A 144179-nucleotide genomic window follows, 5' to 3' on the forward strand; every position below is an offset into this window, starting at 1 on the left:
GGCTGTTGTCCGCCCCTTGGTTGGTTATGCTCTGCCTGATGGCACATGGCGAAGGATGGGGAGGGCATTGTATGGATGATGGGGTTTTTGAAGCTAGTGGTGGGTCCTTCAATTGTACCTGTTAGAGGGATTTATGGAACTGAAAGGCCTTGGCATTGGATATGATCCCTGGTATTGGAGGGATTTATGGAATTGAAAGGCCTTGGCGTTGGATATGATCCTTGGTATTGGAGGGAGGTTGAGGGGTGGGTCCATCTTTGAAATTGAAAATGATGCTAGATGGATCCATCATTTGATTCTCTGTGACTGAGTTCACCTGCATTGTTCACAATGAGCTTCTTCATTCACTCGCCTCTACAGCTGTGGGCTTAGGCCTTCAAAAATTGAGCTACTTGCTCTATCATTGTCATCTTCAAGGCATATTTTAAGAGGGTAACAAAGTGAGAATAGTGATCTTCCACCATTAACCCTTGTTGCTTTAAGCTAAAGAACTCTTCCATCTTCTAGATTTGGGAAGACAAGGATAAGTATCTTCCTTGGACTATCCCCTTGATTTGTTCCTAGGTTCAGGAGGTCTCAATGATGACCTTATCAAACAATTGCTTCTGCCAATGAGGAGCTTCTCTGCTTATAATAGACACTCAAGCAAGGACATCCCCTAGTTTCATGAAGTCTCTAGAAGATTCTAAAATAGACAAAGTTATCTGCATCATCGATTATGTCATCACTAATGTCAGCATCCTATCTGCTGATATGCATGTCATGCCATGTGGCATTCTTTTGTGACAACATGTGTCCCCCTTAACCTCCCTGGGCTATAGTATAAATAGAGGTAATCAACTACAAGCCCTTTAGTCTTACCAACACTAGTTGTTAGGCTCCTGCAAGGTAAGTCCTCTTCAAGTTCTTGTCTTGTTCCAATCTTGTCTTACATCAAGTCTTGTCTTGTAAACAAGCCACACTCTTGTGATCATTCTCTTCTAATCGAGTTATCCCACAATCAAGTTCTAGTTCAATTTCTCTTTCAAGTTCTTCTCTTCTAAGTTGTGGGAGTAATCTCCTCACTCTCAAATAGCACTTGTCATGCCCATAATAATTTGGTAAGACTCTCCTACCACAATCTTGTCTAGTCATGATGGAGTCCACGATGAAAGATATTGTTGATTCTATAGAAAGCATCTAGCAACAAATCCAAGAGCTTCAAGAAACTAATGCAAGGCTACAAGTAGAGGAATCACAAGCTATGGGCTTAGTTGTGCAAGATCTAAAGCGACAATTTCAAGAAATTCAAGAGACAAACCTACATCAAGCCAGAGGCCCATCAAGCATTGGCAACCTTCATAATCAACATAAGAAAGAACCAAAGGTGATTCTTCTAGAGAAATTTGATGGTGCAATCCTCTATTAGGTATGATTGTTTATACATATGCAACCAGATCATTATCCAAATGATGCTTCTCGGGTTAGCCTTATAAGGACTCTCCTCTCAAAGGTACAACTCTCTCTTGGTTTCTCCCCTTGCTTGAGAAGGAATCCCCATTGCTACATAATTTTGAGGCCTTCATACAAGAGTTCTTTGCCACATTTGGAGAAGTAGACAGAGCAAGAATAGCTAAAATAAAGATTAGAAAAATCTACGCCAAGGGTCGAGACCCACCTCAATATATGCATCAGAATTTTGAAAACTGACGTGATTTAGCATGGTATGAGGATTATTTTATTAGTCGATTCCATTGGGGATTGAAAGACGATGTTAAAGATCTTTTGCTCACTATGCCATAGGTGCACACACTTATCAAATTTATCTCTCAAGTAATTGAATGTGGCAACTACCTGTTTGAGAGAAGACAAGAAATATGTTAGGCCGCCACCATGAATTCAAGACGAACGAAGACTTTTGAAGATCCAACCAACCAATAAGACCAAGTACCTGAGGCAAAGCCTAAGCAAACTGAGATGATGCGGTTCAAGCCATTGACAGTTCAAGAAAAACAAAGGCAGTGCATTAATGGATTATGGATATATTATAGCTAATAATCTAGACACATAGCTAAATATTTCCCTAATAAAGAAAGGATGAGAATTCATGGTGTCACTACTCCTTTACTATCGAGAAATGTCAACATCCACAGCCTCATAGAGACCATGTGGCTAGGAGAGGCTTCAAGGAACCCAAAAGAATGTCTCTTTCTATTTGCAGATCCAACGTCTAGCTTTATGTTACCAATAAAGACTCACTTGGAGGAAAGATGGATTGCCAAGCTTTGTTAGACTCTAGAGCCACAATATGCTTTATGGATGAGAAATTCAAAAAGCAACATGGTATACAACTTTCAAGGAAAGCAAAGTAGGTATGTGCAGAAGTAATTGATGGTTGAGCTCTTTCTTCAAGAGACGTTAGGTATGAGACTCAACCTATAAAAGTTATCGTAAGAAGTCTTGTATCATATATAGCCTTCAACATCAACCATTGCCGAAATAGTCCCATTGTTATTGGGCTACCTTGCCTAGATTTACAAAACCCTAATATCAATTGGAGGTCTAAAAATGTTAAACCAAGGTCAATGCAAAATAATAAAAGAAAGAATTGTCGACCAATATACATTGGGACATGTATTCATGCATCAAGCAAAGAAGAATCCATTCTTTTTTATTTATGCAATTCCAATGGAAAAGCCAAAGGACGAAAGAAGAGACACACTCCCAACTCAACATGCAAAGTTCAAATATGTGTTTGAAAAGAAAAATGTGAATATTCTACTCGACTCCTGACCTTATGATTGGCAATAGATTTACAAGGAGCTTAACCTCCTTTTGACCCCATCTATAAGCTATTTCAAGGTGAATTAGAAGAGCTCAAGAAATATATTGATGAGAATCTTACCAAGGGATTCATACATTATTCAAAATCTCCAACGAGTGCTCTAATTCTATTCATCAAGAAAAAGATGGATTTATCCATATGTTTATGGATTATAGAGGGCTCAATAACATTACTATCAAGAATGGCTACCCTCTTCCCTTGAGTCTAGAACTCCTTGAACGACTTGGGAAAGCCAAAATCTTCACCAAGATAGATCTTCGTGGCACTTACAATCTTGTCAAGATAAAGGAAGGTGATGAATGGAAGATGGTTTTTTGCACAAGATATGGGCATTTTGAATATGTTATCATGTCATTCGGCCTCATGAATACTCCAATAGTTTTCCAACATATATGATGAATTATATCTTTCAAGAGCACCTGGACAACTTTTCTATGATCTATTTGGATGACATCTTGATCTTTTCCGAGAACCAAGCTTCAACCATTACATATTCCAAGTAAGCCATAGTCATCCTTATCCATGGACTTCATTGTTGAACTACCTTTTTCCAAAGGGTATGATTCTATCTTAATGATGGTTGATCGATTCATGAAAATGGCACAGTAACCCAACAACCAAGAGTATCAATGAAGGAGAGATAGCAAGGCTCTTCTTGAAACATGTCAGCACCATACGTCACGTGATGATAATTATATGTAATTACAACCCCTAGTTTATATCTAGGTTTTGGAGAAGACTCTTTAAACTTCTAGGAGTATAAGTGAATCTTTTTTCAACCAATCACCCATAAAGTGATTGACAAACAAAAAGAGTCAATCAAGTCTTGGAGCAATATCTTAGATGCATAATCAACTAGCATCAAGACAATTGGATAGATCTACTAACCCTTACTGAGCTTGCATACAATAATTCCTCCCATACCTTCACTCAATCCACACCATTCTTTCCTAATTATAGTCACCACCCAAGGATAGACAATCATGTAAGATCGCATAGGAAGAATCATGTTGCTATAGAGAAAATTAGATAACAAGTTTAGCTTCTTCAACGTGATCCATGTTCTTCTCACCCACCAAGAGCAAGCTTCTCACTCTCAAAGAGCACTTACCATGCCCATAACCCCCATAAGGTGATGTCATGCAATGATAACCTAGTTGGCTATGCTCATCCGAACAAACACAAATATAATCATTTATTTACTTGACCCAAGTCTCAACATTGACTTTGATTCTAAGACTCACCGTTGAACTAAAGAGTGTTTCTTAAGCAAAAATGTATTTCCCTGTTGGTTGGTTATATCAATTGGAGCTAAGGGTACCTGATAACTGCCTATAGAATTTGTACGTGATTATTAACACCATAGAAAGCTTAAGTTTTATTGCATCAAATATCTACATTGCTCGTCACTTGAGAAGAGATTTTAAATATTGATTTAAAAATTAGTAATAAAAACTCGCAACAGAGTGTTCTTTGCATACTAGATGATTCTTGTGCACTTTGAGGATACAATATTGACTAGGCTATCTTAGGAATCTCCTAATTTGCTTGAGTCTACCCAAATATGTTATCCTATCAAAGAGAGAGAGAGAGAGAGAGAGAGAGAGAGAGAGAGAGAGAGAGAGAGAGAGAGAAAGCTTCATTAAGCACACTAAAAGTACATACCCAACCGAAAACTACATTACAATGAAACTAATCAAACCATTACAAAAGAGACCCTCTTCTTAGGGGAACCCCTAAAACTCTTGGAAGAAAGTAGAAAGAGAAAGCTTTATTAAGCATGTTAAAAGCACCAAACAGAGCTAAAATTATATCACGATGAAACTAGAAAATTTGTGGCAAAAGAGAAAGCTTTATTAAGCAAGTAAAAAGCACAAGAGAGACCTAAAATTATATTACAATGAAACTAAAAATATTGTAGCAAAAGAGACCTTACTTGCCTACAAAATATATCGCCAACTTGCCTTCCTTTCAATGCTCCTTCATTTTGGCAATCTCTTTTGGCTTCTCCTTGATCTCATTTGATGCTCGCTCATCTGCAACCCATGGCTTAGGGCCCTTTGAGTTTCTTACCTTCTTTCAAAAGACTGATTTTACCATCGACCCCGCTTAAACAAGGATGGTTGGATGCTCCCTCATTAACGGATCTTCTATGGCTTCGACATGCATGAGGCCATACTTCTCGAAGGCATTGTCGATCTTCCTGGAGGTAGCAAGGGCCGTTGCAAATGCCATCTTTCTCTTGGGAACGAGGGTAAATAGATTGCTAGAATTAGTCCATATGACCACACAGACAGTAGTTCATAGTAGTTAATACAATTACCCCTTATGGAGAGAGAGAGAGAGAGAGAGAGAGAGAGATGCTACATGTGCAGAGAGAGAGAGAGAGAGAGAGAGAGAGAGAAGCATAGAGTAATGTCCACTAAAGGCAAATTGCCTCATAAGATAATTCAAAAATATACAACTCCCATGTCCCTAGTATCTAAAAACTGAAGAGAAACACGAAGACACATGTAATAAATTCATTTCCTACATTTGTAGGATCATTTAATAATTAGGAATAGGAAAGGCAGTATGTAAACCCGGTCCAGTGGGTTGATGTATTCCATGCCTTACCACTACGGGATAGAAGAAGAGGTTGATTTTGTCAGCAACATATGCATTGAAGAAAGAGACAAAATCTTCAATACAAATACAAAACTCCCATTTCCCAGCACTCAGCTTTACAGAAAGTATGAGACGACCATTTCCCATCAGCAAGGTTAGCTTTAGCATGTTCACTTACCCTCATCACCCAAAGGGAAGTCTCCAGTGTATATGCTGACTTCAAGTTGTGTGCTCCATTATAATCCTGACAATGACTGAGAGCGCAAGTCATCCATGAAGCTTTGGAACAAGAAGAATAGAGTGAGCACCCTCGGTTGCAGGTTTCGCGTTTATCACAGGGCCTTCAAGATTCTTGTCATGGGGATTTCCAAGAATTCTTATTTGTTTGCCTTCCCATGTGAATGCAAGAAGACTGCAATAGAGACAACCCTGAAAGAAAACCAAACCCAATAACACAGTGACCATGTTGCCATGACTAGTCTCTCTAATCCCAGTTATGATTTACTATCAGCATGTAGATTCCATTTACTGTTTCTTTATCTTAAAGATGGCTGTAACTTTATGCTCTCATAACACAGTGGTCATTTTGTCATCTCTCTCTCTCTCTCTCTCTCTCTCTCTCTCTCTCTCCTAGTTAGGGTTTACTGTCAGCATTTAGATTTCAATTACTCTTTCTTTACCAGACAGTAATATCATCATAAGATGGTGGTAACTTATGGCCACTTAGGTCATTTTGGCCTTTTGCAGACATCAATAAAACTCTCTCTCTCTCTCTCTCTCTCTCTCTCTCTCTCTCTCTCTCTCTCTTTTTTCGTAAAAGGTAATTGTATTAATTACGAAAAAAAGTACAAGATTACATTGTTACATGAGTACAAGAGACACGAGGGCCCTAGGCCAACATGTGGGAAATCCCCGGACTAGTATACTAAAAAGGTTACACCAATCATGGCAAGGACCCAGAGGCAATTGCCAAATGCCAGGAATGCAAATCCTCCCGAGGGAGCAAGTCAGAGTGCCTGATGAGATCTAGTTGCCAATGCAAGAGCCCTTTAAGCCTTGCAATATGTCGCGGTACATTAGAGGCCGAATCAAAGAGAAAAGCATTTCGGGTGGTCCAAATGTGCCAGCATCCCCAGTATCTGAAAAAGTGAAATAAGATCTTCATATGTAACGGTGGCGGTGTGGGATAGTTTGGGCGCACAAAAACCCAATCGAAAGGAGTCAGTGAGGACCCCACCATTGCACGCCAGATTTGCGACAAGAGTGACCAGATATTCTTGGCGAGCGGGCAAGAAAGAAAACGATGTCGGGCCGATTCCGCCGTAGTGGTGCAGAAGAAACAATTACCATTCGACATTCGACGCTTGGAAAGGGCCGAGGCAAGAGGAAGACCACCAATCATTACCCGCCACAGAAAGACCTTGCATTTGAAAGGTGCCTTATTCTGCCATCCCGCCATCAACGTTGCCTGCCACCATGACAGTGATTTCCGCAGGCCCCAAACAGTATTAGCTTTCACACCCAGCCATTGGTGATCTTTAATGAGAAGATGATACACCTGATTAGTAGAGGCCTTTTCCAGACTCAACCGGCCTGCAAGGTCCCAGTCCTGCCAAGGGCGATCCATAGCCAGGGCAGGAAAGGGTTGCCTACCCTGAAGTTCCGACGAAAGCTTCCCCCATAAATCACGGTATCCGCGCGGGATCGTGAAAAGTCTCCTAGCAGTCCGAAACGATGCGAGGACATTGCGAGTAGCAAGGGTAGCATCCGCAATCGAAGTCACACCCAAACGGGCCATGCGGTTAAATCTTGGTCTGAGCTGATGTTTATCTTCCCATGAAAGTAATCTGGATACTGCCAACAATTCCAGCTGAAAAGAATTAGTCTGCAAGCGGTCCCCTACAGGATGCCAACGGGCCTTTTGGAGCACCACTTTCCAAGAGCCGACCAAGTGCAGTAACAAAGAGGAAGAGGGACTGGAAAATCGAGAGTCAGCATTAAGGACATGCCACCATGAGGCCCGAAGCCGTGTGTTACCCTGGCGGAGCCCGCTGTCCTCAAGAAAATAACGGGCTATGATGGTCCACGGGTGATGATCCACACACATGGCACGAAAAAGAGACCAACGAAGAGCCAGCATATGAGTTTCTGCATCCAAAATAGCTCCACCACCCATGCGCTTAGGGGTACATGCATGTGACCATGAAATCCAGGAAATGCCTGCCTGCAGTGAATCTTTCTTCCATAGCATGAAACGAATGGGATGAGTGAGAGCCTTCAAAGTAGTGGGCGTCCATGGCAGTAATGGCAGGAAATACGTCAACATTGGTAGCATAATTGTCTGAGCCACTTTGAGGCGGACATGGAACGGCCAGGGTTGCGACTTCCAATACATAAACTTCGCGGCCAGTTTTTGCGAAATCCACTCCAGCAGGTCCTTTGGCCGTACATCCACCCCCAATGGGTATCCAAGATGCCTGACAATGGAGCCACGGGAAACCACCTAGCCCTGCCAGCCTAATGACTGTAAATCAGGCTCCGTGCAACTGAGAATGGCTGACTTAAAGGCATTGATGCGAAGACCAGAGGCTTGACCAAAGAGCGTCCAAACATCTAATGCCTTGCGAATGTTATCCCTGTCCGCCTGCAAAATCATAAAGGAGTCATCAGCCAAAGATTGGCTAATGAAGTGCTGCCCCAAAGGAAGAGATAACCCTGCCAGCTGGGCAGAAGCCGCCATGGAGGATAACATTGAAAGGACCGGGTGAGTCGCCAAGGCAAAGAAGAGAGGACTCAAAGGGCAGCCCTGTCTGACCGAGCGTGCAAGGAGAAATGGCTCTGTGACCCCACCATTAAGCATAACGCTTGAAGAAGCCTCAGTACTAATGGTGTAGATCAATCGGGACATGCGGATACCAAAGCCCATAGCAGACATAAGATCTGCAAGGAAAGACCAGTCCACACAGTCAAACGCCTTTTCCAGGTCCAATTGAATCAAGACCACTTGCTGATTGGAGTGCCGCGCATAATCAATAGCCATTTGCACATTTAAGATATTATGCAAAATGTTGCGTCCCTTAATGAAACCATATTGGAGAGGGTGCACAATAGATGGAAGGTGCTTGTGAAGCCGATTTGCCAGCACTTTGGAAAAGATTTTATACATCACGCCCATCAACGAAATTGGTCTCCAGTGTTGCAGCTTTGACGGCGAAGGGACCTTGGGAATCAGTTTGATAAGGCCTTCTTTCCATGAAGAAGGCATGACCCCTGTTTCCCAAACCTGCTGAAACATGACCACCAATGGCTTTACCAACTGCGTGGCCGAGTGCTCAAAAAATTCATTAGTGAGACCATCCCAACCAGGACTTTTATCCTTAGGCAGGTGCAACAAAACATCCATAACCTCCTTTTCGCAAATATCCGCCTCCAAAGTGGCTTGCATATCAAATGGAACCTGCTGGCGGACCAGATGATAGAAGACCGAGCGGGCATGCGTAACCTGGCTAGAAGGCAAGGGAGAAGAACCAAAAAGATCCATAAAATAATTTCTGCACATATTGATAATGGTCTGCGGATCAGTGACCATGCGACCTTCCGAATCCTGGAGTCGAGTCATATTTTCGCGAGCCGGAGAAGCATGCAAGGCGCGAAAGAACTTATGAGACTGGCAGGCGCTATCTTGCAATGTGTCAGTCAAGGTATGCAGCTTGGCCTGCTGGTAAGATTTCAAGCTAAATACTTCAATAAGATGGGCCAAACGCCGCTCCAGTGACAGCAGAAAATCATCATCTGGGGAGTCCAGGAGCAAGGAACGGACCAAGGCCAATAAGTCCTCTGCTGCATGTCGACGTCGGCGACAAAGAGAGGCATTATGAATCCCATACTGCCGAGCAACCCGCTGCACATTAGAGAGCAGGCGTGCAAACGAAGCCAAGCCCTCAGAGGCGAAGTCCAACAGGAACCTCTCAAGCAATTGCTGCATATAACCCTGAAAAATTGGATGCTTCAAATAAGAGGAGTTGAAGCGTAAAGGGAGCTTATCCAGCAACTGCATAAAAGGTGCAATAGATTGTGTCCGCATCTCAAGCTGGAGGGGGAAATGATCCGACAACGCATATTGCTGCAAGACCTTCATCTCCAACATCTCGGGAAGAAAATCATCCCCCTGCATGATATACATTCTGTCCAACCGCAACCAAGTAGTTGCATATTGTGCTGAATGAAAAGTAAAACCAGAAACAGAAGGGTGAAGCCACGACCAAAGATCTTGCTTAAGTACGTGCAAAGCAAAGGAGTTCCACACCCGGCTTTCCGGCATATCCATTACCGAATGCTCTGAGGTGGACTGAGAAGAGTCAACACACATATTGAAATCTCCCATCAAGAACCCCCTGCGGCCAAGTGACATGGAGCCCTGCAAAGTCGACCATAGATCCCGTCGGGATGCTGGATCATTCGGAGCATAGAGTCCCAGCAACCATAAAATCTCTCCTTCAAATAAGACTTCGATTGCCAGAAAGCGGCCCTGCACATCATTTTTAACAAGAACAGGCTGGTATTTCTCATGGACAATCATCAGCACGCCCGAATAGTGCTTAGCATGTGTCCCTGCATAAAACAGACGGAATCCATGACAATCCACAACTTTTCCTGCCTCACCGTGACTTTTGTGCTCCACTGCACACAATACATCCCACTGGTTCTCATGCAAGACAGTCCACATGGTATGTTGCTTATGGCGAGAGCAAATGCCTCGCACATTCCACGTGGCAATCTTCATATATTTTCAAAAAAGGAAGTCAGGAACGAGGCGCCTGTTGCCTCGATTGCACCTTTTCCGCGAGAGCATCCAGGACACCCTCATCCAGAAAGTCAGCCAATACTGCAAACGAATTCGGGCGACCTGCTTTGGAGGTAGAAGGGAAATCCACTGCCTTGGGAGTAGGGCGGGGATAACGCCTATCCCAAGGTGTAATCACATTACCTTTTGCATCAAACGCCAGCTTAGCAGGTGGGCCCTTGGGGCCCTCTGAATAGACTTTCCTTGAAGACGGATTACGGGGGGCGGACGGAGCCATAGTACGCGCAGCCTGCTGTGGGCTGACCATGTCTTTCCTACGCGTGTACGTGCGCACGGAATCCGGGGAAGCATTAGGCCCAGGATCTGCCAGGCATGCATTCAACTTTTTACCTTTTTTTGTCGTGCCTCAATCCAGTCAGTGCTAGGGGAATCCAAACCCCGGACCTGTTGTTTGCCTTTATCCATGACAGTAGGTGGCTGGAGGGTCTCCTGTGTCGGGGCATCAAGCACCATGTCATCCTTGGGCTGCACAACCTGGGCCTCCTCCGAAGACGGTTGCCGTTCCGGGCATTCGGCCATAAAATGCCCTAATTTACCACATGAAAAGCAGTGTCCGGCAAAATTGCCCCATTTCAGGCGAAAATACAAAGGATGCATGCCAGAACAATTGAGGCGAAGCCACGCAGGCCTTTTCCTGGCCGTATCCCATAACATGCATAAACGGTTTCGGTTCATAGCCCTGAGGCTGGGGGGAACCAGCACTGTGCCCACAACCGCCATCGCGTCCTTCAACAATGGCCAATATACCGCTGGACAATTTTCCACTTCCACCCACACCGGGCATTCGCGTTGAAGCAGACGCTGGAAGTCAGCCATAGGGCGCCATGGTACCACATGGACCAAGCGGCGATCAAAGAATAGTGGCAACCTGGACAGGAGCTCAGCTCGATGCGATTCCAATTTCAACAGCACCTCATAAAAGCCGCGAGGTCCAAGGAAGATCTCCTCAACACACTCCCCTTGCAATAAATGGTGCATCCACTGTCGAATATGTGAGAGCACTGGGATCCTGCCGGTGAAAAAAAGTATAACTGCACGGTCATAAAACACCGAGAAGGACCGCAAGACTGATTTTGGGTCCACCGTGGCTTCCAGCACATCATCCGCAGCCGCAGCAGAGAAAGTTTCATTATTATGCTGGACATAATCGCCAAGCAGAGTATTGGCAAAGTCCAGCAAATGCTCCAAGTCAATTTCCTGCGAATCCACAGGTTCAGAGGCAACCTGCGCATAGGAACGTTCCTGAGGACCCATTGGCTCGTCTGAAGTATGCTTGGAGCGTTTGCCTGCAGGCGGCAGTTCAGAACCCGGAGGCGGCTCCTCCGTGCATGGCACCATATCCTCCGGCTCCTCTGTATAGGAATCAGGGCCAAGGGCTGCCACCGTCCAGTCTAGAAAATCCATATCCAGGCCGGCCATACTGTTGTCTTCTCGCTTGCGCTCGCTCCCTCACTCTCTCTCTTTCTCTCTCTGTGCAAGTCCCGCAGACCTGCAAAATCAGGGGACCACCCGGCTGCAGCAACAGGACTGCAACGGGGCTCCTGTGGAGAGCAGGACAGATACACGCAGATGAACCGAGGCGCACGGGAACGGGGCAGACACCAGTGAGGCTTCAAGGCGGCTGCAACCGGCTTCCACGCTGACGCAGAGCAGCCGACCAGCGGCGGATCTGACGCAGATCAGGGCGACGGCAGGGGGCACGATACACAGGCTGGCGCTGATCAGGGCAACGGCAGAGGGCGCGATACACAGGCTGTTGCTGCAAACGCCGAGGCCTGTCAGACTGTTGTGTGAACCCCGTCCGCTCTGTCGACGGGACAATTCGTCGCTCCCTGCGCTGTGCCCCACTGCTCGTGAAAGACAGGCGGAAAGGAACGGGACAACAGGCGGCGCCTGCAGACGGGGCAGCAGGTCAAAAGATGACGGGCACGATGTGGACGACGAAGCAGACTGAATCGCGCGCAGGTCAGAAGTCTCCCACAACACCGGAATCGCGTCGCGTGATCAGGGGGACACCAGATCCGCCATCGCCCGCTCTCGCCTTCTCTCTCTCTCTCTCTCTCTTTTTTTCGTAAATCTCTCTCTCTCTCTCTCTCTCTCTCTCTCTCTCTCTCTCTCTCTCCCCTACGGATTCAGACTCCACAGACTGGTTGAGTTCACCAACAGCTAAGCAGTGGACCTTACTTCAAATACCTTGGCTTCGAGGTGGGAGTTGATATCAGGGCAGCCGCAGCAGTTCATCCCTGTGATTGACTCCAGGCGGCTCTTGATAGCATAGTGGTTTCTGTAATTGGCTCCATTTGTAGTGATGGGTTAGGCACGAATATCGAGACAGTAGGTGTTCCTTAGTCGTGGAGAGACAGAGAGAGTGAGAGAGAGCAGAGCAGAGAGTGTGCACGTTTTTAGGTACAATGACAAGTCAGTCCCTTTAGGTTTTTTACATAGATATATATGTGTAAGTAGGGTGTGTTCACACCCGAGCACATTTAAAGGCACAAGGCCTTTATTCCCAACACCATTCATTCGAAACTGACCTACTGCAGCATTGTCCATTTCTAATTGGCAGGAAAGGCAACGGCAGTCAACCACCTCCTCTAGGTCTCATCAGCCATGACTTGATGCATTGCTTCTTGCTGCTGTTTCCGGGTATCCTGCACAGCACAACTGCACCACTGGGTTCGGAATCCCATTTGGTGCAGTGGCGTCTGAAACATGTTTCAGCACGAGTAAGAGGGAGTCTTGGGCAGCATTATTTCACAGTATCACAATCAGACCTCATTTAGCAAAGCTTGTCATCAGAGAGCTCACTCACAAGCATAAGAAACTTCTCCTATACGAGGGCTGTGAAGAGTGTTGGCCCCCACTTGGAGATGACTTGAGGCCTGGATTTTCACCATTGTCCTACTCCCACACGATATTCACTAGAGTCCTACCACCATTCGATTTAGCAGGTTTAAATCCATCCACCTTGCCCGATTATTCATTCCACCTCGGGGGCAACAGGGAGTCAAACAGCAGGGCCCTCACAAGACTTATCTCGGCGACACAAGTGCAAAGGGTGTCTTGAGATGGGGAAGGATCAAGAGACACCGGGGGCACTGGGGCCTCCTTTGCTTTGGACAGCTCTCTCTCTCTCTCTCTCTCTCTCTCTCTCTCTCTCTCTCTCTTTTCGTAAATCTCTCTCTCTCTCTCTCTCTCTCTCTCTCTTTTTTCGTAAATCTCTCTCTCTCTCTCTCTCTCTCTCTCTCTCTCTCTCTCTCTCTCTCTCTCTCATATGCTGCAATCAGAGCCATGGAGAGCCAGTGGCCTCACATATCATTCCAAAGGGCCAGGCAGAGGAATGAGTCTACAGCACAGCAGGCAGAGTCAGGAAGAGGAGTTTTATGATGGATAGGGACCGATGTAGACATCATGGTGACAATGATTTCCTACATGCTAGCAGTCAACTCCTGATTGTAAGCTCCGTCAGAGTCTGAAGGAGATACAGGAGCTCTGACATTGCGTCAGTCGATGCATTCATTAGGTGCTGTCATTTACTGCATTTCCAGTCTGTTTTCCCATCATTCTTGAGGCACATTATCACATGGCAGTCAGTCATGATGGAAAGCCTTCAGGTCATCCATATTTGATGAGTGTGATGGCATTTCCAGCGGGCACTCCACCAGTTTGCATAGGTGGCAGCAGGTTTGCCCTCTTGGACAGCAGATCGGCATATTCTTACTCCCTTGCCTTTTACTAGGCTCCCACACTCCTGTGTTTCTTCTCTCAATTGGATCTGTTCATCATTCTTGTGTTTCTTCTCTCACACTTTTTCACTCTCTTCATGTTTGTCACTTCCGTAGTTCATGGCCTTACTAGACTCGGTACGGGGTTGTTTTCACCAAGCAGGTCATCTTTATTGAGGTTTCTTCTACAAAAGCCACTTTGACAACAGGTTGGCATGAGGGGAGCTTTAAAGGCTACATTCCCTTTTCATTGTACAAGGTCCTCCAAGACCCTCCAAGACAATCTTCCATGGCTGCATCTATTCCAGATTGTGCTTTTCCCGATTGTGCACCGCCTATCCCACAGGTTCCATCCCATCTTCCACCATCTCCTCTAATGGTTCTGGAACGTCATACCTTCTATCCCTTTCAGAGGGAGATGCGATGATGCGGCCATGGTTTCCTTGGACCCTTGTGTTTCAAAGGACGATTTCCAAGATTGTGAGGAGCTTCTTCATCAATGAACTACCTCGACAGACTTAATCAGCATTGGCAATTCTTCTTCCACCCTTGGATCCAGTCTTCTTTGGCCTTTGCCACATCCAAGATCTAAGAGGGTTTGTTACCAGTCATGTGGCTTGCACAGTCATCTCCTACCTGTGAGCCTCAGTCTAAGTCAACACTTGATCTGTCATGTGTTTTGATGAAGGAGGCAGCTCTATTTAGAGCATGCATTTCTTTTTTAGTTAGTTTTGGGTCTACTCACACTAGGCTAGTTATATTCCAGCTTATGCATTTCTTTTCCAATGGTTTGGACTGCATTCACACTGACCAATATGAGACAATCAGCATTTTTTACCGCCATTGTATTTCTTGCATTATTTAATGCAGGAATTGCATTGCAAACTTTATCATCCCTTCTCTCTCTGTGTTTGTGTTCCTCTTCCGTTGTGCACTCTCACAAGTTTGGCCCCTTGTCCAAAGTGATGGACTTCTTAGACCTGCACTGCCTTGGGCTTTTCCTCATTGAGCTACATAGACATTGAGATCATATGCTAGGATCAAGACAAGGGGAAGTCCCAAGATACAAATCAACACACTCTCACCAACTGTTCAGAGCAGCAATGACTCCACACAGATATGATAAGCAAGTAGTTGGACTAGTCATTCAGCCACCCTGGGGAGTCACCAAAGATAGAGCAAGAGAGCTATGTAGAGCATGGCGTCCACGACTTGCTCAACGAAGACCTAGATCAAGACACCACCACAAGATCTGAGCAATCTTGGCATAGCATTGCGCAACATTATCCCCGCAATTTAGTCTGTCTACACTAAATAGATCTGATGCCCAAATGCCTCCCATTGTAGTGTTTTCTAGTTCCACACCAACACCACATTTATTCTCTCTCACAATTGTATTTGCCATTATCACATTTTGGCCACATGAGATAGTTTCTCTCGTTTTTTCTTTCTTTTTAATTCATGCTATATTTTATACTCTTAGTTGGATGTATCAATACTTTGGTCTCATAGGCCATTTTGATCTCTAGTAGACATTAACACACAAACAAGAGAAGATATACTTGGATGAAGACCTCACTTTGACCTAAGTGGCACATACAAAACAGCACATGCCTTGGACTCACAAAGCTTGCAAAGAGGGGAAATATGCAATGCACTGTGATGGATGGGTGATTATCACCAATTATCGGTCCAAATGACAATGCACAGCCCATGAGATATTGAAATTTACAATATGGAACTATAATAGAGCTCTTCAAATGGCTTCTAATTATTTTGAGGACACTTTGAGGAATGTAGATATTGCTATGTAGATTGAGACGCATCAATGCAGTGATGAGCATTTACCAAAGGTACGAGGATATACATGGTAGTCAGTTTTTCACCCTTCATTACACACAGCAGTGGGAGCCAAAGGATTTGGAGGAGTAGATCTGCTATTCGAGGAGCTCCATGATTGAGTACATGTCATACATAGGGATATTGAGGTACAATACCTATGGATCAGAACATGCAGAGATGGATTTCAAGAGTTATACATAGTAATCTACTACTTTCCACAAACTAGTTCCAAGTATGTACCATTAGGAGATGCAGCAAAGGAATCCCCTCACATGCCACTATACAAAGACATTTTATGATTCGCTAGTGACAACTACTAGTTGGAGATTTTAATGCATGCACAAATTCAACCCACATAGTGCTATACAACACACATGATGCCATGTATCAATACATTGCCCTAAAGGATACGAACATGCAAAGATCATCATGTGACGCTAGTGAGATAATAGAGTATGGCAAATATTTCATCAGATTGGGGAGTGCACACAAGATGGTTGTCTTTAACGGCATGTCACCATGGCCAAGTTCAAGAGGGCTCACATGTTGGAATCCCAAGGGGGGATCAAGTACAATAGACTATTTGATGGGATCACACTCTTTGTCACCAAATATCATTGTCTTTACCCTTTCAAGCAAACCTATTGGTTTAGCAACGGATCATACATATTTGAGTTTTGAATGACACGAGGTTGCACCAAGAGCTCACTTGCCACTCCAATTTCTAGATACCCTAGGGTATCAGTTTTCTGTAGGAGATAGCTCATGTATATAGAACTAGAATATATGATGGAGTGCTTACTATGGATCCATATTGCTCTTTGAATGAGATCACAAGGTTGGAAGAAGTTTTGCATGCACCAAGGACACATGTCTTCTCTCATATTGTGGGTACAAATAAAGTTAAAGCATACGATAGCTACCGAGGATACAACACATAGGCAAGCTCGATTGATCTTTCAACACGCAATGCAACGAAACAAACGAGCGTATTTGGCTAAACTAGAGGTGGAGACATGCCAGTTGTTTTTAGGATGAGACATCAAGAGGGCATGGGAGATATTTATAGAAAGGCAACCAGGCACCCCATCATAGCACTAGAGGCACGTTATAGCTATGCAAAGAACCTATACGATGTACAAGGCCAACCCCCTTTGCCTCCCCCATAGTAACCCGAAATGGCATTTCGGGAACATTTCCAAAACTTTGAAACACATTTCTTTCTTTGGGGGAGAGGGGGGGTTTTGGTGTGTGAGAAAGGGTTTTTGTTTAGGGGGAGAGGCCTTGGAATTTTACCCACCTATGTTTTTGTTTTTGGCTGATTGGCAATGTGTCTTAGTTCTCAGCTTTCAATGCTAGCCTTCAGATTACAATATTTATTATTATCGCATGTGTCTGCATGCCTATTTCTCTTCAATAAAGCCATCTATAGAGGATGAAAGCAATCACAAAGATTTGTGTTACTAAGAAGGCCTCACGCGCAGTAGAGCCAAAGCTCAAGGCAAAGCATGAATCAAAGACTGAGGTTGAGGCTACGTCATCACCCTCTCAGTCAAGGAGGGAGTCCTTGGATGAGGAGATGGAACACAAATCCTCAAATGATGCTTAGAGTATAGCATGTGTGATGTGTCACAGTGCCATAATCCATCATCTAGATTCTATGTTCCATCATTCTATGATGGCACGCAATGCAAACACACATGTGACATTGCCATAGACTATAGCTTTTTGATTACATGATCATTGATGTTGACACTTGGTACTAGAGTTTATGTATCTTGATTTTACTTAGTACTACTATGTGTCTTGGTTCTTGATGTTAGTCTTCAAATGATTCATGAGTCATGACTCATAGTTCATCTTGTTGTTTTAAAAATTGAGTCTTCAATTGAGACTTGACTTGTAAGTGGTAAGTCAGTAATAAGTATTTTATGTTCTTCAATCGTGTAGTCATCATGTTTGATATAAGTTGTAGCATGTTAAACTTCAAACGTCATGAATTCAATCATGTGACATGAAGACTTGAAGTTTTGTGTGAAATTTGGGTAGATATTGTTGTAGGCATTGATATATTTAGATTACTATGTGTTTATTTTAGGGTAAAATCCGAAACTCCTCCCCCGTTTCCAAAGCTCGCCAAAACTCCAATTTTTGTCGTTTCCGTTTCCCCTATTTCCGAAACTCCCCCGTACTTCGCCTTCCCCATCCATCTTGCAATTCATACTTTACTATAGGGATGGTGATAGAGGTGATTCATAGATGGGTGAGGATAAATTTCTTGGGGTATAGCTTGTCGTATTCGCAAGGCCACGAGGAGGCGCTGGTCAACATCATCGGTCAGTCTTAGAGGGAAAATTTTTCCAAAAGTTAAAATGTCATACATAAACTATAACCCAAATACGAAATGAATGAACCCATCCGAGGGAGGAATTGAACCCGCAACCTATTCTTAATGAGAACACGATGCAACTACTATGGTAGGCCATAAATCGACGAAAGCCTTGACAATCAGTTTGTATTAAACAAAAAACTATTGTACTCCATTTTGATTTTTGTAATTATACGCGCCCCGCCCCCTCTCCCCCCCCCCCCCCCCCCCCCGGAAACCGGCTACTACCAGTTTTCCAACATAAACGACAAACTGGACCCCAAGAAATTTATCCACATCGTTCATAGATTGCAATCTAGAAAAGCACAAGATCGTGATAGCATGGTTGGGAAACATTTTATACATACCTATGCAACTCTTGCTCCTTTTTTGAGACACATTTTTTAATCAAGTCATGGGTGAGAACTTTCTAGCAACTTGGATGGCGCATATGATTATACCACTCTTTGAGAGTGGGGACTCTATGGTACCAAAGAACTACAAGAACAATCATGATAAGTTATTACTTGGCCAAGATATATGGCTGCATTTTAGAGCATGAGCACAGTACATGGGCAGAGAGACATGGGTATAGAGAATGGGGGCACACAGACTTTAGGAGGGGGTTATATATTGGCCCTCAAAGCTATTATAGAGGAGGGTAGGGCACAAGGGAAGTGGATTTATTGTTGCTTTGTGGATTTTTGCAAAGCATTTGACACTATGCCCCAAGCTAGCTTCATGTAGCAACTACAAGATATTGGCGCTCCAGAGGATCTACAGTGGAGGATTTATGCCTTGTGTGAGTCAATGACAAGGAGAGTACATGCTCCAAGAGGATTTTCTAATATGATGGATAGTATTATTGAGGTGAAGCAAGGATGCCCACTTTCACCTACTCTCTTCGGTGTTTAGGCGGAAGCAAGTGCAAGCTTGGTCGGCATATTGATACCCATCTTATTGTATGTGGATGATGGGGGATTGATAGCGAACTTTCCTGAGGCTTTGCAAAGACACATGGATACATGGCACGTGTTTTGTATGGATAGGATTGGCAATGAATGTTCCGAAGACCAAGGTGATGGTGTCTCAGAGGGGATGTGGTTGAGTATGCTAGATCCTATGCGTATCTAGGGGCCAAATTTACAAGACCTACATTTTCATTGTGAGATGCAGCAACTGCAAAGTTGGATAAAGGTTATGCATCACTTGGAGCACTTGAGGTCAAATGTGCATATGCTCAATTCCAAAAATCGCAGACTACATTGTGGCTTTTTGGTACATTGATTAGCCTAGCCTTGTATATGCATCCCTAATGTGAGGCCCATGTCTTTGCAAAAAAGACCTAGAAGAGTATTGAGAGGCCATTTGTGATGATGATTGCTTGCATGATACAAAGCAAACCATCGAGCCCCATGAGATTATTAGAGTAAAGATTGGAGCTTTGTGATTGGCATTGTCTTCCTCCAGACAAATAGCAAAGAGTGGGGATCCACATTGGTGGTTGCAAAGCTGCAATCAGGGTTCAGGACACATGGATTAAAGTGATGTTTGACGCACTCCCACCACTACAGTCAATTTGGATTGCCCATACTTAGATCTAACTCGTATAGAGCGAAACTAACTTATCAAGTTAGATACTAAGAAGATTGATACAAATCATACATGGGTACACCCCCTAGAGCCCCTTGGTATGAAGCTAGCATAGTATCAGCATCATTTCTCATACATGTTAGAGGGATTCATTGTCGAGCCAATATACATGGACATCCATCTCTTTCATGGGATACGAAGTGCTATGGAAGAAATATGGACATCATCACACCAGCTCAAAATTTAGACAAGATAGAATACTTACATGTCTAAGGATGCACACATTTGCTAGTTATACCACCAAGAGGTTGATTCTGAGGAGTACTTTGATTGCAAATGTACTATATTTTATACATTAGAGACAGATTTCATTGCATTTTTCAAGAGGGATTTGAGACTCTTTGCAAGGTGATGAAGCATGAGGATTAGAGATGCCTACGACTGTTCTTTATTGGAGCTCCGAACGCATAAGGAGAAGCTTCTAAGAAGTAGGACAAAGACTAAGGTAGAGACAATGAGCCAATGGATTCTTATAGTTTTTTTTCAACTAGATGCTACCACTAAAGCAACACCACGACATCATCCACAAGTCAAAGGGGTCACAACAAACCAAGCAACCACACTTCATAGAGCATGGCACCCACCACCCCGTTGTCTGTTGGATCTAGAGGGGCGCAGATGAGAGAGATGGAGAACGAGCAGAAGTGAGAGTATGAGTGTGACGGCTAGATAGAGTGTGAGCAGAGTGAAAGTACGAGACGATTAGAGTGTACCAACAATGTGTTGGTACACAAAGAATAAAATGTATTTATACTTAGGACACGTAAAGGGTGCGTTCATATGTACAATGTGCGTGTACTATACACGGAGGTTACCGAGCCTTTATATCGCAACAACCTCCCACTTAAAGGTCTGATATGAACCTCTAGCTAAGCAACTCCCACTAGTTGAATGCAATGCTCGTGCTGAGCTTTGCTTAGACTTTTAGTGAGAACATCTGCAAGGTTATCTTGTGTTTTAATCTTGGTCAATGTGATTTGACCATCTTCCAGAATCTGTCTGATGAAGTGATATCGCACATCTATATGCTTTGTGCGTGAATGATACATGGCATTCTTAGCCAGATACACAGCACTCTGGCTATCGCATCCCAAAACTGCAGTACCCATAGACAGGCCAAGATCATCTGCAAGTCTACTCAACCATATAGCTTCCTTAGAAGCCTCAGTAGCTGATATGTATTCAGCTTCAGTGGTACTCAGTGCAACAATATTCTGCAACCTGGAAAACCAAAAAACAGCCCCACCAGCAACTGTAAAGACATACCCACTGGTGGACCTATGAGAGTCCAAGTCACCTACCATGTCTGCATCACAATAACCCTGCAAACTAACTGCACCCTGCCCATAGCAAATACTTTTCCTTTGTGTACCCTTAAGGTATCAAAGAATACACTTGGCAGCTTCCTAATGTGCTTTGCCAGGATTTGACATAAACCTACTAACAACTCCCACTGCACATTTCGATAGTTGCATGCATTGAACATAGCAAAACACTCCAAGCAAGGAGTTACATGGAAAGAGACACCAGAGTCTACAATCCAAGTCTAAGTGACACCATCATCAATTGACAAGAGTGCATCAATCACATCAGCCTTGGTAATCTGCATATCCTGCATGTGACATACAAGGGCATCATAATCAACTGCACATAATACATCAGCCTCTGTATCTGAAAGCTCTTCTATGACCACACTAGAGGCTACATTGGCCTTCTCTTTGCCTTGGGTTGTCTCCAATGTATGTGTCTTTTCTTCCTTCTTTTTATCTCCTGGATTCTTCTTTCTCTCTTGTTCCTTCTTGTAATACCTGCAATCAGGTTTCTTGTGGCCCTTCCGACCACAGTGATAGAAAGTAATGTCACTCTTTTCCTTTCCTTTGCCCTTGCTCCTGTTTCTCTGCCCTGCATTTGCATTTTTCTTTTCGGCCCTACCTCTTACATTATAAGCTGAGTTGTTGCCTTCTCCACTAGACATACATCTAATTTCTTCATTCAAGATAGAACCCCTCATCCCATCATATGAGAGATTGGGGTTATTGCTGAGTGAAACCACCAAGGTCTCCCAAGAGTCAGAAAGTGTCATGATCAAAAAGATTGCCCTCAACTTATCATCAAAGTCCAAATTTGCATCTTTGAGCTAATTTAGAATCCCTGTAAATGCACTCAAGTGCTCAACTACAGGCTTTGACTCATCCAGTCACATATTCACCAACTTGCGCATTAAATGCACCTGATTAACAGGTGTGGTGATCTCATAAGTAGTTTTCAACTTCTCCCATATTGCATAACCTCTATCTAAACCTTTAATGTCTGTCATAATGTCATCAGTGACACCCATCTTTATGTAAGCCACAGCCTTTTTATTCACTCTGGCCCAATCTGCATCAGACATTAGTGCGGGTTTATCTTCCTGCAAAGCATGCTCACAATCCTTTAGGAACAAAATGCCCTGCATACGGTCTTTCCAAAGGTCAAATCCATGGCCATCAAGCACTTGATGTCTGAGCTGGAAGAAGTTGTAGCCATTTTATCACGAACACAAGAGTAAATGCACTAATCTGCAAAAGTTCAAGCTGAACCAGCAAAATGCACTGCTGTTTTTTCTCAACCAGAAGTAAATTTTTGCTGTTGACCTTGCCCCATCATGTCCCGTCGCCCGTCTGTCCAATCGCGCATCATCTGCAAAGGTCACTTGGCTGTCGCCTAGTTCCCCGTTCGCGCACCGCCCGTAGAGATCGCCTGACTGTCGCCTGCGTGCCCTACAACTGGCGCCTCGTCGTCGCTAGTCTGCAACGTGGTCTCTCCACACACCTGTCTGGTCACCTCGAGCAATATTCTGCTCGTCTTCTACAGAGCTGCTCAGCTGCTCCTCTTCTTCACGGGAAGCGTGCACAAAAGTCAACTCTAATACCAGTTGTTGGATCTGGAGGGGTACATCTGAGAGAGATGGAGATCGAGCAGAAGTGAGTGTATGAGTGTGACGGCTGGAGAGAGTGAGCAGAGTGAAAGTACGAGACGATTAGAGTGTACCAACAATGTGTTGGTGCACAAAGAATAAAATGTATTTATACTTGGGGCATGTAAAGGGTACGTTCACATGTACATGTGCATGTACTATACATGGAGGTTACCGGGCCTTTATATCCCAACATTATCATGTTTGACATCCTTACTTCGATAGATTCAAGCCATCATTGCTCATCAACAAAGACGAGTATCTTCCCTTAGTGGACTCGATGTCTTGGACCACTACATAGAGCACTAGATGCTACCATTGCAGCAATACCACCACATCATCCACGAGTCAAAGCGGTCACAACAAACCAAGCAACCAGACTTCATAGAGCACAGCACCCATCACCTTGTCGTTGTGCTTGACATCCTTGCTTTGACATATTCGAGCCATCATTACTCACCACCAAAGACGAGTATCTTCCCTTAGTGGACTCCATGTCTTGGACCATTCCATGACAAATATTCTTGCCTCAAGGAGGGTACCTTGTTTCTGGAGAGTCATATTGATCAAGGTGGAATCCTACAATTCAACTAAAGGATCATCAAGAGATCCTTTTATACATGGTGGTAGCCCATGATTATTCTCGTCATAATCAGTTGTTTTTCATTTTCATTGTTGTTTGCTAGTCAAGGTGACTTAGTCTTTTGGCTTTTTGGCTAGCAAAGGAAAATCACAACAATCATAAGTGAAGCCAAAAGGCTATCAAAACACAGCACATAAATATCATATGGGGAGCACAACAGGAGTGGAGTGAACAATATGCAACCATGGACCAGCCACTTCAACAAGGACCACGCCAGCCGAAACAATGGAAGAAATCTACCATAACAATAATCCTCGAACACGAGCCACATGACCATACCTGACACCGTCAAAAATAAAGGCATTACAAGTACACCAAATGTGCCAAAGAGCGCACACACACACACACACACACTCTCTCTCTCTCTCTCTCTCTCTCTCTCTCTCTCTCTCTCTCTTTTTTTCGTAAAAGGTAATTGTATTAATTACGAAAAAAGTACAAGATTACATGATTACATGAGTACAAGAGACACGAGGGCCCTAGGCCAACGTGTGGGAAATCCCCGGACTAGTATACTAAAAAGGTTACACCAATCATGGCAAGGACCCAGAGGCAATTGCCAAATGCCAGGAATGCAAATCCTCCCGAGGGAGCAAGTCAGAGTGCCTGATGAGATCTAGCTGCCAATGCAAGAGCCCTTTAAGCCTTGCAATATGTCGCGGTACATTAGAGGCCGAATCAAAGAGAAAAGCATTTCGGGTGGTCCAAATGTGCCAGCATCCCCAGTATCTGAAAAAGTGAAATAAGATCTTCATATGTAACGGTGGCGGTGTGGGATACTTTGGGCGCACAAAAACCCAATCGAAAGGAGTCAGTGAGGACCCCACCACTGCGCGCCAGATTTGCGACAAGAGTGACCAGATATTCTTGGCGAGCGGGCAAGAAAGAAAACGATGTCGGGCCGATTCCGTCGTAGTGGTGCAGAAGAAACAATTGCCGTTCGAGATTCGACGCTTGGAAAGGGCCGAGGCAAGAGGAAGACCACCAATCAGTACCCGCCACAGAAAGACCTTGCATTTGAAAGGTGCCTTATTCTGCCATCCCTCCATCAGCGTTGCCTGCCACCAGGACAGTGATTTCCGCAGGCCCCAAACAGTATTAGCTTTCACACCCAGCCATTGGTGATCTTTAATGAGAAGATGATACACCTGATTAGTAGCGGCCTTTTCCAGACTCAACCGGCCTGCAAGGTCCCAGTCCTGCCAAGGGCGATCCATAGCCAGGGCAGGAAAGGGTTGCCTATCCTGAAGTTCCGACGAAAGCTTCCCCCATAAATCACGGTATCCGCGCGGGATCCGGAAAAGTCTCCTAGCAGTCCGAAACGATGCGAGGACATTGCGAGTAGAAAGGGTAGCATCCGCAATCGAAGTCACACCCAAACGGGCCATACGGTTAAATCTTGGTCTGAGCTGTTGTTTATCTTCCCATGAAAGCAATCTGGATACTGCCAACAATTCCATCTGAAAAGAATTAGTCTGCAAGCGGTCCCCTACAGGATGCCAGCGGGCCTTTTGGAGCACCACTTTCCAAGAGCCGACCAAATGCAGTAACAAAGAGGAAGAGGGACTGGAAAATCGAGAGTCAGCATTAAGGACATGCCACCATGAGGCCCGAAGCCGTGTGTTACCCTGGCGGAGCCCGCTGTCCTCAAGAAAATAACGGGCTATGATGGTCCACGGGTGGTGATCCACACACATGGCACGAAAAAGAGACCAACGAAGAGCCAGCATATGAGTTTCCGCATCCAAAAGAGCTCCACCACCCATGCGCTTAGGGGTACATGCATGTGACCATGAAATCCAGGAAATGCCTGCCTTCAGTGAATCCTTCTTCCATAGCATGAAACGAATGGGATGAGTGAGAGCCTTCAAAGTAGTGGGCGTCCATGGCAGTAATGGCAGGAAATACGTCAGCATTGGTAGCATAATTGTCTGAGCCACTTTGAGGCGGACATGGAACGGCCAGGCTTGCGACTTCCAATACATAAACTTCGCGGCCAGTTTTTGTGAAATCCACTGCAACAGGTCCTTTGGCCGCACATCCACCCCCAATGGGTATCCAAGATGCCTGACAATGGAGCCACGGGAAACCACCTGACCCTGCCAGCCTAATGACTGTAAATCAGGCTCCGTGCAACTGAGCATGGCTGACTTAAAGGCATTGATGCGAAGACCAGAGGCTTGACCAAAGAGCGTCCAAACATCTAATGCCTTGCGAATGTTATCCCTGTCCGCCTGCAAAATCATGAAGGAGTCATCAGCCAAAGATTGGCTAATGAAGTGCTGCCCCAAAGGAAGAGATAACCCTGCCAGCTGGGCAAAAGCCGCCATGGAGGATAACATTGAAAGGACCGGGTGAGTCGCCAAGGCAAAGAAGAGAGGACTCAAAGAGCAACCTTGTCGGACCGAGCGTGCAAGGAGAAATGGCTCTGTAACTCCACCATTAAGCATAACTCTTGAAGAAGCCTCAGTACTAATGGTGTAGATCAATCTGGACATCCGGATACCAAAGCCCATAGCAGACATAAGATCTGCAAGGAAAGACCAGTCCACACAGTCAAACGCCTTTTCCAGGTCCAATTGAATCAAGACCACTTGCTGATTGGAGTGCCGCGCATAGTCAATAGCCATTTGCACATTTAAGATATTATGCAAAATGTTGCGGCCCTTAATGAAACCCCATATTGGAGAGGGTGCACAATAGCTGGAAGGTGCTTGTGAAGCCGATTTGCCAGCACTTTGGAAAAGATTTTATACATCGTGCCCATCAACGAAATCGGTCTCCAGTGTTGCAGCTTTGACGGCGAAGGCACCTTGGGAATCAGTTTGATAAGGCCTTCTTTCCATGAAGAAGGCATGACCCCTGTTTCCCAAACCTGCTGAAACATGACCACCAATGGCTTTACCAACTGCGTGGCCGAGTGCTCAAAAAATTCATTAGTGAGACCATCCCAACCAGGACTTTTATCCTTAGGCAGGTGCAACAAAACATCCATAACCTCCTCTTCGCAAATATCCGCCTCCAAAGTGGCTTGCATATCAAATGGAACCTGCTGCTGGACCAGATGATAGAAGACCGAGTGGGCATGCGTAACCTGGCGAGAAGGCAAGGGAGAAGAACCAAAAAGATCCATAAAATAATTTCTGCACATATTGATAATGGTCTGCGGATCAGTGACCATGCGACCTTCCGAATCCTGGAGTCGAGTCATATTTTCGCGAGCCGGAGAAGCATGCAAGGCGCGAAAGAACTTATGAGACTGACAGGCACTATCTTGCACTGTGTCAATCAAGTTATGCAGCTTGGCCTGCTGATAAGATTTCAAGCTAAATACTTGAATAAGATGGACCAAACGCCACTCCACTGACAGCAGAAAATCATCATCTGGGGAGTCCAGGAGCAAGGAACGGACCAAGGCCAATAAGTCCTCTGCTGCATGTCGACGGCGGCGACAAAGAGAGGCATTATGAATCCCATGCTGCCGAGCCACCCGCTGCACATTAGAGAGCAGGCGTGCAAACGAAGCCAAGCCCTCGGAGGCGAAGTCCAATAAGAACCTCTTAATCAATTGCTGCATATAACCCTGAACCTCTCTCTCTCTCTCTCTCTCTCTCTCTCTCTCTCTCTCTCTCTCTCTCTCTCTCTCTCTCTCTCTCTCTCTCTCTCTCTCTCTCTCTCTCTCTCTCTCTCTCTCTCTCTCTCTCTCTCTCTCTCTCTCTCTCTCTCTCTCTCTCTCTCTCTCTCTCTCTCTCTCTCTCTCTCTCTCTCTCTCTCTCTCTCTCTCTCTCTCTATCTCTCTTGCCGTCCGCCGTCCGTTCATCCCGTCCGTCGTCTGTTCATCCCGTCTCTCTCCTACCATCCGCTCGTCCGTCTCTCTTGCCATCCGTTCGTCACTTGCCCCCCGTCTATTCTCCCGTCTCACTAGCCCTCTCTCTGCCGCCCGTCATTGCCTGTCACCGTCGCCCTCTCTCTCTCTCTCTCTCTCTCTCTCTCTCTCTCTCTCTCTCTCTCTCTCTCTCTCTCTCTCTCTCTCTCTCTCTCTCTCTCTCTCTCTCTCTCTCTCTCTCTCTCTCTCTCTCTCTCTCTCTCTCTCTCTCTCGTCACTGACCCATCCGTCATTGCCCCGTTCGTCTATCACTTGCCCCATCCGTCACAATCGGACGCCCTCTCGTCCGACTCGGACACTACCACGTGGACTAAACCCCTTGTCCGAGTCCCCACAATCGGACGTCCCTCGTCCGAGTCCTCACCCCCGTCCGACTCGGACACTGCCCCGAACGTCCCTCGTCCGAGTCCCCGCACAATCGAACGCCCCCTTCTCCACGTGACCACGCTCCCTCATCCGAGTCGACAACTGGACCATACCATCCGAGTCGCCGGACCACGCACGCCAGCCCGCCCCTACCATCGCCCTCCCTGCTCTTTCGACAAGAGCAGTCGCCATCTCTCCTCCCTTCGTAGCAACCGCCCCCCTCTCCCCCGCCCTACTACAGGCCTCCCTCACGCCCCGGACTCGGCACCCATATCACACCACCGCCACTAGCCCTGTCAATACCCGACTTTTCCGCCACCTCCCACCACCCCCCATCACGCATCCGCCACCACAATGAGGCCAGATGCACACATCCCCTGAGCAAGCCCAGGAACCGTGAGGAAGGGATGGGCTCGAGCAAGACATCCCCATCACCAGGCAACCGCACAAGAGGGGAGAAAAATGAGAAATACTCAGCGATTTGAAGCAGCATTGACAAGGTGACAGACTACCACACAAGGAAAGGCATGGAGGCTCTCCGAGATGTATGCAAGGCGCATGACCAAGACATCAGCAACATCAAGGAAATCATGGCAGCAATGTGCGCGGAAACTGCACACCAAATCAAGGAGGAAATAAGCACGAAAGTGCAAGACTGGAAGAACAAAATCTACGCCGAGATCACATCACACTTCACCTCCTGGAAGGTGGACATTGAAACGTCCCTCCAGGAGAGAAACAGGGTGATCGAAGAACTGAGGCACGAGCTCGATGAATATAGAAACCAGCTGGACCTACTCAAGAAGGAGGAAGGAGAAATCACCGAAACAACACCCACCAAGGTGCAAACCGAGATCAACGAGCTGAAGACACAAGTAACAAAGGAGCTCAACACATGGGCGAATATAGTGAAACAAGCACAAGCTGAAGTGGCTGAGAACTCCAAATGGATTGAGGTAGCCAAGAAGTCACCAACAAAGAAGGAGGAGTTTGTGAATGCAACACTGGAGGAGGAGAAAAGGAGAAAGCTTAGAGCGCTCCACATCCGGGTGGTCGGATGGAAGGAAGGGGATAGCCCCCTGGCAGACGCCAAGCAGATATGTGAAAAGCTAGGAGTAGAGGACCCTCAAATAGTGGAGAATGCATGGCGCGTAGGGAAAGACCTCACCAAGGGAAGGCCTCTTATCCTCGAATTTGCCAACTTAGAATCCAGACGAGCCTTCCTCTCTAAAAGGACAGCTCTAAAAGGGGAAAAAGTCTACCTGGAGGATGACCTCACACCCGCACAGGTGGCACACCGTAAAGAATGCATGCCACAGATCCTAGAGGCTCGCAAAGCGGGAAAATGGGCAGTATACAGAGAAGGTTGTGTCATCATCACAGATAAATGCCAATGACGGGGCGCGGCCTATGAGACCCACCTGAGGTTTGCAGTGTGGAACTGCAACGAAGCTATGAAAACAGATGCAAGATTATTCCAGGAGACCTTCACCGGCAAGGACATCGTCCTCTACACAGAAACCCACCAAAGCCCAGGCACCTACTTACCAGAAGTGAGGGGATATAGATGGGAGACGGCATGCCGCCCTAGAGCTCGAACAAAAGGAGGGACCCGAGGGTCTGGGAGGGTGGCTGTGTTGTACAGGGAGGAGTTACAACCCATGGTGCAAGTCATGCGGAAAGATGAGGAAGCCCGGTTCATGTGGATCCGGATACACACAGATCGCCCCCGAGACATATACATGGCGGTGTGCTATTTCCCACCAGCACACTCCCCATACGTATCACCGAAGGGCGAGTCACCATACCTACCACTGTACGAGGATATCATGCACTACTCCAGCTTGAAGGATGTCATGTTGGTTGGAGACTTCAACGCACGCACAGCACAGAGGCAGACCCCCTTCTTCGAGAGCGAAGACCACATGTACAAAGAGATCGCACCGGAGGAGATAGGACTCAACCGGGCATCACAGGACACGGCTGAATGTACCAAATATGGTGAACACCTACTAGCGTTAGGGGGGGCACACGGACTAGCCATCCTCAACGGTCTCGACAGATGGCCCGGGTCGGATGCCCTCACATGCTTCCCACACAAGCACGCGGCCACTTGCATTGGACGGGGGGCACATGGAGCACCCACACAGAAATTGGGAGCAAGCACAGTGGACTATATCCTCGGCCCTCTATCACTTATCCCCGACATCCAGTCCTTTAGAATATCACCTCGCCCACTCGCAGTGGCTGCCGACCATGCCTACCTGCAATTTGACATAACCTGCAGGTATGACCTAACCCCCCCAGCAAGCAACCCCCCAAGATTCCCCAGGTACCACTTTACCAGGCTAACTGCAAGCGCATACTCCGACCATTTCTACTGGAGCCTGCAAGAAATGGACCCCCACGCACCCCTAGAGGAGGTCACAGCACAGTTGGCGGGCACACTACACACCTCGGCTGCCGAATACTTCCCCCACACATCCCCCCACTCCACCCCTCCGAACAAGAATGTCCCACAGAATAGCTGGTACGACGCAGAGCGCAGGGAAACCCGGCTCCGCCTTCAACAGGACGAAGCACGGGGAGTACACGCATAAACAGGCACGCTTGATCTTGCGTCGTCTAGTGCGACGGAAGAAATGAGCCTACCTCTCCAAAGTGGAACACGAATTCTACCAGTTATTCTTAGGACAGGACAGCAAAGAGGCATGGAAGGCGTTTTAGGAACCCCGAGCCTAGATGCCCATCACCTCCCCGGACACTTGGCACGCATATGCAACCTCACTATACCAAGTACCCAAGCAGCCCCAGCTACCCCGGCCCCCAGGGAGCAGACCCGGATCATCCACATTCTTCAACACGAGGCGGGTTTGGGACGCCATTGATAGACTCCAAAATGGCCGTGCCCAAGACCACGAAGGCTTTGTAGCACAGCATTTGACCCATGCCAGAGACATATTGGCACCTCTCCTAGCACACATGTTCAACAGAGCCCTATGCGAAGGCTTCCTTGCCAGCTGGTTAGTCAACACCATAATACCTATCCTGAAGACCGGAGACCCCATGGTTCCCACGAACTAGCGAACAGTCATGGTTGGCCATGTACTAGCCGAGCTCTATGGATCCATACTGGACCACGAGCTGAGCAAGTGGGCAGAGCAACACCAACATCGGGCGGCAGGACAAGCAGGGTTTAGGAGGGGTTTCTGCACCCTTGACCATATCCTCACACTGAGAGCCATCATAGAGGAGGGCAGAGCACATGGAAGACGGGTGTACTGCTGCTTCGTGGACTTCCGCAATGCCTTTGACACAGTCCCACGAGCGAGGCTCACGCAGAGACTACAGGAATTGGAGGTCCCAACCGAAATGCGATGGGGGATACTGGCACTATATGAATCGGTAACGGGGCACCAGGAGGGCTGTCAAAGGAGATAACCAGCACCATCGGAGTCAAGCATGGATGCCCACTCTCACCCACCCTATTTGGCCTCTACATTGATGAGATCTCAGAGTACATAGATAGATTGGGTGAGGAGGGATCGAGCCTGGGAGGGACACTTATACCCATCTTACTATATGCGGACGACATAGTCCTCATCTCCAGCACACCCGAAGGGCTACAGCGCCAACTGGATGCACTACAGGCCTTCTGCCAAGACAAAGACCTAACTGTGAACCTGGGGAAAACCAAGGTCATGGTGTTCAACACGTCAACCCAATGGCTCCGACGGTCGGTACCTCCCTTCACATACGGTGGAGAGACCGTGGACGTGGTCCAAAGATACGTCTATCTGGGGACTACATTCTCTGGACCGAGATTTACCCTGAGAAAAGTAGCAGAAGATAGACTAACCCGAGGCTATGCAGCCCTCAGGTCAATGGAGAAGGCCTAAGGAGGAGGCCACCTATGAGGGATGGGAGCAGATGGAGAGACCCTTAATACTTATGATCTCACGGATGATCCGAAGCAAGCCCTCCGTACCACACGAGATCATCCGCGCAGAGCTGGGGGCACCGCCCCTCGTGGCTGAGGCCCTCTTCCAGACCGTGACCTTCTTGCACCGAATATGGGACTTGCCCTGGCACCAGTACCCCAGACTTGCCCTGGAGTCATCCAAACACCTAGCAACACAAGGGGACACTGAGTGCTGGTATGCCCGAACAGAGACTTGGCTACGGCTCCATGGCCTGCACATGGACCACCTCCCCCCACTACAATACAGACTAGACTGCCCACACCCGGAGCTCAGCCAAGAGGAGGTGAATCGCATCATCAGAATGGATATCATCCAGACAGACACAGCCAGGACATGGGTGACCCCCACGTCGGAACTAGGAACCAAGAAGGCTTTGTACCGAGAGCACTTCTTGCACATCTCCCTGGATGGCTTCATCACCCGCCTAAGCTACATGGACACACACCTGTCTCACGGGGTCAGAAGTGCCATCGGACAAATCCGCACGTCCTCACACCAACTACGGGTCGAAACAGGCAGATACGGGGCCAACCCCCTCCCCCCAGAAGACCGAATCTGTCAGCTCTGCCATCTCGAGCCAGAGACAGAGGAACACTATATCTGTAGATGCCCAGTGTACTACAAAATCCGGGGACGCTTCCACTGCCTATTCAGCTAAGGATTCGGACCACTCTCCAAGGTGATGGAATTCAAAGACCAGAGATGCTTGGGGCTCTTTCTACTGGAAATACGACGCCACAGAGACCACCTCCTACGAACCACGGAGCAAAGACAAGGAGCCACCAACCAACGCACACTCAACGAATTCTACCAAATACCAGCTACCCTCCCCACCACTGAGCCCCCACCAACCCAACCGGCCTCCCGACCCCGGGGGACCACCTTAGAAATAGCCACAGCGAGAGGCAAAGCCCGGCGCCCACACCCCGCCGGCCCCCGTCCCCGCAGAAGACACATGTCGAAGATACAAGGGATACTACGCCGCCATCGGAGGGCCCTGCCCCGCCGCTTTAGTCTCTCCATGTTAGACCGACCCATGCGGGACATCCTAGGATGAACACTCCAGGAGCAGTTCCACACCGCACTGGGAGTACCTCTAGATTGTATCTAGTCTAGATATCATTTTGTACCTACTCAATTTAGTTCAACATAGCATAAACGTTAGCTTCACTGGGACTTTTGAAATCTCCCAGACATTTTGTATGCAACATTTTAGGCCAACTTGGCCTGTTGTAGACATTAATATAACTCTCTCTCTCTCTCTCTCTCTCTCTCTCTTTTATATAATGATCCCATGGGACAACACTTCCTCAACCTCTTTCTCAGCAATATTTGCCTCATAAGATCTGCCCATTCAAGCTTCACCTCGTCATGCACCATGCCTAACTTATACTTGCAAGCAGCATGAACCACATTAGTAAGAATTTCTTTTGGACCAAACAAAGATTTATAGTACCAAAGGCAAATATGGATTATAGAGTGAGGCTCAATGACCACAACATCTAGCATATCCAACAAGTGCACAATATTCTCATATGCATATTTTTGGCAAAGAAAATCAAAAAATTGATGAGTGTGACAATTGTTATCATACAAAGCATCCAAACATGCCAATAGTCTATATTTTACATATTGCTCATCATGGAGAACATGTACTCTGCATTTTAACCATTCTAAATAAGTGGCCAATTTATTATATGAGTCCCCAGCCTGCTGCAAGATGATAGGTTGTTCCGACAAAGGTTGTAAATGTTGTTATTCTACTCTAAATGTAGCTGCATGTTGAATCCCGTAGGTCTAGACAAAGCACATACATGATCCCAAAAGATTGGCCATGCTTCCATACCCTCATATAAGACCTATCTGCCAAAAGAAGCAATTAATTATCGCATGTATCCTAAGAACTGGTTATGCAACAAGCAAGCCTAATTGAATCTCAAGGATAGGCACCCGAGCAGGGGCTTGAAGCATTTCTAAGACCAAAGGATAATGGTTCAAGAGGACATGTTGTCTCTCCACCCACATAGTAAGCACTACTGGAAGGAAAGAATCACTCTAGTACACATATATCCTATCCAATCTAGCCTAGGTTCTAGAATGTTGAAGGGAACGGAAGGTAAAACATGGCTCAAAAGGATGGAACTAGTACCACATATCTTGTTTCAATCACGAGGTTGCCAAAGCATCCCATGCCTTGCATTCCAAACCATCCACAATAGAACGAGGCGACATTGCCTACTCCACATACTAAGTATTAAAGTCTCCCATCACAATCCCTTGCTGGGCTAAAGAGAGACACTGCAAGTCCATCCAAAGCTGCCGACAATCCCGAGTTGCATTGGATGCATATACCCCACTAGCCAAAGAGCCTCGGCCTCATACATGATCTCCACAATCATAAACCCGCCTTAAGCATCCTGGCAAGTCAAAGATGGCTGCAAGGAAGAGCGAATAGTGAGCATGACCCCAAATTTACTAGGTGCACGACCATTGAAAAACACCATACAATCCTTATATGCATAAACTGAACCAGCCATTGGCAAAAGCCCCTACCATGATAAACCCAGCAATGTTGCTTGTGCTCCACTGTACCGAAAATATCCCAATTTCCAGCGAAAATAGTTATCCACTTTTTATATTGTTTGCTTCCAAACAAGACACCCTTAACATTCCAAAAAGTCATCCTCGTGATAGAATAGGCAAGAGAAAACTATTGCTGCAATGCTTTCCCTTTGGCATATGCAGTTTTACCTTCTTGAAACCTCTCCATTTCACCGCAAATGACATCTACAAGGTGAGCCCTCAGCAAACCAGTAATTGACACCCAAGAATGAAACTGCTGTTGCTGATAACAAAAAGCATCCCTCAATGGAAGCAATCTTCCCTGAGCATCAAACTGCAAGGCAGAATGTGAAGAACCTTTATCTCCCACAGCCATTACAAGCATAGAAATGAGTGGGGCCTAGAATAAAATCCCTTACTCCTTTGCCGAAATGTTTTGATGGAGGGGTACACAATATGAGTTATGACGGGAATGAAACCAATGTAGAAGATGGGAACCCACTCATGGAAGGCTGCTACAATACAATATTTGTTCCCAGAACCATCACCACATGCTCACCGTCTGGTAGGCGAACACTTTACCCTCATTTGCATGAACATACTCCCTCATTAGGCTATTAGATTGAGCCAGCATACCTTGGAACATGTCCCCCTTCTCCTACAAAGGAGCACATCCACCTTGCTGTGCAAATTCCAATGCACTCGTGCCTGTGGGATCCACCACTATATTGTAGCACTTACTTGCTTCATCACCTTCAACCTCTTCATGAATGTCCTCTGCTTAAGACTACTCATCAGAATACAAATCATATTTACCTTCCACCCCAGCCAAGTGCTGATCAATGATATCCATTTCTATGCCATGAGAGGTCTCCATCTCTCCAAAGTTAGTTCACAGGTCAGTTATTCACTCTTCTACAAGTCAGTAGTCTTCAAGGAGATGGTCTATAAAGCATTGAACTACCAAACATCTATTTGTGTATTGAGGACTAATTAGGGTTGGCGTCAAGGTGCCTCGCACCTATTAAGGGTTGCACACATCAAAACTTCAATGTGCCTGCAAGCCATCACCTGGTTTGCATCGCCATGTGTAGGACACGTGACCCACAATAACGCTGGCAAACAAAAACCGGCCTATTCAATGATGCCATTGCCCCCACCTTCCTACTCACTACCCTCAGGGTGTGCATAGTCCCTCCTACCACCTGGTTGTGCTATGCCCTGTGAGTTCCTCAACTTGCCAAACTGTGCCCAAAATGATCTGCACTGCCTGCCAATCACCTACTAAGCATGTTGCCACTTGCAAGTCACGTCTGCAGATTGCGCAAGTCCCATGCTTCTCTCCCTCCCTCCATCCCTCCTGACTGCACATTAGATGACAGCTATTTTGAGACTTGGAAAATTCCCTGACTTTTCAAATGTAACATTTTGGTCTCATAGGCTGATTTGGCCTTTTGTAGACGCTAATATAACTGTGTGTGTGTGTGTGTGTGTGTGTGTGTGTGTGTGTGTGTGTGTGTGACCCCCTAACCAAAATGTTATTTTCTCTCAGGTATTCTTTAGGGTATCTACTTAGAGATCTCCTATTAGCCCCTCTAACGATGTAGACAAATGCATAGTTGCACTCTTTGTTCTTTATGTTGTAGTTTCATATATCCACTAGTTAAAAAGTAGAGTATACATTCACACAAGGTTTTGCAGCTCACATGCAAGAGATTGATACTGATAGCTCAGCTAAAATTGTTAGCAGCACTCAACAAAGCTACTACCATACCCTCAAAAGATTGCCAAGGAAGGTGGTACAAGAAAGAGCCGTAGAATTGGACCACCTAATCATTGCCCACCATCACAAAAATTCCCCCTATGTTCAAGAGGAGATGGCACATAACTAGCCATCTAGAATGGCCTAAGGATACCATAGCCTATTCATCATGGTACAGAATGGCACTCTCCAAAGCATCTATACCCCCTGCCCTTGGCTTCTTTTCCTTGTTGCACTCAAATTGCCTTGAGAGGTTTTGTATTAATATGATGTAGCTACAAAGTTGCATTAAGAGTTGACCATTGATGTGTGGTCACAAGTCATGGTATACCCATGGTGTGCATTAAAAGAAAGACGCCACATATTTCCACATACACAACCTAGTTGGGCACTTTGGACCAAAACTCAAGCATATTAGGGCCTATTGTCCCCATGATGGTGGAGGACCTCTTCCAAGTTGGCACATACATCCATAGAGGAGTTGACCCTAGATCTACCTTTCATCATTGTAGTTGAGCATTAAATTGGCTTGCTTTTATTCATGATCTGAAACTAAAAGAGAGAAGTTGAAAATACTCAAAGAGGGCTAGAAATATAATATATATGCCGTTGCTGTGAAGACTATAATTGGAGGGGTAAAAGTTGAGGGATTTGTTGACAAGGTGGTATTTGATCAAGGAGATGGTTGTCACCAATTTTAGAGCTATCGTTAGCTACAAAAGGAACTTTAGGAAAAATAAGGAGAGCTCTTTATATATGGAAAAGTAGCTTTAAGAGTAGAGAGAAACTGGGGCTAAGGGCAAGTATCAACCACATATCATGAAGTGAAAAGTGGAAGGACACTTAAAAGTTTGAATGACAAATGACCCGTGCTTGGTCTGAAAACTTAAAGCTTCCAAAATAGAACTACCATGTTTGGCTGAAAATTGTTAGAATACAAACTTACTACTATCATTATATTAGCCCTATTTTTTTGAGTAGCATTTTTAGGCATGGGCATCTCCTATAATCTAGGGATCCCTTAAAAATTTATGGGTCCCCAAATATAGGTATGAAATGACGACTCTTTCAAAGTACAACACAAAAACAATATAAGAAGCTCATTTTGAGATTGAATGAGAAGGCAAGCACTCTTTTTACCTCTAAGCATAGATATAAATATTATACAAGCTTTAATTATCACTACCATCTTAATGATTGTGAATGTTTGTTCTTGTCAATCTAATCCACACTCAATGACACATCCTTTCTATGTGAAAGCATGCGAGCTCTAGCCACATGATCTCACTTAGTATAGATGGTGTGATATATACCATCATAATAATCATCAAAAGCAATGATTTCTCCACCCTTTGCCCTCTGTTGTGACGACCAAGTCCCAAGAAAGTAGTTCCATAGATCAAGGCTGGAGTGACAAGTATATCAAAAACATTTAGCTTCATCCTTGGCTCTTGGAAGAAGATCAGGTTGCATCGCCTCTGTAGTGCAGCCTGTCAAGAATCCCATTGTGAGTCTAGCACACAAGCTTTGGCCATGGATAACTTGGGTTCGACAAAAGTGAACATAATGTATACACGGAAGGATAATTGCTCTACTATATTGCCCTAGACTAAGGTGGTTCTAAAGATCATGACCTTGGTCTTCCTTTTTTGTGATATAGCAGCGGTCACTGCAGCAGCCGCTCTAGCATATCCATGAAGAGGTGTCACTCCTCATTAGCACGACTATATGGCCAAGAGATCTAGCCCACCCATGCCTAGCCACTATAGCAATGATAGCTCATGATAGTCTCCTCTACCTCCTTGGACCAAACACGGGAACACTTGGCCCAATGAAGTGGTCCAGCCCATCATTCAAAGCTTGCCATGCCTAGACTTGCATATCACAAAATTGGCCACCTCTAGATGAAGTGGGAACTCTTGTAGCCAGCAATGTTCAAGTAGGACCACGGTTCTTGATGGAGAACTCTGTAGTAAGACATCGATATGTAGGGGGGAATGCTTGGTACTTAGGTAGTGCAACTCCACCGCCTCCTGCTCCACTAGGCATGGTACCACCATCATTAATGAAGGGGGCATGATATGCAGTATGCACTCCTCAGTAGTAGGGCAATGGGTTGAAGTTTTCTGCAATTCGCATTTTCAAGGACTTCCATGATCTGTGTTTCGCTGATATGGATCCATGAATTTAAGAATCATGTAGTCTAAGCTTGGGATGAAAGCTGTGATGATACATCTTTGTTGTTTTAAGTTTAAGTAGCTCTCTAGAGTTTTCCCAGGGAGACTCTTGGTTGGTAAGCATGGACATGAGAATTCATACTGCCTTTAAGTTAGCCCTAATGCTTTTGAGACAGACTAGTGCAAGCTTGCTTGAGCTAAAAAGAGAGATGTTAATGCTTAGATCAGTTCCAAGTTGGAGACTTGCATTGGCGACTCCTTCTGCACACCCTCTAGTTGATTTCTCTTTGTTTTGATTTGATTGTTTGCTGTTTCATAAGTCAGAAAGACTCCATCCAGATGAATCTAGCAGCAGTCATTGGAAGCTTGGGATCAGGACTTGGTTTTTGTGTGCAAGGATTCATGAAATGCCATCATTAATGCGGAGACACTAGTCAGACCCAAGAACTGAGACACAAGATCAAGAAAATGAGTCCAGAAGATTCTAGCAGAACGATACTATGGGCTATACAACACTTAGCAGAGGTCACAAAAAGGTCCTTCCAAATGTTTAAACACCCACAAGTTGCAAGTGAAGCGCTAGGAACTTATAAAGTGAGAGTCTCCATCAAGGGTTATAGCTTTGTCAACTCCACAAACTCAAGTACGTGTGCTGCATTGTGGAGTACCTGGCTTGGTTCATTTGTTCTTTCCAGGCTTCCTCTTGGCTGCACAGGCTTTGCTGTGTCAAGTTAGCCAGAAGTAACTACCCTTCATGATCCTGATCTCTTTTGGAAAAGTAATCCCATTTGCATGCACTAGACCTACTAACATGTTTCATACAGATCATCTCCCTTATACATTGCCTGAATCCAACTAGGAGAGAAGTTCATCGACAAGAAGTTAAAACTTACGAAGATCCGAGAACAAATGGGAGGCTCAGCTTGAAGCCAAAAAGTGCCATAGAGATCACTGCAGTCAGCAGCATTGCTACGGAAGTTGAATAAACCTGGAAAATAAGCAGACAATACGATACTCAGAATGTGCTAGTAGATGAAGCAATTTGACAAATCTTTACATGGTGTAGGATGGAAGGTGTGCATACTTTAACAATATTGTCTGCATATTTCATCACCATAGATACAGCAATGCCACTGCCGAAGTAAACATGGTTGATGAGAAATTTGAGAACTTGCTGAAAGTTAAATAGGTAAATCATTCTCATTATAATTATCTATTTCATTAAAGCAAAAGGTTTTATACTATCAAGAATCATAATATAATCATAGCTTTTCTGCACATGCAAAAAGAAAGTTTCTCTATTATGGACAGCACTTCTACTAAAAAGTGAAATCAACAAAGACATTTTGAGCACAACAATGGTATGAACGTTCGATCTCTTACCATATATCAAAATAGAAAAGAGGAACTCACGGTAGAACAATATTCACCATACTACTTGAAAATATAAAGTCCCTCTATCACTATCAATGGACTATCACTGCAGAAAGAAGACTTCACCTCTGATTGATAGAGCATGGGGATGTTGGCTAAGATTATATTTACTTGCATACCTTAGTGCATGATTTATGATCATGCAGACTATGATAAATGTATATCCATGAAAGAAGCCCCTGGAAGTCAACAAACAAGAAAAAAAAGAGAAGACCATTAGATTCAACTACTAGTGAACACATGAGTACCAAAGGAAACCTTTGCTTGTAAATGGTGGTCACTCCTTGTTCACATACTTGTTCAAGATGTCATCAAAATCCTGGGTAAATATGGCTCCAATGTTGAAGGTAATGCCAAAAAAATAAAGCCAAAAGTTCTGCACATTAATGTTGCGAGATGGTCTCCTTTTTATTATCACCTGTTTAATATTCCAGAAAAGTGAAATTAATACCCAGTCATTAAATGGAAAACACTGAATTTCTTCTATAATGCCAAATATTGCATACAAGCTGTAGGTCACTGACCACTGTTACCAATGCTTCAAATACTACGAAGTTTCATATTACCTCAGTGTATACTCCAGCAAAACCGCTCAATAAAGCCATGACCTGTGTAAAGTACACTATTAGGACTTGTCTGTGAGCATTTCCCCGCATCTTTCCATCCCAAAATGAGAAAACGCACTTTTATCAAAAATGGCAGCAAAAGAAGGGACACGTTAAACAAAAGATAGAACACAGAAGAGCAATGATGAAGGTGATGAAAAGGAACTTGGCACTGATTGATGAAGAAGGTTGATACAAAGAAAGCTCTTAAATGTGCTACAGGTTGTAGCTGCAATGAGGGATTTGGAAGTGTGAGGACTGAAGGTGGGAGACAAAATACAATTAAGCTCCCTGTCCTCCATAATCATGTGTGTAAAGAGTATAGTTCACATAAGTGAACCAACATGTTGATGGTGTCCCTGCTGATTGTTTAACCTTATGAGCACATAAGTCTATACTAGCAGGCCCAGGGAATGAATGAACCCTAGAGTCCTGCATAAGAGTCCTTAACCAGTGGAACTCTGAAAGATAATTGCTGAGTGGATTGTGGTCTTTAACTCCTACACACCTACTGCTTGCAACTCTGGCTCACTCTCCTGCATCGCATCGGCCCATCTGGCTCTCACATGACTGCATTTGGCTGTTGTGGCTCTACTGCATCTGCAACGGGCACTTGTGGACCGTGGTCAAGTGGTTGAGGCTATGTTTACAGTAGGACTAGGATAGGAATACTCGCAGAATAGGAGGAAAAAGTGGAAGATAGGATGGAGGGACCAATCATGTGCTACAGTGGGTTGTGCCTCCTCAAAATCACCACATGTTGATGACTTAAGGACTACCTGGTGAAGTAGTGCACTAAACAGCATCCTCAAGAGAGCTCAGATCCTTTCTAACTGGAACCTATTCAGACCCGGATCAGAGAGCTTATATCCTCAGGTGAACCAAATGTAGCAATGAACATGCGGTGCTTGGAATTTGTCTCCAACCTCCGCTCTTCTCCTTTAGAATGTGCAACCAATTGCACATATATACTGCAGTGGAAACTATCCCGACCCAAAGTTAATGAGGTAGCCCTGATGCTCAAGCATAGAGCAGGCCATCTTCATTACCATATCGTTCTCGCTCTCTACCACAACATTCTTTGATGGCATGTCAATACTAGTATGGTCCACATGAATGCAACAGGATCAGCAATGCCATCATATTCCTCCAACTGCAAAAGTTCTGAAACACCTCTAACTTCATAATTTAGCCTTCAAGAAGAAAGCCCAAACAAATATAGAGAACACATTAATAATCAACATGACGTAGATATCCTTCCTAGAAAACCTCTATTTATCCTTCTATTGTGTAGGATCCCATTGTAACAGTACGTTGAAAAACACCGCACTCAGCACCGTCACATCGTATGGTTCTACCCCCCCGCTCCGTCTGATCGCGCCCACCCCCCAGTTTGGATCGTGCCCCTCGCTCCGCCTGATCGCACCCCCCCAAAGATTGTGGGCTGTTTTCTCCCCCCCGTCTTTCCACCCCGCTTGACCATTTTACCCCTCGCCTAGACGTTTGTCCCCCGCCTGTCTGCCCACACGATTGTTGCTCCCTCTATCTGCAGCAACTTCCCCCCTCAGGTAGAACCGCAACGTGATTGGTAGTTCTCTTAGAAGGGACACGCAATGGAAACCTCTTGTCAGACACCGGAGCACTCAGCGAGTGTCCCCCCAGTCAAACACCTTGCGCATAGTCCTCTTTGAGGAGCAGCTCTTAGCTGTTCGAGCTAAGCAGCTGGAGCTAATGGAAACAGCGATTTATGGTCAGGTAGTAGGGCATTCCCCAGCCAAGGCCCAACTTCAGGACTGGCCTCACTCCACGCTGCGCATCGGCACAGTGCAGATCGTGGAGGCAGTCCTATTGGGCCAAGGGATCTTCATGGTCCGGCTCTGCTTGGCGGACGCAACTCGCGAGTTACTCGCCAATTCACCATATGCGTCCACGAAGGGGGTCATATACATGGTCCCTTGGTATAGTGGCTTTACTGTGGAGGCGTTTGCACTCCACAACAGGTTTCTTCGGCACTCGGTCACCCTTCTTTTCCCTAGCATGGCGATTGAGTATCGCTAGTTGGTGGAAGACTTTGGACGGCTCTTCAACACTATCCTTCCTGCGTCTTTCGTCGATCCAGTGACAGCAACAAGAGTCCCAAAGGTACGGGTGGCAATGAAAGAGGTAAGGAATATCCCACAATTCCTAGAGATTGAGGCAGGTTGGCACCCCTTTAGGCAGCAGGTCATTGTGATTGGGCAACCAGGGCAGTGCTTGCGCTGCCACGACTTTGGGCATCAGGCAGCAATTTGTATGCATTTCGGAGCCAAGGCGACTCCGCCGACAGGCCCGCAGGTGGACGCTAACGGCTTCACACGGGTCCAAAGATGACAAAGAGGCAGACGGCAGGGAGGGCACAGCCAGCTCCTCAGACCCAGCCTCGTCAACAGGGTGCAAACGGGCAAGCGACGACCCCTCGACGGAGCACTCCACAGCCCCCCCCCCCCCCCCTGTCCATCCTACCCGGCAAGACCGCAGCCCCCCACATCCTCCACCCGCGCCACAAATTGCCTCGCCTAGGTTTCCACAGTCCCCTCACCTACCCCCCCCCCCAACATCCCATGCCCCCCCCCTGACCTTGGCCCACAGCCCCCCCTTTCCAGGGCCACCACCCCTCCCCCCACACCGGCCATGCATCTCCGTCCATCCCACCATCCCTCAATCCTCTTCCCCCCCACCACCCCCCCTACCGAGCACCCCCCCCTGATCCGCACCCAGTTCAAGTGATCCCCCCCAGACCCACCTCCCCTCCTCCCACAGGAGCTGATGAGCCACACACACCTACCTCCTCCGCGTACCAGTAGTCTTCCCCCTCCCACACAGCCACCAACTCATCTGCCCCTACCAACCGCCACACCTTCCCGAGATAGGCACAACTATTGCCACAGGAGTTCTTCCGCAGTGGCCCATGGTCCTACCTAAGAGTTGCGGAGCGCGAGAGTTCCCACTACCTCTAGAGGTGGGGATCTTCGTGGTTCGTAAGTCAAGGAGGGGCAAGGTCCATCTACTAGCACCACCGGATGGACCAAACTATGCCTTTTTCCTTCAGTCCTCTTACTCAAGGGAGTGGATGACTACACAAATTGAGGAGGAGTTAAGAGTCAGGTAGCGGATCACATCTCCCAGTGAATGGGAGATGAAGGATTAGCACTGTTTGCACAACAGTGGCCTGGTTGCATGATGGACATTAATTGGTGGGCCAGTGCCGAGGTCCCACACTTGAGCATTATCTTTCAAGCCCTTCCACAGTGGAGAGCTCCGATGGACATGATCAAGTGGCCCCCGGCACAGGCGGCCCGTTTCTACCAGTGTACAAAGTCGCGACTCTCAACAAGGCTAATAGATGCATTGATAGTACCACCTGGCGCATCTATCACCCCTATGGTCCGGGCCGAGGGCCACCATGGGAAACTGGAGTTCACCGTCCAGACCGGCAGCAAAGCACACTTGCACGCCTCACAGTTTCTCCTCCTCATCAGCAACATCCATACCGAACAGATGCCTGTTCGGTCAGTCACACGTTTCCCCATGAGCTTACACCTTGCATCTTGGAATGTGAATAGTCTCCACTATAGTGGGGCACGTGGTTCCAGGAAGTTGATTGTTTGGCAAGAGTTGCAGCCTGCCCTTGCCGGACGGATCGACATCTTGCTTCTTCAGGAGCACAAGCTCACCCCCACCCAGGCCCAGCGGGTTGGAAAGGTACTTCTGAGCAACTCACACACTTACTAGGAGCACGCCATAGGTGCCCACGGCAGGAGTGGAGGTGTATGCACCTCTATTGGCCCGAGTCTCACCGCCTGTGTGCGAGACCACGGGACGATAGTAGCAAGAAGGGTTCTATGGATCAAATTGGATATTGGGGACTCGTGCATTGGAGTCCTCAATGTCTATGCCCCTACGGAGGTTAGGGCACGCAGCAGGTTCTGGGTGGAGATCGCAAATGGACTCCCAAAGGTGGACTCCTAAATCGTTGGAGGAGATTTCAACAACCTGGAGGCTTTGAAGGACCAACAGGGCAAAGACAGAAACTACCAGGGCATGGCTGGGGAGGAGCAGGAGGCATGGGAGGTCTTTTTGCTTGCACTCGGAGCACGTGATGCTTGGAGAGACCCTACCTTCCACAGGAGGGAGAGGTCTTTGGACTTCTCTTGGGGATACAGCCGGCTAGGTGCAGTCTTGCTCGAGCGGTTGGACAGGTTTTATATGGGAGAGTGGAGAGGCTCTCGTGGAGGCCAGATTGAGCACTTGGCAGGCACCACATTGTCCAAACATTGTCCGGTTCTCCTGACACTTGACCCCCCAACATCCGCTCTAGACACACGATCCTGTCGGATCCCTGACTCGATCTATAGAAGGGAGGAGGTGACGAGACAAATAGAGCAGATTTGGACCAGAGAGTGGGACAGGAGGGACCGGATAGCAGTGGAGGTTGCAGAGGTCCTAGCCGAGTCGAGCAGAATCTGCCAAGAGGCAGCCATACACGCCAAGCAACAGTGCTGGGAGGAGGAGAGAGCACTCCAGCGGGACCTTGCAGCCACGCAAAGATTATTGCAGGAGGCACCACGGGATCTCAAACTCCACGAACAGGAGATCCGCATGTGAGCAGCCATTGCTGGCCTAGAGAAGAGGCGCTCGGAATTCTCTTTTCGAACCTCAGCAGCCTTCTGGGCGCAGAAGGGGGACACGATGTGCAGGGAGTTCTTCAAGGTGCACCAGCCCCGCACCGCAAGAGAGCAAATACGCAACCTTCAGGATTAGTATGGGAGGACCCGTTCTAGCCCAGACGAGGTAATGGAGATTGCCACTGACCATTACACGCGCCTTTTCCAACAGGAGACAGCTTCAGCTAGAGGACAAAGATGTAGATAGCAAGTATGGGATCACATCCCATCCCTCATCACAAAGGAGATGGGACGCTCCCTCCTAACCCCCTTCACAGAGAAGGAACTAGAGAAGGCTTTCCATACACAGGATGGGCAGAAATGCCCAGGGGAGGATGGCCTCTCTAAGGCCTTCTTCAATACCTACTGGGAACTGGTGAAGGACCCCCTACTGATGGCCTTCCAGGAGATTTTCACTTCAGCACAGATGCCAAGGAGTCTCTCAGCAAGCCTTATCAATCTTCTCCCCAAAGGGGGAGACCAGTTGGAGCTTTCCCAATGGAGACCGATCACCTTATTGTCAGTGGCTTATAAGGCACTGGCAAAGATGATTGGTAGGCGACTACGCCCCGTGCTTCCAAATATCATCCATGACACACAAACAGGCTTTGTCCAAGATAGGAGCATCCTAGACAATGTATTTACCTTCTTTGAGGCGACAAAGTGGGCTCAGCACAGTGGGCAGAGACTGGCCGTACTACTCTTGGATATCGAGAAAGCTTATGATAGGGTTGATTGGGATTTCCTAGAGGGTGCCATAGATACACAAAACGCTGTTTCTAGCGTTTTAGAAACTCTACTTGTGCAATTGGCAAATGATCCTCAATTCGGGCACTTTTTGAACCCTTTGAAGGAGGGCAGCAAAGGCAAAGAGAAATTGCCTTCAAGAGCTTCACGACAGCAAGATGCACTAAAGGAAAAACCAATACAGCAACATGATGTTCCAAATGTGGGTAGTGAGCATAAGGAAATCATGCCAATGGGGCAATCCATGCATATGCAAGGCCAACTTGGAAGTGCCAATCCAATGCTTTTTGGACAGCAAAGCATGCATGCAATAATGGGGCAGCCAAGTTGCTTTGGTGGCGGCATTAGTTTCCATGCTATGGTGGGTCAGGGACCACATACGGGGATGTATGGCACAAATCCTTATGGTGTATAGCAACCAATGCATCGTGTGCAAGGCCCAATGTATCAGGGTATGGCTAGTATTACGCACCCCTTGTATAGCAATGTTGGCATGATGCTAGGGCATGCAGTGGCAAGTTTGGTAATGCATATCTAGCCCATTGGGTTTGGAACTCATGGTATTAATGTTGATCATGCAAATGCTCCATATAGTGCTAGTGATCTTCCTTTAAATTTCAACTATTGTATGTGTTGGCTTTTATGGTTAGATTCCACATGCATTGATGCAATTTCTATGATTGTCATAATAGGGATGCCATTGTTGTCATTGGCACATTGTACAATGACCTATATCAGCTTGATATACATAAGAAAAGAGCATCAAAGAATACATACATGTTGCTGCCACCATTATGGATACCACTGAGTTGTGGCATGCTTGATTTGGTCATCTCAACTATGGCAATTAAGGTGCTTGATGTTCCTCCATTGAAAGCACCTACTCAAAATGCATGTGAGAGTTGCATTCTTGGCAAAGTGCATCATGTTTTGTTTCCAAAAAAGGAATCTATGTGTGCTAATCAAAAATTACTACTTGTGCATAGTGTGGACCCATGTGTGTCATATCCATCGAAGGATACTTGTATTCATGACCTTCATTGACAATATGACATGTCATTGTTGGATGTATGCATTGAGGCACAAATCAAGGTATTTGCTCACTTTAAAGCTTTATTGGCCATGTCTGGATATTATTGTGATTGCAAGTTGGTTACTCTCCCTCAAGGGGGAGAATACATGTCACATGAATTCAAAACATTTATGCCTGAAAGAGACATTATGCATCAGTGTACTATGCCTCATACCCCTCAATAAAACAATGTGGCTAAAAGAAAAAATAGAGCTCTCATAGAGATTGCATGTTGTGTGCTTACACACAATAAGCTACCCACAAAATTTTGGCTTGATGCTATCATGTGTGCAATGTATTGTACTAGGTTGAAAAGCCAGTGGCGCGAAGCTACCATGTGTAGGACTATGACAGAGCACCTCTAAGTCAAAAATCCATGTACGGTGTGGATGATATGTTATTGACTAAACCACATGAGACATACATTGTAGCCTTAAAAGCACACTTGCACTACTATCTTGGCATACAATTTCTTACAATTGAGAGGGGCATTGTTTTGTGACGGTCTAAGTACATTTGGCAACTTCTTGAGCATTTTCAAATGCAAGATTGCAAGCCTATCTCTACTCTAGTTGAGATAGGCCACACATTTACACTTGAGGATGTAGGAGATCCATGTGATGCTTCTCTCTATCAGCAGGTTGTTGGATGTCTATTGTATTTGTGTACTATAAGGCCTGATTAAAGTTTGGGATCTCTCAGCTGGCACGCTTCATGTACACTCTTGCTACTACATGTCTACAAGCAATCAAGCATGTCTTTTGCTATCTTAAAGGCACTTGGACATGGAGCCTCTTCTATCTCAGAGATGCTTCTCTTTGCTTGCATGAGTTTACAAATACTGATTGGGCTCATTGTTTTGACACGTGAGTATCCACTACTAGTAATTGTTTCATGCTTGATCATTCATGCATCTCTTGGCTGAGCAAGAAGTAGTCTGCAGTGGCCATGTCTAGCTGTGAAGCTGAAAACATGGCAACATTTACAGCTTGGAATGTGTAGGCTCAAATACCTATTGATCAATCTTAGCATGGGATAGCAAATCATCCACTCCTATCTATATTGACAACTAGAGTGCCATGCCTATTGCAAGGAATCTAGTTTTTCATGCTCACAATGGCACATTGAGATGCATTATGTGTCAAAGAGAGGCTCTATGCAAGGGAGATTGACTTGGTTTATGCCCCTACCCAAGACGACTTGGCAAATGTGTTTATAAAAGCTATTTCTCTAGAGAGAAGTTCGAGGCCTTTCGCAAGGCTTTAGGCTTACTACCATTTGGGAATTGATCTGCCAATTTCTTGTGTACGTTCACACCATTCACTCGAGGGGGGTCTGTTACAATTTTTATGTTTCTCCGTAGCTCTAGTGTGAATGCTCCCTTCTCCATGGGCACTTTTTACCTTGTAGCTGGAGAGGGGTTTTTTCCCATGTGAACACCCATTAGTGGATGTGGTACTTCAATATCTTAGGAATTGTAGTTTCATGATCGTTCTCACATAGTGGATGTGACCTTCCAACAACTCTCCTCTCTTGTTGTTCACTTGTTCACTATGAGTATGTGCAAGTGTGTGATACTGATTCCTAACCTAACATCCATGTCATGTTGGGAGTTACAAAAATTAGTTAAATAATCTCCTCTTGGAAACAGCCCACGGTGTTTAGGCCACCCTCTTGGGGCCTTCCGAGAAGCATGTCCAGTAGAAAGGGGACCTGAAGCACAATGTGGTGGATTACCAACCATTTGGCCAAATGGAAATGTTTGATAAGGATTCCAAATCAAGGGCTGTGATGTTTCAAAAAGGCTCTTAAAAACCTGTACCGCTGCTGAGATGGAACTTCTTGGCCTCAAGAATGCATGACAGCTTGACAGCCTTGAGGCTCCTCGAAACCACTAAAGGAGTGAAAGTGATCAGGTCTTGGCATCTTGGAATCATGTACCTTGACTGACTGGAGAAACGTCTAAACTTTAGTCTGTCAACTAAAGGTTCAACTATTGAACTAGATTCTCCCAAGTTATAATTAGCCAACAAAAATTACACTGCCTTTCAGAGAACATTTTTCAGTTTGGCAACACAAAAGTATGGGAGAAGACTCAAACAAGGTTACTTGAAACCCCCCTTTCACCCACCAAAAAACAAAAAAGTAAAACTTACTATGGCCATTATCCATCCTTCCAAGGGAGTTTGAAGGACCCTCTCTGACCTGAATTAAGCAAAATCATGGAAAAAACTGCAACAAGTCAACGACATTGCCCACTGATTATAAAAAGAATCTTGAAGGCATTATTTATGTTTTCTGGATAAGAAGCACTGCAGATAAACCAGATGTTGCAATTGACTTTCACATGAAAAAGGTCATTGTTTACTAAATCCACAGAGAGCAAAATATCATCATTCTCTCACAAGAGTAGAAGAAAATATGCAATGAGCAGCTTTACTTACGAGGCATTTAGCTGTGCAGTAGTGCAACCCAAAGCAAGGAGGGCATATGCAGCCCATTGAATTGCTGTCAACCTGATCATCCAAAACCAAAAATTGAATGACCTAATTCCCAAAATCCTTGCAGAGTGATCTTGTTACATCATCACTCAGTCATGTACAAAGGAGCTTTAAGAAATATCAACAGAAAATAATAATATCAGCAGGCCACATGTCCATTTTATTAAACATTTTGTGCACAGCTCTTGACACTGAACTAAATGCACTTGAACATATGTTGATGCAACTTGGAGTTGAAACAACTTTACCGTCGCTTCAAGAAAAGCTTGTATAGTACACCAGTGGTTATGATGTTCAAATTTTTCAGTATTTGATAACTTGGTGCATCCACAAATAAGAATATATAGTACTGCAAAACACAGCAGAAAGTATAACAAAGTCAAGCCAATGTGCTTGCACCCTAAAATATAGCCAAAATTTAATGAAAGCCAGATTGGCACCATTTTACTGTTTAGCATTCATTTTTGAAGCATGTTGGGAAAAAATCAATGTTGAAGGCAAAGATTCCAACAACAGAACAGGTCAATCCCAGATGAAATTGAGGAAGAAGAGAGAGGATGAGAAAGCAATATACAAACACCATGGCAAGAGTGAAGTAGAATTCCTGCTCCGAACGGTTTACATGTGATGTTGTTAAATAAAGAGAGGATGAAAAAGCAATATACAAACACAAATAAAACACTTGAACCATGGCAAGAGTGAAGTAGAATTCCTGCTCCGAACGGTTTACATGTGATGTTGTTAAATAAAGAGAGGATGAAAAAGCAATATACAAACACAAATAAAACACTTGAACCATGGCAAGAGTGAAGTAGAATTCCTGCTCTGAACAGTTTACACGTGATGTTGTTAAATAAGTATCAAACACTCACCCACCACCTTCACCACACAGCAGACAAACAAACAGATGCACAGACAGACAGCCAAACACTCTCATTCATGTGTCTCTCAAATCTGATACAAGCAAAAGACACTGTTTAAAAAAGAAATTGTACCTGCAAAATGTTCTTGATTAAATATAGTATGGCTGGAACAGGATACACCTTGACCTCGTCCCAAGTTGTAGTCAACCTAAAATTCAGATAGAAACTCTCTCTTTTTTTTCGTGAAGATAATTGAATTAAGTAGTAAATATTTACATCAGACCATCAGGTCAGCAAAAAACAAACAAAAGTCTACCAAGACTTTAACATCTCTCTCTCTCTCTTTTTTTTCGTAAAAGGTAATTGTATTAATTACGAAAAAAGTACAAGATTACATGATTACACGAGTACAAGAGACACGAGGGCCGTAGGCCAACGTGTGGGAAATCCCCGGACTAGTATACTAAAAAGGTTACACCAATCATGGCAAGGACCCAGAGGCAATTGCCAAATGCCAGGAATGCAAATCCTCCCGAGGGAGCAAGTCCGAGTGCCTGATGAGATCTAGCTGCCAATGCAAGAGCCCTTTAAGCCTTGCAATATGTCGCGGTACATTAGAGGCCGAATCAAAGAGAAAAGCATTTCGGGTGGTCCAAATGTGCCAGCATCCCCAGTATCTGAAAAAGTGGAATAAGATCTTCATATGTAACGGTGGCGGTGTGGGATACTTCGGGCGCACAAAAACCCAATCGAAAGGAGTCAGTGAGGACCCCACCACCGCGCGCCAGATTTGCGACAAGAGTGACCAGATATTCTTGGCGAGCGGGCAAGAAAGAAAACGATGTCGGGCCGATTCCGCCGAAGTGGTGCAGAAGAAGCAATTGCCATTCGAGATTCGACGCTTGGAAAGGGCCGAGGCAAGAGGAAGACCACCAATCATTACCCGCCACAGAAAGACCTTGCATTTGAAAGGTGTCTTATTCTGCCATCCCTCCATCAGCGTTGCCTGCCACCATGACAGTGATTTCCGCAGGCCCCAAACAGTATTAGCTTTCACACCCAGCCATTCGTGATCTTTAATGAGAAGATGATACACCTGATTAGTAGAGGCCTTTTCCAGACTCAACCGACCTGCAAGGTCCCAGTCCTGCCAAGGGCGATCCATAGCCAGGGCAGGAAAGGGTTGCCTACCCTGAAGTTCCGACGAAAGCTTCCCCCATAAATCACGGTATCCGCGCGGGATCCTGAAAAGTCTCCTAGCAGTCCGAAACGATCCGAGGACATTGCGAGTAGCAAGGGTAGCATCCGCAATCGAAGTCACACCCAAACGGGCCATGCGGTTAAATCTTGGTCTGAGCTGATGTTTATCTTCCCATGAAAGTAATCTGGATACTGCCAACAATTCCAGCTGAAAAGAATTAGTCTGCACGCGGTCCCCTACAGGATGCCAACGGGCCTTTTGGAGCACCACTTTCCAAGAGCCGACCAAGTGCAGTAACAAAGAGGAAGAGGGACTGGAAAATCGAGAGTCAGCATTAAGGACATGCCACCATGAGGCCCGAAGCCGTGTGTTACCCTGGCGGAGCCCGCTGTCCTCAAGAAAATAACGGGCTATGATGGTCCACGCGTGATGATCCACACACATGGCACGAAAAAGAGACCAACAAAGAGCCAGCATATGAGTTTCTGCATCCAAAATAGCTCCACCACCCATGCGCTTAGGGGTACATGCATGTGACCATGAAATCCAGGAAATGCCTGCCTGCAGTGAATCTTTCTTCCATAGCATGAAACGAATGGGATGAGTGAGAGCCTTCAAAGTAGTGGGCGTCCATGGCAGTAATGGCAGAAAATACGTCAGCATTGGTAGCATAATTGTCTGAGCCACTCTGAGGCGGACATGGAACGGCTAGGCTTGCGACTTCCAATACATAAACTTCGCGGCCAGTTTTTGTGAAATCCACTCCAGCAGGTCCTTTGGCCGTACATCCACCCCCAATGGGTATCCAAGATGCCTGACAATGGAGCCACGGGAAACCACCTGGCCCTGCCAGCCTAATGACTGTAAATCAGGCTCCGTGCAACTGAGAATGGCTGACTTGAAGGCATTGATGCGAAGACCAGAGGCTTGACCAAAGAGCGTCCAAACATCTAATGCCTTGCGAATGTTATCCCTGTCCGCCTGCAAAACCATAAAGGAGTCATCAGCCAGAGATTGGCTAATGAAGTGCTGCCCCAAAGGAAGAGATAACCCTGCCAGCTGGGCAGAAGCCGCCATGGAGGATAACATTGAAAGGACCGGGTGAGTCGCCAAGGCAAAGAAGAGAGGACTCAAAGGGCAGCACTGTCTGACCGAGCGTGCAAGGAGAAATGGCTCTGTGACCCCACCATTAAGCATAACGCTTGAAGAAGCCTCAGTACTAATGGTGTAGATCAATCGGGACATGCGGATACCAAAGCCCATAGCAGACATAAGATCTGCAAGGAAAGACCAGTCCACACAGTCAAACGCCTTTTCCAGGTCCAATTGAATCAAGACCACTTGCTGATTGGAGTGCCGCGCATAATCAATAGCCATTTGCACATTTAAGATATTATGCAAAATGTTGCGTCCCTTAATGAAACCATATTGGAGAGGGTGCACAATAGATGGAAGGTGCTTGTGAAGCCGATTTGCCAGCACTTTGGAAAAGATTTTATACATCACGCCCATCAACGAAATTGGTCTCCAGTGTTGCAGCTTTGACGGCGAAGGGACCTTGGGAATCAGTTTGATAAGGCCTTCTTTCCATGAAGAAGGCATGACCCCTGTTTCCCAAACCTGCTGAAACATGACCACCAATGGCTTTACCAACTGCGTGGCCGAGTGCTCAAAAAATTCATTAGTGAGACCATCCCAACCAGGACTTTTATCCTTAGGCAGGTGCAACAAAACATCCATAACCTCCTCTTCGCAAATATCCGCCTCCAAAGTGGCTTGCATATCAAACGGAACCTGCTGGTGGACCAGCTGATAGAAGACCGAGCGGGCATGCGTAACCTGGCTAGACGGCAAGGAAGAAGAACCAAAAAGATCCATAAAATAATTTCTGCACATATTGATAATGGTCTGCGGATCAGTGACCATGCGACCTTCCGAATCCTGAAGTCGAGTCATATTTTCGCGAGCCGGAGAAGCATGCAAGGCGCGAAAGAACTTATGAGACTGGCAGGCACTATCTTGCAATGTGCCAGTCAAGTTATGTAGCTTGGCCTGCTGATAAGATTTCAAGCTAAATACTTGAATAAGATGGGCCAAACGCCGCTCCAGTGACAGCAGAAAATCATCATCTGGGGAATCCAAGAGCAAGGAACGGACCAAGGCCAATAAGTCCTCTGCTGCAAGTCGACGTCGGCGACAAAGAGAGGCATTATGAATCCCATACTGCCGAGCAACCCGCTGCACATTAGAGAGCAGGCGTGCAAACAAAGCCAAGCCCTCAGAGGCGAAGTCCAATAAGAACCTCTCAATCAGTTGCTGCATATAACCCTGAAAAATTGGATGCTTCAAATAAGAGGAGTTGAAGCATAAAGGGAGCTTATCCAGCAACTGCATAAAAGGTGCAATAGATTGTGCCCGCATCTCAAGCTGGAGGGGGAAATGATCCGACAACGCATATTGCTGCAAGACCTTCATCTCCAGCATCTCGGGAAGAAAATCATCCCCCTGCATGATATACATTCTGTCCAACCGCGACCAAGTGGTTGTATATTGTGCGGAATGAAAAGTAAAACCTGAAACAGAAGGATGAAGCCACGACCAAAGATCTTGCTTAAGTACGTGCAAAGCAAAGGAGTTCCACACCCGGCTTTCTGGCGTATCCATTACCGAATGCCCTGAGGTGGACTGAGAAGAGTCCACACACATATTGAAATCTCCCATCAAAAACCCTCTGCGGCCAAGTGCTATGGAGCCCTGCAAAGTCGACCATAGATCCCATCGGGATGCGGGATCATTCGGAGCATAAAGTCCCAGCAACCATAAAATCTCGCCTTCAAATAGGACTTCGATTACCAGAAAGCGGCCCTGCACATCATTTTTAACAAGAACAGGCTGGTATTTCTCATGAACAATCATCAGCACGCCCGAATAGTGCTTAGCATGTGTCCCTGCATAAAACAGACGGAATCCACGACAATCCACAACTTTTCCTGCCTCACCGTGACTTTTGTGCTCCACTGCACACAATACATCCCACTGATTCTCATGCAAGACAGACCACATGGTATGTTGCTTATGGCGAGAGCAAATGCCTCGCACGTTCCACGTGGCAATCTTCATATATTTTCAAAAAAAGGAAGTCAGGAACGAGGCGCCTGTTGCCTCGATTGCACCTTTTCCGCGAGGGCATCCAGGACACCCTCATCCAGAAAATCAGCCAATACTGCAAATGAATTCGGGCGACCTGCTTTAGAGGTAGAAGGGAAATCCACTACCTTGGGAGTAGGGCGGGGATAACGCCTATCCCAAGGTGTAATCACATTGCCTTTTGCATCAAACGCCAGCTTAGCAAGTGGGCCCTTGGGGCCCTCGGAATAGACTTTCCTTGAAGACGGATTACGGGGGGCGGACGAGGCCATGGTACGCGCAACTTGCTGTGAGGTGACCATGTCTTTCCTGCGCGTGTACGTGCGCACGGAATCCGGGGAAGCATTAGGCCCAGGATCTGCCAGGCCTGCGTCCAACTTTTTACCTTTTTTTTGTCGTGCCTCAATCCAGTCAGTGCTAGGAGAATCCAAACCCCGGACCTGTTGTTTACCTTTATCCATGACAGTAGGTGGCTGAAGGGTCTCCTGTGTCTGGGCATCAAGCACCATGTCATCCTTGGGCTGCACAACCTGCGCCTCCTCAGAAGACGGTTGCCGTTCCGGGCATTCAGCTACAAAATGCCCTAATTTACCACATGAAAAGCAGTGTCCGGCAAAATTGCCCCATTTCAGGCGAAAATGCAAAGGATGCATGCCAGAACAATTGAGGCGAAGCCACGCAGGCCTTTTCCTGGCCGTATCCCATAACATGCATAAACGGTTTCGGTTCATAGCCCTGAGGCTTGGGGGAACCAGCACTGTGCCCACAACCGCCATCGCGTCCTTCAACAATGGCCAATATACCGCTGGACAATTTTCCACTTCCACCCACACCGGGCATTCTCGTTGAAGCAGACGCTGGAAGTCAGCCATAGGGCGCCATGGTACCACATGGACCAAGCGGCGATCAAAGAATAGTGGCAACTTGGACAGGAGCTCAGCTCGATGCGATTCCGATTTCAACAGCACCTCATAAAAGCCGCGAGGTCCAAGGAAGATCTCCTCAACACACTCCCCTTGCAATAAATGGTGCATCCACTGGCGAATATGTGAGAGCACTGGGATCCTGCCGGTGAAAAAAAGTATAACTGCACGGTCATAAAACACCGAGAAGGACCCAAGACTGATTTTGGGTCCACCGTGGCTTCCAGCACATCATCCGCAGCCGCAGCAGAGAAAGTTTCATTATTATGCTGGACATAATCGCCAAGCAGAGTATTGGCAAAGTCCAGCAAATGCTCCCGGTCGATTTCCTGCGAATCCACAGGTTCAGAGGCAACCTGCGCATAGGAACGGTCCTGAGGACCCATTGGCTCGTTTGAAGTGTGCTTAGAGCGTTTGCCTGCAGGCGGCAGTTTAGAACCCGGAGGCGGCTCCTCCGTGCATGGCACCATATCCTCCGGCTCCTCTGTATCGGAATCAGGGCCAAGGGCTGCCACCGTCCGGTCGAGAAAATCCATATCCAGGCCAGCCATACTGCTGTCTTCTCGCTTTCGCTCGCTCCCTCACTCTCTCTCTTTCTCGCTCTGTGCAAGTCCCGCAGACCTGCAAAATCCAGGAACCACCCGGCTGCAGCAACAGGACAGTGAGGCTTCAACGCGACTGCAACAGGCTTCCACGCTGACGCAGAGCAGCCGACCACAAACGGAGGGCTCTCTCTCTCTCTCTCTCTCTGTACAGGAGCAGATCAGATCGCGGATGTGTGCAAGGTTGCAGTCACGTGCTGCCAGGATAGGGCGCCCTTTCTCTGTCGCGGCACAGCAAGATGCAGAGGGCAGGCACCCGCGGGCAACAGACGAAGAGCAGACGGCTGACGGGGCAACTGACGAAGGGTACCTGTTGTGGTCGCGAAGGCAGGCGGAAACGAACAGGATAATAGGCGGCGCCTGCAAACTGGTCAGCAGGTCGGAGGATCACGGGGACGATGTGAACGACGAGGCCAGCTGAATTGCGCACAGGTCTGAGGACGCCCAGGACACCAGAATCGCATCGCGTGATCAGGGGGGCAGCAGATCCGCCATCGCGAAGCAGCGCTCTCTCTCTCTCTCTCTCTCTCTCTCTCTCTCTCTCTCTCTCTCTCTCTGTGACTAATATCTCTCTCTCTCTGTGTGACTAATATTTACATGAGGCCTGCAGGCTCTCAGAACAACCAGAACAACCTATTACATCAGACCATCAGGTCAGCATACTCTGTCTCTCTCACTCTCTCTGTAACTAATATTTACATAGAGGCCTGCAGGCTCTCAGAACAACCTATTACATGAACAGTACTAATAGATCACACAGAAGGAACAGCTGGAGTAGAACGAACAATCGCCAGCCAGGGAGCAGCAATATTTGGAAGAACCAGGTCCACTGACATCATAGAGGAGATTTGCCATAACACTATTCCACGCACACCGGCCACATGCCCATGGATGCCCGATGCTGAATCAAAAATTAAGGCATTGCAAGTACGCCATATATGCCATAGGGCTGTCCATCTAAGGAAATGGAATAGGCAGGAACAATCTAAACTCAAAGAGGGCATAGAGGACATATTTCCCATAATCCACAAACAAACTAAAGGGCGGTGCTGAGTCACGGAGGACCACACATGGGAAATGAAATTCCAGATCTGTTGCGCAACAGGGCAGGAGACAAAGAGGTGAAGCAATGTCTCATCACAAGTAGTGCAGAAAACACAACGCCATGCAGAGATCTTTCGGGCACAAAGCACTTCTCCCGTTGGAAGACCCCCAATGAGTAGCCTCCACATGAACACTTTTCCCTGATACCGGACCTTAGACTTCCAAAGCTGGATAAATCTTTCCCGCCACTTCTTTTTGTTGTCCCTAAGATGCCATAACTTATTCACTTTCCCTGTGACCCATCTCTTAGCTTCCACCATCTGATCATATATCTGATTAGCTGACCTTTTCTCAAAATCATCATGAAGCACAAACATCTAATCATGCCAAGGATCCAATGGTTGTAACACACGCAAATAAAAGAACCTCTGAAGACTGTCCTGTATGGACGACCAAATGTCCCTGTATCCACGAGGCACCCTAAAGTACTAACGAATACACCTAAAGGAATAAAGACGGGGCTGCCCAGAAATAACACCATCACAAACTATCTTCAAACCCAACCTAGCCATCCAATTAAACTTGTCTCACTGCAAATCTTTTTTTGGCCAATCCAACAACCATGAGAAAGCCATTATTTCTCCTTGCAACAAATTTTCCTCTTTACGAATATCCGTGGGACGCCAAACTGCAAAACGAAGCATCTCCTGCCACGAAGCTATCAAATGAGAAAGAAGAAAAGATTGGGAGACCTTTATAGGCCTCGTAGAATTAAGCATATACCATCAGAAAGCATGAATGACCGTGCTACCACCCGTGAGAGATGCCAGTCTTTTCTATGAATAATTTGGCAATATTTGACCAAGGATGACACTGAATACATAGACTCTGCAACAGGGATAGCCTCAAAGCGGCCATATGCAAATTAACATCTAGCAAAGCTGCACCCCCCATCCTTTTCGGAGTGGTCACATGCCACCAGGAGATCCATACCTACACCAAACGATTGCCTTTCTTTTTCTAGAGCATAAATCTAATAGGCTGAACCAAATCCAAAATGGACTTCTTAGTCCAAGGAAGCAATGGCAGAAAGAATGAGATCATATTGATCATAATGCATTGAGCCACTTATAGTCTAACATGTAGTGGCCAACTCTGAGATTTCCAGTACATGAACCTGTCATGAATTCGGGAGACCATCCAATCTAGCAAGGCACGGGGAGCAACCTCCACACCAATAGGATATCCCAAGTGTCTGGTTATATTGCCCCTTGTAATCACAATTCCATTCCAGCACAAGGCCTGCAGATCATTTTCCGTACAGGAGAGAAGGGTGGATTTCTAAGTATTAATGAAAAGACCCGATGCCAAAGCAAAAAGTTTCCACGCCACCATTGCCCAATTAACATTAATACGATCCACCTTAAGGAACATAAAAGAATCATCTGTCAAAGATTGACCCACAAGCTAGTCACCACCGAGAAGAGTTAAGCCAAATATCTCACCTTGAGTTGCCAACTTATCCAATAATGAGAGCATGGGGTGAGTTACCAAAGAAAACAGCCAAGGGCTAAGAGGACAGCCTTGCCGACGGGACCGAGATAAGGCAATTTCCTTTGTAATCCCTCCATTAAGAGCAATACGGGCCACAGCACCCTAACTGATGGTATCAACTAGAGAAATCATACCGGACCCAAAACCCATTGTAGACATTAATTGCCACAAAAGTCAATTCCCAGTTAAACATTCAAAATTTTGTGCATTATATTCTGACCTTTAATAAAACCGTATTGACGTGGATGAATGAGGTGAGGAAATACTTTTTGCAATCTATTGGCAATAATTTTGGATAAGATTTTATATAACGACCCCTTAACAGAAATGGGTCTCCATTGTTTCAAAGAGGTCGGAGAGGGAACCTTGGGCAACAACCTGATGACATCAATCTTCCAATCTGAAGGCATCATACTACCAGAGTTCCACACTTGCTGACACAAGCAAGTTAATAGGTCCTTAAGCAGTTGCACATGGGTTGAAAACAGCTCATTAGGAAGCCCAGGACTTTTCCTTGGAAGCAAGTGAGACAACACTTCTTCCACTTCATCTTCAGAAATATCAGCCTCCATTAGATTCACCCATTCTGGTTTGACCTGATTACTAACCGGGTCACAAATACATGTTCGAGCAAAGAGAACAGCATCGGAAAGAATCTCTTGCGGACCCAACAAGGCCCTATAAAAGTCAACAGTCGTCTGAATAAAAGAGGCACGATCAGTCACCACATCACCTTGCCTATCCTTTAAGATCACAATATTTTCCCGGGCATATTTCTAATGCAGACAAGCAAAAAATTGATGAGTTTGAAAGTTGTTATCATGTAAAGCTTCAGCTCTAGCCAACAGTTTATATTTTGCATATTCCTCTTCTTGAAGAGATTGGACCCTGCCTTTCAGCCATTCAATGCATGTGAGCAAGTCATCATTGGAATCCCCAGTTTGACACAAAGACAAGGAATGAGCTAATAAGGATTGAGCATGCTACAATTCAGCTCGAAACAAGGAAGAATGTTGAATACCATATTGTCGGGATAACGCTCGCGCATTATCCTTGAAAACCGCCCATGCTTCCATCCCTCTAGATAGGACCCTCTAGCTAAAAGAGACTATCAGTTGCTGAACACCGTCGAAAAACTGATTTTGCTGCAAAAAAGATTGATTAAACCGAAGAGGCAAATGGACAAGGAGAGCTATAAATGCATGAACAGGTCTATGGCTCATTTCTAGAACCAAAGGATAATGATCTGACAAAACATGTTGTCTTTCCACCTGCATATCGATGACTGCAGGAAGAAAAGAGTCACTTTGCCAGATGTATATCCTATCAAGTCTGGCCCAAGTGTTTGGATGCTGAAAAGAACGATAAGTGTATCCAGCTTGTGATGGATACATCCAGGACCACATGTCCTATTTCAAAGATGCCGCTGCAAGAGCATCCCAAACTTATCTCTCAGGACCATCCATAACTAAATGCGGAGAGGTCGCCTGATCTGCAAAAACGCAGGCATTAAAATCACCCATAACAAAGACTTGACGAGCTATGGCAAGGCAGTGCAGGTCATCCCAAAGCTGACAACGTTCCCTTGCATTAGAAGGAGCATACACGCCTACAATCCACAAAACCTCTCCCTCATAAATTATTTCAAGAATCAAAAATCAGCCACGAGGATCCTGAGAGACCAACCATGGTTGTAGAGAGGATTTGACAGCCAACATAACTCCCAAACTGTGAGGAGGACGACCACTAAAGAAAACTACATAATCCTTATATATACATATGAAGATCCAACCAAAGCGTGTTGTTTATGCTCCACAGCACAGAAAAGATCCCATTTTCCAACGAGCACCACTTTCCACAACCAATACTGCTTGCTACCCGAAGAAATACCTTTCACATTCCACAGAGCAATTTTCATGATGAATCACAAATGAGAAAAACTACTGAACCACCGCTTTCTCTTTCCCTTTTACATCAATAGCCTTGGCAGCCTAGAATCTCTTCATTTCACCTCAAATAACATCAACAAGATCTGCCCTCTGCAAGCCGGCAATGGAAGCACACGAAGGGAAGTATTGTTGCTGGGAGCGGAAAACATCCCGAGGAGGCACAAGCCTCCCACGCGCTACCGTGCCGCTACGCGCACATCGTGTGAAAAACTCTAGAGTGCGGCTTCCTTATAGATCTAGAGAGTCAATGCCACTTTAGGCATTAGTTCAAAAATATTAGATTTTTGGACAAGTTTTAGTCAATTTTTGATATTTTAGATATTATCTCTTGTAAAAATCCATAAAACTGTAGACAACTTCTAGATTAGGATAACATGTAAAAGAAAGCATGTAGCTTTTAGCTATTTTGAGAGGATTTTACGTAAAAAGAAAGGTTAGTGAAATCGGGCGACACGCAATCGCTGTTTCCAAGCAGTGAACAGCACTCTGAAGTAGGAGATGAAGAGGAAGTGATCTGGCAGAATTCTGGCCAAGTGTGCTAGTATTTTACACCCCTTTCGAAGCCAATGGAAGCATCAGATTGGCGATCTGAGCAACATAGAGGAAGGTATTATTTTATACATGTTTTTGTCTACAAGAGTTTTATCTTCTCATAATGCATAAATAAATTGACAGGCTTCATCTCTATTAGTATTTTTCTACATTTTCTATTTCTTTCTGTGAGTATTCTTCTACGTCTTCTATTTCTTCGAACCCCTTCTCTTCCGTCTACTCCTCTCCTTGAATCTCCCTTCACCCTACTGTCTCTTACCCCCGTGGTAAACTTTCGACACCAAACACACCGACACCGTATTAGGGAAGTTTATGCTATCATCAGAGGTGAATTCCGGAAGATATTTGGGCTGATTTGGGGCTGATATCTTCAGACATATTCAGAGAATTAGCTACAACAATGTTCTTTTAATTCATTTCATACTCTACAGAAGACATCTTGTCAAAATATGCAAGTATTATGTGCCCCTATGGCAGGGCAATGTTTGTAGATCATTCATAGATGCTTTGAGTTGAATTAAGAGGAGCTTTTTCTCTTATTTCTTGGCTGTGGTAACTTATCCTTATCAGGAACTCAATTTAAAGCTCTCTTGAAGCAAGTCTCTCTGCCCTACAAGCCTTGTAATTGACTCATAAGCTTTTCTCCCTAGGGCCTAACAGCATACATTGAATGTAATCATGTAAAGTTGATTCATGCTATGGCATCATGTATGAATGATGGGATGTAGAGTTGTTTATGATACATGATAGCATATTGTACTTGATTTTATAATTTGTGATTCTTTTTACAGTCAAGAAAACAAGCTTAATTTGAGTTAGAACTTATGAGATAATACTCTTGTGATCTTTGCTAAGAACATGCGATTGGAAGCTCTATTAACATCTTCAAGAACTTGGCTTGAAACCTTCAACCCTTCTCTTATCTCTACCATCTCCGGAATCTAAGCTCTTGAACCTCTATACATTCTTCTCTCTCAAACCCCTGTGATTGACCGTGAAGTACCTCTTGAACCTTTAAACATTCACTGTAATCTACTTGTCTCTTGAAGACACATCTCTATCTATCTTGTCCAGTTTTCTTGCCAAACCCCTGTGGTGACCTTCAACCCTACGCGCTGCAACAGTACATCGAAGCGCAAAGCAAAATCGGAAGGCCTTTTATCTTCTACTGCTGGAGCACGCGAAGATTGGGGTTTCATATAAAACCCCCTTCCTCTGCGTTGAAAGGTTTGAGTGATTGGGAGCGGCAGAGGATGGGCAGGAGTGGAGTGAGAATCCTATCTGGCATTACGACAAACTACAGTGACCTAGGAATCCTCCTAAGAGACAAATTCCGCCCACCCGCAATTGAAGCACGCTCCCCATCACCGTGGGAAACGTCCTTCTTGCCTTCATTACGACCATGTTGAGAAAGCTGCTCAGGATCAACCACGGGCTTCTGAATCGTTTGCTAAGGGAGGTGGTCTTGCATTTCCATATCTGGGTCCATAGGGCATTGCCCTACCTCCATATTCTTGTCGCATTCCGAAATGAAATGGCCCAACTGGCCACATCTGAAACAGTGTCATGCAAAAGTACCCCATTTCAACTCATACACCAACATTTGTAACCCTGGAACCTCAAAACGAATCTTTGTTGGGCGAGGTTTCCCTATATCCCAAAGCATACATGCCCTATTCCGATTGCAAGAAGCCAGCCGAGGTTCCACCAAAATCTCCCCAATGGTTCTCATAATCAGAGGGAGGAGTCTCCAGAGATGCGCAGGGAAATCCACCATCTCTACCCAAATTGGGCATGCCTGTTGCAGCACCTCCTGAAACTCAACCAAAGGAATGTGTTGCATAACAAGAGCCCGTACTTTTGCAGAATGATAACGAGCCTCAAAGAACCCCTTCGGGCCATCATAAATCTCTTCCACCAGGGGAATCTACATACACCCTAAAACATCTTCGAAGCACTATTCAAAACTGACAAGCATGGACTGTAGCCAAGCACGAATTCTGGTAATCAAAGGAGTCCTTCCCGTAAAATAAAATATGGCGGCCCTCTCATGGAAAGCAACTATCTGTTGTAAGACCACGTCGGTTCCCAAGACTGCAACTACTTGATCCCCATCCGGTAGTTCATTAGCTTTATCCTCATTACATTGGACATAATTTGACATAAAATGATTGGCATTGGCCAGCATGAACTGTAAAAATCCATCGTGTTGTGAACATGAAACATGAACCTCTAGCTGAGATAAAATCGGGCCCAAGACCGGTTCTTCGACCAACATCCTATGACATTTGCCCATTTCTTCACTATCCTCCAACGGCCCGAGTTCATTAGCCGAGGAATCACCATCCGGATCGGTGAAGTCTTTGTCATTCCCTTGCCCAATCTACTGATCGAGAAAGGCCATATCGATGCCATTAGATTGCTGTATATTTGCCATAGCAAAACCAGATTCCGAACACAGAATTCTTTCTCTCTCTCTCGCTCTCTCCCTCTCACACTTTTTCTCTACACAAGGGCAGGTCTGCTCTCTTTACCAGTGCACAAGGGCAGATTGCACATGTAATAATATCTGGTTCACCGGCTCTGGATAAGGGCGCTCAGAGGATGCACAGCAGACTGCCCTGACAGCAGGTCGGTTACTGCCTAGGTGCGTGAAGGCTGACCACGCAGAGGCAGGGCAGAGCTGTCCCTTCTCCTTACGCAAGGACTGTGACTAAGGAGCTAATCTGGACACCAAACAACACGTTGATCGCAGAGCAGAAGTGGTTGCGACAAATTACAGGCATGCAGGGGCAGGGCTCGCGAAAGGCTGGAACGGGCCAGGCAGATGCACAAAAACACGGTACCCTGTTCCGACTGAGCAGGAAGAGCATGTCGAGGTGGAACGGCAGAAGCAAGAGACGAAGAGCACCGTCGAGCGTGGGTTGCAATGGATCGGAAAGGTAGGTGCATAGGAAGGCGCAAACGACATTGGGCTTTAGCATGGAACCCCAAGGCAGACTGCACGAACGAGAACAGAAGACGCACAGTCGACAGACAAAAACCCTAATCGGGGTCCCGTTGCATCCCCACCATCACACTCACCATCGTTTCTTCTCTCTCTCTCCAAATAGAAGCTCTCTCTCTCTTTTTTTTTTCGTAATGGATGTTATATTTATAAAGTACTAAACGACAAAAGAGTTACAAAAGTCATGGAAAAGACACAGAGGAAATTGCCATATGCCAGGGAAGTCTCTCTCTCTCTCTCTCTCTCTCTCTCTCTCTCTCTCTCTCTCTCTCTCTCTCTCTCTCTCGTAATGGATGTTATATTTATAAAGTACTAAACGACAAAAAAGTTACAAAAGTCATGGCAAAGACGCAGAGGAAATTGCCATATGCCAAGGAACTAAGTCCTCCCGAGGGAGTAAGTCAAAGTGCCGAATAAGATCTATCTGCCAATGCAAGAGACCTTTAAGCCTAGCAATATATCCATGAACATTAGAGGCTGAATCAAAAAGAAAAGCATTCCGAATGGTCCAATTGTGCCAGCAGCCCCAGTATCTGAGAAAGTGAAACAAGATCTTCATATGCGACTGTGCCGGTGTGGGGTATTTGGGCCGCACAAAAACCCAATCAAAAGGGCTTAGCGAGAAACCAACCACTGCTCGCCAAACCGCTAACAAGAGTGACCAGATTTTCTTAGCGAGAGGGCAAGAAATAAATCGATGACGAGCCGATTCCACACTGGTGGTGCAAAAGAAACAATTGCCATTGGAGATTCGACGCTTGGAAAGGGCTGAAGCAAGAGGAAGACCACCAATCATCACCCTCCAAAGAAAGACCTTACATTTGAAAGGTGTCTTGTTCAACCAGCCCTCCATCACTGTTACCTTCCACCATGACTGAGATTTTCGCAATCCCCATACAGTATTAGCTTTAGTAACCAGCCATTGATGATCTTTAATCAGAAGATGATACACCTGGTTAGTTGAGGCCTTTTCCAAATTCAGCCTGCCTGCAAGGTCCCAGTCCTGCCAAGGATGATCCGAAGCAAGGGTAGGAAAGGGTTGTCTGCTCTAGAGCACCATCAAAAGCTATCCCCATAAATCACGGTATCCACGAGGGATCCTGAAAAGTCTCCAAATAGAATCTCTCTCTCTCTCTCTCTCTCTCTCTCTCTCTCTCTCTCTCTCTCTCTCTTTTTCGTAAAAGGTAATTGTATTAATTACGAAAAAGATACAAGATTACATGATGACATGATTACAAGTGACACGAGGGTCCTAGCCCAACGTGTGGGAAATCCCCGTACTAATGCACTACAAAGGTTACACCAATCATGGCAACGACCCAGAGGCAATTGCCATATGCCATGGATGCAAATCCTCCCGAGGGAGCAAGTCGGAGTGTCGAATGAGATCTAGCTGCCAATGCAAAAGCCCTTTAAGCCTGGCAATATGTCTCGGTACATTAGAGGCCGAATCAAAAAGAAAAGCATTGCGCGTGGTCCAAATGTGCCAACATCCCCAATATCTGAAAAAGTGAAATAAGATCTTCATATGTAACTGTGGCGGTGTGGGGTACTTTGGGCGCACAAAAACCCAATCGAAAGGAGTTAGTGAGGACCCCACCACCGCTTGCCAGATTTGCGACAAGAGTAACCAGATATTCTTGGCGAGCGGGCAAGAAAGAAAACGATGTCGGGCCGATTCCACGGTAGTGGTACAGAAGAAACAATTGCCATTCGAGATTCGACGCTTGGAAAGGGCCGAGGCAAGAGGAAGACCACCAATCATTACCCGCCAACAAAGGAAGACCTTGCATTTGAAAGGTGCCTTATTCCGCCAGCCCTCCATCAGCGTTGCCTGCCGCCATGTCCGCGATTTCCACAGTCCCCAAACAGTATTAGCTTTCACACCCAGCCAGTGGTGATCTCGAATGAGAAGAAGATACACCTGATTGGTAGAGGCCTTTTCCAGAGTCAACTTGCCTGCAAGGTCCCAGTCCTGCCAAGGACGATCCACAGCCAGGGCAGGAAAGGGTTGCCGACCCTGAAGCTCCAATAAAAGCTTTTCCCATAAACCACGGTATCCGCGCGGGATCCTGAAAAGTCTCCTAGCAGTCCGAAACGATGCAAGGACATTGCGAGTGGCAAGGGTAGCATCCGCAATCGAAGTCAGACCTAAACGGGCCATGCGGTTAAATCTCGGTCTGAGCTGATGTTTGGCTTCCCATGAAAGTAATCTGGATACTGCCAACAATTCCAGCTGAAAGGAGTTAGTCTGCAAGCGGTCCCCGACTGGATGCCAACAGGCCTTTTGGAGCACCACTTTCCAAGAGCCGACCAAGTGCAGTAACAAAGAGGAAGAGGGACTGGAAAATCGAGAGTCAGAATTAAGGACATGCCACCAGAAGGCCCGAAGCCGTGTGTTACCATGGCGTAGCCCGCTGTCCTCAAGAAAATAACGGGCTATGATGGTCCACGGGTGATGATCCACACACATGGCACGAAAAAGAGAGCAACGAAGAGCCACCATATGAGTTTCAGCATCCAAAATAGCGCCACCACCCATGCGTTTAGGGGTACATGTATGCGACCATGAAATCCATGAAATGCCTGCCTGCAGGGAGTCCCTCTTCCATAGCATGAAACGAATGGGATGAGTAAGAGCCTTCAAAGTAGTAGGCGTCCATGGCAGCAATGGCAAGAAATACATTAGCATTGGTAGCATAATGGTCTGAGCCACTTTGAGGCGCACATGGATGGCCACGCTTGCGACTTCCAATACATAAACTTCGTCGCCAGTTTTTGTGAAATCCACTCCAGCAGGTCCTTTGGCCGTACATCCACTCCCAACGGGTATCCAAGATGCCTGACAATGGATCCACGGGAAACCACCTGACCCTGCCAGCCTAATGACTGTAAATCAGGCTCCGTGCAACTGAGAATGGCCGACTTAAAGGCATTGATGCGAAGACCAGAGGCCTGACCAAAGAGCGTCCAAACATCTAATGCCTTTCGAATGTTGTCCCTGTCTGCCCACAAAATCATAAAGGTGTCATCAGCCAAAGATTGGCTAATGAAGTGCTGCCCCAAAGGAAGAGACAATCCGGCCAGCTGAGCCGAAGCCGCCATTGAGGATAACATTGAAAGGACCAGGTGAGTCGCCAGGGCAAAGAAGAGAGGACTCAAAGGGCAACCCTGTCTGACCGAGCGAGCAAGGACAAATGGCTCTGTAAACCCACCATTGAGCATAACTCTTGAAGAAGCCGCAGCACTAATGATGTAGATCAATCGGGACATCCGGGTGCCAAAGCCCATAGCAGACATGAGATCTGCAATGAAAGACCAGTCCACATAGTCAAAGGCCTTTTCCAAGTCCAGTTGAATCAAGACCACTTCCTGACTGGAATGCCGCGCATAGTCAATAGCCATTTGCACATTCAAGATATTATGGAGAATGTTGCGGCCCTTGATGAAACCATATTGGAGAGGATGCACAATAGCTGGAAGGTGCTTGTGAAGCCGATTCGCCAACACCTTGGAGAAGATTTTATACATCGAGCCCATCAAAGAAATTGGTCTCCAGTGTTGCAGCTTTGACGGCGAAGGGACCTTGGGAATCAGTTTGATAAGGCCTTCCTTCCATGAGGAAGGCATGACCCCTGTTTCCCAAACCTGCTGACACATGACCGCCAATGGCTTCACCAACTGCGTGGCCGAGTGCTCAAAGAATTCATTAGTGAGACCATCCCAACCAGGACTTTTATCCTTAGGCAGGTGCAACAAAACATCCATAACCTCCTCCTCGCAAATATCCGCCTCCAAAGTGGCTTGCATATCAAGTGAAACCTGCTGACGGACCAGATGATAGAAGGCCGAGCGGGCATGCGTAACCTGGCTAGAAGGCGAGGGAGAAGAACCAAGAAGTTCCATAAAATAATTTCTGCACATGGTGACAATGGTCTGCGGATCAGTGACCATGCGACCTTCCGAATCCTGGAGCCTAGTCATATTTTCGCGAGCCGGAGAAGCATGCAAGGTGCGAAAGAACTTATGAGACTGGCAGGCACTATCGTGCAATGTGTCAGTCAAGTTATGCAGCTTGGCCTGCTGATAAGATTTCAACTGAAACACTTGAATAAGATGGGCCAAACGCCTTTCCAGTGACAGCAGAAAATCATCATCTGGGGAATCCACGAGCAAGGAACGGACCAAAGCCAGTAAGTCCTCTGCTGCATGTCGACGTCGCAGACAAAGAGAGGCATGATGAATCCCTACTGCCGAGCAACCCGCTGCACATTAGAAAGCAGCCGCGCAAATGCTGCCAGGCCGTCACAGAGGCGAAGTCCAATAAGAATCTCTCAATCAATTGCTGCATATAACCCTGAAAAATTGGATGCGTCAAATAAGAGGAGTTGAAACGTAAAGGGAGCCTATCCAGCAACTGCGTAAAAGGTGCAATAGAGTGTGCCCGCATCTCAAACTGGAGGGGGAAATGGTCCGACAACGCATATTGCTCCAAGACCTTCATTTCCAGCATTTCGGGAAGAAAATCATCCCCTTGCATGATATACATTCGGTCCAAGCGCGACCAAGTAGTGGCATATTGTGCGGAATGAAAAGTAAAGCCTGAAAAAGAAGGGTGAAGCCACGACCAAAGATCTTGCTTAAGCACGCGCAAAGCAAAGGAATTCCACACCCGGCTTTCCGGCGTATCCATTACCGAATGCCCCGAAGTGGACTGAGAAAAGTCAACACACATATTGAAATCTCCCATCAAAAATCCCCTTCGGCCAAGTGACATGGAGCCCTGCAAAGTCGACCAAAGATCCCGTCGGGAGGCAGGATCGTTTGGAGCATAGAGGCCTAGCAACCATAAAATTTCTCCTTCAAATAAGACTTCGATTACCAGAAAGCGGCCCTGCACATCATTTTTTATAAGAACAAGCTGGTATTTTTCATGGACAATCATCAGCACGCCCGAATAGTGCATAGCTTGTGTCCCTGCATAAAACAGACGGAATCCATGACAATCCACAATTTTGCCTGCTTCAGCGTGACTTTTGTGCTCAACTGCACACAATACATCCCACTGGTTCTCATGCAAGACAGTCCACATGGCATGTTGCTTATGGCGAGAGCAAATGCCTCGCACATTCCACGTGGCTATCTTCATATATCTTCAAAAAAAGGAAGTCAGGAACGAGGCGGTTGTTGCCTCGATTTCACCTTTTCCGCGAGAGCATCTAGGACACCCTCATCCAGAAAATCAACCAATACTGCATACGAATTCTGGCGACCTGCTTTAGAGGTAGAAGGAAAATCCACTGCCTTGGGAGCAGGGCGGGGATAACGCCGATCCCAAGGTGTAATCACATTACCTTTTGTATCAAACGCCAGCTTAGCAGGTGGGCCCTTGGGGCCGTCTGTATAGGCTTTCCTTGTAGACTGATTACGGGGGGCAGACGGGGCTATAGTACGCGCAGCCGGCTATGAAGTGAACATTTCTTTTCTGCGCATATACGTGCACACGGAATCCAGTGAAGTAGTAGGCCCAGGATCCGCCAAGCCTGCATCCAACTTTTTACCTTTTTTGGGACGGGCCTTAATCCAATCAGTGCTACGAGAGTCCAAACCCAGGACCTGTTGTTTGCCTTTATCCACGACATTTGGCGGCTGAAGGGCCTCCTGCGTCGGGGCATCAAGCACCATGTCATCCTTAGGCAGCACAACCTGCGCATCCTCGGAAGACGGTTGCCTTTCAGGGCATTCGGCCATGAAATGCCCCAATTTACCACATGAAAAGCAGTGGCCTGCAAAATTGCCCCATTTCAAGCGAAAATGCAAGGGATGCATGCCAGAACAATTGAGGTGAAGCCACGCAGGCCTTTTCATGGCTGTGTCCCATAACATGCATAAACGGTTGCGATTCATAGCCCTGAGGCTTGGGGGCACCAGCACTGTGCCCACAACGGCCATCGCATCCTTCAGCAATGGCCAATAAACTGCCGGACAATTTTCCACTTCTACCCATACCGGGCATTCTCGTTGAAGCAGACGCTGGAAATCGGCCATCGGGCGCCATGGTACAACATGGACCAAGCGGCGATCAAAGAATAATGGCAGCTTGGACAGGAGCTCAGCGCGATGTGTTTCTGATTTCAACAGCACCTCATAAAAGCCGCAAGGTCCAAGGAAGATCTCCTCAACACACTCCCCTTGCAATAAATGATGCATCCACTGGCGAATAGGTGAAAGCACGGGGATTCTGCCAGTGAAGAAAAGTATGACTGCACGGTCATAAAACACTGAGAAGGACCGCAAGACTGATTTCGGGTCCACCGTGGCTTCCAGCACATCATCAGTTCCCGCATCAGAAAAAGTTTCATTGTTGTGCTGGACATAATCGCCAAGCAGAGTATTGGCAAAGTCCAGCAAATGCTCCCAGTCTATCTCCTGCGAATCCACAGGATCAGAGGCAACCTGCGCATAGGAACGTTCCTGAGGACCCATTGGGTCGTCAGAAGTATGCTTGGAGCGTTTGCCCACAGGCGGCAGTTCAGAGCCCGGAGGCATCTCCTTCGTGCAGGGCACCATATCCTCCGGCTCCTCTATATCGGAATCAGGGCCAAGGGCTGCCACCGTCCGGTCGAGAAAATCCATATCCAGGCCAGCCATACTGCTGTCTTCTGGCGTCTCTCTCTCTCTCTCTCTCTCTCTCTCTCTCTCTCTCTCTCTCTCTCTCTCTCTCTCTCTCTCTCTCTCTCTCTCTCTCTCTCTCTCTCTCTCTCTCTCTCTCAGTGTCTGTGGAAAGACAAGGCTACACTGCCTCCGTGTGCAGGTCGCAGAGCCCAGAGGCGCAGGCTCCGGCACGAACAGGGGATACGGCCTCTCGCGGGGGCGACGACCACGGCGGCTGACTGGCGAGGGCAGTGTCCGACAGGGGAGGGTGGCGTCCTACAGGCAAGGGCGGACAGATCTGGCAGGCGATGGCGGTGGTCAGACTAGGGCATCTGACAGGCGACAGGGCAGCAATCGTCAGGGGCGGGCGAGGGGACAGGCGACAGAGCAGGCTGTCGACGGGCAGGACAGGGCAGGCAATCGTCAGGGGCGGGCGAGAGGACACGCGACAAGGGCAGGCAGGCGGCGGACAGAACAGGCGTCTGACAGGCGGCTGGGGCAGGCAGACGTCGGACGGGCGTCAGGCTTCAGGCTGGCGATGGCGATGGCGAACAGGACCGCGACGAGCTCGAATCCCTGTCTCTCTCTCGCTCTGCCTCTGTCACTTGTTCCGCCTGAGTCCTGCACACAGGGGCCGCGCAAAGCTGCACAGACGTGATGCTGCACGCGAAGGCAGGGGCGCGAGACTGGGATCAAGTCGCCACACAGGGAGGGGCATGGAGGGTCTCTCTCTCTCTCTCTCTCTCTCTCTCTCTCTCTCTCTCTCTCTCTCTATATATATATATATATATATATATATATATATATATATATATATATATATATATATATAAAATTGTATTAAGAAAAAAAATACATGATTACAAGATACAAAATGGCTATAGGCCATTGTACATAAAATATCAGACATCGCAATCAAAGTACAAAGGAAGCAGAGTGACTAGAACGGGTAGAAGAAACTGTAGCATGCCAAGCGAACAAATCCTGTCTAGGGAGAATATCTGTTAACTGAATCAAGTCAAGCTGCCAATGAAGAAGTCCTTTCAAGCAGACTATATGACTCTGCACTCCCGATGAAGTATCAAAGATGAGTGCATTCCTAATGATCCATAAATGCCAACAACCCCAAAAGCATAAAAAGGAAAAGAGCACTTTTGCATCAACTTGTAAGGGATCCACAAACTTGGGATATCCAAAGACCCAATCTTTTGGAAGCATCGATAGCCCAACCACTTGGAACCAAATGGCCGATAGTAGTGACTAAACCTTGACAACTTTTGTCAATGGGCAAGTAAGGAACTGATGGTGAGGGGTTTCTACTGACGTTTGACAAAAGAAGCAGCAATCGGTGGAAATCCATTGCTTGGAGAGTGTGTAAGAAGTGGATGCAACAATGGAAGCATAAACCTATGCTGTAATAAACCATTGAACACAAGGACGAAAGAGAGAAACACAAAAGAACATTGCAAAGAAGAGAACTCAAAAGAATGCTCGGGAAACAAAATCCATATAATGAGCACAAGACAATCACGTACAACAATGAGTCACTGGCTGCATATGCATTGGCACCAACTCCCTCTCTCCAACAAAACCTCAAATGATGAATAATGACAGAGAAGGAGGAGCCTGAATTTAAAGCACAAAACAATGTCATAAATGGCAGCAAGTCAACTAGCATCTAGTGTTGGTCGGCCAATGCCCGAATAAGCATCATAAAGGCCACAATAAAATGCATGATAATGTCAAGCATGACCCAAACTCACACATGAGCCGACCAAACTGCTAGTATCCTCTCTCAGATCATGGATGATCTCATACAATGATAATGACTTGTTATAGTCCATACAACAAAGACTCCATAACAACTTAAAAATAATTATAGGGTGTTCTTGCCATTGGCCATCCTTACATAGAAAGAAAAACATTTAACCATTTTTTGAAATACTCAAATAATACAAATCATCTTTCAAAGTATATGAGTATCATACTAATTCGAATCATTGAGCCAATATGCCTTGGTAGCAATTGATATACAAAAGGTTGGTTACATCCCTCCCTCTTAAAACCCATCTTGTCCTTAAGACGTTGCTTGAATTATTTCTAATCCTATAGCTTCTTTATAAGCTACAAGTATTTCTTGAAAGTCTTTAAAATACTCTTTTGGCATCCATTTAAAATCTAAATGAGAGTAATTTTTGAATTTATATAAAAAAAATCTAAAAATATTTCTTTTTCATTTTCGAACCATAGGAAAGACTATTTACTTTGGTTCAAGTATCTCCTCCTGGTCATCTCCTTCAATTGGATCCTCTATTACAGGTTCCAATGGTGGAGTCCCTTCAAAAGGCTTCAAAAGATGAATATGAAAAGCATTATGATTTCTTTGATGCTTTGGAAGTTATAACTTGTAACAAACATCATTAATCTTTTTAGTGACTTGAAATGGTCTATAATTTCTTGTTGCGAGCTTAGTGACTTGGAATGAAGGCTTGTTAGAGCTTCTTAGACCAGCTTTGTCAAATTTTAGCCACACCCAATTGTTGAGAAACCCTTCACCGGCAGTTTGCGTTTTTTGTGTTTCTGCATTTTGTATTTAGGGTTTGTGTTTAGGGTTTGCAGCCCCAAAAAGGGGCGCCATCCTAGACTGATTGTGTCTATTTATAGGCCACTCTCTCATTCATTACTCACGGCCGATTCATTCCGTCCGTCACCTCTTCTCTTCAACTTCTCCACTACCCTCACACCCCTCAAGGAAGACATTGCAGTTCGAGGTTCATGGTTGTCTTCATCATCTTCCTTGTGCTAAGGCACCCTTGTTTCCTTGTATCACATTCACTCTATGATTCAGAACTTCATCATTCCATTCATCAAAGTTTCTTCTCTCTTCTCTTCTCTTCTCCATGTTTACCGAGTTCACTCTATGTTCCTTCCCGCAAACCCTACTGTCTCGCTAGTACGTCATCTTTTGACATGGTATCAAAGTTGGACCTGCTCAAACAGCGGCAGAGATCCTCCACTCTAGTGACGGCAAAGACCAGTGGTGGGTTCGGCATCTACTTCTCTTCTTCTTCCACTGCATCAATAATCTTGCTTTTGCAGATTTCAAGTATCTTAGCTTGCTGCCCACACCCCGAACGCAGAGGATATCACAGTCCAAGCTGGCCATTGCTGTCTATAACAATCTGGTGTTTGTTTCCACCCTACCACACATTGTTCAGAGCTGATTTCAACATATTGATTGCTACTACTGGTTTTTCCTGCTTTTTTAGTCTTTCTCTCTCCTACAACCTGCGTTTTTTGTCTTTCTCTCTCCTCACCTGCGTTTTTAGTCTCTCTCTCCTACACCATCGTTTGTATCAGATCCAACCTTCTTTGGCTGCGTGTCCACAAAGATCTTCTTCATTAGAGAAGAGAAAGATCGGTAGCGAGTTCGGCATCAACATTTGATTTCTCTATCATTTCCACTATGCATCGGGAGATATCCTTTTTCTCTCTCCCACTTCCTTCTCCAGTCTGCCACACTAGTACTATGGCGTCTCCACCAATAGATTGTCCTACTGGGTGCTACTATTGCAGCACTAACAGTCATCCCACCGAAGACTGCCAACTTTCAACCTTTGCTCCTCATCCCTCCGGAGTATATGCATCTTCCACCAAGCACTCCTTGTGCCACCTCTCCTTTCCGGGCCACAAAGATCATTCTGCATCGGCTATCAAAGTATAATGCTCGAGACAATAAGCCGCACCCGACACACTAAGTCCTTGTGAGCACACGGAGGCTCTAAGACCTTCCAAGGCGATAAGCCCTCCTGGAGACCACCCCACTACGTGCAGGTTTCCCCCACCCACTTCCAAGTACATTGGCTTCCACGGCCCACATCTCCTCCACAGTCCACTCTCCTAAGAGCCCGTGATATTCCCCATCCTTGGCTCATCCTAAGCCTCTTTCTTCCCTACTCTCTTCCACTCAGTTTCAAGAGGGCACTTCTAGGTGCTTTCCAACTTCTTCTTTCAAGCCCCAGATACCTTCTTCGGCGCAACCAACGGCACTTTCTTCGTCATCAAATGCTTCGCAGCCCGTGAGCCATGAGTGGTTGGATTCCCTTTCTCTCTCAGACTGGGATTCAGAGGGGGATTTTCTTACTTCGCCCTCAGAGGGGGCTTCCAGTTCTTCGACTTCACAGGGGACTCCACTTCTACTCCTTCCGAAGAGGGATCCTATGTGCCATGAAGTTCTTCACATACCACCATCTTTCACTTTCGAGGAGTGGCTCTCCTTTGAGCAGTCATTTCCTCTACTCATACCCAGGATCTAGAGGATCCACCTAGATTGAGGCCCTTTGGTCTTCAATGGCGACTTGGTGGCTAGGCCTTCGTATTCCTTCCAGCATGGAATCATGAAGCTAGTGGCTTCTCTCCTAAGGTTGAGTTTCGGGCTCTACAGCTCATCCAATCTCCTGGCTATCTTCAGGTCTCCTTTCAAGTGGTATTCTCAGATTACAAGGTGGTTCTTCTTTGTCTCTTGGTCAGCATGGAGCCACCTCCTGAGATCAAGTACAGGCATATTCTTATGGTTCTCTACACTACACAAAGTCCGATATTCCTCCTATGCATTGCATATTTTCATCATTTTTGTACTAGGGCGCTTGGGCAAGTGAACAATTTCCCAACAAGGGACACTGTCCAAGTGGCACCTGGTGCATGAGCATTCTTCAGCATGTGGCATTGCATCTCCACCTCACTGTTCTTGTTTCCCTTTTTGGGCGTGAGAGGGGGTGTTGAGAAACCCTTCACCCTTCACCCTTCGCCTGTAGTTTGCAAGTTTTGCATTTCTGCATTTTGCATTTAGGGTTTGCAACTCCAAAAAGGGGCACCATCCTAGACTGATTATGCCTACTTACACGCCACTCTCTCATTCATTTCTCACGGTTAATTCTGTGAGAGTGCGCAGCGAAAGAAGAACACGAACACAGAGGAGAGGAGAGAGGAAGCAGAGAATGAAGGAAGAAAGTCTGCACTGACTGAGATGAATGCTGTATACACTGGAATGGACAGAACAGTCCCTGCACGCAGCCCGGAGCGTCAGTGAGGGAACCAGGACAGACTGGAAGCAGAGGCAGCACCAATGCCGGAGACGGAGACGGAGGAAGCAGTGCTGTACCTGCAGAGAATGAATACTGGACTGACTGGGGGGGGCTGCTATAAATAGCCCCCAGCCAGAAAACTGGCCGACCAGCTAAACTGGCCGACCTGGCCAGATCTGGCCGACTATGGCCAGATCTGGTCCGACTGACCAGAACTGGTCCGACTGCCCAAAATAATGGGCAGTCACCCCAAAAACAGCCCAGATCTGGGCTGTAAAATGCCCAAGGCTGCATGCTGACTAAAGCAGCCTAAAAACACACTGACAGAGCTCCTCTGTCTCCTGTCAGACTCTGACAGGAGCTCACAACCAGGAGATGACAGACTGAGACTGAATAAGAGCAGGCTAACACCCCCTCTCAACTCCTGGGAGAGTCTGAAGACCCAAGAACCGCATGTGATGAAGCAAAGAAGCCTGAGGCAACGGCTTCGTAAAGAGATCAGCTGCATTGGCCGCCGTAGGACAATAGACCACCACCAGCTCCGAATCCACGATCCGCTCTCGAACATAGTGATACTGAACCTCAATGTGCTTCGTACGAGCATGAAACACCGGGTTCTTGGCCAGAGCAAGAGCACTCTGGTTATCCACGCGCAGCTCCGTAGGTCCGGTCTGGGAAAAGCCAATCTCCGCGAGTAAGCGACGGAGCCAAACTGCCTCCATAGCGGTCGAACATAGGGCCCGATACTCAGCCTCTGTAGAAGAAAGTGCCACAGTAGGCTGCTTCTTGCTGCTCCAAGAGACAGCACCAGATCCAAGGGTGAAAGCATAACCTGTAGTGGATCGTCGCAAATCCACATCACCTGCCCAATCAGAATCACTCCATCCAGAAACTCCTCTGTCTCCTGTCAAATAGCGAAGAACCCGCAAGGCCGCCTGCCAGTGATCCTGGGTAGGAGTCTGCATAAAGGAAGACAATAAAGCCACCACAAAAGAGATATCCGGCCGAGTGTGAAGTAGCCAGATAAGAGAGCCGACAAGGCACCTGTAACGGGTGGGATCGGTAAGAGGAACTCCAGCTGGCAAAAGCTTGGACTCAGGGTCCATAGGGCATGAGATAGGCCGACACTCAGCCATATCAAACTCCGAAAGAAGCTCGGAGATGTACCTGTGCTGCGAGATAAAAATGCCCTGTGCCATCTAATAGATCTCCAGACCTAGAAAGAAGTGAAGGATCCCTAGATCCGTCATGTCAAACTCCTGCTGTAGAATGGACCGTGTATGCTCCACCTGCTGAGTGTCACTCCCTGTAATGATAAGATCATCCACATACAAGATGAGGAACACCGAAAGAGAATCCACAACCCGTAAGTAGAGGTTGGGATCATAAGCGGAGCGCGCAAAGCCACTCTGTAGAAAGAAGCGGTCAATCCGCTGGTACCAAGCACGAGGAGCCTGCTTTAGGCCATAAAGAGCCTTCCACAGCCTGTAGACATGATCCTCCTTCCCCTGCACAAGAAAACCAGAAGGCTGTGAAACATAAATCTCCTCCTCAAGAACGCCATTCAGAAAAGCAGACTTGACGTCCATCTGATAGACAGGCCAACGGTGGTGAGCAGCAAGAGCCAAAAGCACTCGGATGGTGGACATCCTAGCTGTAGGAGCAAAAGTTTCAAAGTAATCCAACCCTGCGCGCTGGGCAAAACCCTTGGCAACAAGCCTAGCTTTATGCTTGTCCAAGGAGCCATCTGCAAGATATTTGGTCTTAAAGACCCATTTCACACCAATCACCTTCCGTTTCGCGGGACGCGGTACAAGCTCCCACGTATGGTTTCGCTCGATGGAGTCGAGCTCGGCCTGCATAGCCTGTCTCCAAATATCCTGTGCAAGAGCCTCCTCCACAGTGGAAGGCTCAGAATCCTGAAGAATCTGTGACATAAGAGCATAGTTCACACATAGTGAACTGTCCCGCTGGGCCTGTAAACGTGCTAATCGACGAGGACCTGTCGAAGAAGCAGGAAAGTGAGTAACACCTGAATCCTGCATGAGCCGGCGATACCATAAAGGAATCCTGAGGGACTCCGTCGGCTGTGAGGGAGACCGGGGGGTCTCTGGAACCTGTAAAGCACCCAAATCGGAGAGGGACTCCCCCTCACCGAGAGAAGGTAGATCCTCCGCATCTGAAGAAGGCTCGATATCCTGTGAAGATCCCGAAGTGGTGGAAGAAGAGCTCGTTAAAGACGAAGGCACATCCACCAAGGGGGAAAGGGAAGCCGAGGGAGGAGGAACTGGGGGGGTGCTAAGAGGCATCCTGGAAGGAAGTGAAGGGAGAGAAGGGGGGGGGGGGGGGGGGGGGGGGGTCCGTCGATGATGAAGAAACATCTGTAATAGAACCATCAATCGGATCCTCAGAGGCCGAAGCCTCATCAAAGATCACATCCCTGCTCACCTCAACCTGCCGAGTCGTCGGGTCGTAGAGCCGATAGCCCTTCGTGGTCGTGCTATAACCAACGAAGATAAGCTTTCACGACTTAGAGTCGAACTTCGTCTTCCTCTTCTTCTTGTCCACATGGACAAAAGCATCGCACCCAAAGATGCGAAAATGGGACACGGAAGGCTTCTTGCCAAAGAAAGCCTCATACGGAGTCATGTCCTGTAATGCCGAAGTCGGAGAGCGGTTGGGGATATGCACCGCTGTAGCCACCGCCTCACCCCAAAGGAAATGAGGAAGACTCCTATGCTCCAGCATAGATCGGGCCATCTCAAGCATGGTCCGATTCGCACGCTCCACCACACCATTCTCTGATGGTGTGTTCGGATGGGAATACTCCACCCGAATACCATGATCCCTGCAAAACTGAGAGAAAAGATGAGAAGTGAACTCTCCACCGTGATCAGCTCGAACACCACGGACCTTGGAAGTTGTTTGGGTCTCCACAAACACCTGCCACTCACAGAAACGGGAGTACGCCTCGCTCTTGTACTCCAAGAAATAAGGCCACACATAACGACTAAAGTCGTCCACAATCAGCATCAAATACTTGGCCTTCCCAAGGGAGGCCGTGCCCATGGGTCCGCAAAGGTCGGTACGAACCAACTCAAGCGGAGAAGTAGCCCGCCTAGAAGCAACCTGCAGGTGAGGCTGCCGGTGCTGCTTGCCCCTCAAGCAGCTAGGGCACAAAGTGTGAAGAGGAGGGAAATCAGGAAGTCCCTCCACCATCTTCCTCGTAGAAGCCCGGCGTAGAGAATGGAGGTTCAGATGACCATACCGAGCATGCCAGAGCAGCCCAAGCTCATGGGAAGTCCGCGCAGCCAAGGCTGTGAGCGTATAAAGCCCACCCTCCTGTGTACCTGTCCAAAGAGCATCACCTGTAGAAGCATCCTCCACTGTGACTACATCCTGAGTAAAAATGACTCGGGTACCTAACTGAGTAAGACCATGCACAGATAAGAGGTTAAAACCCAAATCAGGCACATAGAGAACTTTGGCGGAGGAAGACCGCCTGTCAGAAAACATAGGTAAAGTCCCCACTCCATGAACAGGAACTGTAGAATTGTCACCGATGGTGACTGTACCCCCTCTGGAACGAAGATCCTGAAGCCAATCCTGACGGAAGGTCATATGTGAAGATGCTCCACTGTCGACGAGCCAAGGCTTCTCCTGTGTGGTAGAAGCTAGGGCAGTGTCTTCCTCAACAAAGAGATGCACAAACGCAGATTCTGTTGTGGCTGGGGCCGCCTTCGAGTCCTTCTCCTTAGGCTTCAGATGGGGATACTTCTGCCAACACTTCTCCTCGGGATGAGTGCCCTTCCCACAATGGGAATACTTGGGCTTCTTCTCCTTCGCATCCTTCTTGTCCTCCTCCTTCTTGTCCTTGGCCTTCTCCTTCTTTTGTTTCTTCTTCTTGCCGCCACCTGTGCCACCCGTAAATGCCTTGGTGGAGCCACTGGCTCCCACCTCTCTGAGTCGCTCGTCATGCTCTAAGACAAGCGGGGAAAGCTCCTCCCAAAGGAGAGTCTCACGGGTCCTCGAAGTGATGAGGCTGGTGTAAAAGACATCATAACGGGGTGATGGCAGCTGAGTCAACAGAATCATCGCCATATCCTCAGACGATATCAGACGACCAAGAGAGGCTAGCTCGCCTCGCATATCCTCCATCTTCGTGATGTGCTCCTTCATGGAAGAAGAACCATCAAGACTGAGCATCCGCAACTTCTTCTCCAGGGAAATCTTGTGGGCAAATGTCTTGTGCTGATACAAAGACGCAAGCTTTGTCCATACTTCCGCCGCGGTCTTTAACCTGTGAACATGTACAAGAACAGAATCATGGAGACTCATAAAAAGAAAGGAACGGGCTCGTGAGTTGAGCCTATCCCATAAGGCTGCACGGTCCATAGAGGTGCCATCGGACGAATCCACGGGGGGTCGGTCGATGGGCGAAGAAACAAGATCCCAAAGGTCAAAGGTATCAAGGATGCAAGCCACCTGCATGACCATAGGGAGTAGTTGGAACCATCCAACTTGTCTTCCTTCGGAAAGGAAGGGAGAATCGGCACCTGGATAGAGGGAATCAAGGAAGGCATCCGCACATCTGATGCAGTCTTCACGGAAGAAACCTTCGCAGTAGAGGGAACCCTCTAAGATGCATGGACTGAAGAAGGACGAGTGCGAGGAGGGTCTTCCCGATGTCGAACTTCACGATAGTCCCGCCTCCGTTCAGAGGAATGATGAGAAAGAAGCTCATCCTCTGAGTCTTCAAAGCCTGAAAACTGGTAAGACATCTTCCAATCTGCAAAATACCAAAGAAAAGTGTGCCGCTGACGAAATAGGACCAGCAATGTGGTCACCAACCACCAAGACGCAGGCAGAGAGTGCCTACGAACACCTGGATCTGCAAAACGCAAATAGATCTGATGGCGAACACCAGAATCGAGACCACCAGCATCAGGAACAAGCCCAGACAGATGTCGCCTGCAGGAAAGGAGCAGTCGGGGGAAGAAGCGACCTGCAGAACAGCAAAACGCAGGCTGTAGGAAGGTCGCCCTGCAGCAGAAGAGGTCGCCTGGCAGCAAACGCAGGGTTGCTGCGTCACTGGATGACGTGGCAACCCCTGTGTACAGCAAACGCAGGCTGTACAGCCTCCTGATGCAGTCGCCTGGCTGGGATGGACCTGTTGGCAGCCGCCTGAAGCAGTCGCCTGGCTGTTGTGGAACTGTGGGTAGCAGCAGTAAGGTATTTCTCTCGTCCTCCGTGCTCTCAATCAGGCGATGATACCATGTGAGAGTGCGCAGCGAAAGAAGAACACGAACACAGAGGAGAGGAGAGAGGAAGCAGAGAATGAAGGAAGAAAGTCTGCACTGACTGAGATGAATGCTGTATACACTGGAATGGACAGAACAGTCCCTGCACGCAGCCCGGAGCGTCAGTGAGGGAACCAGGACAGACTGGAAGCAGAGGCAGCACCAATGCCGGAGACGGAGACGGAGGAAGCAGTGCTGTACCTGCAAAGAATGAATACTGGACTGACTGGGGGGGGCTGCTATAAATAGCCCCCAGCCAGAAAACTGGCCGACCAGCTAAACTGGCCGACCTGGCCAGATCTGGCCGACTATGGCCAGATCTGGTCCGACTGACCAGAACTGGTCCGACTGCCCAAAATAATGGGCAGTCACCCCAAAAACAGCCCAGATCTGGGCTGTAAAATGCCCAAGGCTGCATGCTGACTAAAGCAGCCTAAAAACACACTGACAGAGCTCCTCTGTCTCCTGTCAGACTCTGACAGGAGCTCACAACCAGGAGATGACAGACTGAGACTGAATAAGAGCAAGCTAACAAATTCATTCAGTCCGTCACCTCTTCTCTCCAGCCTCTCCACTACCCTCACACCCCTTCATGAGGACATTGCGGTTCGTGGTTCGTAACTATCTTCATCATCTTCCTTGTGCTAGGGCACCCTTGTTTCCTTGTATCACATTCACTCCATGATTCAAAACTTCATCATTCCATACATCAGAGTTTCTTCTCTCTTCTCTTCTCTTCTCCATGTTTACCGAGTTCACTCCATGTTCCTCCCCGCAAACCCTACTATCTCCCTGGTACCTCATCTTTTGACACCAATCTCCTTGTAAAATCAAGTGTGTTTAATGCTTAGTTGCTACTTTCTTTTGTTTTTCTTGAGATCCTTGGATAGCTCGTCTAACTTGGACAAAAGTTGTATCAATATTACGCACAAACTCATCGGCTGAAAATATCTCCTCCTTTGTTTTATAAATAGGTAATAAGAGTGGTTTTCCATATATGACCTCAAATTGTGCTTTACTTGTAAAAGTATAAAATATATTATTATAGGCATATTCTACCAAAGGTAAATACTCTTTCCATTGTTGATTGGCTTTATGGCAATAGCACTTCAACATATTTAATACTGTGAGATTTGCTATCTCACTTTGACCATTTGTTTAAATATGATAAGAAGAAGAAAAAGTAAGCTTTGTACCCAAATTTTCAAAAATAACTTACCACAGGAAACTAGTGATTCATGAATCTCTATCATCTATATTGGATTATGGTAACTCATGATACTTCAAGATTTGTTGAATAAATATTCTAGCCATACGTTGAGACTTAAAAGGCTTCTTGACTAGAATGAAATCAGTCTATTTGCTAAACCTATCAACAATAGTCCATGAGTCATTATTGTCATTTGTTGATTTTGGCAAGCCAAAAATAAAATCTATAACAATACTTTCCAAAGGTTGGTATAGAATTGGTAATGGTTGCAAAAGCCCTGCATGCTTTTCGCCATCAAGCTTAATATTTTGGTAGAGAAGACATTCTTTGACAAATTATTCAATGTCTCATCGAAGACTCAGCCAAAAAAAATGCATTTCAAGTGCCTCGGTTGTGGCCAAAATACCACGATGAGCCATGTAAGGAGCCGCATGATATTCTTTCAGAACTTTAGGTCTGAAATCTTTAGTAACACATAACTTATTCTCCATCAAAAGAATCCATCTTTGATAACGTAAGAATTTACCATTTTATCAAGTTATAAACTCTTCCAAATAATTTTAAAATCTGCATCAAAAGCATGCATATCCCTCATACTAGTAAAATTTGTATGATAATCGTGGACACTGCATAAATCTAAGTTTTTTTTTACAAGGCATCAACTACCTTGTTTTGCTTCCCAAAAATATGCAGTATATCTGAAAGTCAAATTGAGCTAAATAATTGGCCCATCGAATATACTTCTCAAAAATCTTTGGTTGGTTAAGAAAATGTCTCAAACTATCATGGTTCATCTTGATGAGATATTCTTTACCTAAAAGATAGTGTTTCCAATCTTTTGAAGCTTGAATGATAACCGTTAAGTCCTTTTCAAAGGTAGTAGCATTCTGTTTTGCGAATTATAACCTTCTACTTGCATAAGCAACTACATGCCCTTCCTGGTTAAAGACTGTACCAATCCAATCTCCTAAAGCATCACATTCCACAAAGAAAGGTTTTGACAAATTAAGTATAATCAAAACATAACCTTTGCTGATATAAAACTTTAGAGCTTCGAAAGCTTCCTTTTCTAATTTGGTCCACCGGAATGCGCCTGCTTTCTTGGTTAAATTATGCAGTGATCCAGCAACCACTACAAACCATTTAATGAATCCCCTATAATAAGAGCATAATTCCAAGAAACTTCAAACTTCATGAACATTAGTCAATTCTGGCCACTATTCAAATACGATATGGCCCAAGTAGTGAATCTATTCTAGGAAAAACTCTCTCTTTTTACTATTCACATAAAGTTTGTGTTTGCAGAGTTCTTTAAACACAATTTTCCAATGTTGCTTATACTCTTCTTCATCTTTTGAATGAACCAAAATATCATCAAAGAAAGTACCTATAAACTTCCGATATGCTCTATAGACTCTTTCCATCATTCTATTAAAGGTTGCAAGAGAGTTGGTGAGACCAAATGATAGCATAAGAAACTTATATAAACCAAAAGTTATCATAAATATTGCTTTATGAATATCTTGAGGAGCAATCCTTATCTAATGGTAACTGTATTTCAAGTCAATCCAGCCAAATACTTTGAATCCATACAATCTAACCAAGATATCATCGATTCTTGCTCATTCAGTATTGGTCCCACCCTTCCACATCGCTACACTTTAACATGGTATCAAAGCAGTGAAGACGGACTGACTGAGTGAAGAACCCATCTGAAGAGGAGATTTCAGTATGACACTACGTTTCCAGCATTCGAGGGCGAGCAGGAGGGCTGAGCATCGGAACAAGGCTGAAGCGAGCGTGGGCATGCGGAAAAGGAGCAAAGTTGGTAAAGTTACTTCTGTTTATTGTTGTTCCAAGAGGAGGAAGGCTGAGTTTTTGGCCTTCAAGTGCAGATTTTACCTTTTCATCACCTCTAATGGTTGAAGAAGGTGTGAAGGAGTGGCAAAGAGTCCTAGTAGGCTGCGTTCTACAGTCGAAGGGGACTGCTTTGTGTTGTTTTGTGCAAGCATAGCAAGTGAAGATGTCTTCTGAGGCCGACCAACAATTCCAAGCGATCATGGATCGGAAGGTGCCCGTCCTATTGGCTCTTCTATCAGATCAAAAGCTGGATGGTGAGAACTACCACATCTGGCAGGTTATGATGCTCTCTATCCTCGAGTCTTATGATTTGGCGGAGCTCGTTACGAAGGAGATCAAACAACCTTCATCGTGGGATGAGTCCAAACTATCTACAAATGATAAGGCAACATTGGCACTGGCTCAGGCGTTGTGACAAGCTTAATGCCCGCATCCGCTCTTTTCTTTTTCTTTCTTGTACTACAACTGTGATCGCCCACATCGAGCACCTAACGGTGGCTAGGGAGATATGGCTGGAGCTTGATCAATTGAACAACCGAATGACCTTGATGAAGAGGGTTTCTTTGGAAGTTCAGATACGAACCCTATGTCTGTTAACAAGTCTTCTTCGATGCGGGAGCACATCAAGAAGCTACAACAACTTTAGATGTGGGAGCACATCAACAAGCTACAACAACTTTAGATGCAGGTGCAAAATGAGAGGAAGACAATTACTTCCGAAGTCATGGCGATCACACTACTGTCCCAATTACTGCCACGATTCGGTGCTTTCTACTTTGCTCTTATTGCTTCAGGGCAGAAGTCAACACTTCAGTGGGAAGAGTTAGTTCGTATTGTCTTGTACCAAGAGGAACACTTGAAGGGATACAATGCTTCCAAATCGGAGGCATTGACTAGTTAAACTCTCAGAAGAAGGGGAAGGACCAAAAGAAGAAGAAGGAGGACAACAAACCAAAGAAGGACCAATAGAAAGAATCTACATACCATATTTGTGGAAAGACTGGCCATTGGAAGAAAGATTGTGTTGGGAATAAAGGCTCGCCGTGCCTTTTACCATGTTCAGGTGTGAACGCACCCTTTCACTTGTACTTTATATATATTCAAAACCTAAAATGCGGTACACTAGTCTTTGTACCAAACATCAAGTGTCATGCTCACTCTCTCACTCTACTGATCTCAACTCTCTACACCTTCACTCTCAGCTCTGAACTGCACCAATCGTCAGTGTTCAATAGGTGCAAGAGAGGCAGATGGACCAGCAGGTGTAGCGAGCCAGGAACGAACTGCACCACAAACAGGTGATAGATTGACGCAGGCCAAACGGGACCTGCACGCGACCAGCTAGTGCACACATGACCAAGCTCAGCGTGCATGACACGACCAGACCCAAGCAACATGGCGACAAGTTTAATGCGAAAGAGCAACGCAGACGAGATGGGCTCAACGGTTGCGCTCTAACAGGACAAGCGGTGACCTATCGAAGACCAAGTGTGTCAGAATCATACTCAATAGTCAATGCTATCTTTTTTTTTTATTCATTTCAATTTTACCCCCCTCCACAACTAGATGTTCGCACACACATACACAATGTGCAAGCCTGACTTGAAAATTTGGGGCTTTTAGAAATTGCAAAATCAGTGCACATTTGCCCATGAAATTTTGGGGCTTTTCACATTTCAATGAAATTTCTTCAATTTCAATGAAATTTGTGGACACCGGATCTGAGAAATTTGGAGCTTTTGCATAATTTCATCAATTTATGCAAGAATTGCCTGGTATATGCACTTGGATACTTGATTGCAATCTGAATGTATTATTCTCTGAAAATTTGGGGCTTTTGATCCAAATTGTCAAATTTGTGCTTAGGAATGCCTTTGGAGCAAAAATTGGAGTGAAATTTTGAGGATTTCACATGTAATTGGTGGCTTGGTCTCTAATTGTGTCAGAAATTGCTTGAGAAGTGCAGCAAACGACATTTTTTTTAAATTCTGAAAATTCATTTGCAGATCTGAAAATTCTGCAATCTTGGGATTTTCATTGCTGGTTGGTACTCTTTTGCACTGTGGTCACTTTTGTCATATTTGAGCTTGCCTTTGGTGACTGGTTAGTCAATTTGGGACTACAAATTATGGCTGGAAATAGTGACAACAGTAATCTTTTGCACATTAAGAAGCTTGAGGATGCCCGCAAAAACAATGCTATAATGTCTTGGTGCAGAAGAAACATGTAAAGCCCATCAAAATAAAGGGAATCAAACCAACAGACATGGAACAAGACGAGTGGGATGACTTGGACGAGCTTGCTCGCTCTACCATTGAGCTCTCACTATCAGACAACTTGCTCTTCGACATTGAGAAGCTGAATTCAGCATATGCAATGTGGCAAAGGCTTGAAGAATTGTATGCTCAGAAAAGTGCATCCAGCAAGGTTTATTGACTGAAAAAACTAATGGACTTTCGCATGAAAGAGGGTACATCCCAAAGTATCCCAAAACACCGTTTCGGCAGCTCTGAAACGGACCGGCCGTTTTGGACTGCAATTTGAGATCCTGCGGCGCTAGATCGCAACTTCAGTCGTTCCAGGCTTCCCAACTCGCGCGGCACACTCCTCCTCTTCCTCTTCCTCTCGACTCGCACGGCACACTCTCGCCTGCTGCTACTGCTTCTACTGCTGCTGTTGTTCTTCTTCTTGTTCTTTACGCAAGGAAGAACACAGCAAACTTGAGCCAAAGTCCTGTAAATGTATTTTCCTTGGATATGGTGATGAATATGAAATGGTGCATAGATTATGGGATCTCGAGAAAAGAAAAGTAGTACGCAGCAATGATGTCATCTTCTAGGAAGACTCCATGCACAAACACCCTGAAAGAATAGAGGAGGTTAGAAGGGTTGTATTCCGGGTGGATGTACCAATAGGACAGCAAAGAATGCCCGTTAGACAGCAGCAAATACCTGCTGAAAATGTCCCTGACAATGCTGGGAATGATGCAGTAAATGATCAACAGGATCTTGCCCATGATGTCCCACAAATTTAGTAAGAACACGTACACTTAGAACAACCTGAACCAGCTATACAACATGCTGAACTTGCAGAACAGCAAGCTGTTAATGCAGATTTGCAGGCTGAACAGCCAGCCAATTTTGACCACTAGGTCCGTAGGTCGACCAAAGTGCAAAAACAGCCAAATAGGTAAACTATTTGGCTAATTATGTCATGTTAACAGATTGTGGTGAACCATCATGCTTCCAAGAAGCAATGGACAGACAAGATAGTAAAAAATGGCAAAAAGCAATGCTATCAAAAATGGAATCTCTCACAAAGAATGGCACTTGGGATTTGGTACATTTACCAAAAGGACAAAAAGTGCTACCCTGCAAATGGGTTTACAAAATGAAAGTCACTTCTAGTTCTTTGCCAAAGTACAAGGCATGCTTGGTTGCTAAAGGGTAATAGCAAGAACATGGAATTGATTTTGATGAAATCTTTTCTCTTGTAGTCAAAATGACTACTCTGCAAACCATCTTGGGCTTGGTTGCATCTGAGGACATGAAACTCATACAGATGGATGTAAAAACCGCATTCTTACACGGTGATCTACATGAGGAAATCTATATGCAGCATGCAGCAGCTTAACGGTTTTGTTGCAAAGGGAAAAGAGCACATGGTATGTAAACTCAAAAAAATTCTGTATGGGCTGAAGAAAGCACCACAAGAATGGTATCACAAATTTGATACATTCATGCAATATCAAGGATTTCATCATTCTCAAGTTGATCACTGCTTATATACCAAGAAGGCAACAGATGGCAACCTTCTTCTCTTGGTTTTGTATGTGAATGACATGCTGATTGCAGGCAAGGATATTCATGCCTTGGACTCCTTGAAGCAGAGTCTACACAATAGCTTTGGTATGAAAAATCTTGGTGAGGCAAATCACATTCTTGGCATGCGTATACTCAGAGACAGATCAAAAAGGGGGGAGAGAGAGAGAGAGAGAGAGAGAGAAAACGCGGGAGACCAGCTGACGGACGCGATGGCGGAGAGAGAGACGATGACCTTCCCTGCGTCTGCACCGCCCTGATCTGCCCCCTCTGACCCATCGCGTGACCCTTCTGCTGCAGCCGACTGACTTCGCCTGCTTCTGCACATCGACCTGCCCTGCGTCTGCACCGCCCGTCTGCCCCCTCTGACCCGTCGTGTGACCTGCCATCCGTCCTGCCCGCCATCAAGGACGACTTTGCTGAGGAGACACAAATCGATTGCAGCAGACGACCTTACGCCAGTGCAGTTCTGCCCTGCCCCTGTATGAACAGCCTTCTCACTGCCAGTCAGGTACAGACCTGTTGTGCAAGCAGCCCAGACCTCAGCACAATCCCTGTGCGCCCCTTTTGCAGATAGTTACAGGCCCCCAGACTTACAGGCTTAGACCTGCGGTCAAAAGGCTTGCATACAGGCATCTGCAAGGACAGAGAAATCTGATTGCAAGGACAGGTCACGTCAGAGAGAGAAGACAACAGTATGGCTGGCTTGGATATGGATTTTCTAGATCGGACGGTAGCAGCCCTTGGCCCTGATTCTGATACAGAGGAGCCGGAGGATATGGTGCCGTGCACGGAGATGCCTCCGGGTTCTGAACTGCCGCCTACGGGCAAACGCTCCAAGCATACTTCTGACGACCCAATGGGTCCTCAGGAACGTTCCTATGCGCAGGTTGCCTCTGATCCTGTGGATTCGCAAGAGATTGACTGGGAGCATTTGTTGGACTTTGCCAATACTCTGCTTGGCGATTATGTCCAGCATAATAATGAAACTTTTTCTGACGCGGGAATTGATGACGTGCTGGAAGCCACGGTGGACCCGAAATCAGTCTTGCGGTCTTTTTCGGTGTTTTATGACCGTGCCGTTATACTTTTCTTCACTGGCAGGATCCCAGTGCTTTCACATATTCGCCAGTGGATGCACCATTTATTGCAAGGGGAGTGTGTTGAGGAGATCTTCATTGGACCTCGCGGCTTTTATGAGGTGTTGTTGAAATCGGAAACACATCGAGCTGAGCTCCTGTCCAAGTTGCCATTATTCTTTGATCGCCGCTTGGTCCATGTGGTACCATGGCGCCCTATTGGAGACTTCCAGCGTCTGCTTCAACGAGAATGCCCGGTGTGGGTGGAAGTGGAAAATTGTCCGGCGGTCTATTGGCCATTGTTGAAGGATGCGATGGCAGTTGTGGGAACAGTGCTGGTTCCCCCAAGCCTCAGGGCTATGAATCGAAACCGTTTATGCATGTTATGGGACACGGCCAGGAAAAGGCCTGCGTGGCTTCGCCTCAATTGTTCTGGCATGCATCCTTTTCATTTTCGCTTGAAATGGGGCAACTTTGCAGGACACTGCTTTTCATGTGGTAAATTGGGGCATTTTATGGCCGAATGCCCCAAAAGACAACCGTCGTCCGAGGATGCGCATGTTGTGCTGCCTAAGGATGACATGGTGCTTGATGCCCCGGCACAAGAGGCCCTTCAGCCACCTAATGTCGTGGATAAAGGCAAACAACAGGTCCTGGGTTTGGATTCCCGTAGCACTGATTGGATTGAGGCACGTCAAAAAAAAGGTAAAAAGTTGAATGCAGGCCTAGCAGATGCCTAATGCTTCACAGGATTCCGTGCGCACGTATATGCGCAGGAAAGAAATGTTCACTTCACAGCATGCTGCGCATACTATGGCCCCGTCTGCCCCCCATAATCAGTCTACAAGGAAAGTCTATACAGACGGTCCCAACGGCCCACCTACTAAGCTGGCGTTTGATACAAAAGGTAATGTGATTACACCCTAGGATCGGCGTTATCCCCACCTCACTCCCAAGGCAGTGGATTTTCCTTCTACCTCTAAAGCAGGTCGTCAGAATTCGTTTGCAGTATTGGCTGATTTTCTGGATGAGGGTGTCCTGGAAGCTCTCGCGGAAAAGGTGAAATCGAGGCAACAGGCGCCTCGTTCCTGACTTCCTTTTTTTTGAAGATATATGAAGATAGCCACGTGGAATGTGGGAGGCATTTGCTCTCGCCATAAGCAACATGCCATGTGGACTGTCTTGCATGAGAACCAGTGGGATGTATTGTGTGCAGTTGAGCACAAAAGTCACGGTGAAGCAGGAAAAGTTGTGGATTGTCATGGATTCCGTCTGTTTTATGCAGGGACACATGCTACGCACTATTTGGGCGTGCTGATGATTGTCCATGAGAAATACCAACCTGTTCTTGTTAAAAATGATGTGCAGGGCCGCTTTCTGGTAATCGAAGTCTTATTTGAAGGAGAGATTTTATGGTTGTTGGGCCTCTATGCTCCGAATGATCCCGCATCCTGACGGGATCTTTGGTCGACTTTGCAGGGCTCGATGTCACTTGGCCGAAGGGGGTTTTTGATGGGAGATTTCAATATGTGTGTTGACTCTTCTCAGTCCACTTCAGGGCATTCGGTAATGGATGCGCCGGAAAGCCGGGTGTGGAATTCCTTTGCTTTGCGCGTACTTAAGCAAGATCTTTGGTCGTGGCTTCACCCTTCTTTTTCAGGGTTTACTTTTCATCCCGCACAATATGCAACTACTTGGTCGCGGTTGGACCGAATGTATATCATGCAGGGGGATGATTTTCTTCCCGAGATGCTGGAAATGAAGGTCTTGCAGCAATATGCATTGTCGGACCATTTCCCCCTCCAGCTTGAGATGCGGGCACAACCTATTGCACCTTTTATGCAGTTGCTGGATAGGCTCCCTTTACGTTTCAACTCCTCTTATTTGAAGCATCCAATTTTTCACGGCTATATACAGCAATTGATTGAGAGGTTCTTATTGGACTTCGCCTCTGAGGGCTTGGCTTCATTTGCACGGCTGCTCTCTAATGTGCAGCGGGTTGATCGGCAGTATGGGATCCATCATGCCTCTCTTTGTCGGCGACGTCGACATGCAGCAGAGGACTTACTGGCTTTGGTCCGTTCGTTGCTCGTGGATACCCCAGATGATGATTTTCTGCTGTCACTGGAGATGCGTTTGGCCCATCTTATTCAAGTGTTTCAGTTGAAATCTTATCAGCAGGCCAAGCTGCATAACTTGACTGACACATTGCAAGATAGTGCCTGCCAGTCTCATAAGTTCTTTCGCGCCTTGCATGCTTCTCCTGCTCACGAAAATATGACTAGACTCCAGGATTCGGAAGGTCGCATGGTCACTGATCCGCAGACCATTGTCAATATGTGCAGAAATTATTTTATGGAACTTCTTGGTTCTTCTCCCTCGCCTTCTAGCTAGGTTACGCATGCCCGCTCGGTCTTCTATCATCTGGTCCGCCAGCAGGTTCCACTTGATATGCAAGCCACTTTGGAGGCGGATATTTGCGAGGAGGAGGTTATGGATGTTTTGTTACATCTGCCTAAGGATAAAAGTCCTGGTTGGGATGGTCTCACTAATGAATTCTTTGAGAACTCGGCCACGCAGCTGGTGAAGCCATTGGCGGTTATGTTTCAGCAGGTTTGGGAAACAGGGGTCATGCCTTTCTCATGGAAAGGAGGCCTTATCAAACTGATTCCAAAGGTCCCTTCGCCGTCAATGCTGCAACACTGGAGACCAATTTCTTTGATGGGCTCGATGTATAAAATCTTCTCCAAAGTGCTGGCGAATCGGCTTCACAAGCACCTTCCAGCTATTGTGCATCCTCTCCAATATGGCTTCATTAAGGGCCGCAACATTCTGCATAATATCTTAAATGTGCAAATGGCTATTGACTATGCACGGCACTCCAGTCAGGAAGTGGTATTGATTTAATTGGACTTGGAAAAGGCTTTTGACTATGTGGACTAGTCTTTCATTGCAGATCTCATGTCTGCTATGGGTTTTGGTACTCGGATGTCCCGATTGATCTACACCATTAGTGTTGCGGCTTCTTCAAGAGTTATGCTCAATGGTGGGGTTACAGAGCCATTTGTCCTTGCACGCTCGGTCAGACAGGGTTGCCCTTTGAGTCCTCTCTTCTTTGCCTTGGCGACTCACCCGGTCCTTTCAATGTTATCCTCAATGGCGGCTTCTGCTCAGCTGGCAGGATTGTCTCTTCCTTTCGGGCAGCACTTCATTAGCCAATCTTTGGCTGATGACACCTTTATGATTTTGCGGGCGGACAGGGACAACAATTGAAAGGCATTAGATGTTTGGACGCTCTTTGGTCAGGCCTCTGGTCTTCGCATCAATGCCTTTAAATCAGCCATACTCAGTTGCACGGAGCCTGATTTACAGTCATTAGGCTGGCAGGGCCAGGTGGTTTCCCGTGGCTCCATTGTCAGGCATCTTGGATACCCATTGGGGGTGGATGTACGGCCAAAGGAACTACTGGAGTGGATTTCACAAAAACTGCTGGCGAAGTTTATGTATTGGAAGTCGCAAGTATGGCCATTCCATGTCCGCCTCAAAGTGGCTCAGACAATTATGCTACCAATTGCTAACGTATTTCCTACCATTGCTGCCATGGACGCCTACTACTTTGAAGGCTCTCACTCATCCCATTCGTTTCATGCTATGGAAAAAGGATTCACTGCAGGCAGGTATTTCCTGGATTTCATGGTCACATACATGTACCCCTAAACGCATGGGTGGTGGAGCTATTTTGGATGCAGAAACTCATATGCTGGCTCTTCGTTGGTCTCTTTTTCGTGCCATGTGTGTGGATCATCACCCGTGGACCATTATAGCCCGTTATTTTCTTGAGGACAGCGGGCTACGCCATGGTAATACACGACTTCGGGCCTCCTGGTGGCATGTCCTTAATGCTGACTCTCGATTTTCCAGTCCCTCTTCCTCTCTGTTACTGCACTTGGTCGGCTCTTGGAAAGTGGTGCTCCAAAAGGCCCGTTGGCATCCAATGGGGGACCGCTTGCATACTAACTCCTTTCAGCTGGAATTGTTGGCAGTATCGAGATTACTTTCATGGGAAGACAAACATCAGCTCAGACCGAGATTTAACCGCATGGCCCGTTTAGGTGTGACTTCGATTGCGGATGCTACCCTTGCCACTCGCAATGTCCTCGCATCGTTTCGGACTGCTAGGAGACTTTTCAGGATCCCGCGCGGATACCGTGGTTTATGGGAACAGCTTTTGTCGGAGCTTCAGGGTAGGCAACCCTTTCCTGCCCTAGCTGTGGCTCGTCCTTGGCAGAACTGGGACCTTGCAGGCCGGTTGAGTCTGGAAAAGGCCTCTACTAATCAGGTGTATCATCTTCTCATTCAAGATCACCAATGGCTGGGTGTGAAAGCTAATACTGTTTGGGGACTGCGGAAATCGCAATCATGGTGGCAGGCAACGGTGATGGAGGGCTGGCTGAATAGGGCATCTTTCAAATGCAAGGTCTTTCTTTGGCGGGTAATGATTGGTGGTCTTCCTCTTGCCTCGGCCCTTTCCAAGCGTAGAATCTCGAATGGCAATTGTTTCTTCTGTACCACTACTGCGGAATCAACCCGACATCGATTTCTTTCTTGCCCGCTCGCCAAGAATATCTGGTCACTCTTGTCGCAAATCTGGCGCGCAGTTGTGGGGTCCTCACTAACTCCTTTCGATTGGGTTTTTGTGCGCCCAAAGTACCCTGCACCGCCATAGTTACATATGAAGATCTTATTTCACTTTTTCAGATACTGGGGATGCTGACACATTTGGACCACGCGCAATGCTTTTCTCTTTGATTCGGCCTCTAATGTACCGAGACATATTGCCAGGCTTAAAGGGCTCTTGCATTGGCAGATAGATCTCATCCGGCACTCCGACTTGCTCCCTCGGGAGGATTTGCTTCCCTGGCATATGGCAATTGCCTCTGGGTCGTTGCCATGATTGGTGTAACCTTTTTCGTGCATTAGTACAGGGATTTCCCACACGTTGGCCTAGGGCCCTCGTGTCTCTTGTAATCATGTAATCATGTAATCTTGTACCTTTTCGTAATTAATACAATTACCTTTTACGAAAAAAAAAAGACAGATCAAAGGGTCTTCTTTATTTGTCACAACAGGAGTATATTACAAAAGTTTTGCAATGTTTCAATATAGACGAGGGGGAAGCTATGAGTCTACCATTACCTCCATATGTGAAACTTAGTGCAGATGACAGCCCTACATCCGATGATGGAAAGGCTGAAATGGCCAAGATACCCTATGCTTCAACTATTGGTAGCTTGATGTAAGCTATGGTTGCTACACGTCTTGACATTGCATTTGCGGTGGGAGTAGCTGGCAGATACATGGCATATCCTAGCAAAAAGCATTGGGAAGCAGTGAAGGGTATCATGAGATACCTTAAGGGCACAAAGGATTTATGTATCTGCTTTGGTAAGCAGAAGTCACCTGTTGTCGATTACACGGATGCAGACTATGCTAGCCATCCTGACTGCAAGAAGTCTACTTCAGGATATGTCATCATGTTCACAAGAGGAGCAGTCTCTTGGATATCTAGGCTGCAAAAGTGTGTGCATTGTCTACTGCAGAGGCAGAATATATGGTTGTCACAGAGGCATGCAAAGAAGCTTTATGGATTTCACGTCTGGTAAGAGAGCTTGGGATTACAGAGATTCCTATCCTCCCCTACGACAGTCAGAGTGCTATCATGTCTGCACAAAATCATGTCTTTCACGCAAAGACAAAGCACATATATATAAAGTATCACTGTATCAAGGATGTACTTGACAGCAAAGGCATTGAGCTTGTCAAGGTACATACATATGATAATCCTGCAGACCTTCTTACGAAGGGTCTTCCAACCGAGCGGTTTGCTCATTGCCGCCGGATGATGGGGGTTGGATACTATATGTATCTTTCAACTTTGTACATACATAGACTTAGCTGATTCTTTCCTCTACCTTCAGGCACGTTGCCTTTAGGTGGGAGGTTGTTGAAAATAAAGGCTCACTGTGCCTTTTACCGTGTTCGGGTGTGAACGCACCCTTTCACTTGTACTTTATATATATTCAAAACCTAAAATGTGGTACACTAGTCTTTGTACCGAACATCAAGTGTCGTGCTCACTCTCTCAGTCTACTACTCTCAACTCTCTAAACCTTCACTCTCAGCTCCGAACAGCCTTTGCAACAAACTGCCCCAACAAAGACAAGGACAACAAGAAGGACAAGTCTACGAAGGATTCTAGAGCGGTGGTTGCTCCCTCATCAGCTGCTTTTCTTCATTTAGTAGTGGTTGAGGTCCCTTCACCGAAGACTTCTGATGCTGTGATGAAGGCCCCCTAGGCTGGAGAGTGGAGCGTCACGGTATATGACCCCTTCGACTGTTGGTATTTCCCATTTGCGACCTTCACGTAGGCAAATTCTCATTGGAGCAACTCTTCAGTGTCTATAGCTGGACAGAGTGAGATGCAGTTGATTCCAGATAGATGAGGTGGTACACATACTTCGAAGGTGCTATATGTGACAAGTTTGGGGTATCACTACTTTCGATTCATAAGATTTGCTCCCTTGGTCTTTTGGTGGAGTTTGACAGTGATGTTGTTGGAGTGCTTGATCATGGATCGAGGAAAGTCCTCTCTACAAGATATAAGGAGAATGGAGTCTACAAATTGAAGTCTTCTTCCGCTCTTACCTCTCTTCTTCTTACCTCTTAGTCATAGTTCGAGCTATGGCATGCTCAGTTTGGGCACCTAAACTATGAGTACCTTCGGAAGGCATCGCGAGGATAGCTTATTCGAGGTTTGCCAGATATAGTGGTGAGCAAACAGCCCTATCTCTCCTCTATTCTTGGAAAGCAGCATCATGATGCCATTCCCAATAAGGCTTCGAGGAGGTCTACTTTACCCTTGGAGCTTGTATCTACGGATCTATGCGGACCAATGAGGAATGAGTCCCTTAAGGGGAGCTTGTACTTCATGCTGATCATAGATGACTACAGCAGGATGACTTGGGCCTATTTTTTGCAGTTGAAGTCGGGCTTTCTCCCACTTCAAGGATTGGCTTCTCTTTGAGGAGAACCGATCGGACCGGAGACTTAAGACCTTGCGCTCCGACAAGGGTGGTGAATTTGTTTCTAATGAGTTTGCTAGTTTTTGAGTAGATAGAGGGGTTCACCACGAGTTTGCTAATACCAACACCCCTCAAGAAAATGGCATCTTGGAACGGAAGACCCGAAGTGTGATCGAGATGGATCGCACTATAATGGAGCACCAACAGGGAAGAAGCACATTGAGATCCAGTACCACTTCATCAGGGAGAAGCTTCTGGATGAGACCATAGATGTGAAGTACTGCAAGATGGAGGACAATCTTGCAGATTTGTTTACGAAGGCACTTCCCTAGGCTCTACTTCAACGACATTCCAAATCCCTCATTGTCATCCCCTGGACAAGCATTTTCCTCAGTTAGGCTGTGTACATATGTATTTTTCTAGCCAGGCAGCCATTTGAGAGTGTTTCGGTGTGCGGAGCAGGTTTACCATCTGTCAGTGCCACATCAGCAGATGCCACATCAGCAAGCAACTGTGCAGAGTGCCACATCAGCATCTACGATGGAGCCAGATATGCAGGATGCAGTCGGACTGCCACGTGGCAATCCAGTCGGATAGTGCAAGTACAGTCGGACACTATGCAGTACAGTTGGCTGCATTTAATGCAGCCGACCTGACATATTTTTTTTGGCATTTCAGCAGGCTATAAATAGCCTGACACCAGCACACTCAAACACTTGCAGTTGCAGATTTCAGGACAGAGATCGAGCAGATTGCAGCAGACTTCGAGGTGTACACCAAGGAGACATTGTTGAGGTCGAGATACGCAGACATACGCACTGCGCCCGTGTACATATCTGCATTCCTTTGTATTCAGCATACTTCATACAGCAGATCTTGTTCTTCTGTCTCTTTCTCTCTCTCTCTGCTCTCTATGTTCACCCTACTCTCTCAATCTTGGTCCCATGCTTCCGCATTGCAGGACTCTAACAAGAACAACAAAAAGAGGAAGGATGAGAAGACCAAGCATGACAAAGCCAAGAAGCCTACTTGTCACATTTGTGGCAAGACATGTCATTGGAAGAAGGATTGCCCCCACAAGGACAAGAAGGACACCAAAGAAGGAGAAATCTACGAAGGACTGAGGAGCAGTGGCTGCTTCTTCATCAGCACCATTTCCCCGTTTGGAGGTGATTGATGATTCAACAACAGCGGCTTTTGATTCAGCAATGATGGCCCCACAACCTCGTGAGTAGATTGTGGATAGTCGAGCGTCCCGCCACATGACTCCTATAGATGGTATTGCCCATGTACGTCCGATAAAATTCTCAATGGTGACAACTCTTTGATCACTATCAAGGGGCAAAGGTGATATGCAGCTAATTCCGGATGGGCACGGTGTTACTCATAGATCAAAGGTTCTCTATGTACCAGTTTTGGAATATAATCTACTTTCCATGAGCAAGATTTGTGCACTTGGCCTTATGGTCAAGTTCGATAAGGACAACTTCCAAGTTCTTGACGAAGATTCGAGACAAATTATTATGCAGGTCACATGACCATCATGGTAGGCCACACGCTGGCGAAAATATATGGAGCAATACTAGAGGGGAGCTCAATGCATACACACAGAGAGAGAGAGAGAGAGAGAGAGAGAGGGAGAAAGCACGGGTCTGCAATATGGGCAAGCTCCCTATCTCCCCAGTTGCCACACAAAACCTAAACATGCCTTCTCTATTCACCAAGTTGCAGGTCATCTCCTTAGGAACTATGTGTAGCCGCACGGTTGGTCCTCAACCTGTTAGCCCGCGTGCAATACATGATTTTGTGTTCTCTCTCTTTCTTTTCATGAATGAGTGTTCTCTCTCTCTCTTTTTTTTTCGTAATGGATGTTTGTTCTCTCTCTCTCTTTTTTTCGTAAAATTTGTTCTCTCTCTCTTTTTTTTTCGTAAAAGGTAATTGTATTAATTACGAAAAGTTTGCATGATTACAAGATACACGATGGCTCTACCCCATCGTGTGTACACATTGACTCTCTACAAGAACCAGACGGCCAAAGAGTTACAAAGTCATGGCAAAGACACGAAGGAAATTGCCATATGCCAGGGACGTAAGTCCTCCCGAGAGAGCATGTCAGAGTGCCGGAGAAGACAAGAGACCTTTAAGCCTAGCAATATGCCGCTAAACATTATAGGCGGAATCAAAAAGAAAAGCATTCCGAATGGTCCAATTGTGCCAACAGCCCCAATATCGAAGAAAGTGAAACGAGATCTTCATATGTGGCTGTGTCGGTGTGGGATATTTGGGCTGCGCAAAAACCCAATCAAACGGGCGTAGCGAGAAACCAACCGCCGCTCGCCAAACAGCTTACAAGAATGACCAGATTTTCTGAGCAAGGGGGCAAGAAATAAAACGATGACGGGCAGATTCCACAGTGGTGGTGCAAAAGAAACAGTTGGCGTTGGAGATTCGGCGCTTGGAAAGAGCTGAAGCAAGCGAAAGACCACCAATCATCACCCTCCAAAGAAAGACCTTATATTTGAAGGGTGTCTTGTTCAACTAGCCCTCCATCACAGTTACCCTCCACCATGACCGGGATTTATGCAATCCCCATAGAGTATTAGCTTTAGTAACCAGCCATTGATGATCTTTAATCAGAAGATGATACACCTAGTTAGCTGAAGCCTTTTCTAAGTTCAGCCTGCCTGCAAAGTCCCAGTCCTACCAGGGACGATCCGTAGCAAGGGCAGGAAAGGGTTGTCTGCTCTGGAGCACCATCAAAAGCTGTTCCCATACATACTTGTATCAACGAGGGATCCTGAAAAGCCTCCTGGCTGTACAAAATGATATCAACATATTGCGACTGGCAAGGGTGGCATCCACGACCAAAGTTAAGCCCAAACGTGCCATGCGGTTGAATTTTGGTCGAAGCTCATGTTTACCTTCCCACGAAATTAACCGCGAGACTACCAACAGTTCCAATTGAAAAGAATTAGTAGCTAAGCGATCCTCCGCTGGATGCCACTGAGACTTCCAGAGGACCAGTCTCCAGGAACACACCAAATGGGCAAGCAGAGATGAGGAAGAACTGGAGAACCGAGAACATGCCACCAAGAACTGCAGATTTGGGTTACCATGCAGAAGCCCGTGATCCTCAAGAAAATAACGAGCTATGACGACCCAAGGATGATGATCCGAGCACATGGCGCGAAAAAGAGACCAGCGGAGTGCCAACATATGAGTTTGGGCATCTAAAATAGCCCCTCCACCCATGCTTTTGGGGGTGCACGCATGCGACCAAGAAATCCAGGAAATGCCTGCATGCAAGGAATCCTTCTTCCATAACATGAAACGAATAGACTGAGTAAGAGCATTCAGTGTAGTAGTAGTCCAGGGCAGCAATGGCAAGAAATATGTAAGCATTGGCAACATAATTGTCTGGGCTACTTTGAGGCGAACATGGAAGGGCCAGGCCTGAGACTTCCAATACAGAAACTTAGCCGCCAGTTTCTGTGAAATCCACTGTAGTAGCTGCTTTGGGGGAACATCAACACCCAAAGGGTACCCAAGATGCCTGACAATGGAGCCACGGGGGACAACCATTCCCTGCCAGTCCAATGACTGCAAATCCAACTCCGTGCAGCTGAGAATGGCCAATTTCAAAGCGTTGATGCGAAGACCGGAAGCCTGACCAAAGAGAGCCCAAACATCTAATGCTTTGCGAAGGTTATCTTTGTCCGCACGCAGAATCATAAAACTGTCATCAGCCAAGGATTGACTAATGAAGTGCTGTCCAGAGGGAAGCGACAATCCAGCCAACTGAGTAGAAGCTGCCATATGAGATAACATCGAAAGAACCGGATGAGTCGCAAGGGCAAAGAAGAGAGGACTCAAAGGGCACTCCTGTCTGGCAGAGCGGGCAAGGACAATTGGCTTGGTAACGCCTCCATTCAGCATGACTCGCGAAGATGCTGCATCACTGATAGTGTAGATCAGACGAGACATCCGAGCACCAAAGCCCATAGTAGACATAAGTTCTACAATGAAAGACCAGTCCAGATAATCAAAAGCCTTTTCCAAGTCCAATTGAACCAGTATGACCTCCTAATTTGAATGCTTTGCATAATCAATCGCCAGTTGCGCATTTAATACATTGTGCAAAATGTTTTTGCCCTTAATGAAACCATATTGGAGAGGATGCACAATGGCAGGAAGATGCTTATGGAGGCGATTCGCCATTACTTTGGAAAAGATTTTATACATAGAACCCATCAAAGAAATTGGGTGCCACTGTTTCAACATATGGCGAAGGAACTTTTGGAAGCAGTTTAATAAGACCTTCTTTCCATGAGGAAGGCATGATCCCCGTTTCCCACACCCGCTGAAACAAAGCCGTCAATGGTTTCGCGAGCTGGGTGGCAAAAAACTCAAAGAACTCATTGGTGAGACCATCCCAGCCAGGACTTTTATCCTTGGGCAAGTGTAACAGAACATCCATAACCTCTGCCTCACAAATATCTGCCTCCAGAGTAGATTGCATGTCCTGAGGAACCTGATTGCGGACCAGATCATAAAAAACTGAACGAGCATGAGCAATTTGGCCTGAAGGAGCAAAAGTAGAACCAAGAAGGTCGAGGAAATAATTCCTACACATATTCACAATAGTCTGCGGATCAAGGACCATTTGACCTTCTACATCCTGGAGTCTAGTCATATTCTCTCGAGTAGGAGAGGCATGGAGAGCTCGAAAGAACTCATGAGTCTGACAAGCACTATCTTGCAAAGTCTCCATCAGATGTTGCAATTTGACCTGCTGATAAGATTTCAACTAAACTCTTTAATAAGATCAGCCAGACGCATTGCTAGTGACAGCAGAAATACATCATCTGGAGTATCCACCAGCAAAGAACGAACCAAAGCCAGCAGGTCCTCCGCTGCCTGTCGGCGCCGCCGACAAAGAGAGGCATGATGGATCCCATACTGCCGAGCAACCCGCAGCACATTAGAGAGCAATCGTTCAAATGAAACAATGCCCTGAGATGAGAAATCCAATAAGAATCAATCAATCAATTGCTGCGTATAGCCCTGAAAGATTGCATGCTTTAAATAAGGCGAGTTGAAACGCAAAGGGAGTCTACCCAGAAATTGCTTGAAAGGTGCAATGGGTTGTGCAAGGAGCTCAAGCTGTAGAGGGAAATGATCCGACAAGGCATATTGTTGGAACACTTTCATTTCGAGCATCTCAGGAAGGAAATCATCATCCTGCATGATGTATATGCAGTCTAACCGCGACCATGTTGTTGCATACTAGGCAGAATGAAAAGTAAACCCGGTAGAAGAAGGATGCAGCCAAGACCAGAGATCTTGCTTAAGAACGGCAAGAGCCAACTCCTGCCACATACGACTTTCCGGCGCATCCATTACCGAATGCTCTGATGTGGACTGTGAAGAATCAACACACATATTAAAATCCCCCATCAAAAAACCCCGTCTGCCAAGGGACAAGGAAGTCTGCAAGGTATGCCAAAGCTCCCGGCGAGATAAAGGATCATTTGGAGCATAGAGGCCAAGTAACCATAAGATCTCTCCTTCGAATAAAATTTCAATCACCACAAAGCGGCCATGTACATCATTCTTGATAAGAACCGGCTGATATTTTTCATGTACAATCATAAGCACACCAGAATACTGCCTGGCATGTGTCCCTACATAGAACAAACGAAAGCCATGGCAATCCACAACTTTTCCTGCTTCACCGTGACTCTTGTGCTCAACAGCACACGACATCCCACTGATTCTCATGCAATATAGTCCACATGGCATGTTGCTTGTGGCGAGAACAAATTCCTCGCACATTCCACGTGGCTATCTTCATGTGGATTCAAAAGAAAATCGGGTACAAGGCACAGCTTGCCTCGATGTGACCTTTTCTGCGAGAATGTCCAGGACTCCCTCATCCAAAAAATCAGCTAACACGGCAAAAGAGTTCTGACGACTAGATTTGGAGGTAGATGGCATATCCGCTGTCTTGGGGATGGAAGAGGGGATAACGACGATCCCATGGGGTAATGACGTTACCGCTAGTATCAAAAGCCAGCTTAGCAGGTGGACCCTTTGGACCATCCGAATACACTCTCCTAGCTGGCTGTTGACGGGGAGCAGAGAAAACCATAGCAAGAGCAGAGTGCTCTGAAGACAACATTTCTTTCCTGCGCATATACGTACGCATGGAATCTGGTGAGGCAGTAGGCACAATATCCACCATGCCAGCAACAAGCCTGTTGCCTTTTTTCACGCGTACATCTACCCAGTCGTTGCCACGAGAATCCAAACCCGAGACCTATTGTTTACCTTTATCCAAAACTTTAGGTGGCTGGGTGGTATCCTGCGATGGAGCATCACACACCATATCTTCCATGGGCTGCGCAACATGCACAGCATCTGAAGTGTGGTGCTTCCCTGGGCATTCAGCCACAAAATGCCCCAATTTTCCACACAAAAAGCAATGTCCTACAAAGTTGCCCCATTTCAAACGAAAATGTAACGGATGCATGCCAGAGCAGTTAATACATAACCAAGCAGGCCTTTTCCGAGCAGTGTCCCATAACATACACAGACGGTTGCGATTCATGGCCCTTAGGCTTGGGGGGACCAGAACAGTGCCCACAGCGGCCATGGCGTCTTTTAACAGTGGCCAATAAACAACCGGACAGTTTTCCACTTCAACCCACACAGGGCATTCACGTTGCAGTAGACGCTGAAAATCTGCCATTGGGCGCCATGGCACCACATGGACCAGACGGTGATCAACGAACAAAGGCAGTTTAGACAGGAGAGCAGCACGGTGTGTCTCTGATTTCAACAGCACCTCAAAAAAACCCCGGGGCCCAACAAAAATCTCTTCAACACATTCCCCTTGTAGCAGACTGTGCAGCCACTAGCAAATACGGGAAAGCAGTGGGATCCTACCAATGAAAAAAAGTATCACAGCACGTTCATAAAACACTGAAAAGGAGCGCAAGACATGTTTCGGGTCCACAGTGGCTTCCAGAACATCTTCCGTTGCAAAGTCCGAAAAGACTTCCTGATTATGCTGAACATAATCGCCAAGCAGAGTGTTGGCAAACTCCAGCAAATGCTCCCAATCAACATCCTGAGAGTCCACAAAATCAGAAACAACCTGAGCATAGGAACGATGCTGATGATCCATTGTCCCTGCCGAAGTATGCTTGGTGCGTTTGCCCGCTGGCTGGAGGTCAGGAGCAGGGGGCATCTCCTCTGTGCACGAAACCATATCCTCTGGTTTCTCGGTATCAGAATCCGGACCAAGAGCTGCCACCGTTTGGTCTATAAAAGCCAGATCCAGGCCAGCCATATTGTATCAGTACGTTTGGCTCGAGCGGGGGATACCACATCATGGTATGCACAGACTAGAGCTTGGTTTGACAGACATGGGCTGGACATTGATAGACTCCCACCTCTTCTATATGATACTCAGACTCCCACTTACACCCTCTCTCTCTCTCTGAGAGGAACAGAGTCATCAGACAGGAGATATGGCATATTTATATACAGAGGACATGGGTCAGCCCTGCACAGCCACTGCCATCGAAGATGGCACATTATTATACACAGTTCTTGAGCATATCAGAGCAGGGATTCATAGAGATTCCGAGATACATGCAGATCTATATGCCACATCGATTGAGAGTTCTTATTGGACAGCTCAGGGTATCATCACATCAGCTTATGATTGAGAGTGGCAGAGCCAGTGGCATCCCACGAGAGGAGAGGATATGCCCCCTTTGCAAATCAGAGGTGGAGAGTGAGGAGTATTTTGTTCTCAGATGCCCGGCATACTCAGAGTTGAGATCTAGATACACATTGAGCAGCTCACTTCAGGGATGTATGACTGATATGGATCAGAGATCATTTGGCCGTTTTCTGGGAGAGGCATGGCACATCAGAGAGCAGAGCACACAGCAGGTCCCAGTCAGAGAGGGGCCCACCCAGATGACTATTACACAGTTCTTTCAGACAGACAGAGTGAGAGCTACTGTACCAGCCTCCAGCCAGACCTCCGGGCTCACACTACAGCAGGCTGAGGACCAGCGTACCCGACGCCGCACGAGGATCCGTGGGTTTCGGACCCCACAGCCACACCGATAGGAGATCCGGAGGATTCTTGATCTACATCGACAGCAGACTGAGATCCGACGACACTCGACACATTGGATCTCAGATCTCCAGTTTGCTCTTTCTCCACCGCCGATGTACCACATCCTGCATCTAGGAGGGATCACCTGCTATTAGCGACTTCGAGGACTACTACTACATCCCAGGATAGTATATCTCCCTGCATCTGTTACATATACACATCGCACCACTTTATCACAGCCGACAGTTGTTCCCCTATCACAGCCGACATTTGTCCCCCTTTTGTAGCCATTATCTGGAGTACCAGAGCTACATACGCACATACACATACACGACACTTATCACACTCACAGCACCGTGTTTTCAGTTTCCAGTTTTTAGCTTTTCATTCAGCACTTTTATTTTGGATAGCTGGACCTCATCAGTTGTATCACAGTTTGTCTCATAGGCCAGTTTTGGTCTTTAAAAGACGTTAATATAACTTTCTTTCTTTCTTTCTCCCTCCCTCCCTCCCTCCCTCCCTCCCTCCATCCCTCCCTCTCTCTCTCTCTCTCTCTCTCTCTCTCTCTCTCTCTCTCTCTCTCTCTCTCTCTCCTGTACAGAGACGCTGTCCAGGGGCGTATTGTGCAAGCACAGCCGATGAAACCTGAGCTTTACCTGTCGGCCTCAGTCGTGACCTATCCCAAGAACACGTGTGGCAAGGCACAACCCTAACAGTGCAGGCGCAGGAGGGCGAAACAAAGGGCTGGCAATCGACGACAGAGCGGGGCAGTCTAGGGCGCAGGGCAGGGGTCCGACGTCAGCAGAAACCCTAACGGACAGGGCGAACAGGCGAGAAGCAGGCGCAGAGGTCGCAATTCAGGCGGGTGAGGGACACAGTCGATGGGCTGTCCGACAGCAGGGCGGGGGACTCAGCGGCAGTCGACGGGGCGTCAAGGGCAGGCGACGGGCCTACGGGCGACGACCAAAAGGCGGCTGCAAGCGACGAGGGTCAGGCGACGACAACGGGACACTAGGCGATGGTGACGGGGCTGCAGGCGACACATCCTCTCTCTCTCTCTCTCTCTCTCTCTCTCTCTCTCTCTCTCTCTCTTTTCGTAAAAGGTAATTGTATTAATTACGAAAAAAATACAAGATTACTTGATTACAAGATACATGATGACACTAAGCCATCATGTGAAGAGGTTCTCTCTCTCTTTCTCTCTCTCTTTTTTCTGATTACAAGAGACACGAGGGCCCTAGGCCAACATGTGGGGAATCCCCGTAGTAATGCACTAAAAAGGTTACTCCAATCATGGCAACGACCCAGAGGCAATTGCCATATGCCAAGGATGCAAATCCTCCCGAGGGAGCAAGTCGGAGTGTCGGATGAGATCTAGCTGCCAATGCAAGAGCCCTTTAAGCCTGGCAATATGTCACGGTACATTAGAGGCCGAATCAAAGAGAAAAGCATTGCGCGTGGTCCAAATGTGCCAGCATCCCCAGTATCTGAAAAAGTGAAATAAGATCTTCACATGCAACTGTGGCGGTGTGGGATACTTCGGGCGCACAAAAACCCAGTCGAAAGGAGTTAGTGAGGACCCCACCACCGCGCGCCAAATGTGCGACAAGAGTGACCAGATATTCTTGGCGAGCGGGCAAGAAAGAAAACGATGTCGGGCCGATTCCGCCGGTGTGGTACAGAAGAAACAATTGCCATTCGAGATGCGACGCTTGGCAAGGGCCGAGGCAAGAGGAAGACCACCAATCATCACCCGCCAAAGAAAGACCTTGCATTTGAAAGGTGTCTTATTCAGCCAGCCCTCCATCAGCGTTGTCTGCCACCATGACAGCGATTTCCGCAGTCCCCAAACAGTATTAGCTTTCTCACCCAGCCATTGGTGATCTTGAATGAGAAGATGATACACCTGATTAGTAGAGGCCTTTTCCAGACTCAACCGGCCTGCAAGGTCCCAGTCCTGCCAAGGGCGATCCACAGCCAAGACAGGAAAGGGTTGCCTACCCTGAAGCTCCGACGAAAGCTTTTCCCATAAATCACGGTATCCGCGCGGGATCTTGAAGAGTCGCCTAGCAGTCCGAAACGATACGAGGACATTGCAAGTGGCAAGGGTAGCATCCGCAACCGACGTCACACCTAAACGGGCCATGCGGTTAAATCTTGGTCTGAGCTGATGTTTATCTTCCCATGAAAGGAGTCTCGATACTGCCAACAATTCCAGCTGAAAGGAGTTAGTCTGCAAGCGGTCCCCTACTGGGTGCCAACGGGCCTTTTGGAGCACCACTTTCCAAGAGCCGACCAAGTGCAGTAACAAAGAGGAAGAGGGACTGGAAAAACGAGAGTCAGCATTAAGCACATGCCACCAGGAGGCCCGAAGCCGTGTGTTACCATGGCGGAGCCCGCTGTCCTCAAGAAAATAACGGGCTATGATGGTCCACGGGTGATGATCCACACACATGGCACGAAAAAGGGACCAACGGAGAGCTAGCATATGAGTTTCTCCATCCAAAATAGCTCCACCACCCATGCGCTTAGGGGTACATGTATGTGACCATGAAATCCACGAAATGCCTGCCTGCAGTGAATCCTTCTTCCATAGCATGAAACGGATGGAATGAGTGAGAGCCTTCAAAGTAGTAGGCGTCCATGGCAACAAAGGCAGGAAATACGTTAGCATTGGTAACATGATTGTCTGGGCCACTTTGAGGCGGACATGGAATGGCCACGCTTGCGACTTCCAATACATAAACTTCGCCGCCAGTTTTTGTGAAATCCACTCCAGCATGTCTTTTCGCCGTACATCCACCCCCAATGGGTATCCAAGATGCCTCACAATGGAGCCACGGGAAACCACCTGGCCTTGCCAGCCTAATGACTGTAAATCAGGCTCCGTACAACTGAGAATGGCTGACTTAAAGGCATTGATGCGAAGCCCAGAGGCCTGACCAAAGAGTGTCCAAACATCTAATGCCCTTCGAATGTTGTCCCTGTCCGCCTGCAAAATCATAAAGATGTCATCAGCCAAAGATTGGCTAACGAAGTGCTGACCCAAAGGAAGAGACAGCCCTGCCAGCTGAGCAGAGGCTGCCATGGAGGATAACATTGAAAGGATCGGGTGAGTCGCCAGGGCAAAGAAGAGAGGGCTCAAAGGACAACTCTGTTTGACCGAGCGTGCAAGGACAAATGGCTCTGTAACCCCACCATTGAGCATAACTCTGGAGGAAGCCGCAGCACTAATGGTGTAGATCAATCGGGACATCCGGGTACCAAAGCCCATAGCAGACATGAGATCTGCAATGAAAGACCAGTCCACATAATCAAACGCCTTTTCCAAGTCCAATTGAATCAATACCACTTCCTGACCGGAGTGCCGCGCATAGTCAATAGCCATTTGCACATTTAAGATATTATGCAGAATGTTGCGGCCCTTAATGAAACCATATTGGAGAGGATGCACAATAGCTGGAAGGTGCTTGTGAAGCCGATTCGCCAGCACTTTGGAGTAGATTTTATACATGGAGCCCATCAAAGAGATTGGTCTCCAGTGTTGCAGCTTTGACGGCGAAGGGACCTTTAGAATTAGTTTGATAAGGCCTTCTTTCCATGAGGAGGGCATGACCCCTGTTTCCCAAACCTGCTGAAACATGACCACCAATGGCTTCACCAACTGCGTGGCCGAGGTCTGAAAGAATTCATTAGTGAGACCATCCCAGCGAGGACTTTTATCCTTCGGCAGGTGCAACAAAACATCCATAACCTCCTCCTCGCAAATATCCACCTCCAAAGTGGCTTGCATATCAACTGGAACCTGCTGGCGGACCAGATGATAGAAGACCGAGCGGCATGCGTAACCTGGCTAGAAGGCGAGGGAGAAGAACCAAGAAGTTCCATAAAATAATTTCTGCACATAGTGACAATGGTCTGCGGATCAGTGACCATGCGACCTTCCGAATCCTGGAGTCTGGTCATATTTTCGCGAGCCGGAGACGCATGCAAGGCGCGAAAGAACTTATGAGACTGGCAGGCACTATCTTGCAATGTGTCAGTCAAGTTATGCAGCTTGGCCTGCTGATAAGATTTCAACTGAAATACTTGAATAAGATGGGCCAAACGCCTCTCCAGTGACAGCAGAAAATCATCATCTGGGGAATCCAGGAGCAAGGAACGGACCAAAGCCAATAAGTCCTCTGCTGCATGTCGACGTCGGCAACAAAGCGAGGCATGATGGATCCCATACTGCCGAGCAACCCGCTGCACATTAGAGAGCAGCCGTGCAAATGAAGGCAAGCCCTCAGAGGCGAAGTCCAATAAGAACCTCTCAATCAACTGCTGCATATAGCCCTGGAAAATTGAATGCTTCAAATAAGAGGAGTTGAAACGTAAAGGGAGCCTATCCAGCAATTGCACAAAAGGTGCAATAGATTGTGCCCGCATCTCAAGCTAGAGGGGGAAATGGTCCGACAACGCATATTGCTGCAAGACCTTCATTTCCAGCATCTCGGGAAGAAAATCATCCCCCTGCATGATATACATTCTGTCCAGCCGCGACCAGGTAGTTGCATATTGTGCGGAATGAAAAGTAAACCCTGAAAAAGAAGGGTGAAGCCACGACCAAAGATCTTGCTTGAGTACGTGCAAAGCAAAGGAACTCCACACCCGGCTTTCCGGCGTATCCATTACCGAATGCCCTGAAGTGGACTGAGAAGAGTCAACACACATATTGAAATCTCCCATCAAAAACCCCCTTCGGCCGAGTGACATGGAGCCCTGCAAAGTGGACCAAAGATCCCGTCGGGATGCGGGATCATTCGGAGCATAGAGGCCCAACAACCATAAAATCTCTCCTTCAAATAAGACTTCGATTACCAGAAAGCGGCCCTGCACATCATTTTTAACAAGGACAGGCTGATATTTCTCATGGACAATCATCAGCACGCCCGAATAGTGCGTAGCATGGGTCCCTGCATAAAACAGACGGAATCCATGACAATCCACAACTTTTCCTGCTTCACCGTGACTTTTGTGCTCAACTGCACACAATACATCCCACTGGTTCTCATGCAAGACGGTCCACATGGCATGTTGCTTATGGCGAGAGCAAATGCCTCACACATTCCACGTGGCTATCTTCATGTATCCTCAAAGAAGGAAGTCAGGAACGAGGCGCCTACTGCCTCGATTTCACCTTTTCCACGAGAGCATCCAGGACACCCTCATCCAGAAAATCAGCCAATACTGCAAACGAATTCTGGCGACCCGCTTTAGAGGTAGAAGGGAAATCCACTGCCTTGGGAGAGGGGCGGGGATAACGCCGATCCTAGGGTGTAATAACATTACCTTTGGCATCAAACGCCAACTTAGCAGGTGGGCCTTTGGGGCCGTCGGTATAGACTCTCCTTGGAGACTGATTACGAGGGGCAGACGGGGCCGTAGGACGCGCAGCCTGCTGTGAAGTGACCATTTCTTTCCTGCGCGTATACGTGCGCACGGAATCCTGGGAAGCAGTAGGCCCAAGATCCGCCAGGCCTGCATCCAACTTTTTACCTTTTTTGGGACGTGCCTCAATCCAGTCAGTGCGACGGGAATCCACACTCAGGACCTGTTGTTTGCCTTTATCCATGACATGAGGAGACTGAAGGGCTTCCTGGGGCGTGGCATCAAGCACCATGTCATCCTTGGGCAGCACAACCTGCGCATCCTCCGAAGACGGTTGCCTTTCAGGGCATTCGGCCATGAAATGCCCCAATTTACCACATGAAAAGCAGTGTCCCGCAAAGTTGCCCCATTTCAAGCGAAAATGCAAAGGATGCATGCCTGAACAATTGAGGCGAAGCCACGCGGGCCTTTTCCTGGCCGTGTCCCATAGCATGCATAAACGGTTTCGGTTCATCGCCCTGAGGCTTGGGGGAACCAGCACTGTTCCCACAACCGCCATCGCATCCTTCAACATGGGCCAATAGACCGCCGGACAATTTTCCACCTCCACCCACACCGGGCATTCTCGTTGAAGCAGACGCTGGAAGTCGGCCATGGGGCGCCATGGCACAACATGGACCAAGAGGCGATCAAAGAATAGTGGCAACTTGAACAGGAGCTCAGCTCGATGCGTTTCCGATTTCAACAGCACCTCATAAAAGCCGCGAGGTCCAAGGAAGATCTCCTCAACACACTCCCCTTGCAATAAATGGTGCATCCACTGGCGAATATGCGAAAGCACTGGTATCCTGCCAGTGAAGAAAAGTATAACTGCACGGTCATAAAACACCGAGAAGGATCGCAAGACTGATTTGGGGTCCACCGTGGCTTCCAGCACATCATCCGTTCCCGCATCAGAAAAAGATTCATTATTATGCTGGACATAATCGCCAAGCAGAGTATTGGCAAAGTCCAGCAAATGCTCCCAGTCAATTTCCTGCGAATCCACAGGATCAGAGGCCACTTGCGCATAGGAACGTTCCGGAGGACCCATTGGCTCATCAGAAGTATGCTTGGAGCGTTTGCCGGCAGACGGCAGTTCAGAACCCGGAGGCAACTCCTCCGTGCATGGCATCATATCCTCCGGCTCCTCTGCATCGGAATCAGGGCCAAGGGCTGCCACCGTCTGGTCGAGAAAATCCATATCCAGGCCAGCCATACTGCTGTCTTCGCGCTCTCTCTCTCTCTCTCTCTCTCTCTCTCTCTCTCTCTCTCTCTCTCTCTCTCTCTCTCTCTCTCTCTGCAAGTCCCGCAGACTTGTCGGCCTCAGCCGTGGCCTATCCCGAGGGAGTGTAGATAGCGCGTGGGTCAGGGCGCAACCCTAACGGAGCAGATGCAAGAGGGCGAAACGCAGGGCCAACGGGCAGTGACAAAGGCCAGAACGCTGAGGAGGAAGGCTGGCAGGCGACGGCAGGGCTGAACCGTCAGCAACAGACGCGCTGCGAAGCAGGGATCAGGCGACAGTCTAGCGGGCCCAGGTCCGATGGCAACGGGAGGAGCTCTGACACGCAGAGCAGACGCGCGTTGACCAGGAGCAGAGCCCGCAGGTCAGACGGGCGACGGCAGGGCGGGGCACGCAGCCAACGGGCGCCAGATGCTGGCGACGGCGACGGGTCTGCTGACGAGGACGACGGGGCACAGGCGACAGGGCTGCAGGCGATGGCGACGGGGCACAGGCGACGCAACAGGCGTCAGGCGTCAGACTGGCGATGGCAAACAGGGCCGCGACGAGCAGGTCCCGCTGGCATGACACGCGACAGGAGCAGGAACGATGGCGGGTGAGGGGCGATGGTCATCCAGTCGACGGCAGGGCAGGGCACGCAATCTCTCTCTCTCTCTCTCTCTCTCTCTCTCTCTCTCTCTCTCTCTCTCTCTCTCTCTCTCTCTCTCTCTCTCTCTCTCTCTCTCTCTCGTGGCTACCCTAGTAGTAAGCCACTAATTTTATTAACCCATTGACCATGTTCAAATATCCTTTTTTCTATACCTATACTAAATGAGCATGCAGATTGCAGGAGTTGAACCAAAGACCTTTTCACATTCAACTTAACCAACTAAGCTACATCCATTTGATTTGTGTGTGTGTCTATGTGTATGTGTGCGTGTGCATGTTCATCTCTTTCACTCAAGCAGTGCATCCACTTCCGCAATACTGCAATCTAGTAGATCTATGTGTGGTACCCACTAGCATCTACCCTCTACAACATCTACCAATGTCCCCCACGGCCCAAATGAAGTCTGCCTATGACCATGACTCACATTGCAACTTAAACTCACGTGCACAACTTAATTGTTCCAAGAGGGACAAGTTTAAAATTCACCAACCCATGAATATCCACCAAGGGAGGCTATGGAATTGGGAGGGATACGCATTGATTGAGTTAGATTGCAGATCCTATGCAACTCAAGTAAGCAAGCACATCCTAATGCAAGCACAAGCTCACTATACCCCCACTCCCGATTAGCATTGGGCTGAGTAGAGCATCACAAAGCCTTTCACACAAATGTTTTGAGAGCACGTGGTGGAGTGGTCAAGGAGAATCTCACTCTTTCTTTTGACTTATTGCTTTTGAGACAACTGGCAACTATGAGGGGTCTCATTCATTCACAACAAATTGCCAATGGGCAGCTTGTTAGCACAAATGCAACACGTAGGGATATGTAATGTTACTCACAGCATACAAGTTTGTGAACCCCAAAGCATTGCCTTTGGTCTTGTAGGGTGGCCCACTTGGTGATGAGAGGAGCCTACAAAATTTTGCAGAAAGTGAAGTCGAGCTTAGGTGCAATCCTTGGGGTGCTTTTTATTGGCAAGCTAATTAGCCCATGATGTCACCCAATCTATGAGGCAAAAGATGCAAGGCACTATCTTCATCATGAGGCTAGATCCTATGTCATGGTAGGCCTTCAAGCCCTTCCCAACTATCAAATACTAGAGCCTCCTACATCGAGATCAAAAGTCTCGGAGCTCATTGGGGGACTTACATGATGGCACATCTAGAAGGCATCTTGTGAGCTGGTCTTCACTAGAGTGAGTCCTAAAACCTATGCTATCCAAGCAAATCCTTGATCCTCCATCATCCATTCACTGTGGGGACTTCATTTCTCTCCCATCCCTCCCCTTTCTTCACTTCTCTCCCATCCCTCTTACACTTACTTTGAGAGGTGTGGAAATATTGAGGTAACTTTTTAGCTCCAACTACACTATTGAGCCACTGTATTTAATTAAGTAATATAATTAGAACTTTTTTTAATGCAAAATTAAAAAGAACTGAGGAGGCATACAAAGTGACACCAATAAATAGGCCAACCACAAATGTGGCCAACCTGGAATATGGTCAGACCAGAAAAATGCCAAAACCATGGGGAAACAAAATACCTAACAGCCGTCCCCATATATGGAACTGGACCATAAATATTGACAAACTAGCGCATTGATGCTTGCTAGAACTGAAGAAGTTGTATTCCACATGTGGAGTTTAGAAACACTAAGACAATTCATGGCATGATAATAGGTTAACAGAACTTAAGAAGTCATATTCCTCATGTGGAGTTTAGAAACACTAAGACAATTCATGGCATGATGTTAGGTTAACTTTGCAGATCAGGCTGTCAATTTTACAATAGCTTACTTGTTATCTTCATTTATGCCATCCTTGCGCCAGATCTGGACTAGGGCCACCAATGAAATACAGCATTTCAACAGTTCAACCTGGGTTCATGGAGAAATCCAATTTTATCTTTGACAAAAAGCTGCTTGCATATACAGACAAAAACCTGTTTTTTTAAGAGGGAAAGACTCTGACCAAAAAGTTTGCTGTAGTAACACTATAGTCATAACCTCCTCCTCTTTTTGACCAAGCAATCAAGATGCCCTGAGAGCTTGTCAAAATTGTTAGTGCAAAAGTTACCAATGACCTGTTCGCACACCACATAGGCAGTTCATTCAGTTGAATTATTTAGACAACCAGGACACTTCAATTGAAATTTGCATCACCTAAAAAATGTAGAACAGAACACAGCTGACAACAAACCAAAAAAACACCACAAAATGCAGCAAACAGTTGAATCATACTGGAAGGCTTACTTGCGCTGCCATTCAGCTCCCTCGAGACCCATTCCTTCACAAACCGCCTTTAAGAGGGCAGTGCCTGCATAGAGACTAATCATGATAGTTCTCTTATTTGTACAGATTGACCCTACGAGAGTTTTGTTACTAGCTCACAGTCCAACTCTCTCTCTCTCTCTCTCTCTCTCAACAGGGAGGCTGAGAGCTTCAAAACCAATTCAGACTGACCCAAAGGGGTTCGGACTGTCAATATAGAATGCATAATTATTTGTGCTATCGTCTGAAGTCCTGATGAGCTGAAGTCTTCTGTAACAGCTGAAAAGGATCCCTAAACAACTCAAACCATAAACATTGTCCATTACGGCACTGTGTTTGAGGAGTAATGTGCAATTAGACAGGATCATAAATGCAGGTGGATCAAGCATCGAGCAGTAGAAGCTCAAAAGGATCCCTAAACAACTCAAAACAGAAACATTGTCGATTACTGCGCTATGTTTGAGAGAAGTAATCAACAACTACACATGATCATACATGCAGTTGCATTAAGCATTGAGCAGATACGGCACAATGACAGCAAACAAAGGCAAGAAAAAGCTTCTGGGAGAACCTGATATGTGTGAGCTCAGAGGCAGTCGGTGCTTAAGCTCCGAGTCACTCCTCCCATTTGCCAAGCAATGCTGCAGTTGAGATCGCGATAATTCAAAGCATAGCACTTGCTGGGTTAGCAAGTATACGAGGAATGAAGCAAGGATCGGGCTTGATGCATGACGAAAGACAAAAGCAGTGTAAGGAGAGTGTACTTCTAGTGGGCTTGCTTGTATTTGTGTTGGACTGTTAGATTAGGTGAAAGCTAGTAATATGAGAAGGCCCCTCTTTTCTTTTTGAGGCTGGTCACATGACACACCCCGCCGTGGGCACTCAGATGGGTGCTTTTCTATGGACAGACATATTTCAATGAGCAGCTATCTCGTCCACTACGTCTTACACACCTCTTATACCCCAAGATACCCTTAGGCATCCCATCCAAAGCAACCAGGACATCAGTTTACAGGGCTCCCCAAGGACCCATCAAGATCACATAAGCCATGGTTATCTTACCTTGGCACCCAAAAGAGCTACATCGATTGCCTAGTGGCCTATCAAGACTTGCAAAGGCAAAGAAATCGCTTTGAATTTTCTTTTTCTTTTTTGTTTTTTATTGTTCTTTTGCATTAAAAAATTATATGCCAATGGGGGGAAGAGGATGGTTGAATCCAACATTACAAAATAAAGAGATTATCCAAACTACCTATCAAAAGTTGTTGCTAATGAGGAAATTTTATAGAGATATGTGTTGTGTGTTGCCTTAAAGATTGCCATGTGATGTGACATAAATAGCATGGATCCACTATCAACCTATGTGACGAAGGAAAAGGGATAGAATGCACATATACAAGGAGATTTCCATCCTTAGACGAGCACCCAAATACATGCTTTCCCCTCATCCAAAGCACTCCATCCACAAAACACAATACCAATGCATAGTTTATGCAAGGGGTGATGCACAATGTCATGCTTAAATAGAATGCTATGCAATAGTGCCACTTGGTCAATGCCCACATAGGAAAATTGTTCACTTGCCCAAGCACCCTTTTACAATCATGTCATCAAGGTGCAAATAGATGATGATACAAAGTACAAATGTTGTTAATACAATAGTGACCAAAATCATATAAGAGCTAAGAGAAGAATACCTCCCCCTCTCACAATCAAATAGTGGAAGGAGAAGTAAGCACCCCCTCTCACCATGGGAAAGGAGAAGCACCATAAGAAGAAGAGTGAGACGCATGTCTAGCTACAAACTTGTAAAATGAATGGCCTTCAAGGTAGCCTTAAGGAAGGCGATAACTCGACCTCAAGAGAAAAAGACTACATGTTGAGGTGTCTGGAACCTAAGGCAGAAGCTAGGAGGGCGCATCATGTACAGGTCTAGACACGACGCAATGGGATATGGGACCCAATGTGAAGCTGAAGGATTTGTTGCATGAAGGGGAAGAGGATGGAATGTGTGATCGGCACTCAGTAGCATGTTTTAGACTTGTCTCCTTAAAGAAACAAGGGTGAAGACGCTTGTGCGGGAGAATCAGACCCCATATGAGTGGATGCATTTCCTGCGGTGAAGCCGTTCATAAGGCAAGGATAGTTGATCTCAGTCCTAGAGTACGAGCAAGGGACAGGGCGACTACGGCAACCAACCAAGGCAGATTGCATTGTGCTGGGGAACACGTGCATTCTACTATAGGAGGCTAGTACAGGAGTTCTGCAAAGCAGAGCCATCCATGGGGTGATGGCGTTGATCTCTCATTCTCGCGGAGCCTTTACAGTGGGATGGCTAGTCTTGCCATGAGAGGCTCAGAGCCATGTGCATGTTCGATGCATAGGTGGTTTGCCCTAGGTTGTTGGGGGGAAAGGAACCCTTCTTGGGTATGGCGCGAGGCGTATGATGGGGCGCAGCTTAGGCCCTAGTTGAAGCAACACCAAGTCTTTCTTGCCTATAAAATGAAGGGGGGAGATAACTTCAATTCAAGTTCAGAAAACAACTCGAGGATGCAAGTGTTTTATGGCTTGTCAAGACCATAACAGAAAATACAAGAAACATCAAACTACCTGAAACAACTATGTTACTGCAAGAAACTCCCTAACATGATTTACAACCATTTCATACATTTATTCTTCAGGAAGACTATGCAAACACGAACTACATATTACATTTATCAATGCATAACTACTATCTTGAAAACTATCGCACAGTTCTCTGTCATCACGGGCGACCACTCCTGATCATCTAACTTGAAATAGACATCGTAAATATTCAGGATGCAAATACACAGTAATAGAACCAGATATGAGCAACCAACTGGCGTTGTCCTGAAGAAGATAGCATTAATCATCACGCAGGATCTCAAAAGATACAATTTCCTGAACGCCAGGAAGGCACTTGAATGTCAAGTAAAAACTTCATATGAAATTTTAAGTCACTTTACATATGCCGGTTCTACATGTATATTGGTACTAAGGTATAAAAGTACTAATAGTAAGTGCAATTTGAGCCTCAACACCTGGCACAGCCCGGTGGATGGGACAGTCAAGACTCGAAGCCACAAGCATGCAACTATCTAACTGAAAGCATAGAAACTAAGTATGATAATGAGTAACTCAAAGAACACAGTTATGCCTTGCCAGAGGCCTTGCACCCCTTGGCAAGCCACACTGAGCAGCAATGAATAGAGCCCCTCTAGGATATTCACAGCCCTCTGGTGCAGTTGCATAATTGGTTCTAAGATTCAACAAAGTGCACTACAGCATACAACATATCGTGATAAAAAAAGAAGAAGTGCATCAAAGGCAACTAGTGAAAAGAACTAGGAGTGTAAAGAATGATGTCTCTACAAGTAGACATTCGACACATTGAACCATCAACAACATGATCCTCAGTAGTTCCATGACCTATAGCATTAATTTCTTCATGCACCTCATGAATAACTTCCTGCAACATAGCATCCTTATCCATCATCTGAAAATTATTTTGCTGCAATAAAGATGCCACATAATCATCACTCTTCCTCTTCTCATCCAATGCATTCTCCAACTTGGCAGTAAGATCCATATTCACAGTGTGCAAATCAAATACTTGTTGAACCAATGCATTCTTTTCATGAGTCAGTGCATCATAATCAGCTGACACAAAAGCATCCTTAAGCATGTGATATGGTCTAGAAACCATATTCTCAAATTTTCCAGCCATAACCTGCCAAGTATTTTTACCATCAATAATCAAAGCATGTTGAATCTCATGAAATTCAGACTTCAGTACGATAGAAGCATCAACATCCACTTCCAAATTCTGCAATATCTACTCTTCAACATTTTTAAGAGGCTTAAACCTCTCCATCAGCATCTTATGCTCAACCTGCAAGCCAACATGCATATCCACAAAATTTTGCAATTCTTGCATACATTTATCCTTCAATTCATGAGTTTGTCTTTCAAACACTGCTGTTGACATCTTTCGCTTATCCACTAACTGCTGCAAATCTGCAATTTTTGTAAGGTATTGTCTTTGCAGTGAATCATATTCAACTTACTTCACCTGCAAGTGTCTGGACAACTCGTCAGACCTTTTCTGCTAAATATCCAACTGAAACTTTACTTGTTTAAGTTCAACTAATGTTTGAACATTATTCTTTTCAGTCTGCTCAAAATATATCATCACTTTCTTCATCATATTCAATGCTTCTGACAAACTTCTAACTGCAACATCATCAGCCCGAGAGTGAGCTGAAACAAATGGAACATCTGTCTTATCAACACAACCACAGATTTTGCAGGAACCTGAGTATCTACAGAAATATCCTGCTACTTAAAGCATATCCATGCATACTTCTAAGCTAAAATTTACCAATTTTCTATTTCTTTTTTGAATGCTCCTGGCCCTCAGATTTAACAGTACTTGCATATTCCTGGTTCCCATGAGTAACCACATCATCCAAAGACACATCTTGATGATCTTTTTTAACAAATTCCAATGCAACCTTGTGAGCATATTCTTTGTCATATCCAACTTGCACTAAATCCCTGTAAATAGCCTTTTTGTGTTCATTGCGTACAAAAAGGCTATCACTGTCATCATCCTTTTTTATAGAATCAAAACCTACATTCTGACCATCAACCTGCACTGCATCACCTAATGTAGACAATGGTTTCAAACCATGCAAAGTCTCCAAAGCAACATCAGGATACTGTGACTGGGCATATTCATAGAGTGCAGCTAAATAACACCCCATTCGAGATCTTTGAAAAACCTTTTTAGGCCTTAATATCTTAATCTTAGCCATGAGTCTATCAAGTATCAATCCTGCCCAATTTGGCATGCCAATGTTTTTTGCATAGTAAATAACTCCATAAGTTTCCTTGGCTATGGTGTCGGTTTTAATAAACATCATGAAGTGTTCCATGAACCAACACAGCTGCAATTTCCTCACATCATCAATTCTTTTCAAGATATAGACATTTCTAGGACCAGCAGGGTCCCCAAGTGCCTAGCACATCTGCTCTTCACTGCATCTCCACAACGTCGAATTGTCATTCATGGGGAGTGCAAACACTCGTGAAACCACTGTTGTAGTTAATTCTATGTGGCCTACAATCATACCATGTGTTTGTCTCAACACATCCAATTGTGTTGATGCATTAACATTCGTTTCCCATTGAGACCATGGTAGACATGCAAACGGATATAGGCCAATACTTTGCAGCCAACCATTGTGGACCTCATCCTCAACATCAAGGACTAATGTAGAGTCAACAAAGGGAGTACTCACAGTGCTGGGACTCAACAGTTGCGACACTTGCTTCGGTGTTGATTCTTCATCCTTATGTCACGTAGGTCATTCATCATCAAACACTTCATACTCCTCCTCCTCCTCTTCTTCCAACCAAGAATAATTTGGTAACGCCAGCTTCCTTGCAGAGCTTCGACGCATGTGGGCCATGGTGGCAACAGTAGGGCACAAAGCACACGGTGATGGAGAAAGAGAAGAAACATCAAAATACCTTGTTTCCTTCTCCATTTCAAAAGTGAAGTCTAAGTCTTCTTTGAGTGACCCTTCTTTTGTGCCAATTGTCATGTCAGAATCATGCAATTGTGACACTTTACACATGCAACCCTCAAAAACTGATTTGTTTGCACCAACAGGAAAAATTAAATTAACAGATGAATAATAAGGTTGCACTAGCCTTTTCAACTTGAAACCATTAACTGCAAGTTTCAAGATATTGCCCTGCAAATTTTTTAGCAAAAATGTACATTGTCCAAGATCTTCATAAATGATAAATGGTCCAGCATACCGAAGCTTCAATTTACTTGGGAATTTTCCTAGTCGGAAATTGTAAACAACAACCCAATCCCCTTTTTCAAAAATTTTCTTTTTAATGTGTCTATTCACCCAAGCGTGTCTCCTTTGCTGTGTGATTCTTGACACATAGGCAACTAACACCCTGTCTTCCTCCAACTTCAGGAGCTGTTCCATCCGATGCTGCACTGACTGTTTAGGATCCAGTTTATGTTCAATAGCAACTCTTAAACTTGGGACCACAAACTCCATAGGGACCACACCCTCTAATCCATACGCCAACCTGAAAGGTGTAAGTCCAGTTGTCACCTTGTATGCAGTCCTAAAAGGCCACAATGCAGAATCCAACTATACATCCCAATCCTTCCTGTTATCCTCAACAATTTTCTTCAAGATATGGAGTAAGATATTGTTGGAACTCTCAGCTTGCCCATTAGCCTGAGGATGGTATGGGGTTGACTTCTTGTGAAGAATCATGTGCCTGACAGTCAAGTCCTGAATAACTTGATTCAAAAAATGCTTACCCCTATCACTAACCAACTCAATGGGGCATCCAAACCTGGTCATGATGTTAGTATACAAAAACTTGGCCACACTAACAGCTTTATTATCCTTTAAGGCTTGAGCTTCCACCCATTTTGTGGCATAATCAGTGCAAACCAAAATGTATCGATTACCTGTCCTTTTTGCAACTGGCTTAATGGGTCCAACAAAATCTATTCCCCATTTATGAAATGGTTCAAGTGGTAATACGGATGATCCTGAATTCTATCCCTGTCAAGAGATTGACCCTCCTTCAAGCATTGCAAATACAGTAGGCCACCATAGACCTGCCTGTAGAAATTTCCTGCCTGTCATTTCTCCGGAAAAGTGACCTCTTAACAGTCCGAAATGAGCTTCATGAAGAATTGTTGGTTGCTCAAATTCAGGAACACACCTCCGTAAAAGATTATCAACTCCTCTTTTATACAAAATATTCATAATAACCTGAAATGACCGACTCTTCAATGCCAATCTTTTCCTTTGATCTGTTGTAAAGTGTGCAGGCATCACTCCATCCTATAAGAAATACAACAGCTAATCATAATAGGAGTCATGATTTATTACATAAACTTCAAAAAGTTCAGCATGAGGAAGTTGATCAGGAACTCATGCCTCCATATCATCATTGTCCAGTCTACTGAGATAATCAACTATAGCATGCTCTTTCCCAGGAGTATGAATAACTTTGAAATCAAATTCCTGCAATAGCAACATCCATATGGCAAATCGTCGTGTTAACCAAGGTTTATTGATCAGGAACAAGAGTGTTTGATGGTCCACATGAAATATGACTTGATTCCCAAGCAAATAATGTCTGAATTTCTGAACTGAATACACCATACCGAGTGCTTCTCTTTCAGTTACTGAATAATTCTTTTCAACATCACTCAATCTCTGACTTGCATAGTAAATAGGTCTATATCATCCAGGTACCTTGTCATGCATTAACACAACTCCCACAGCAAGATCAAAAGCATCAACAAAAATATGGAAAGGCAAATCCCATACAGGAGGTTGAAATATAGGAGCTACAACAAGCATTTTCTTGAGGACACTGAACGCTTTGTCATGATCTCCCCTCTAGACAAATTGCATCCCCTTTTTGGTTAAAGTAGTAAGAGGAGAACAAATATGTGACAGATACCTTAAGTACCTGCTATGCCACTTCACTTGTCTAACAAACCTCATAACTTCTTGCACATTGGCTGTAGCTTTGGCTTTCCTTGGAAAGGCTTTTGTTTGTGATGTTGTTGATGTTATTTTGAGTAGACCTAACCTTATGCTTCTTGATAGTTGCGTGGATGACTATATGGTTGATTTAGGCAAAATGGCGAAGAGAAAACTTCATCAAATTGTCTTGTGGTTTCTTTGAGTTTTGTTAGAGTTTGTGATGATGTTTATGATGATTCTGGTTGGGGTTTTGAGGACCCTGAGAGTGACATTGATGAGAATGTGAGAGAAATTTTGAATAAGGCTTTGGAAAGGATTGAAAATTTGAGGGAATATAGATCTTATTCTTAGGGGAAAGACTTTGAAAGAGTCTGTGAGGTTGAAGTTGAAGAGGATTGGACAATTGGGTGTTTGGAAAAGGACTATGACCTTAATGTGTTGCCGAAGGTTTCTGTTTGTGAAAAGTCTCTTAAGATTTTTTGTGTGAATGCTATGGAAAGGGTTGATCATTGTGTTTGTGGAGTTGAAGAAATGAAGTCTTGTTTTTGCTTGAAGAGATGAGTACTTTGGATGGGTGTCTTAGAGAGGTTTCTTGTTTTGAAGAGTTTTAGTTTAATGTGGATAATGGTGTATTTGGATATTTTGTGGTGTTGGTCTATAGTATTCTCTGGGATGTTTGCAGTCTTTGTGGATGGAATGGAAATTGGCAACATAGAAAGGGTTATAACCTGATTTCAAAACCCGAGACTTGTCACGGTATGTGGATTGTTGTGGATGATGAGATGTTTTGCATTGATTGTGGGATGTTTTGAGAACTTTGGTTTTGAAAATTTTGTGCATTTTAAAGAGAAATTTGTGGATGACTTTTCTGTGGTCATTGGGGAGTTGTTGATGTGCCATTGATTTTTCTGATTTTTGAGTTTGAAGAATTCAGGGATGTAATATTGGATTCAATTTTTGATTGGCTCATAAATGTTGCATTGTTTTATGAAAGCAATCGCTACACAAGAATGTTTGTAGATTAGGGGGAGGACTAAATATGTCAAGTGTTTTCACGAAAACTAAGAACCCCTAGAGAAACTGTAAATAGGTTTGATTTTTGTTAGCTTAGATATTTGCGTGGTTACTTGTTTTCTCGTTTTGTAGTTGGATTTTCTATGTTTGTCTAGCTCAAAATTTGTTTTTGTCATTTTGTGTGATTTTTTGAGTGAGGAAACTTGATAGCCTTAGTCGAGTTTGGTATTTTCTTGGACACATTGGAGCTTGAGATTGCCAGTAGCTATCGAACATTGTGGAATATGTATGTTTTCTTGCCGAGACTCTTGCACATCACAGGGATTATGGGTTCACAAGCACTTCACATTCCATTAGTTGATGCACTGTACTCAAGGGTCGTCTCATGAATTTATCACATAGTTTCATGCCATGGGTTGGGTTTATGCACGTTTTGCACCATCATTGAGCACTTCCACAGTAGGAGGCCTGCTACAGCTAAATGTAGTAAATCTTAGTTGCACGCTCACATGAGGGTGCACCATTCAATGAGCATGTATAGTTTCTTGCATGCACAAGAGTTGGGATATTCATCATCTAGTTAGGAATCTTTGGATGAGTGAAGAAGTGGATGGATGAGTTTGAGGGTCGTGAAGGATGTTGCCAGTTGTGAGAAGGGTTATTTTCTTAGTCGTTATCTTGGACTATTATTCTCTTGAGTGATTGTGAGATTTTGGGTGGGTGGAGCCAAGTACAATATGCTTTTGCTGAGTGTTGAGAGGAGAGGTTAAGGATCTTATATAATCAAGGAATTGTGTTTGCATTTTGCATGACACACGAGCACATATAGATAGACTAGGCACAATTGTTTAAGTGCATTCATACTTTCACGTGGAAGCATCGCTTGTTTGCTTGCATCACACAGATCCAAATTTGCATATATTCTCTAATCATGTTTGGTTGAGCACGACATACATTTTTCCGTAGCATATTCTTGCTAGGACACATTGCAAGAGCAAAAGTTTGGTTCATATAAAGAGAATATCAAATTTGAAGACTCAAAAGGTGTACATCAATGTGGTGGATTGCCATGAGATGGTTGGCAGTTTAGAATGATTTTTCCTATTCAGACTGGTGCAAATATCCTAAAAAATAATTTTCTCAAGTGTGAGTATACCGAGTGGGGAGCTTATATTGCAAGTTAGATTATCCAAATATGATGCTACATGAACTTTGAAGGTTATGCAAGCATCTAAGGATATCACAAAAATGGTCCAAAAAGGTTGACACCAATGGGGAAAAGATTAATTTGGGCCACAAAGGAACTAGAGAAGAACAAGTTAGATTTGACTACCATGGCAATGTAATAACTGGAAGTTTATAAACACGAAGAAAAGAGAGAGCACGAGGACATTCATCACAGAGCATTGCTGAAATATCATTGTGTCTATGGAGCAGGCCAAAGAGATGAAAATTTCAAGAGTTTGCTATTTTGGGTGACCATGCTAGATACATTATGGCATAGTTTAATATTCTTGTATGTGCATTTCTTTACTTATCAGACAAGCAGAGTTGACATGTGGTGCATGGGGGTACGGTTGACGATAATGATTAGATTGGCATGGGAGAAATAGTGTTTTAAAAAATTAAGAAGAATGGATGAAGCATGGAGTTAAAGGGACAAACAATGAGAGGGTGAGGAAGGGGTAGAATGGGATAGCTATGGGTGACGGATAGATGGAAAATGGGGTGAAGGAGATACGGTTGGTGTTGACCATGGGATAATGGTGCGAGCAATGGAAGACATCCTTGCCGATTCCTCATGTGATCAAGATTCAATGACAGTCTCATATATACACGATCTTCTTGTCCTCGAGAGAAAGGCAACTGCATCCTGAGACGCGGGAGTGCTGCACTGGAAGAAGTAGAGTGCGAGAGCTACAGAGAAAACACATGAAGATAACATCATATAATGTTATGGGCCCTGACTGACGGGTGTGCTTAAGGGAAGGGATGGAGGAGGCAACGAATGCAGAGATGATCGAAGGATGTTGGCAAATACAAAATGTTAAAATCTTAAAAAAGCTTTAAGCCATTATTAAAGTCTAGGCTTTCGTTTATCGCGACGTTTAAGCTTCTAAGCTTGTGACTAAAAGCTTTTTAGCATATTGAAAAGCTAAAAGCTTACAAGGCCTAACACAACATATTGTGAGAAGAGAAAAGCTTATTTAAAGGTGAGAGGGAGTAGTACTTGTCGCCTTGCCCTACTCCTTGCATTCAACTTGGAACTTGTGTGAGGGGAGTGGAGGGTCGCACGTGTGAGTGTGGAGCCTTGTCTTGCTGATCGAAGTGATCGAGAACTTGGAAGCTGAAGTGCCAAGTGTTGTATCAAGGTTTTTTTGTGGTACATGAATATAGTACAATAGATTTTTTTCCAAGTTTGTGTTTTCAAACATTGCGCAAGGTGTGTGTGATGCTTTACTTGGAATTGTGTTTTGGATGTTTTTGAGCTACGAGAGAGGCAAAGTCGGTCATTTCTATTCAAAGTGTGGGTTTTGCAGTGTTCGTAAAACTTAATAATTTTTTCGTGTTTGTACAAAGGCAAGTACCTAGTGGAAGTCCTTATCAACGTCTCATTGTCAAGTTGTGAGTGAGGCTTACTCTTGATCATCGCTCGCGTAACAACAGCCTTGGTGCCATAAAAATTTAAAGACAATTCATGTCATCTTTGTGGTTGTGCCATTTCATCTAGAGTGTGAGGATTAAGCTTTAAAAGCATTAAAAAGTGGCCCTTTTCTTTCTGGATGTGGGGGAAGGGGAGGGGGTTTTATAAAAAGCCATTTTCCCACTATACTATTAACCTTCTTTCTTACAAGCTTTGTTCCTACATGGTCTTCCCAATTTATTTATGGCAACAACAAAGATATTCCCAATACTCTATTTCTGTGTGGAGGAGCCCATGAGTGTTTTCTGCTCATACACAAAAAAGTATCGTGCGTAATTTGCACTCACTGCTTTTTCACGTGTAGGGAATTTATTATTACCAGTTCTTCAAAAAGAATATTCACATGCAAGGAAATCTATGAACGACTATTTATTGTGCACAAAATTTCTTTTATCATGTCAGGACCTTCCAACATTGACAAAGTTAATATGGAAAACATGGAATCACCTCTTTTAGAAATTTCTTTGCAACAACAAATTGATCTTCTTCAACATAATTGAATGTAGTCACGAGGGAGCTTCACAAGCATGAACATCAACAAAATTCTATGGCTTAAGACGAAGATGATTGTATTTCTTGGATTTTGAAGGCTATATCCGATTGTGGTAAACAAATTAAGAAGGACCCGAAAATAATATGTTAGTCTTTCTAGTTTTCTAAATTTGATGGGAAAAAGGATGGAAAAATCATTTTATCTTGGTTGAGCTAGTTTGATTATTACGTTGACGAATCAGTTTTTTCGAATAATGATAAAATCAAGTGTGAAACCAATTATTTGATGGATAAATCTTCTCTTTGGTGGAATATGCTTTGCTATAGCATTGATTGATCAAAGACATGGATTGATTTCCAAGGAAAAGTTAAGGAATCTTTTAAAATTTCCCTAATTTCATCTTCAAGCGAGGCATAATTGGTCTAACTTCTCTTGGCAAGAAGGTTATAATGTTTTCGTCTACATTGAAAGATTTTGGAAAAGGTTTTTGTTGTTGCACATGCTTGTGAAAGTTTTTGAGAGCATGCTACAATGCAAATACAAAGATGGTCTTCAATCTGGTATCCAAGCCAAACTGAGTTCCCTTAAACCCACTTATATTCACAAAGCTTGTCTAGTAGTGTAATGTGGGGTCTTATTGAAAGCAAATTGAAAAATAGCAAGATGTTGGTCCCAATTACTAGGTCGATCAATAGTGTAGGATCCAAGAAGGTCAAGAATCACATTGTTGGTTGCTTCAGTTTGACTATTACTCTCAAGGTGGAAATCTAAAGCGAAATCTATCTTAGAACCTAAATTTTTAAAGAGAGCTACCTAGAAATGATTGCAAGATCAGCCATCACGATTGAATAATATAACCTTAAGAAATTCATGATTGAGGAAATATGGTGTTAATGAACAATTTAGCAACTTATGAAGTAGATAAGGTCTTTTTACTAGAAATGAAATAGGCATGTTTACTAAATCCATTCATAATTGTCTAAATCATATCATGACAAGAGGATGTAGTAGAAAGACCAATGATACAATCCATAGAAATTTTCTCCCATGGGCCATTAGGAATCGATAAAGGCATAAGCAAACCATATGTTTTTCTATGGTGACACTTAAATCGTTGGCACACGTTACATTCAGACATACATTTTGCTATGTCATGCTTCGTGGCAGGCCAATAAAAATACTATTTGCATACAAATATTGTAGATTGGATACCATTATGTCCCATATATGCATGTTGATGCATTTTAGTCATAACAATAATTCTAAAAGGTACTATAACACACAATTTTCTTCATAAAAAATAATGGTATTAGTATTCTAAAATCTTTGCCAAATAAAAGAGAAAATTGGATCCAAAACATATGTAGGAATTATGGCATTAAATGTTTGAATTTTGATAGTGCAAACATGATTTAGATATACAGTTTTGGTTCTAGCAAATCCAAGTAAATGATGTGGAACAATATTTTCAATTGGCCTACAACTTAATGTATCTATAATAATATTGGCATGATTTGATTGATAATGGATCTTAAGATGAGAAATTTGAATAAAAGAAGCCATTTAATGTGGTGGTTAGAAATGAAAGATTGCTTCAATAAATATTTTATGGCATGTTGATGACCTTTGATAAGAATCTTAGACCCCATTAGGTAATATTTTGAAATATCCAAAGCATGAACTACATCTAATGATTTCTTATTATAAGTATGGTAGTTTTGTTTGGAAAGGCTTTAACTTATGACTTTCATAGGCTATAGGATGATTGTTCTCCATTAGGACAACATATATGCTTGAATACCTGGCATAAGTGAACACAAGAAAAAAAGGATGGGATAAATTTGGCAATTGAAGAGTAAGTATATGGGTTAAAAGGTATTTCAAAGCATGAAAATCTTTTTTATTGATTAGGGTCCCAACAAAAAAAATATTCTTTTGCAATAACATGGTCAAAGCAATCAAGGAAAAATTTCTGACAATTGTTTTGTAAAACTTGGCTAATCTTAAAAAAGATCAAAGCTAAGCACACTCTTGGGATTAGGCCTATCTTTTATGGTTTGAATTTTCTTGAGATCACCTATGATATCTTTAGTATAAATAAAAACTATATGATCAAAATATTCAATTTGATGTTTAAGGAATAAAATCTTATCGAAATTTGCATACACATGATTTTTGTGCAGTAAGTCAAACACAATGCGATGTTTCATATATTCCTCTTTTGATTTATCGAAAACAAATTTATCATCAAAGAAAGCAATTACAAATCTTAATAATCTAAAAATTTTCTATTCATCATTCAAGCAAATGTAGCTCATATTATTAGTAAGACCAAAAGGCATAACAATAAATTCATAATGACCAAATTGTGTCTTAAATGTAGTCTTAAACGCATTAGCTAAATCCATGCAAATTTGGTGGTATCATGATTGATGATATCCCGATTTAAGATCTATCTTGCTAAAAATTTTAGCTCCTTTAAGTTTATCAAGCAAATCATCAACTCCAGGAATCAAATACCAATTTTTAATAGTCACTTTGTTTAAAGCTTGCTAATCAATGATCTTTGCATAATGCCAATTCTTGGTTAGAAATTGGAAGACCTGTTAGATGGAAAAGAGTTAGGATGATAAGGCACAAAATATTTCTTTGGATTGTGGTTGTTGTTGAATGAACCAGGTACCTTATATTGGGTTGTTGACCATGAAGCATATGGGCAATAGATTGAAATTCATTCTTGGCATCATGGGTATAAGAAATAGCTTCATGAAGTCAAGTGGGTTTAAGGGAATTTAGTTTAGCTTAGCTGTTAAATTGAAGATCATATTGGTATTTGCATTATAGTGTGTTCTTGGGAACTTTCTCAAGCATGTGCAATAGCAAAAGCCTTTGCACTAGAATCATTCAGTATAGACAGAAACATTATCACCTTCTTGCCGAGATAAGTTAGATCAATTATATCTCGGTTGAAGATGAAACTGGGGTATAAGAAAATATTCTTGAACTTTTTCTTAGAATTTGATCTACATCTCCGATGAGTCGATGCTATCACAAAGAACATTCCACAAAGCAAGGCTTTATCGTTAGATAATTGGTTGTGTACTTGATTTTATCCTTCTCGAGAAAAGCTTATTTGTCAAAGTAATCATCAAAATGGCACAACCAAGACAAAACAAATTTCCATCATTTTTTCCATGGAGTTTAGAGGATTGAAAAGACTTACGAATTCTTTTTTGGTCCTTCTTGAGTTTATTGAACATAGAATAAACCCTTCAGAATCTGAGCAATATGATCATCTTCGTCTTGAGCCACGCAATTTTGTTAACATTCACACTTACGAAGCTCCCTTGTGATTGTATTCAAATTATGTTGAAGAAGATTGATTCATTATTGCAAATATATTCCGAAAAGAGGTGATCCCATATTCTCCATATTAACTTTGTTAGTCTTATAAGATCTTGACATGATAGAAGAAATTTCATGTGCAAGAAATAGTCATTAATAGATTCCACTATGTGTGAATAAACCTTTGAAGAACCCGCAACAATAAATTCATTGCATAGGAACAAGGCATTGAGTGCAAATTAAGCACCATACTTTTCTATGTGTGAATAGAAAATACTCAAGAGCTCTTTCTCACAAAAACAAAGTCTTAGGAATATCTTTACAATTGCCAAAAAGAAATTAGGAAGACCGCATAGGAACAAAGCCTATAAGAAAGAGGGTTAATAGCATAGTGGAAAAATGTCTTTTAATAATGCCTCTCCCCCAAAAAATTTTATGAAATTATATTTATTTATAAAATTTATAAAAGTTAGATGATTTTTATTATTGTGGCTTTTGTTTGTTTGCCATCTAATCTATGACTTATTGTGTGAACATGTGCATGTGGTACTAGTTGCATTATGCTTGGTAAATAGATATAAGGATACTAATGTATTTTGTGTTGTTGCAAGTAGATTATTAGATAGAGTTTAATGGAATTATTATTTTAGAGTGTGTATTTTAATGCATGAATTTTATGTGCTTCGAATGTGAAAAATTATTATTGAAAGAATTATATTTTATATGCACCTATTAGCACAAGGACTTTGCATGCACATATGCATATTGCATTTTTTTAAATGTACTTATGAGAGAATAGATTTTATTTTATTATTGTAAAGTTATTTAGAATAGGGGGTATTTGATTTATTTGCACAAAAGTTATTTTTTAAACAAAGCAAGTTATGTAAGGGGAGGAAAAGCAAGAACTCAAAAAGGATGCTCTCAATGTATTTTGAGTACAGAAGCTTAATTCAATATTATAAATGCATACATGGGGTAGGTGCTTACCCATACTCGGGTGGAGATTGCACCCAATCTTGTGTTACAAAAAAATTGAAGCTTTTTTCTCTTGTGTTATTTGCTCTCTTCTTAGTTTTCTCTCAAAAATTGGCAATTGTATGATGAAGGCTAACAACATCATCCTCTTGTAAGATTTTAAACAAATATGTATGTAGAAGATAGTCTCTTCCTAAAGGCTCTCCATTAGGTATTCTTGACATATGGTCCACCATGTAGTGCTATTTATCTTTATAAATAACTACTAAGTAATCAAACTTCAAAAAAAGAATAAACATCAAGCATTGTGTCTCGTTGTTGTGGATGGTTTGTTAATAAGATATAACAAAACCTAATGATCAACAAAGAAGGTGAATGGTATCATTAAAAGATAATGTCAAAACTTCTTGCTAGTCCTTCCCTTTCAATAGTATAGTAGTTCATTTTAGTGTCATGAGCTAGCAACTTGCAAATGTAACTGGAAAGTCCATGTTATGCTCTCTAGCCATACCAAACTTGCATACATCAATGTATGCACAAAAGGTTATTTGCCTTGTAAGATCAGAGCTATTGTAAGAGCCTTCTTTAGTACTTCTTATGCATGCTAATATTCTTCAATCCACTTAAAGACATTTAGTAGTTTGTACAACGGTTGAGCAATCAATGCATGGTTTAGTATGTTGGCAATGGAATATCAACAATCAACTTGAATTTTAAGAAGTCTGTGGTGATGTTGTTATTTGATACCATGTCCCCTAGGATGTATGCTTTATCCAAAGTTGGCACTTCAAGGGTTCAAAGAGAGACCATATGGCAGACATCCTTCAAATATTGCCCATAGTTTTTTGAGATGTTCTTCCCAATTAGTGTGCATGTATGGTCATGTACAAAAACCCCTAACCATTTTGGAGTATGTGCTTGAAGACTATGCACTTGAGCTGATGAAAAGTGGTACGGGCATTAGTCAAACCAAACGGGATGACTATATAGGTAAATACTCTCCAATTAGTGATGGCTTGTGTCTATCACTCAAATGAACTTGCACTTGATTACAACATGAAAAGCCATCAAGGAAGCTATAGGCCTCCTTTTGTACTACTCTTTTAAGCACGTGTTCTCAGTACAAGACAATGGATTATTATCTCTCTTGGTAGATGCATTAACTTTTTAATAGTTTATGCACACTTAGATCTTTCCATAGGGTTACTATGGTAATTGGAATTACCCAATCCGTGTGCTTAAATTTTGGATGAATCTCATATTCAAGTGCTTTTTTGTTTCTTCTTTGACAACATGAAGATGCTTAACATTCCTCTATATGGTTTTTTTCACTAGTGTGGTGTTAGGGACCATTGAAATATTATATGTGGTGATGCTAAGGTCTATTTCTTTGAGTTCTTTTATCAATCAAGTAGACATGTCTAAGAACTCTTTCAAGAGGTTCATGAGATTAGGTAAGCTCTGAGAGAGTGAAAGTGCAAGTCAAACAAGTGAGATACATGGGTCAAATGGAGGTAATTTGAGCGATTTCATACACAAAGCATTGGACGTATTAGGAAGAAAATAAGGGGTGCCTAAAGCAATAGAGATGTCTTCACCCAACTAGGGGGCCTAGCTAAGAAAAAGGTGAGCATAATTGATGATGTGAATATGGAAGACACTCCAAAAACATATACTAAAACTCTAGGAAAAGCTACTACACACCCTCTTCTCTAGAACCAAGTACAACTCAACCATGAGCAAGATCCATGTGGGACTGCTAAAAAGGACTTGGTAGCAAGGAACACCAAGAAGCAAAACTTTAATGTCTATCTAAGAGAAACCATTCATGCTATGGAAAAGAGATTGTATACAAGGGTATAAGGACTTGAAGAGTCTAGAGACACACCAAGGCAAGAAAAAGTGAAACAAAAAAGAAAGATAATACTAAGACCACATTGGTAGGACGGGGGCATCTTGAAAGCAATAATTGAGGAAGCCATCAAAGACCCTCAAGCACAAAGAGCACCAATACAACAAGGGGCACCTAGTGTGTTGGTCAAATAGGTACTCTTAACATAAGAAGAGACCCAATAGTTAGATATAAATGCACCAATGAGCTGGGGGATGAAGAAGTCATACAGTTGTAGAGAGAAGAAAAAGAGGCACTAGCAAAGACTCAAAGAAAGCTCAAGGCAGACCGAGTAGCAAGCAAAACAACATCCATTCAAGCATCTAGACAAAGCATGCCTTTCAATAGAAAAGTGCACCAACTAGCATGCTGTTAACCCCAACACGAAGAAAGCAAAAGAAAGCGGAAAAGACACAGGGCAAAGGCGGAAAAAAGGTAGCCCGACTGAAGAAAGAAGAGGAAAAAAGACCAAAAGCACAAGGGCGACCTCAAAAGTCCAAGGCAAATGTCGAAGGGGAAAGACGCATTTTAAAATGGAAAAGGCGCACCCTGAAATCGTGTAAAAGAGCGCCGGGCTCTCACCCGTGGAATTTGTAAATGTAGACAGGCGGTGGAAAGGAAGCTAGAAGGATAGACGGACAATGAGAAAAGGGGCCTAGGCTAATGGCCAGCCATGTAAAAAAGGGGGATGACCGCCCATGGAAATTAGGGCATGTATATAAAGTTAAAAGGTAAATGAGAAGATCATCCTCGTGTGTGGCAGACAACGTCTTCTTCTTCTCCTCCTGTTTCTCACCTTCGTGCCTCCTTGCTTGTGCTTGTGAGAGGGACTGAGAGCGTGAGAGCGTGTGAGGGAGTGATCGTGGGAGGGCAAGGGATCTTGGAGAAGAAGCTCTCCATTCTCCCTCTTCATCTTCTCCTCCTCTCTTCTCTCCTCTGGTCTTGAACGTGGCTATGGAGGATGAAGCTCATGGGAGAGGGATTGAGGTTGCTTGAGCTCACCTCAAGGATCATGGAGTTGCAAGGGTGCAAGAGAGAGGAAGGTACTTGATCGAGCATCAAGGTAAGCTCACTACACCCACAAGGTAGGTGTTGCGCGACGGCTATGTGAGAGGTAGCCATGGCTGCTCAGTTCGAAACACTTGAGTAATAAGTGGTCCGTAGGTCTCAGGGTAGAGCTCGAAGAGCTCCCACACATGCATAAAGAAAGGAGCTTTGCAGTCCTAGGTAGTACTCAAGGCCATCTAAAAGTTGAAGTCAATGCAACTTGAAGAATGCAAAGAAGAAAGGTACCACCAAGAAGGGGATAGAAGAAGAAAAGACCACATTTGAAGAGGATGAAACAATAGAAATAGAAAAGGAGGAGTCTAGAAGGAGGGAGGAGCAAAGATTGTAGAAACAAAGGAAAGAAGACAAGGAATTTAGAAGGAAGGAAATGGGAAATATCGGCTTAGCCATCCCAATATATGTAGAATAGAAGTAGAGCTAAAGAACTAGCATTCATGGGTCCTAGCAATTGAGCCACAATAGAAGTCGAAAGCATGTTTGAGTATATCTAGTGTGGTAGTGTGCCCACTGATGATTGGCAAAGGTAGGGCACCACTTGAGGCTCTACCTCCCCCCCAGCTATAATGTCAATTACCCCCCAATTTAGGTAACCACAATGGAAGGTAGCAACAAAAGTGAGCTGGATGATACAGATTTTTGAAGCACAATTTACGACCCTTTCTCAAGTAAAATTAGAAAACTTGATGATTGTCAAAGTTAAACAAACAACAACTTTAGAGGCAGAATTAAAGAAGAGAGCAAACAAGAAAAACCAAGAATAGAAGGTTCATCCATTTTGGTGTCTCTTCTCACCCAAGATCCATGCAAGAATTCAAACATCTACTAAAGGAACAAGAAGAGAAATAGGACCAACAAGTTGAACAAGTTGAAAAGTGAAAGGCAACACTAGCTACAGTTAAGAAGGTAAAGGGAGCTTTTGCATCTTATAGAAATTAAGTAAGCATGGATGTATACACCATACAAAGAGAAGTGGCAACATTGAAGTCAAGGGAAGACAATGGGAAGAGATACAAGGAAATGTAAGAGCAATATGAAGTAGAAAGGAAAAACAAAATACAACTAGAAAGTCAATATGCCAATGCCATAAAAGACAAAGCCCACATAGAAGAAAAACTAAGCATGCAAGTCCAACAACAAGATTAGATGACCCACTAGAAGTACACAAGATGAGCCCATTTCCTCTAATGGATTCCAAGCAATAAAGAAGGGAAAGAACAAAAAAGATCAAGAGAAAGTTTGTAGACTCACCCAACATGTGCTTAACATGCCATTTTCAAATGATAGAAAACCTAATCTCACTAGTTGGGAAAATGAGATTGTGGAGTAATGGGAATCATAGAACATGCCTATGCAATTTTGATTCTATCTTCCATGGACTTAGGACCATACTTCCCTTTGATGTGGTGCAAAAAGTGATTAAAGTGGAAATCACACCGGGAAAGAGATGGCTTGATCAAAAGACTCAAGACCTTGGATCTTGGCACTAGGAGCACAAAAAGATATTGGAGCGACAAGTCTTTGAAATACATATAAGAGTACCAGGATATGAAGCCCAACTAGGAGATGGAGCAAGATTATCTTAGACCCTAGTAGTGAGACCTAGATAGTATTCTACAAACTCACACCCTTAGAAAGAGAAGATCCCACCTACATGCCCTACTTACCCACCACAAAGGCATGGTGTATATTATGACCCTCAAAGCCACAATAGATATGACTTGTTAGGGGGTTAAAGGCTACTTGTGCCTAGCTGCCTATATTTACCTTGGTGCTCACACGCATGTAAGCTGCAGGTGGAGGTTGCCCATCACTGTTATCTTCGTTATTCTTTACTATAGAGTAATAAAGGGAAGGCATGTCACACATTATGATTGTTGGATTTCCCACATACCAATCTTGCTCTCTTGAGTTCAAACCTCCATAACCATAGCTATTCTTTCCTCTTGTGCTCTTCTCACTCTCATTCCTACTCACTCTTTCAACTGGTATCAGAGTGAGCATTCAAGGAGCTTCAACCATTCTACTTCAACCGAAGAAAGAGAGCTTCAATTGAGCTTCTATGGTAGTAATTTCTTCTTTTCTTTGAGGTAAGTTTAGTTGCCCACCTTCTCTAGCTTCTTCCTTAAGTCCATGAGGACTTTAAGTCATTGCTAAGTGACCTTTGTGAAGGGAGTGAGCCTTGAAGTGAAAGTACAGAGCAGGAGTAAGAGCTATGGTGGAGAGAGAGAGAGAGAGAGAGAGAGAGAGAGAGAGAGAGAGAGAGAGAGAGAGAGAAAGAGAGAGAAGATGTGGGAAGTCCAATAGTCACAATGTGTGATCAGCCTTCACTTTATTCAAATGTCACTGAAATAATAAAGAATGAAATGATAGTGATGGGTGCTTACTAACTGCAATGTACATGTGTGCAGGTATGTGGGTACTATTAGAGTAACTAATACACAAGTGACGCACCCATATGGGTACTATTAGTGTAATTAATACATGAGTGGCTAGGCATAGGTGCCTTTACCCCTAACAACCTCCCACTTAAAGGTGAATGTGTCCCTAGTGATGATGATGAGAGAACAAGAAAAAAGTGACAAAGTACAGATGTCAGTACAATAGGATGAGAAAAGATATCATCTCATCCAATGCCCATCAACTCCTAAGGAAGACAAAATGCTCTGCTAAGAGGCTTTTAGTGAGCAGATCTATAGGATTTTGATTAGTTAAGATCTTGATAAGCTCAATGGACTTGTTCTCAATGATATCTCATATAAGGTGGTAATGCACCTCAATGTGTTTCGTCTTCATATAGAAGACTGGATTCTTGGCCAATTGAATAGCACTCACAGAATTTGAATGTAGTGTAGGGACTAAATCAGTAATGCCAAGGTCTGCCACCAGATGGCCTAACCAGAGAGCCTCCTTGCAAGCTTTACTAGTTGCAACATACTCTGCCTCTATAGTAGATAGGGCCGTGCATTTCTACATCATGGACATCTAAGAAATAGCACCTCCAACAAAGGTTAAGACATACTTAGAGGTGGACTTCCTACTATCTACATGTCATGCATAATAAGAGTCAGTGTATTCCACAACTTATGTATCCTAGCCACCATAATAGATGCACATAGTTGTTGTGCCCTTCAGGTACCTCATGGTACCCTTGATAGCATCCCAATGTCGTCTGTCAGGTGTAGCCATATATAGTGTGCCATAACTCCCACTACAAAGGCTATGTCAAGATAAGTAGCTATCATAGCATACATCAAACTGCCCACTATGGATGCATAAGGGATCTTGGCCATCTTGGCCTTCTTCTCATCATACTATGGACAATTGGCCTAACTAACCTTTAGGTGAGAAGGTAAAGGATAGCCAATAGGCTTAACATCCTACATATGAAACCACTCAAGGACCTTTTGGATATACTCCTTCTGCGTAGAGAAGCCCCTTAGAGGAATCATGCATAATGTGCATCCCAACAATATGTGAGGCTTGTCCCATGTCCTTTATCTCAAAGCTCTTCTTGAGCTAACCTTTTAAGGCATCCAACTCATCATGAGCACTCATAGCAAATCGATATATCATCCACATAGAGGATCAAATCATAAGGCTCCCATCTCGAGCCTTCTTTGTGTATAAACATAGATCCATATCACTATGGGAATATCCCTGCGAATGCGTAAAGCTATCAAACTTGTGATACCATTCCCTAGGTGATTGCTTAAGGCCATAAAGACTTTGTCACAATCTACACACTAGGTGTCCCTTGGCAAGTTCTACAAAGCCCTTAGGTTGCTCCATGTAAATCTCATCATGCAAGTCCCCATGAAGAAAAGCTGCATTGACATCCATTTGATAAAGATCCAAGTCAAGCTGAGCAACCAAAGCCATTACCAAGTGTAAGGTAGTCATCTTCACAATAGAGAAAAAGCCTTCATCAAAGTCCACACCATATTCCTACTTGAAGCCCTTAGCAACCAATTTGGCCTTGTATCTTGGCTAGGGGCATTTAGGAATACTTTTCAACTTGTACACCCACTTGCATGGCAAAGCACGTTGGCCATTAGGAAAAGGAGGCAAATCCCATGCATGATTTTTTTGCAGAGAGTCATACTCTAATTGCATGGCCCTCTTCCAAGAGTGACCATCACCTCTATGCATGGCTTCATCATATGTAAGAGGCTCACCAGCATTTGTCACCGTAATATAATCCACAGAGGGCTCAAAATATGCATGCTACTGTCTATCTCTAGTAGGCTATGGGGCCTGTTGCTACTGTCTATCTCTAGTAGGCTATGGGGCCTGTATATCTTGTGGAGTATTAGGGACTTGGGCCATTGGAGCATCAGCCAATTGCTGTAGGCTATCTAGATGGTTGTATAGTAGCAGGAGGCTTCTCTTGAAATATCACATTGCATACCTCGCTTGTCAAGCTGCTTATGCATTTTCTCCTCATGGAAAACAACATCATGCCTATGGATAACCTTCTGACCTGTGAACCCCATAGGTGATATCCCATCTCACCTACATCCCCATAACCAAGAAAGATGCATTTTCTAGATTTAGGATCTAGCTTATTATACAAGCTTGAGCTCTTACCTTCTCAAGAATATTTTCATTTTGGGACAACAATAAGTCTCTTGATCTTTTTCAAGATTTGGAGCATTAGGAGGTATCCATTCTTGCTCAATATAAGTCCATACCATGGCTATAAGTTCAACAATCCATTCCTCCTCTTAAAGGAAAGTATTTCTCTTATTTTGAAGCTTAAGAAACCCTAGATATGGTGGACTGTGGATAGCAATGAGATTTCACTTTCATCTCAATGATTCAAGGTTTCTCTTCATTCTAAATGCCTTTGAGAATCACCTACACTGTTCACTCCCTTCATTCAAGCCAAAGGTTGGCCAAATCCTTTACCTCTTGAGCTTCAATCTTCTATGGTTAAGCATGGATAGTAGGGGCCATTCATTTTTCATCAAGAAGGCTATTTGGAGGATTGAAGATGGCTCTATCATTGAAAATTTAGGCCTATTTTCAGCCCCTACAATGGTTTATAGGTTGCTTTTCAATTGACTACATGTTATATGAGTGGAAATATAGTTTATAGTGGTAAACATGGTACTTCCAAGACTAAAGATGGGTGACACAAGCGTTTAATTTCTTCCCACATATCATACATTGGTGTAGTATCCTACAGTGTGCCCTCAACTCAAATAGTGAATCTATATGATTAAACAAGGTCAAATTTGGACTTACTAATCTACCACAAGCTCATTTAGACAAAGATAGGTCCTTGAAACTTTTTGCAAGACAACTTTGGGCTATATAACTTTTCCTAACCTAATCCAAAGTGCAAGGTTAAGTTCTATTTCAAAGAGGGCAAAGTAAGTTTCAATTTGAAATTAAAGAGTTGTTCAATCGAAGCTCTCTAGCAAAAGTTATGGCAAATTTAATGACACTAGATACTACAAGATTGCACTCTAAAATGGCAAGGAACTAGAGTAAAGGAAAGCAAATCAAAGAGTATAGGGACCCTAATGTTGGAGATATTTATGGGAATGATAATGAAGAGGATTCTTATAAAATGGGAGCCTATGATTCCTTGAACCATATCATATGTCAACATGAGAAGGCAAAATATATTATGATAATGAAGAGGGTTCTTATAAAATGGAGCCTATGATAGGGACCCTAATGTTGGAGATATTTATGGGAATGATAATGAAGAGGATTATTATAAAATGGGAGCCTATGATTCGTTGAACCATACCATATGTCAACATGAGAAGGAAAAATATATTATGAACAGTATCATATCATTATCCCCTTCTTGCTTTTCAGCTTGCTCATTGCCCTCTTCTTCATCATCAGCACCTTGAAAAGAACTCATCATTACATTTGGGTGATCATGAGGTATAAACCGATTGGGATATAGGATACCATGGTAGTTATGAACTTGTTGCTCAAAGCTAGAAGAGTACTGATAAGCATGACCATTATTGTCATGTCCATAAGAATTGGGCTACTGAATTAAGGAAGATTCACATGTATAATCATGACTATGTTGCTAAAAAGGTGGATGCTCATAAGCTTAAGTATGTTGCCCATAATAGCCATTCTACTGCCAAGGTTCAATGGAATGACACTCTACATCATATCTATAAGCATTAACATGCTGTCCAGATGTACTTGCATACTACTCATGTTCATTTGCATATTGCTGCTGTCCATATTCATAAGATGCATGCAGATCATAGTGTGTACCATCAACATATACATGTTGGCCATAAGCATAAGCATCGGGTGCATAATGTCCATGAGAATACTCATCATGACTATAATACTCATCATGTTGTTGATAATACTCAGGGTGATGAGAATCCATACTTGATTCAAGTCTTGCTCTATTTTCTTTGTCCACCTTCATAAGAGCAATATACCGATTAATTAAAGCTCTAAGTTTATCAATATTAACTTGTGTTTGAAGCCAACCTTGTTCACTAGAGCTGGAGCTATTGATCTTGGTTGCCATTGTAATCAAGTTGCTTTCAAAATCTTCTTGTTTGATGAGCATCATCAAAGTTGCATAACTTCTCTACTTCTGTTCTTGTATTCTACAAGGTGAATTGCATCAATAAGCTATGTCAACTGCTAAGGTCAACATTGATGCCTCTAACAGTTGGTTCATCTCTATCAAGTACCAAGATCATCCCTACTGTCACAAGTTGAATGCCATCCAATATGGCAACAAAAGAAGCTCAGACTCATTCAATAGAAGGGCATTTTGTACAGCCTCCACCTCCAAGAATCCTACATATACAAATGTGTTGGAATAATTAACATTCCCAACATAGCTAAATGTGAATCAACTTCTTGTTTGCTTTATTCCTGAGTAGCAGCACTTGTTGCTGGATCTTGCACTAAAATCTGAATTCTTATCAAAGAATTTCTCAAGTCCATTTTTACCAGGACAGTTGCACATGATCCCATGAGAATTTCAGTATCAGGAAACTACAGTTAGACCCATTTGAAATAGAAAAAAAAAACAACAATCTGAATCAGACTAGAGAATTGCCTGTAGACCACTGAAGGACATGTCCTATCATAACAGATACCACTGTAAGGCATTGCCCACAACATCTTTATCACCAAGGGGAGATCAATGTTGGAGTAGCAGGCATGGTCGCAAGATTAATATCATGCAGATGGAGCATACACATTGTCTTCTTGGATCCATTCATTGGTTATCAGAATTGGGTATGGAGGATCCTTCCTTGCAAAGTCTATTGATGGCCTCTTCAATTCAGTAGAGCAGTCAACTTCCAACAGCATGGACATGCAAAGCAGTAGTGACATGGATTTTTTCGCCAGCTTGCAATCAAAACCACAGAAAAGACGAGTAGCTGAATGGGAGTCTCAAAGTTACCATGGCAGTGAAGGATCCAGTTTGAGATGGGGTACTCTCAGGTCTTGGGAAGAAAACAAAGCAGTGCAATTGATATGCACTCTGTTGTGACCACAACAACCAAAGAGTATCTCCATTCACCTTCTTCAAACTCTCGCTCCGTTGGCCAGTTATTATCAGGTCCTTTCTTGGGAAATCAGAATATGTGTGGGGTGAGTGGTTCTTCAGCTCCTCTCAAGCATGTGAATGCTCAGGACCATATCATGGTAGAACGCAGAAGGCATGAAAAGCTCTTTGTGCCCAAAGTCATCTCAGGCCTACATGCTAGCCATTCCATGATTACAAGCACAACATGAAAAAATGGACTTGATGAAGCATTCCTAGTATCTACACAGTGTTGCATAATACATCCAACATATTCAAATGTGGCAATAAATGCATGTTCCAAAATGATAGATCATTGAAGTATCTCTGCATAGGTAGGCTAATGAGAATCAAAGCCCCAATTTCATTGTGAACAATAAAGATATGAATAGCAACAAGCTGAAGAATAATGTTTGGTCCTGTCTCCCACATGCCTCCTGTAGCCAGAACATTGTAGCTCATTTCTAGATCTCCTCCCTTAGGTTTGGATGTAAGCAATTGCTTGAGCTCATACAAAATGCAATTGTGAACATGTGCAAAAGTCTCCAAGCTGGTCCAAGTAAATAGTATCCCATTCAGTCTGACAAAGCTAATTCAAATACTTTTAACAATCTCTAATGCATTTAAAGCAACGACAATTAATTTTGAATAATGGTGGTCACTTTGTTTTTGTTTGGCATCACCTCACTTTCAAGGCACTATGATAGCCTGAAGGGCCTATGGATCACTTTGAAAGTGTTAATGGCTCAACTACAAGAATTCAATCTTGGTCATGCCAGCTATAAGAACAATCACAAAGATTGTTCCAAAGGAGTTGAATGTTTGAATGGGATAAAGATAAAAAACTATTCGCTTGCAGAGAGTGTTTGCCTATTTCTATAATGGCTTCTAGCTTTGTGTGGATTGTGGCTCGATGGATGAAGATGAGCTTACAGATTGCGACATCAAGTTATTCATTTGAGAGAAAATTTTGAGTCCCTTTCAGATTGCATTTCTGAAGAAATTTGCATTTTGGCTGCTCATATGGCAAATAATCTTGAAGCCGATGCAAGGCATGGTGAGATGGCCTCACTTCTTTCACATTCTCAACCAGACTGTCCTATCTTTGCCTTCACCTTGCCCTCAGAAAGCTTGGACAAGAAATTAAACTTAGTGATGACGAGTTTGTGGTAGTAGAATTGTGCATGGTTAGCGAGCAATTCCAGCTGACCATGAACTTTGAAATGGCTACTGAGGCTCTTGAAAACAAGCTCTATCTTGAAGAATGCTTACATCCAACTTCAATCTGCACATGAGGATGAGCTTCCCACAGAATGGCAAGGTGCCAAAAATCTCACACCACGCAGAGTTCAACCAGGCCTTCCTTGATGGATGTCATCAATGCCTGCCACTTATGCTTCTACTGCATTGTGCCTCAGTGAGCTTGAAATTAGCATGCTCAAAGTCTTCTCTTGGAAGGATTTGGAGAACTTGTTGAATGACTTGACGACTTTTTCCCTGAGTTGTATGCATGCAAAGGCACGAGCATGGAGTGTTGTATTTTGGCACAATTGTTGACGGTCACAGGCGATGCAGTGGCTTGTAACAAGGTATAATACCCTTTGAATCTGATAGCTGCAATGTGCTCAAGAAAAAGAGAGTTATGTTTGTCTTTGTTGAGACACCGATGGATTGGTGAGGCCTTGATGGATGTTGTCACCTAGAAATCTCACACCATGCAGAGTTCAACCAGGCCCTTCTTGATGGATGTTGTCAGCTTAGCCCTTGGACAAATATGTGCAAGTACACAAAAAATGCTTGAGCCTATAGCTACAATAGGCATGGATCCTGAGTAGGACCTTACAGGATCTCTGAAATAACCATGATGATGGTGATGATGACAACTCCACCACCACTAAAATAGTATACAACCATTAGCTCTTGATGCCAGAGGCTCTCTATGCTACTTATTCTTGAAGAGTAGATGGATTCATGGAGTAGAGTGGAGATAATGGGCTGATATCCTCCATGGAAGCTTGAGAGGAGCTTGAAGAGAAAGAGAGAGAAAGACTCTCCCTAAAAAGTAACAGTAACTATACCCTCTTCTACTCCTGTTACCACTGTTTTTTAGGAAAGTACCTTTAGAAAATGGCCTAAAATGACCAATGAGTTGCTAACTTCAGCCTTCCTACCACCAAACTTGGTCCAAGACTCCATTAATGCTCCATACCTACAATCCTTGTGGTCCAAAAATCCTTGATAACTGCAATGCTGCTCCATGTCATGACTATACCTATGTACCTATGGCTCTTAGATCTATGTGACTGAAAAAGGATAACTGGATGGAATGTTGGCCAACTGGATCAAGAACCTATGGCTTTGATAACAATTGTCAAGTAGAGTGGGGAGAGAGAGAAAGGAGAGAGAAGACTACAAAAGAGAGAGAATACTGTAAAAGAGAGAGAAGAAGAGAAGCAAAAGAGAGAGAAAGAGAGTGATGAGGAGAGAGAAAGACTAGAATAAGAGAGAGAAAGACATAAAAGAAAGGAAGGAAGCCATGAAAGCTGGAGAGAGGGAGAGAAGATGGAGACTTGTTATTATAATCTGATGGTAAAAAAATGTCAAGTCCCTTACATCTTATATACCGCCAGTGTAATAGGTATTTTTCCTCCATTATTTTTTTTCCATATTTTCCCCTGTATTCTCCATCTCTTACATTCCACACACACACACACATATAGAGAATGTGTTGTGTGTATGTGTGTGGTGATAAAGGTCCAATGCTATTAATATAGGAGAAATCCAAGGGTAGTATTGTGGTATTATAGGAGAGAGTAGCTAGAAATTTTTAAAGCTATGAGAGAGAGAGAGAGAGAGAGAGAGAGAGAGAGAGAGAGTGTGTGTGTGTGTGTGTGTATAAAGACCATTAATGTAGGAGAGGGTCTAAGGTAATATTATAGAAGAGAGTGCTAGAAATTTTTGAAGCCAAAGAAGAGGGATACTAAAATACTACTTTTGGGTCTCTCTTACATTAATTGGAAAAAGGTACCTCTATCCAAACTACTTTTCACATTTCTTTCTTTTCTCTCTTATCAATGATTTTTAAAAAGACACATATTTCTTGTCTCTCATCAATAAATGTTTTTATCTCTCTCTCTCTCCCCCTCTCTCTCTCTCATCCAAAAGTCATTTTTATCTCTTTCTGCTCCCTCTCCTCTCCATTGAGTCATCCAATTGAAATTCCTCACATTTAAAGTATCTAGAATGTATTTTTGATTTTAAAGACTAGGCAGACCATTGATGAAATACTTAGTCAAGGTGGATTAAAGTTTGTCTTTAGTTCTGTAATATACAATAGACAAACCTACCTTGATTTGTCTCTCTATGTGTATGTGCATGTGCATGCATGCACACACGCATGTGTGTCTCTCATTAAGAACTTGTTTATATATATCTCTCTTATACAAATATCTTGATTTGTCTCTCTATGTGTATGTGTGTGTGCACAAATGCACGCATGTGTGTGTCCCATTAAGAACTTGTTTTTGCATGCGTGTGTCTCATTAGGAACTTGTTTCTATATCTCTCTCTTATTCGAATACCTTGATTTGTCTCTCTATGTGTATGCGTGTGTGTATGCATGCACGTGCGTGTGTCTCATTAAGAACTTGTTTCT

The 144179-nt window shown here is 45.0% G+C and overlaps 1 protein-coding gene across 2 annotated transcripts; it reads right to left on the minus strand.

Moving 5' to 3' along the window:
- Positions 1–5223: 5223 nt before the first annotated feature.
- On the minus strand, positions 5224–114748 carry LOC148032425 (CMP-sialic acid transporter 2-like). Of its 2 annotated transcripts, none has more exons than XM_087683083.1 (14): positions 114495–114744; positions 113906–113969; positions 113625–113736; positions 113451–113530; positions 50276–50351; positions 49529–49629; positions 49224–49295; positions 48936–48984; positions 40219–40260; positions 39949–40070; positions 39772–39831; positions 39303–39351; positions 39112–39206; positions 5224–5860 (listed from the first exon to the last, which is right to left on the minus strand). In XM_087683083.1, exons 2-14 carry the CDS (start codon positions 113935–113937, stop codon positions 5809–5811), a joined length of 942 nt encoding a protein of 313 aa, XP_087539209.1. In that variant the 5' UTR covers positions 113938–113969; positions 114495–114744; the 3' UTR covers positions 5224–5808. The 2 variants fall into 2 exon arrangements, with proteins under 2 accessions (XP_087539209.1, XP_087539208.1); XM_087683082.1 differs by lacking the exon at positions 5224–5860 and adding an exon at positions 15883–16017 and having other exon boundaries at positions 113906–113980; positions 114495–114748.
- Positions 114749–144179: the final 29431 nt, after the last annotated feature.

Source organism: Lygodium microphyllum, chromosome 8 (assembly GCF_053477565.2).
Source record: "Lygodium microphyllum isolate KBCC chromosome 8, Lygodium_microphyllum_v1.1.10, whole genome shotgun sequence".
Lineage (NCBI taxonomy): Eukaryota > Viridiplantae > Streptophyta > Polypodiopsida > Schizaeales > Lygodiaceae > Lygodium > Lygodium microphyllum.

Coding starts and splice junctions, on each gene's coding strand:
- LOC148032425 (XM_087683082.1), bottom strand. CDS start 113,937: ATGGGTCTCGAGGGAGCTGAATGGCAGCGCAA. Junction 113,531..113,624: donor TTACTACAGCAAACTTTTTG/GTCAGAGTCTTT, acceptor CCATGAACCCAG/GTTGAACTGTTGAAATGCTG. Junction 40,261..48,935: donor AAGGATGGATAATGGCCATA/GTAAGTTTTACT, acceptor TACTTTACACAG/GTCATGGCTTTATTGAGCGG.